This window comes from Pleurodeles waltl, chromosome 10, assembly GCF_031143425.1.
Source record: "Pleurodeles waltl isolate 20211129_DDA chromosome 10, aPleWal1.hap1.20221129, whole genome shotgun sequence".
Classification (NCBI taxonomy): Eukaryota; Metazoa; Chordata; class Amphibia; order Caudata; family Salamandridae; genus Pleurodeles; species Pleurodeles waltl.
The window spans coordinates 212,579,331-212,723,509 of record NC_090449.1 but is presented as its reverse complement, the minus strand read 5'-3'; positions in this window follow the sequence as shown (position 1 = coordinate 212,723,509).

Sequence of the window (144,179 nt, the reverse complement as noted above, 5' to 3'; positions counted from 1 at the left end):
GTTTATAATCTGAAGTATTCTGCTCATTTATATTTTGCTTTTTCCCTGAACGTCTTAATGTGAACATGCTGCAGTAATTGAGATATGCGTTTCGTATACAGTTAACCAATGCATATATTTCAATCGTTTAACTCTTTGCTCATATATAAATAGATGTTCTTTATCGTGTTTTCATATATAGATAGATGCTCTTTATTGCTAGTTTTCATTCTACTTCGTTGATGTGCCAAATGCATCTATTTTATTGAAATTCAATTAAAGCTAAGTTGTGTTCATTATTGGCGTGTGGTCCTTCCTTGAGCGTCCTTATTGACTTATATCGAACAGATCAGGTGTCAATCAATCACCTGGATAAGACAATGTGGGATGCTAGTGTTGGGTGCAAACATGGAGAATTTTTTTTAAATGGACTCTATTAGACCAAACTGTTCTTTGGAAATGTGAGGGTACACATATGTAATAATACATATAGTTTGAACATCTTGGGGCATGTCCAGGGGGGATGTTTGTAGCCCTATGGCTGTTGGAGTTTGATGGCTTCAACAGTTCCAAAAAAGTTTGTGGTGCAGTTCATGGAGTTTATGCTATGGAAGGTTTCAGCCGTACATCAGAAAGGTGGACATGTGCATCTCTCCCTTCCACCTTGAGGGCAGTAGATATGGTTAAGATTACTCGGTAGGGTCGTTCAAATTTGGCTTGCTTCCATTTCCTTACAAAGTTCCAAATGTAAACTTCTTCAACAGGTTGAAGTATTTGGTATGGTAGCTTGGCAGTAGGCACTTGGTGATCCGATGGTTGACCTGTTTGGATAAGAACTTGGTGGTTTTGGTTAGCTCTGAGAGATACATGTGCAATTCATTCCCTAGTGCTTGAGAGCTAGTCTCAATGCTCAATTTGGTCTGCGTTTTGGGGATGGGTGTCCTCATCAGTCTACTGGTTACTAGTTGGTGTGCTGTGAAGTGGTGAACAAGGCTAGGGGCAAGCAGTGGAGCCACTTCTTGGTAAGGCTGCTGCAAATTTTACCTATTTTATTTTTTTAACAGGCCATTGAGCCTCTCAGCAGCACCATTGCTTTGGGGGTGGTACACTGAGGCTGGTGTATGTGTGATCCTTAATAGGCTACAGATATTATCAAACATGGAGGTAATAAAGTGCTTTCCGTTGTCCACCCGGATGATGTGTGGCACCCTACCCTCCACCTGGGTATTACCACTCTCACAAGGAACATCATTCCTGCCTTGGCATCACGGTGCACTCAAGGAAGGGTTTTGATCCACCTAGAGTATGGGCAGACCACTCCAATCAGGTACCGATAGTTAGCACATTGAGCGATCATATCAATGAAGTTGATGTATAATGCCCTGAAAGCCCCGTTGCTCTGGGGTTAGCCGACAACATGACCTTGAGAGTAGGTTTGGGAGAGTATAATCGGCATTCCTTCAAGCACATTGTCACTATTTCAGAGAGGTTGGGAATAAACCAGTTGCTTTGAAGCTCTGCCATCATGTTGTCCTTTGCTGTGTGTGTTGGTATGTGTAATTGGGACAAAGCTATGTTGATTAAGTTCTGTGGCATAACGTGCCTTACTGTGGGTGTGTGTCTGTATATGAGGTTGTGTGCTTGTGTTCAGCCACTGGCTAACCATTGCTCCTTTTCTTCAGGCAATGCAGTTTCCTGCAACTCTCTCAGGTACAATTGTGTAGTTTCCATGTGAGGCTTGCCCTGAGGGGGTTCCCACTCTGAAGCCTGTCATACAAGGAGTACTCTAGCCTCCCTAACCATACTATATGTTACTCTTTCTGTAATATGGTTGGCTAATGCATTCCCCCAGGATAGGAAATCCTTGCCCCAGGTATGGACAGTGCATTCTATCACAGCCACACATTGAGGCATGGTCAGTGTATTAATGAGTAAATCTAGAAGGTCTCTGTATGCGACGGGTGTGCAGCCTGCCTTTAAAAACCCTTGCCTTTTATACCTTCCTATGCTTGAGTGTACTGTGGTGGTAACATCGGCTGAGTCCAAATGAATTGTTACCATCTTACCTGAGCTTTGGGTGAGGGATTCAATTAGTGCCGTTAGCTCTACTGGCTGTGCTGAGGGGTGGGCGAGGAGAGTTAGCTGTGTGATGACCCACAGCTTTTCTGAGGACGATTGGCTTTGGGCCACAACTACTGCTGCTCCCATATGATTTACCCGATCTCTTGATCGATTATGGAGGAACCATTGATAAACAGTGTCTCGCTACCTTGGATGGGGTCCTCCTCTGCCTGGCTGATCCCTATGTCGTGCAGTGATAGGCCTTCTCCCCTCCTTAATCTCATGGGCTGGGAAGGTGGCTGGGATCACTAGGTGGCACTGTACTACCTTTAGTGACGGCCTGGAGAGAATCAGCTTGTAGCCCGAAACCCGTTGCGTAGTCAGCATCCTCTTGCAATTCTGGATAACTGCAAAAACCAAGGCCCTGATGTATACCTTTTGGTGCAAAGCTGCACCAACGCAGTTTTGCACCAAAATGTTTAGCACCAGCTTGCACCATTTCTGAACACCAGCCGGGCACCATATTTATAGAATGGTGCAAGCCAGGTCAAAACCATCCATACCACATGACTCCTGTCTTGGAAAAGACAGGAGTCACGCTCACTACCCCAATGGCCAGCACAGGGGACCAGGGTCCCCTGGGCATAGCCTTTGCACCCAGTGCCATGGATGGGGGCTCACTAAGGGCCCCTAATGGCACTTTAAAAAAACAATACTTACCTGGGATGGGTCCCCCATCCTCCGCTGTTCCTCTGGCGTGGGTGGGGGTGTTCTGGGGCCTGGGGAGGGCATCTGTGGGCTTATTCCATGGTGTACTATCATGGCACTAGGCCCACAGGTCCCCTAACACCTGCCCAGACCCAGGCGTTAAATAGTGGTGCGAAGCAAGATTTGCACCATTATTTTGACCCCTCCTCCCCCGTGCGTGATTTTAGCACTGGGGGATTAATATGGCGCTAAGGCCATAGAGTAATTTTTTGCACAGGAACGCCTACTTTGCATCTCACTGACGCAAAGCAGGTTTCCACATCCAAAAAATGACTTTAACTCCATGAATTTGGCGCAAGACGGGTCTAGTGCCAAAGTATTAATAAGGAGTTAGTTTTGCACCAAATTCAGTGCAAAACAAGTATAAATATGCCCCCAAATGTTCTGCATACAGTATCAGTGGTGCCCCATCACGATGGAGGTGCTCTTGTTGACAGCAAAGGCTGCTGCTTTTAGAGTCTGCTCACATAAGAAAGTCACCCCGCATGATGGAGTCTAAGAGGCCACTGTAATTTGCAGGGGGATTGTACCCCAGGGGATATTTTTGTGTCAGAACTGCTGACATGACTACCCTGTCACTGTGACTGATTATTAGGAATTCCTTCCTATAATCAGGAGTCCATAACACCAGGTAATTTGTGATCTCTATCTTGAACTCGCAGAAATCTGGTGTGATCTGGTGACCGGATGCATGTATTAGTTGACCAAGATTACTAACCTCCTGTTGTACATACTACATATTCCCCTTCTGTACTTTGTATCCTATCTCAGCAAGTGCAGACATGAGGACTATTGTGTCCTGACAGCAAAGGCCCTTGGAGGGACTGCATTCCAGAATGTTGTCATTATACTGTATCAGAGTGCTATCTGATTGGAAGTTGGGGAGGTCCTTCCTCAGTATCCTATTGAAGATACTGGGGGACTCACACTACCCTTGCAGTAGTCTCCAGTAAAGCAGCTGAACCCCTTGGAAAGGGAACGCAATCAGGTACTAACTGTCGGAATGCATTCTTGATGTCTACCACAGGGAAATAGTAGGCTTCCTTGGGTATGTTGGTTAGTATGATGGTGGGGTCTAGCACCACAGGGAAGTCCTGGACCCCAAAGTTATTGAGGGGGTGCAGGTTCTGCACCAAGTCCCTCCCAGGCTCTTCGTGACCAGGAAGATCAGTGTATTTTAGGGGGCGACCCCCCACGTGGAGGATCACCTGATCAATTAGTGTTTGTATTGTGAGTGCCACACCCTCATCATCTTCCTTGGAGAGAGGGTACTGATGCTCCTGGGGTAGGAGGGTCCAATCTCGCTAAGTTATTTTTACCAGCTCAGCGGTATTGATGAGCCCCACATCACAGGGACCCCTTGCCCATCTCTGCAGTGGTACTACTGATAAATCTTACTCCTGTCTCATTGTCAATACCACCATGGGTGACAGGGCCCCATTCTGCAGCTCCACTCTAATCTTAACCGAGTTGGCACAGACCATCTCCGAGGCTCCACGACACTCACTGAACAGTTGTTCATCAGTTACCTTCCGTATACTGAAACCGGTTGTGACGAAGATGATGCAATCCCTCATGGCGTCTGCTTGGTCAGTGGCCAGCAGGACCCCATTCTAAGATTGCACTTTGACGGCCTCCAATAAAATCAATGCTTCCTCTTGGGGTTCTGTATCAAGGTGACCCTCCTGGCGGAACACAAGTATGCAGGGTAGCTGCAGTCTATAGCCCCGCAGTCCTGGTGCGTTAGCAACGACTTTGAGGACTGCGTAGTGTGGGTGAGTAAAAGACACATGTTTTGATGCAGTAACCCCAGGGGTTGAGCAGGTCATTGTCCCATCTTCTGAGAAATGACTAGTCATGCTTAGTTTGGCATTAAGTTTCTCCCTAGGAGATTAGTCTGGGATGAGTGATGATACAGCAGCTGTCCTTTCACACAGCTGCCTCCAATAGGGGTTTTGTGAATGGGACCATCATGGCCAGGCCTGAAAATCCCTGTGCATGCAAGGAGTCTTTGGACAAGGGCATGATCTTCTCCTTTAAGCACGGTTTTGTTGCCCCTGTATTTATTAGGAAACAAAAGTGTATGCTATTTACCAGTACTGACATAGTAGGCTCTTCCTTGGACAGTCAAGTTACTGACAGTACGGGGCTTGCGAGAATGGGGGAGCATATGTTATCAACCAGACGCAGCGCTGATCCTTGTTGGATCAACAGCTTATTTGGTCCTGGGAGCAGAAGGGGGATTGAGATCCAATTCTGGCTTTGGGAGTCCCCTGTACAGCCTCCTCGAATCCTGCTGCTATGTGCTTTGTCCTCTCAGAACCTCTGTGGCGGTACCCCTGTTGGTGGCGCTGCCTTCTGCACCATTGCAATCACAGCAGTTCTGACCAGGACCATCTGCTTCCAGCTTAGGGATTTTGCACTAATGACCTAGTTCAATCTTAACCACTTTTTGCCTATCTTCTCTTCCCTTTTTGCCTTAACTTTGCCTTCTCTCCCACTTTACAAGGCACTGCTACATGTAGGGGAAATACGTGATGCAGTCCTCTGCCATAGCCATGTCCTCTGGCTCAAACTACTCTCCCATAGGCCATGAACAGTCAAATTGGTTACCCTGGCCCATAACCCTAGTAATGCTTCTTTTTTTTATCCTTCGTTTGCTTTGTGTGCTTTGTTTGTACATATTTTCTTATGTGTACAATTTTATTAGTGTTGAAGGTTCCCTCTTTTGGCCAGTGGATCGTGTGTGCCTTGGTGTTTGTGTGCAAATTATGACAGAACTTCCTAGGTTTTTTTGGCCCGAGTGGGGATCTTACTCTGCATGTGCTCCAATAGAGATTCCACAGCGAAACTTAGGAAGTCTTTTAGGTGATAGTTACTCTTTTAGTTTTACATTTGTTAGGGGATTTGTAAATTATTCATGTTCTAACTTTCTATTTTTGTAAGATTTTCTTTTTCTAAAATGCTAACTTTTCTGTTTTTATAGATTTCTAAATGTTACCCTGGTAATGGGTAAATATTTACAAGGGTATTACTGTATCTACTCTGGTAGTGAGAAATATATACACAGATGGTTTATTGACTCTAATTTAGTAAGGGAAGATATACACATGGAGATTCCTAGAACTAATGAGATCAACGTTATTCACAGATGCCTCAAAATAAACATTTAACAAACAAATGCATGAAGAATCACAATCCCAGAAAAAAATGCAATTCTTATCTCACAGTGTTTTGAAATATGGGAGCAAAATTGCGAGACTTACTTTGATATCAAACTACAATGTGTATGAATCAGCAATATCTTCCTTATACATTAAGACATTGATAAAAGCACAACATTTAAGACAAAGTCACATTGATTTATCAGTCTTAAAATATTAAAAACTGTAACATTTCAACTGGCAAGGGAAAAGCTTACTAGGCCCCAAAAAGTAAAGGGACTGGCCTGCCCTCAATACCTTAGCCCTGCCCACTCTTAGCGCATGTTATCCTGTGACCAAGGGAAGCTCTGCGCTGCCTGGGACTAGAGGAGCCTGATATCAGCTCGGGGGTAAAGAATGCAACAAGTTATGCAGAGAAAGAAAGGACTTACTTCAATGACCATAGACCCTTCTTGCAAAAAACACAAACTATGACTAATTTCCTGGATCCCAATCGTTCCGCTACTCTAACATACAAACTCCCCCTATGTCCTCTTACCCTATGTCAATCCCAGTGGGTCCAAGCTCAGCACCCCTCTCACTTCTTTCATATACTGCAGTGTTAAGAAACCGGTGACACTGAGAAAACCAGGATAGCCTAATAATATTGAGATGCTGGCTCTATATCACCTCCAGAATCTATGCATACCATCTGCATCACACCCAGCAGTGCAAGCGAAAGCACCTCTTAAAACAGAGAACTGGCCCTATATCACACCCAGCACCTTATGCATACCATCTATGTCACGCTAAGCAGTCCATGCGGCAGCAACCTAAAAACCCTATATCACCCCCAGGGGTCAAGAGTACGTCTGTATAATACCCAGCAGTCCAAGCGATTACCCTTCCCGATGCTGACAATCAAAAATGTGAATTCCGTGGATTATGCTTTTTCCTAGTTTTCCACATGCCAAATTCTAGGACTAAGGCTCTGATGCTGTCTCTTACCCTTGTGACAGCAGCTTCAGGATGGACCTCTGCCCTGTGGATTCAGGAGAACTTTCAATCTACTGTGCTCCCCTTTTTTTGTTGCACAAATGTGAATCTGTCTGGGTAGGATCTCCTTCCTTTGATCGGAGTCAGGTCTGAAGAACCAATCACCGCCTGTATGGCTCCCCAAAAAGTTTCTCGAATGAGAATTTACTTGCAAAAACAAAAGACAAGAGGCATCTGGCAAAATAGGAAACCGTTTGTTTCATTAAACATTATGACTGGGAGAGCAGTTACAGAACCTGGGTCTGAGGACTGTCTCTCGTTGTACAATGGATTGAAACAAGAGTTACACTTTTCCCTGGGTGCAATAAAACCATACAAATGCGAACGGTTGCCGTAGATACAATTCCAGATGGGGAATGCAGGTGGGCTTCGACCTGGCATGGACACAATGTGGGCACGCAAGTACGTGTCCAGATGTCTGGCCTGAGGAGTGCGTGGTCACTGCGTGTGCTTTATGTGTTGTGTCCTGATTGGCTAAGTGTACCGAACTACATGTGATATCTAACTTTAATGTGTTTTGAGAAAGCACATGTCCCTCTGGCTATGTGTGCTTAATTGGGGCCAATCTCTGGGTACCTTTGTAGTGTTGCTGCCTAAGTTATGCCATGGGCTGTGACTTGACCAGCAGCTCACCCCCTCTCATTCCTGTGCAGTCTGCAGGGCCACATGGCAATCCGCAGTTGTCTCCACAGCATCCTGTGTCTTAACGCGGGGCTCACTTTTCAATCACTTGCAGCCTGGGGCCCATGTGGAGGGCTGCGGAGGGCCATTCTTAGTTTTTCTGGGAGTACTGGCATGGAGGCATTCTTCTCCTTGGGGGCCTTGTTCCTCTTTCTTGTAGTTCGTCCTCCCAGAATCACTCAGGAAGGGTTTTTGTTACACCTATCCATAATGAAAATACCACTTGGCTTTCTCTGTTGCTTTTTCCCTATCCAAAATGGTGGCTTGAACTTCCTCTGTCATCAATTCCTGTCTTTGGGTATATAAGGATCAGAACTGTCCTTTCTATTTGCGTTGCAGTACTCTCTACTCCTGCTGATGTGTCTTCACTCTTTTGCTGGTTACTTGCTGACTCCTCATTCCTGTTGCCTCTGTACATTGGTGGTTCTGATTCCTGTGTCCTTTCCTGATTCTTCCTTGAGCCTTCCTTGTCTGCTACTCTTTAGTTCTGGTTTAGCCTTGGATTCTTCAGTTGTTCCAGCTATCTTCCGCCTCCTGCTATGATAAGAGTTTTTTGACCATCAGGGTTTTTCCTCTTGAGGACTCCTTCTGGAAGGTACTGTCTACTTACACATTCCATTTTCAGCAGCACCATGGCTACCAGGAAGGGTCGCCCCTTCCTCAAACAGTCAAGAACCTCCAAGGTCCAAAACCATGAATATTCCTTTCTTAGCAAGACCACAAAGAAGAGTCAATTCACAGAAGAACCTGACAGCTTATCTGTGGAATCTAATCTAAATGTACCTGTTTGTGCATGCGGCTGCCGGCTACCTGTTACCCCACCTATGACCTGTCAGTCATTAACCTTTAGGTGTGCATCTCAGAGCCTGCCTGGCCCTGTATCTACATGGTGGGGTAGATGGAGAGTTCACAGTGAGGAAATCTAACAGTTGTGATGCGACTTCATTTCTGTTTGAAAATGTATTGTTTGTGTACAAAAATGTCTTGTAGTTTGAATCATCATTGATCAATCCAAGATCAACATCGTATCCCCAGAAACTGTGTCTCATGGATCTCCATAGTCTGTATGAAGGTCTCGTTATCTGAGGTAATCCTTTTGATGTGGAGAAATTGTGAAAAGGGCAGATGTTGTTTTAATGACTGCGAGTAAAATCTGTGAAAGGTAAAAAGTTATTTTGATCTGTGAGTTTTTTGTGTACTCCTGTTATCAATCCAGTAGATGACAAATCCAATTTGACATCCCAAAATGTGATGCTCTGCATGCTAATCATGTGTATAAATTGTATCCTTTTAATTCAGCTCTATGATTTTTGTGGTATGGTCCTGGTGCACTTCTAGATAAGGAAGATATCATCAATGTATCTTAGGTAAACCACAACGCTGTCTTGCCATGTCTGCGTAGAATAAAGGTGCTGGCCTTCAAATTTGGCCAAGAAAATATTGGCACAGTTTGGAGCTCCTGCAAAAAACCCTACTGCTTCTGTTCTTTTGCAGATAAAATGCATCATTCCAAGAAAAATAGCTATGACACAAACAAAAATGAAGTAATTCCTGTAAAACAAATCTTGTTTGCACAAATTGTGTCTTGTTGTAATAGTGCCTTTATCCTCTCCTCATGGTGCATTGAAGTTTATAATGGTGCCACATCAATGGTGCCTAACCACCATGAATTTTAGCCAATTGGTTCAAAACGTCTGGTGTATCCTTGATGTAGGATTACCAATTTTCTGTTCTGGCTGGTGGTTAATCTGCTGGAGATCTTTTTTCACCAGTGACTCAACCATAGCCAGTGTCTTGTGGGAGGTAGGTGCCATGAATACACTTTTGGGGTTAAACTCTTGGTATATTGGTTCCTCCTGTGTATCAGTGTAAGATACTATGTTGTCAAAAAATATCAAAGATGTAACCTCCACATAAACCTGAAAAGTGCAAAGTAGCTCGCTAAAAGACTGGTGCTGTAAGTCGGAACAAAGGATGTACCTTTGCTCAGAACAGATAACTGTAAGAAAGTGAGGACTGTAGAGGAGATGTAGATAGCTAGATTTTTGTCTAACTCTTCAGGTTCCTTCCCTGTTTCTTTTCCTTTTTTCCCTTTCTTGGTCCACTGAGGATATTTCTGGCCTTGTATTTGTTGTGCTGGTTGTTGGCTCTGGTGGATGGTTTGCTGATGAGGTTGACTTTGCCAGGAGGACATGGCAGTTTAAAACTGCACACACGCGCTCTGCAGTGGCTGGCCTGAGACAAGTTGAAAGGGCTACTTACATGGGTGCCACAATCAGTGCTGCAAGCCCACTGGCGGCATTTAATTTGCAAGTCTTGGTCACGTGTAGTGCACTCTACTCAGGACTCGTGAGTAAGTTAAGTATGCCAATTGGGGTTAAATCACTGTTACCATGATTTATGGAAAGAATACAAGCACTTTAACACTGGTTAGCATTGGTAAAGTGCACAGACTCCGAAGGCCAGCAACAACGAATTCAGCAAAAACAAGATGTCTGAAGACAAAAAGTTAGGGGAACCACTCCAAGGATGCCAGTTATAACACCAATCTTTGAAATTTTAAAGATAGAGAGTTAGCAAAGCATAAGCTGCAGCAGATTCTGATGGAGAAACATCTTAGTAAATGGAAGTCTGTTATCCTGGTAGGTTAGAACACGACAAGCCAAAATTCCATGGATAAAATTCGCAATCCATCAATGGGCACTTTGTTGGGGGAGGCCCCTTCAAATTAAGAAGTATTTCATCAGCAATTTACAGAGATCTATGCAGCTGGCCAACCCTCAAGTAAAAAGGATATTTAGGGGCATATTTATACTCTGTTTGCGCCAGAATTGCATCGTTTTTTTTGACGCAATTCCGACGCAAAACTAACTCCATATTTATACTTTGGCGTTAGACGCGTCTAGCGCCAAAGTCCATGGAGTTTGCGTCATTTTTTAGCGTGTACACCTACTTTGCGTTAATGATATGCAAGGTAGGCGTTCCCATCTAAAAAATTGACTCCGAGGCATGTGCGCCGTATTTACACTCCCGGGAAAAATTCACGCCCGGGAGTGGGCGGGTCAAAAAAAATGACGTCCAGCCACTTTTGCGCCGTTTTTTAGCACCTGGTCAGGGCAGGCGTTAAGGGACCTGTGGGCTCGGAAGGAGCCCAGAGGTGCCCTCCCATGCCCCCCAGGTGTCACCCTTGCCCACCCCAGGAGGACGCCCAAGGCTGGAGGGACCCATCCCAGGGAACATAAGGAAAGTTCAGGTAAGTATTTTATTATTTTTTTTTGTGGCATAGGGGGGCCTGATTTGTGCCCCCCTACATGCCACTATGCCCAATGACCATGCCCAGGGGACAGAAGTCCCCTGGGCATGGCCATTGGGCAAGGGGGCATGACTCCTGTCTTTGCTAAGACAGGAGTCATTTCAATGGGGGTTCGGAGTCGAAAAAAATGGCGCAAATCGGGTTGAGGCGAAAAATTTGCCTCAGCCTGACTTGCCCCATTTTCTGGCGCCCAAGCTCCATATTCCCCTACGCCGGCGCTGCCTGGTGTACGTCATTTTTTTTCACGCACACCAGGCAGCGCCGGCGGCTGACGCCGGCTAACGTCATTGAATAAATACGGCGCCCGCATGGCGCTTCAGAATGGCGTTAGCCGGCGCTAATATTTTTGCCGCAAAACTGCGTTAGCACAGTTTTGCGTCAAAAAGTATAAATATGGCCCTTAGTGTTTCTTAGAAGTTGCTTCCTGATCTTGTCAAGTGAAGTAGAAAAAAATCGTTTTCACCCTATAAAACTATTAGAGATCGATGTTGCAGTCAGAGCTTTGGTCAGAGGGAAGGCTGCAGAAGAAGATGGGTTTCCATCTGAGTGGTACCAGATTCTCATCCCACCTGTTTAAATATACATTGAAGGCGTGGGCATGTTCCCCCTTTCTTTCGTAAATACCTACACACTTGTTTCCCCTAGAAAGACAAAGATCCGGAAGACATAAACGCATTTTATCTGATAACACTGCTTAGTGCATAGGATCTTAATGAAAATATTAGCTGCTAGGGTAGCAGAGGTTGTGCCTTTTTTAATCAGGAAAAATCAGACTGGGTTTATTCTTGGGTGCCGACTGTACAATAACACACATTATCTAACCAAAGCAATTGATATTTTTAATCTTAGCAATATTCCTGCAGCAATTATGTTCATAAATGCTGAGACAGTTTTTGACCTTATAGCTGAGATTATTTACTTCAGGCAGTGGAAGTATTGGGATTTCCAACCCAGCTCACTGGGTCAATAGTGACAATATATAAGGGGTCATCCGCTGCAATATATCTAAATACTAGGGTTTTGGACCCCTTTCAGATTTCTAGGGGCCCAAGGCAGGGCTTCCCTCGGTCACCAACTCTTTTTGCCCTGTTTATTCAGTACCTGGCCTGCTTTCTATTCCCCAGTAGGGAGGTGTCCCTGAGATAAAACTTAAAGTATACTCGGATGACTTAGGCCCTCATTATGACCTCGGCGGTCTTTTCGCAAGACCGCGGAGCTACCGCCGTGCTGAAGACCGCCAGTGGTGGCGGTCTTCCGCACCGCATATTATGACTGCTGGCAGCCCTCCGTCCTTTTCCGTACGGAAAGCCGCCAGCAGCCATACTGGCTGTCGGCGGGAAAGTGGAGGCTGCTCAACCTCCACCGCCACGTCAACAGAACACTGCCCACAGAATCACGTCCCATGATTCGGTGTGGCAGTGTTTTGGTGATGGTGTGCTGGTGGCGGAGCTGCCCCCATGGATCCCGTCCCCTCCCGGAGGGCCAACGGACAAGGTAAGTGGATCGTCTGTTAGGGGAGGGGGGTGGGGGGGGGGTGACGTGTGTTGTGTGCGTGCATGGGGGTATGCGTGTGAGTGTGTAGAGGGGGTGTGTGAGTGCGTGTATGCGTGCGGGGGTGCTGTGTGTATGGGAAATGGTTGACGGTCGGTCGGTGTGCATGTCTGTTTGTATGTGTGCGGGTATCTGTTGTCATGATGTATGTGTGCATGTAGGGGTGCGTGTATGTGCATGTTGGGGGGTGCGTGTAGGGGTGTGTATATGTGTATATCGGCATGTTGGGGTGAGGGTGGGGAGGGAGGTTGTGCCACCGTTGGGGGGTGGCAGGGGGGTGTGGGGTGTGGGGGGAGGACTCGTGGGGGGTAGCGGGGGTGGGGGAGACCCCTATCAGTGCCAGGGAAGGAATTCCCTGCCACTGATAGTGCCTACCGCCATGGATCTCATGGCGGTTCCCAATCACCCGAAATCCTTGGCGGTATGCAGGGTCCTGATACCGTTGGCGGTCTAGTGACGGCCCCCGGGCTGGAGACCGAAATCTCCAGCCCAGCGGTCATCACCGCCATGGCGGTCGGAATGGTGAAGTGGCGGATGACCGCGGCGGTTCATAAATCCATTTTTTTTCCGCCGGCCTGTTTGCGGTCTTACCGCCGCTTTATCACCGACCTCCAGGGTCGTAATGAGGGCCTGAGTGTTATATCTGGCATCTTCGAGGAGGGTGTTTCAAGTACTTGTATTTTTTTCTAAATTCTCAAGGTTTTCTGCCTCCCCAGTCAATATCTCCAAATTCAAGATTCTTCTTTTCAAAAGGGATGTTTCAGTTCTACCTTAAGACTTGCAGAATATGTATCAGCAAAAGCCAGTTTGATATTTGGGTATACGAGTCTCCGAGAGATTTGAAGATTTATATTAATTAAACTACCCTGCATTGCTTACTAAGATTCAGAATATATTGGATCATGGGGGGTGGATGCTGATTTCTATAATCTGAAATTCTGACTCTGCTAAACATGTTTTTTTACATCAATCCCCGGTATTATATAATGAGGGGCATATTTACAATGCCCTAGAACCACCTTGTGCCACATTAACGTCATTATTTTTTACGTTAATGTGGCCCAACGAGGCCAAAATCCCCACACCGTATTTACAGGGTGGCGCAATGCATGCATTGCATCACTCTGTAACTCTTTGTGCTACATTATGCCTGCACCAGGCATAATGGATGTGAAGGGGGTGTTCCCTCGTTAGGGGATCTGGAAAAATGACATAATAATCTATGAGATTTCCTTGCGCCATTGTTTACGGCACTTTTAACGCCTGCTCAGAGCAGGCATCAAAAGGGCACTTCCGTTATTTAGAATGGGGCCCTATGTACTCTGCAGGAGTAGCACCAATATTTTGGCGCTACTCCTGCAGAGTACATCAATAGCGTCATGAGAAATTATGCTATTGCCCCCTACCCTGCACCATGGTGCGCCATATAGTAAATACGGAGCACACATGGTGGTGGTAGGGGGATGCTAAGGGTCGCAGGGAAAGTCCATAATTCTGCCCCTAAATGATTTCAGCCGCTGAATGCACTGAGCATTGCTTTTTTAGGTCAAAAAGAGCAACCCATGAACCAGTATGAAGTAGATGAGGCTACCCACTCAACAAGGAGTGTAATGTCTCTAAGACTGGAGAGTGTATTATTTTGTGACCCATTTAATAAATAGCACTAATCACCACAATTTGTCTAAAAGTAAGCCTTTTCACTACTCTTTACTTTTGCCCTTGTGCGAAAAAGCATTATTCCACCTAAAGCCAATTCTTCCCCAAGAAAAGAATCAAAAAAAGATAAGCTATTGTGCACACTTGGCTTTTAAAACCAAACAGAAACGGCTATTTTAATGGCAATGAATCCCCAGTACTCATGTGGAAACTCCTATATATGTTTGTGTCCTGATGAATTGTCAGATATGGCTGCTAAATTAGAGGAATGCAACCTAGGAAAAGTCAAGTACTGGAAGTTTTGATTCATTGGGAAGCAGTTCAGCCCTGTCTCCTGATACCATGGATGCAAAATAGACCTTTGTAAATTGAATCAACCAAGGAGATAGTTCAAGTACTTTTTCAATCTACTGGGAGACATAGAAAACAAAGACAATGGGTAAAGTGGTTGAGTTGAGGAGGATCTAAATTTGAGGGCCAGTTTCAATTCATGCAAAGTAAATGGATACAAGAGAATAAGGTGGATTTAACTCAGAAACAATGACTGGAAGCTTAATCTATTACCTCTTAAGCTTTACGTGGTCCTATCTGTCGGAAAATGCAATTGGTTGCTCATTGTACTGTATACTATACCCCTGTATTGCTACATAAGTACAACATAAGTATCTCAGAGCAATGCCCTCTGTGTTTGGAGCCCCGCCGCTGAATCTATATTATTCAGAAATGAAATAGGGTGAAATTGTTTTGGAGAGGTTTTTGAAGTGCTTGTGGGTCTCCTTATAGAATACATATTTGCTTGATTTAAATTATGTTTTATTAAGCTGTTTAAGGATTTGGTTATCAGAGCAGCTCCGGCGCACTGTTGATGGCTCATGTCAATGTTAGTGGCAAGATGAATAATCAGCTGAACCACCTAAGCTGCAACAATGGGTTGAACAAATTAATAATGTTTACTTCAAAGATTTGGTATACGATAAACATGGAAGGAAATGAAGAAGATTTTTTAAAGTGTAGAAGTACTTCGCTACATTTAAGTGGTGGGGGGAGACTCCAAAGGTTGAGATGGGATCGATTGAAGTAGATGTCTGCCACACTTTATTGAAATAATGCAGTTTATTACTGCTAATATACATCACATGCACTCTATAACGTGGCTATTATGAAATATAGCAGTGTGATTGTAGTAGTGATCGTAGACTGCCTGTGTAAATATATTATTCCGAAATATTTTCTGAAATGTATTTGTTCTTCGTGCTTTGGAATTGCACAGTTTGGCTCTTTAGACGTTGAGTTTCAGGAATCGAATGTATGGAGAAGTTTATTCAATTTCTTAATTGTTATGATTGTTTGTGCTGCACTGTCTTTTATGCTCCAAGAAAACAAAAGAAAAAAGAAAACAAAAAAAAATGTTAATGATGTAGGTTGCAAAATGAAACTCACTATGATTAGATGCCATCACACGAATAGTACCCTGCTGGGTCAGAAGGCCACCATTTCTGTAATTGTTCTTAAAAAAGTGCTGGTTTCTCATGCACGTGTAGTATTTTATGTACTGCTAAATGCTGGAACTTGTACATTTTTAAAAACTTTTTATCATTTCCATTAAACAAGGCACGTGCGAGCTATGACCAGGACGAGCTCTAGGGCGGTGCAACCGGTACCACCGCACCGGGTGCTGACTTCATGTGAAGGAACTGTGTTTGCAAGTATATTATGATTTTAAAAGCACCTCCTGCAGCGTTCCTTGCCTCCAGCAATTTTCAGGCTACAATAAAAATGTCAAGATAACACTGGTGGTTAATGTTCTGCCTGGAGAGAGATCGGAGATTTGGGGGGCACTGTAAAAGGGTGGTAGTGAGGCAATCATTGGCGGAGGTGGTCAATGGGGGGCAACAAACATTGGGGGTCATTATGACCTGTCTTAGTGGCGATAGGCCCACCGCGGTCATGGCGGTTAGACCGCCACATTATGACCGTGGCAGAGCCACCACGGTCCAACCACCAACACTGCCAGGGTACCACCAGCCTGCAGCCTGGTGGTCCCGGCGGTTGTAATCTGCCAGGGCAGCACTGCAGCAGCGCTGGCCTGGGGATTATTAGACCCTATCCGCCAGCCTGTCCATGGCGGTTTACACTGCCATGGAAAGGCTGGCGGAATGGGAGACTCGGGGAGCCATGCACAGCCCCGTTGCATTTTCAACTGCGCGAATTATGGGCAGTGGAATGCGCGACGGATGCTGCTGCACCCACTGCATAGCCTCATTGCCATCGGCTCCATTAGGCCCTTTTCCCTGCTTGGCTGGCGGGCAGAAACACTGTTATGGCCGGCAGGGTTCAGGCCGCCTGTGTGGCCTGTGTGGCCTGATGACAGGATGATGATGGGGGTCTTTGTCTCACAGGTCACCACCAGCGCTAAGGCCGGCCCTGGCTATGACTAACAAAATCCACTATTTTTTTTAAGTGGGAGAAGACAAGATTAGACCTTAGCAGCTTACTCTCTTTGTAGGAAAGTGGCTCTTTTGACATGGTCAGCCCCCTTTTTTGCCTCGTTTCTGGTGCAATATAGACTGAAAATGCACTGGGTCCCTGCTAAACAAGTCCTCAGTGCCAGATCCTAAAGGTACTAAAGGAAGGCCCCAGAGGGCTGCAGCACAGATTGTGCCACCCTCAGGGACCTTCTCACCTAAGTGCACACAGTGCTACCTTTGCAGGCTGCGTGTCTTGGTGCAGACCTGATAGGAAAACACAATATGGCACACAACCTGTGTTCCCTGTCCCCTGCACCAATATTTGTAAGTCACCCCTCTGGCAGGCCTTCCAGCCCAGAAGGCAGGGTGTACTATATTAGAAATGAGGGCAGACCTGCATGAAGAGATATGCCCCTGCTATGCTTTTGTCGATTTCAGACATAGGCCCTCATTCTGACCTTGGCGGGCGGCGGAGGCCGCCCGCCAAAGTCCCGCCGTCAGGTTACCGTTCCGCGGTCGAAAGACCGCGGCGGTAATTCTGACTTTCCCGCTGGGCTGGCGGGCGGTCTCCTTCAGACCGCCAGCCAGCCCAGCGGGAAAGAGGCTTCCACGATGAAGCCGGCTCGGAATCGAGCCGGCGGAGTGGAAGCTGTGCGACGGGTGCAGTTGCACCCGTCGCGTATTTCACTGTCTGCGCAGCAGACAGTGAAATACATTTAGGGGCCCTCTTACGGGGGCCCCTACAATGCCCATGCCAGTGGCATGGGCACTGCAGGGGCCCCCAGGGGCCCCGCGACCCCCCCTACCGCCATCCGGATCTCGGCGGTCCGACCACCGGGATCTGGATGGCGGTAGGGGGGGTCAGAATCCTGCGGCGGTGCAGCAAGCTGCGCCGCCGCGGAGGATTCAATGGGGCCGCGGTACACTGGCGGGACCCCGCCAGTGGTGCCGGTCCGACCGCGGCTTTACCGCCGCGGTCGGAATCCCCATTGAAGCACCGCCGGCTTGTCGGCGGTGCTCCCGCGGTCCTCCGCCCTGGCGGTCAAAGACCGCCAGGGTCAGAATGAGGGCCATAGTAAGTGAACAGTGCAGCCATTTTAGGTACACATGCTGGACACTGGTCATTATGAGTTCCCCAGCTACAGGATGGCTTCACTGATAATAGGGATGTTTGGTATCAAACATCTCATGTCAATAAACGCTCACTGAATCCAGTGATGGATGTATTAATACAAGCACCCAGAGGTTACCTTAGAGGTGCCCCAGTGAAACCTACCAACTCCAAGAGTTTTGTCTTTAGACACAGTTCTGGCCCTCTGAGGTGACAGCTAATGCTCTTGAGAAGACAGAAAAAAGGCCTGCTATAGGCAGAGGTGTGATCTCTTCTCCCAGGCAGGATGGACATTCCTCGTGGGGAGCTTCAAAGGCCTTGCTGCCTTTGAAATGTGACCCAGGCCTCTCTAAATGGTGGAGGAGGCCGAACCCAAGTTCTTGACCCCACTTTTGATGGCAGGACTGGTGGGAAAATTAGGTCAATTAGGAGGAGTGCCCACTTCATGCCAGTCCCACCCCTAGGGTGGACAAGCTGAAGTGGACACTACTTTTTAAATTCCTCCATCTTGCATGGAAGGAATTAGGTCAATAGAGTTAGGGCTATGCCACTTCCGAAAGGAAGTGGTCATAGGATGGGTGTAGTCACCCTAAAGGTGAGTAGCCCATTGGCTACCACCTGGCACTCCCTGTAACACCCCTAAATTCAGCATTTAGGTGACACCCCTGAACCCTAGAATCAGTTTCCTGTCACCCTAAGAAGAGACAGAAAAAAACTGAAGTTTCCCAGCAGAGAAGACTGAAGACACCAATTGACTTGGCCCCAGCCCTACCTGCCTTTCTGCAGTCTTCAAAACAACCTGTACCATAAGACAAATGTCCTGCAGTCCAGTGTCCACCAAAGCCTTTGGAGGACTGCCTGTCTTCAATAAAAGAAAAGAACTTCTGTTTGCAGCGGACCTGTCCAAAAGAAACATCTCCAAAGAAGAAAGAAGTCTGTCTGAAGAACTGCAAAACCACAGCCTGGAACCACCTCTGCACCCAACACCTATGGCCCAAGTCCAAGTGGCCCACCAGTCCAGTGAAGGTGCCCTAGTGATTCCGACCCAGAGTCTATCATGGGCTGACCCCTGCCATACCACACAGCAGCAATAGCAGCCTAGATCTAAGGGCTCCCCTGACTGTGACCTGCCTGGTGAGCTGTTTCTGATTCCAAAAGACACTCCTGCACCCAGAGACCCTGGGCCTTGGGGAGCTAGACCGTTGGTGTTCCTATGACCCCTGGCAGCTTTACTTACCTGGGCCGCTGTGGGTTGACCTCTCCCAGTCCCCTGGCCAGAGCCTGCAGCCCGTTTCTGAAAGTGATCTTCTGCATTGACTAACATTGGGAGTCTGATGCTGTGTTGGCACTCTGCAACTGGCTGCCCCTGTGCTGCTGAGGGTGTAAGTTTGGTGCTGCCTTAAGACCCCCTTGTCCTTGCTTCAACCCCAGGAGATCCACCCCTGCTCCCGCTCTACTCATTTGTAAGCAGCGCTGCAGCAGATATCCCCTGTCTCCTTTGGATAGCATTTGACACCCAATGCTGCATTGGCACACTGCAACCGGCCACCCCTGTGGAGCTGAGGGGTGTAAGTTTGGTGCTGCCTCGTGCCCCCCCTCCAGAGCTTGCCTCAATCCCCAGAGACTAACCTCTGACATTGCCTGCACTTACTTTGGAGCAGCGCATCTTCAGTCCTCCCCAGTCTTCATTGACTAACATTAGGCACTGACTCCGACTTCAACCTTGGCACCCAGCCGCCCATGTGCTGCTGTGGGTGCACACTTGGCATCAACCTGAATCTTGCCCGGTGCTAGCCTGAAACATTGAAGACTGGGGTTGTAAGTTGTGTACTTACCTGAGAAACTGCATTCTTGTTTTCTTTCCATAGGCTAGCATTGAAGACTCTGAAAATTGCACTGTCGATTTTTGAAACAGCATAGTATTTTGAATTTAAAAACTGATTACCTTATAACGAAGTTCTTTGGTTCAAAACATATAAAAGCAACTTTTAAGTCTCTAAATGTGTCTCTGATTTATTCTTTCAGTGTTTGTGCCTCATTTATTGTCCCGGTGAGTACAACAAATGCTTAACACGACTCCTTGATAAGCCTAGCTGCTCGCCCACACTACCACAAAAAGGGCACTAGACCTATCTATTTGTGCCTCTTCAAAACTTTGGGGATCCACTGGACTCTCTGCACAGTGAACTTAATTTTAGTGTACTACACAGAGACCCAGAATCCTACACTCTTCAACATATGTTAAAGGTACAACTATTGGTAAAATACTGTGAGCTAAACACTCGCTGCTAGATCTTTGCGCAATGAGTGTCAAGCAGGTGTGAATTCAGTATGGCTGTCACAGTCTTCCTTGTCTCCAAGGTCCATATTTTTTAACCATAGAGTAACATGGTGCACTTGCTACATGCACACATTATTATTTACAACACCAGCTAAGCTTAAGATCTTCACCTCTCTGTTAATGCTGCCATTCGAAGTTGACATAAGGTCTGCGAGTTAAACAGCAATACTGTGTGTCAAATCAGCACCTGAATCGAAAGGAAGGGCCATAAAATCCATCAATCCTTGACTCCTCTCAGCTTGGTCATAGAAATATTCCAAAAACGCTGCACATCCCCTTTGGGTGTCTTTTTAGTGCCCCATTATTAAATTCAATTAATTTTACAATGTGCCCCAAAATTAACAGCCTTGTTATGTTTACGTTGGTGTTTGCATGGTGCGCTACTGCTCTCGGTTTGAATTTGCCTAGAGAAAACCAGAAACAAGTCACATAAATACCTCATAGAAACCAGACCAGTTTTATTATAGCACACAGGTCAGATGGAATGAGAGTATAAACAGGATACTGGGACACAGATTATATTAGTGCACTGCTGATATCACTGCACAATGATCCTGTCTGTTACATCAACAACGTGGTGTTGTAGTGGCTGAAAACACTGTCGCACACTAATTGCAGCAGATAACGCAAAGGCTATTACTGTAGCTTCCAAAACAGGTTTGTAGTCTGGGCACAGTGTGTGACCAACATGCTGCAAGCAGCCTGGCTGGGATTAGCTGTGCATTACTTTATTCTTTAACCCCTTCTGTGCCGCGGACGTAGTGGTTACGTCCCGCGGCACAGTGCTGCTGTGCCGAGGACGTAACCACTACGTCCTCGGCACACAGCCCAGAGGGAGCGCTCTCGCTCCCTCTGTGTGCTTCCCTCCCACCCCCCAAAGTCGGGGATGGAAGGGGAAGCCCTTCCCCTTCCACCCCCGACCCCCCCAACCCCCCATAATGACGTCAGCGCGCGATCGCGCGCTGACTTCATTATGGGGATATCGACGCACAGGAAGCCATTTGCTTCCTGTGCGGCGACGAGAGAAGAGGTGAGTTCCTCTTCCCGGTGGGTGGGGGGTTGGGGCTAAAGAGGCACCGGGGAAAAGGAAAGGCTTTTCCTTTTCCCTGGTGTCTAGTGGGCATTCCTGCTGCCCGATCGCAATGCTTTTTTTTGTTTTTTTTGTTTTACTTCTGTGTTTCTGGCATGCGGGGAGCGGCCCCTTGGGCAAGGGTCGCTCCCCTTTTGGGGGCAATTACTTACGGCCATTTCTGCCCCCCTTGGGGGCAGATTGGCCTACTTTTTAGGCAGATCTGCCCCCAAGTGGGGCAGAAAACACTAGATCACCAGGGTTTTATATTTTTATATGCATTTATGTGGAGGGGGGTGCCCCCTTGGGCAAGGGGCGCCCCCCCCAAGGGGGCAGAGAACTGTTGGCCTTTTCTGCCCCCCTTGGGGGCAGATCGGCCTATTTTTTTTAGGTCCATCTGCCCCCAAGGGGGGCAGAAGCCACTTAGGCACCAGGGATTGTGTGTGTAGTGGATGGGGGGGCGCCCCCTTGGGCAAGGGTCGCTCCCCTTTGGGGGGCATGTCTTTTCGGGCCATTTCTGCCCCCCTTGAGGGCAGATTGGCTACTTTTTAGGCAGATCTGCCCCCAAGGGGGGCAGAAAACACTAGATCACCAGGGTTTTTTATTTTTATGTGTATTTATGTGTGGGGGGGTGCCCCCTTGGGCAAGGGGCGCCCCCCCAAGGGGGCAGAGAACTGTTGGCCTTTCCTGCCCCCCTTGGGGGCAAATCAGCCTATTTTTTTTAGGTCCATCTGCCCCCAAGGGGGGCAGAAGCCACTTAGGCACCAGGGATTGTGTGTGTAGTGGATGGGGGGGCGCCTCCTTGGGCAAGGGTCGCTCCCCTTTGGGGGGCATGTCTTTTAGGGCCATTTCTGCCCCCCTTGAGGGCAGATCAGCCTATTATTTTTAGGCTGATCTGCCCCAAGGGGGGCAGAAACCACTAGAACGCCAGGGATTTTTTTTAATGTGTTTATTTTTGTGGGGGGGCGTCCCCTTGGGCACGGGGCGCCCCCCCAAGGGAAGCATTGACCTGTTGACCATTTCTGCCCCCCCTGGGGGCAGATGGGCCTATTTTTGTAGGCCCACCTGCCCCCAAGGGGGGCAGAAGCCACTTAGACACCAGGGATAGTGTGTGTGTGTGTGTGTGTTAGTGGATGGGGGGGGCTTTGGGCAAGGGTCGCCCCCCACTTTGGGGCACATGTACCCAGGCCATTTCTGCACCCCTTGGAGACAGATCAGCCTATTATTTTTAGGCTGGTCTGCCCCCAAGGGGGGCAGAAACCACTAGAACGCCAGGTTTTTTTTTTTATTTGTTTTTTTTTGTGGGGGGGCGTCCCCTTGGTCACAGGGCTCCCCCCCAAGGGGGGCATTGACCTGTTGCCCATTTCTACACCCCCTGGGGGCAGATGGGCCTATTTTCTTAGGCCCACCTGCCCCCAAGGGGGGCAGAAGCCACTTAGACACCAGGGATAGTGTGTGTGTGTGTGTTAGTGGATGGGGGGGCCTTGGGCAAGGGTCGCCCCCCACTTTGGGGGCACATGTACCCAGGCCATTTCTGCACCCCTTGGAGACAGATCAGCCTATTATTTTTAGGCTGGTCTGCCCCCAAGGGGGGCAGAAACTACTAGAACGCCAGGGATTTTTTTTTATTTGTTTATTTTTGTGGGGGGGCGTCCCCTTGGTCACGGGGCGCCCCCCCAAGGGGGGCATTGACCTGTTGCCCATTTCTACACCCCCTGGGGGCAGATGGGCCTATTTTCTTAGGCCCACCTGCCCCCAAGGGGGGCAGAAGCCACTTAGACACCAGGGATAGTGTGTGTGTGTGTGTGTTAGTGGATGGGTGGGGCCTTGGGCAAGGGTCGCCCCCCACTTTGGGGGCACATGTACCCAGGCCATTTCTGCACCCCTTGGAGACAGATCAGCCTATTATTTTTAGGCTGGTCTGCCCCCAAGGGGGGCAGAAACTACTAGAACGCCAGGGATTTTTTTTTATTTGTTTATTTTTGTGGGGGGGCGTCCCCTTGGTCACGGGGCGCCCCCCCAAGGGGGGCATTGACCTGTTGCCCATTTCTACACCCCCTGGGGGCAGATGGGCCTATTTTCTTAGGCCCACCTGCCCCCAAGGGGGGCAGAAGCCACTTAGACACCAGGGATAGTGTGTGTGTGTGTGTGTTAGTGGATGGGTGGGGCCTTGGGCAAGGGTCGCCCCCCACTTTGGGGGCACATGTACCCAGGCCATTTCTGCACCCCTTGGAGACAGATCAGCCTATTATTTTTAGGCTGGTCTGCCCCCAAGGGGGGCAGAAACTACTAGAACGCCAGGGATTTTTTTTAATTTGTTTATTTTTGTGGGGGGGCGTCCCCTTGGTCACGGGGCGCCCCCCCAAGGGGGGCATTGACCTGTTGCCCATTTCTACACCAGCTGGGGGCAGATGGGCCTATTTTCTTAGGCCCACCGGCCCCCAAGGGGGGCAGAAGCCACTTAGGCACCAGGGATAGTGTTGTGTGTGTTTTTTTTTTTTTTCTTTTTTTGAGGGCTGTCCCCTTTGGCAAGGGTCGCTCTCCATGGGGACACACTACTAAAGGTATTTTCTGGCTTCCTTGGGGTAGACAGGTCTATTTTATTAGTAGGCCCATCTGCCCCTATGGCAGAATCCACTTAGGCACCAATTTCTAAATGTTTGATGGTGGGGTGTTTGTCAACTGAAGAAGTCTTTGCATTTGTGATAAAAAATGTTTTCCTCCTTTTTGTTCTAGTTCAAAGCTTTTGCTTTATTTGCTGTGGCTCCTTGCGGTTTTGGCGGTGGTTTACCTGCAGTTTGCACAGTTGCATGTTTTAGGTAAGTAAAAACAATTTACTCCAAAGGAGTATTGTTGCCATGCATGAATGACATGTTTGTAGGGGGTGTACTAAATGCAGGATTGTGTGTGAAATTGTCCTTAGGTTTGTGCACAATGATATTTGTTTTGTCTTATTTCTAATTTGCCTTTCTTTCTTTATTTTTAGTGGGATATCATTGGTGATTGCTGTGTAGTTGCTGTTGAATCAAGCTTTTTCAGGCAAGTGAGCGGTATAGTTTTTGAGTTTATAACTCTTACTAACAAAGCTACACTTTGTCACTTGCCTTACACAGTGCTGGTTGTTGGTGGTGAATTTGTCCAGTTAATTTTAGCAGGAGAGATCATGGCTAGCCGCAGGATGACCGCTCAGCAGGTGGTTGGTATGCTTTTTGAGTCACAGTCTGATCATGACTATGAGACAGACTCTGCATCTGAGGCAGAGGAGGAAGTCAGAGATTCTGGCAGTGATGTTTCTCTTGGAGGGGAATCTTCTGATGATGAAGCCACACTCAGTGCAGATGAAGGGCCTGTTTTAGAGGAGGACATTGATGTGCCAATAGTGCAGCAACCTGGGGCTGAAAGGTTTCCCGTTATAAGACCTGATGTCTGGGTTGCCCCAAACATGGAGCAGCCAGAGTTGCCTGCCTTTACTGGTCTCCCGGGGTGTAACGCCAATACAGAGAACTTTATGCCTATCAATTTCTTTGAGTTATTCATGGATGATGTGTTTTTGGAAGAGATTGTTGAGCAGACTAATTTGTATGCGGAGCAGCATTTGAGGGACAACGCTGCTAGACTTAGGCCACACTCTAGAGCTGCCCAGTGGATTCCCACAAATTTGGAGGAGGTAAAAAAGTTTTTGGGTTTGACTTTTTTGATGGGGTTGATAAGGAAGCTGTCACTGGCTTCTTATTGGTCTACTAGTCCCTTGATGGCAACAGCTATATTTCCAGCGACCATGAGTCGTAATCGGTATTTGCTTCTTCTTAGGATGCTGCATTTTGTTGACAATGCATTAGCCTTGCCACGAGATCACCCAGATTCTGACCGTCTTTTTAAGATTAGGGCTGTCCTTGATCATTTTGTAGATCGGTTTTCGGAGGTCTATGTTCCAGGCAAAGAGTTAAGTGTGGACGAGTCTTTGGTCCTCTTCAAGGGTCGTTTGGTTTTTAGGCAGTACATTCCTAGCAAAAGGGAACGATATGGAATTAAATTGTATATGCTGTCTGAAAGTAGGACAGGATATGTGTATAGTTTCCGTGTGTACACTGGTAGGGATTCCAATATTGACCCCCCTGGTTGTCCTCCCACTTTTGGAGTTACTGAGAAAATTGTGTGGGATCTTGGTAGACGACTGTTCAACAAAGGTCACCATTTGTATGTAGATAACTTCTACACTGGTGTGCAATTGTTCAAGGAATTGTTTAGAGTGGACACAGTTGCTTGTGGCACAATCCGTTCTAACCGGAAGGGCTATCCAAGGGAGCTTGTCTGTAAAAAACTTGAGAGAGGACAGTGCTGTGCCTTGCGGAACGAGGAGCTGCTAGCTTTGAAATTTTCAGATAAGAGGGATGTCTACATGATAAGTACCATCCATGATGAGAGTACTTCCCCTGTGACTGTTTGGGGCCAGGTTGCTGAAGAGCGCAAACCTGTGTGCATTTTAGATTATAATAAGCACATGGGAGGTGTAGATAGAGTTGACCAGAGGTTGGAACCTTATACTGCTATTCGTAAGTCTTACGTTTGGTATAAGAAGTTAGCACTTCACCTCTTCCACTTAGCAACCTTCAATGCTTTTATTGTGTTTAGGGATAGGTCTCCAGAGTCAAAGATGACATTTGTGAAATTTCAGGAGTCAGTGATAGAGAGCCTTATTGTGGTGGAACAGGCCAGAGTTCCTAGAGAAGCAGTGGTGGAGGATGTGGCTAGATTGAAAGATCGCCACTTTGCTGAGCACATTCCTCCCACACCCAAAAAAGACTTTCCAGCTAAGAAATGTAGAGTGTGTTTTCGAAGAGGTATCCGGAGGGAGTCTCGAATGTACTGCCCAGATTGTCCTTCAAAGCCTGGGCTGTGTGTCGGTGCTTGTTTTAAGAATTACCACACCCAGAAGAATTTCTGGGAACAACCATGAGTGTAAACTCATGTCTGTTTTGTATTTTCATGTGTTTAGTTTCATGGTTAGCATTTCTGTCATGTTCTTAGTTAGAGCTTTTGTGTTTGTAGTTTTGTAATTCTTTCTACTTAGTTAGGGGTTCCTCTGTTAAAAAAAAAAAAAAAATGATGCCATTGTGGGTGGAGTGGGGCTTGGCTGAGAGTGAACATATTGACTTGCTGTTGGCTACAGCAACACACTGCCAGCCAAACACCAGTCCACACACTCCAATCAGCTGGTATGATTGTTGTATCAGGCATGTGGGCGTATGTAAGTGATGGGCCCTTGAGTGGCGCTGTCTGTCGATGTGAGTGTTGTAATGTGCTGGGCCCGTGGCTGGCGGTGTGAATGGCCTTGTGTGTGTCATGTATGAAAGTTGTGTGAATGGACTGTAAAGCGGTTGGTGCCTTGTCGCGGCTTTACAGCTCACGAGCTGTGAGTCATTGGTTCAGTTTTTTGCCTTTCAGTTACTAACAGTGCATTTCATTTTTGTGAAAGCTCTTGTTAGTAAAATTTGATCCACCGAACCATCACTCACCCTCGTGCCAAATCCAACCAGTATGTGTGGTAAAAATGACAAAACCTGCTCCGCTGTAATCAGGCGTCGCAGCACACCTGTGACACGCTAGGTGCCTCAGGTGGGACCCCGATGATGAAGCATGCCACCAACTTGGTTGGTGGGTGAGGGGTCTTTTTCACATAACCTAACTGTGTTTCTTTTCAAAATTTTAGTGTTTGGCACATCACGGACGTATGTGGGCACATCAAAACGATATATTACAAAACTACCTGTGTTTGGGGGGGAGAGGGCACCTATGTTTTTGGTCCTGTGTGCGGCCTTCATCTAGGGAAACCTACCAAACCCAGGCATTTTATAAAACTAGACACCCCAAGGAGTCCAGGGAGGTGTGGCTTGAGTGGATCCCCTAACATTTTCTTACCCAGACTCCTCTGTAAACCTCAATGTGCTTAAAAAAAGCATATTTTCCTGACTTTTCTTCGTAGGATCACCACTCCAGCACAAAATTCCTACTCCCCAGTGTTCCCCTCAGCCTCCCAAGTAAAATGACACCTCACTTATGTGGGTCCCCAAAGCAGAGTCAGTCTAAAGATGTATAAAAGAATATGTCCTTATAAACTTGCTGTGCTATCCCCTCTATCTCTACAAGTTTTGGGCCTTATTCTGTTGCAGGCACCTGGCCCACCCACACAAGTGAGCTATCATTTTTATCAGGAGACTTGGGGGAACGCTGGGTGGAAGTAAATTTGTGGCTCCACTCAGATTCCAGAACTTTCTGTCACCGAAATGTGTGGAGAATGTTTTTTTTTAGACAGAATTTGAGGTTTGCAAAGGATTCTGGGTAACAGAACCTGGTCCGAGCCACACAAGTCACCCCATCTTGGATTCCCCTAGGTATCTAGCTTTCAGAAATGCACATGTTTGGTAGGTTTCCCTAGGTGCCGGCTGAGCTAGAGGCCAAAATCTACAGGTAGGCACTGTTTTCAATGAAAAAATGTGATGTGTCCACGTTGCGCTTTGGGGCGTTTCCTGTCGCGGGCGCTAGGCCTACCCACACAAGTGAGGTATCATTTTTATCGGGAGACGTGGGGGAACGCTGGGTGGAAGGAAATTCGTGGCTCCTCTCAGATTCCAGAACTTTCTGCCACAGAAATGTGAGGAACATGTGTTTTTTTAGCCAAATTTTGAGGTTTGCAAAGGATTCTGGGTAACAGAACCTGGTCCGAGCCACACAAGTCACCCCATCTTGGATTCCCCTAGGTCTCTAGTTTTCAGAAATGCACAGGTTTGGTAGGTTTCCCTAGGTGGCGGCTGAGCTACAGGCCAAAATCTACAGGTAGGCACTTTGCAAAAAACACCTCTGTTTTCCTTCACCAATTTGGCTGTGTCCACGTTGCGCTTTGGGGCCTTTCCTGTCGCGGGCGCTAGGCCTACCCACACAAGTGAGGTATCATTTTTATCGGGAGACATGGGGGAATGCTGGGTGGAAGGAAATTCGTGGCTCCTCTCAGATTCCAGAACTTTCTGCCACAGAAATGTGAGGAACTTGTGTTTTTTTAGCCAAATTTTGAGGTTTGCAAAGGATTCTGGGTAACAGAACCTGGTCCGAGCCACACAAGTCACCCCATCTTGGATTCCCCTAGGTCTCTAGTTTTCAGAAATGCACAGGTTTGGTAGGTTTCCCTAGGTGGCGGCTGAGCTACAGGCCAAAATCTACAGGTAGGCACTTTGCAAAAAACACCTCTGTTTTCCTTCACCAATTTGGCTGTGTCCACGTTGCGCTTTGGGGCATTTCCTGTTGCGGGCGCTAGGCCTACCCACACAAGTGAGGTATCATTTTTATCGGGAGATGTGGGGGAACGCTGGGTGGAAGGAAATTCGTGGCTCCTCTCAGATTCCAGAACTTTCTGCCACAGAAATGTGAGGAACATGTGTTTTTTTAGCCAAATTTTGAGGTTTGCAAAGGATTCTGGGTAACAGAACCTGGTCCGAGCCACACAAGTCACCCCACCTTGGATTCCCCTAGGTCTCTAGTTTTTAGAAATGCACAGGTTTGGTAGGTTTCCCTAGGTGGCGGCTGAGCTACAGGCCAAAATCTACAGGTAGGCACTTTGCAAAAAACACCTCTGTTTTCCTTCACCAATTTGGCTGTGTCCACGTTGCGCTTTGGGGCGTTTCCTGTCGCTGGCGCTAGGCCTTCCCACACAAGTGAGGTATCATTTTTATCGGGAGACGTGGGGGAACGCTGGGTGGAAGGAAATTCGTGACTCCTCTCAGATTCCAGAACTTTCTGCCACAGAAATGTGAGGAACATGTGTTTTTTTAGCCAAATTTTGAGGTTTGCAAAGGATTCTGGGTAACAGAACCTGGTCTGGGCCACACAAGTCACCCCATCTTGGATTCCCCTAGGTCTCTAGTTTTCAGAAATGCACAGGTTTGGTAGGTTTCCCTAGGTGGCGGCTGAGCTACAGGCCAAAACCTACAGGTAGGCACTTTGCAAAAAACACCTCTGTTTTCCTTCACCAATTTGGCTGTGTCCACGTTGCGCTTTGGGGCATTTCCTGTCACGGGCGCTAGGCCTACCCACACAAGTGAGGTATCATTTTTATCGGGAGACGTGGGGGAACGCTGGGTGGAAGGAAATTCGTGGCTCCTCTCAGATTCCAGAACTTTCTGCCACAGAAATGTGAGAAACATGTGTATTTTTAGCCAAATTTTGAGGTTTGCAAAGGATTCTGGGTAACAGAACCTGGTCCGAGCCACACAAGTCACCCCATCTTCGATTACCCTAGGTCTCTAGTTTTCAGAAATGCACAGGTTTGGTAGGTTTCCCTAGGTGGCGGCTGAGCTACAGGCCAAAATCTACAGGTAGGCACTTTGCAAAAAACACCTCTGTTTTCCTTCACCAATTTGGCTGTGTCCACGTTGCGCTTTGGGGCATTTCCTGTCGCGGGCGCTAGGCCTACCCACACAAGTGAGGTATCATTTTTATCGGGAGACGTGGGGGTACGCTGGGTGGAAGGAAATTCGTGACTCCTCTCAGATTCCAGAACTTTCTGCCACAGAAATGTGAGGAACATGTGTTTTTTTAGCCAAATTTTGAGGTTTGCAAAGGATTCTGGGTAACAGAACCTGGTCCGGGCCACACAAGTCACCCCATCTTGGATTCCCCTAGGTCTCTAGTTTTCAGAAATGCACAGGTTTGGTAAGTTTCCCTAGGTGGCGGCTGAGCTACAGGCCAAAATCTACAGGTAGGCACTTTGCAAAAAACACCTCTGTTTTCCTTCACCAATTTGGCTGTGTCCACGTTGCGCTTTGGGGCATTTCCTGTCACGGGCGCTAGGCCTACCCACACAAGTGAGGTATCATTTTTATCGGGAGACGTGGGGGAACGCTGGGTGGAAGGAAATTCGTGGCTCCTCTCAGATTCCAGAACTTTCTGCCACAGAAATGTGAGAAACATGTGTATTTTTAGCCAAATTTTGAGGTTTGCAAAGGATTCTGGGTAACAGAACCTGGTCCGAGCCACACAAGTCACCCCATCTTCGATTCCCCTAGGTCTCTAGTTTTCAGAAATGCACAGGTTTGGTAGGTTTCCCTAGATGGCGGCTGAGCTACAGGCCAAAATCTACAGGTAGGCACTTTGCAAAAAACACCTCTGTTTTCCTTCACCAATTTGGCTGTGTCCACGTTGCGCTTTGGGGCATTTCCTGTCGCGGGCGCTAGGCCTACCCACACAAGTGAGGTATCATTTTTATCGGGAGATGTGGGGGAACGCTAGGTGGAAGGAAATTCATGGCTCCTCTCAGATTCCAGAACTTTCTGCCACAGAAATGTGAGGAACATGTGTTTTTTTAGCCAAATTTTGAGGTTTGCAAAGGATTCTGGGTAACAGAACCTGGTCCGGGCCACACAAGTCACCCCATCTTGGATTCCCCTAGGTCTCTAGTTTTCAGAAATGCACAGGTTTGGTAGGTTTCCCTAGGTGGCGGCTGAGCTACAGGACAAAATCTACAGGTAGGCACTTTGCAAAAAACACCTCTGTTTTCCTTCACCAATTTGGCTGTGTCCACGTTGCGCTTTGGGGCATTTCCTGTCGCGGGCGCTAGGCCTACCCACATAAGTGAGGTATCATTTTTATCGGGAGACGTGGGGGAACGCTGGGTGGAAGGAAATTCGTGGCTCCTCTCAGATTCCAGAACTTTCTGCCACAGAAATGTGAGGAACATGTGTTTTTTTAGCCAAATTTTGAGGTTTGCAAAGGATTCTGGGTAACAGAACTTGGTCCGGGCCACACAAGTCACCCCATCTTGGATTCCCCTAGGTCTCTAGTTTTCAGAAATGCACAGGTTTGGTAGGTTTCCCTAGGTGGCGGCTGAGCTACAGGCCAAAATCTACAGGTAGGCACTTTGCAAAAAACACCTCTGTTTTCCTTCACCAATTTGGCTGTGTCCACGTTGCGCTTTGGGGCATTTCCTGTCGCGGGCGCTAGGCCTACCCACACAAGTGAGGTATCATTTTTATCGGGAGACGTGGGGGAACGCTGGGTGGAAGGAAATTCGTAGCTCCTCTCAGATTCCAGAACTTTCTGCCACAGAAATATGAGGAACATGTGTATTTTTTGCCAAATTTTGAGGTTTGCAAAGGATTCTGGGTAACAGAACCTGGTCCGAGCCACACAAGTCACCCCATCTTGGATTCCCCTAGGTCTCTAGTTTTCAGAAATGCACAGGTTTGGTAGGTTTCCCTAGGTGGCGGCTGAGCTACAGGCCAAAATCTACAGGTAGGCACTTTGCAAAAAACACCTCTGTTTTCCTTCACCAATTTGGCTGTGTCCACGTTGCGCTTTGGGGCCTTTCCTGTCGCGGGCGCTAGGCCTACCCACACAAGTGAGGTATCATTTTTATCGGGAGACGTGGGGGTACGCTGGGTGGAAGGAAATTCGTGACTCCTCTCAGATTCCAGAACTTTCTGCCACAGAAATGTGAGGAACATGTGTTTTTTTAGCCAAATTTTGAGGTTTGCAAAGGATTCTGGGTAACAGAACCTGGTCCGGGCCACACAAGTCACCCCATCTTGGATTCCCCTAGGTCTCTAGTTTTCAGAAATGCACAGGTTTGGTAGGTTTCCCTAGGTGGCGGCTGAGCTACAGGCCAAAATCTACAGGTAGGCACTTTGCAAAAAACACCTCTGTTTTCCTTCATCAATTTGGCTGTGTCCACGTTGCGCTTTGGGGCATTTCCTGTCACGGGCGCTAGGCCTACCCACACAAGTGAGGTATCATTTTTATCGGGAGACGTGGGGGAACGCTGGGTGGAAGGAAATTCGTGGCTCCTCTCAGATTCCAGAACTTTCTGCCACAGAAATGTGAGAAACATGTGTATTTTTAGCCAAATTTTGAGGTTTGCAAAGGATTCTGGGTAACAGAACCTGGTCCGAGCCACACAAGTCACCCCATCTTCGATTCCCCTAGGTCTCTAGTTTTCAGAAATGCACAGGTTTGGTAGGTTTCCCTAGATGGCGGCTGAGCTACAGGCCAAAATCTACAGGTAGGCACTTTGCAAAAAACACCTCTGTTTTCCTTCACCAATTTGGCTGTGTCCACGTTGCGCTTTGGGGCATTTCCTGTCGCGGGCGCTAGGCCTACCCACACAAGTGAGGTATCATTTTTATCGGGAGATGTGGGGGAACGCTGGGTGGAAGGAAATTCATGGCTCCTCTCAGATTCTAGAACTTTCTGCCACAGAAATGTGAGGAACATGTGTTTTTTTAGCCAAATTTTGAGGTTTGCAAAGGATTCTGGGTAACAGAACCTGGTCCGGGCCACACAAGTCACCCCATCTTGGATTCCCCTAGGTCTCTAGTTTTCAGAAATGCACAGGTTTGGTAGGTTTCCCTAGGTGGCGGCTGAGCTACAGGCCAAAATCTACAGGTAGGCACTTTGCAAAAAACACCTCTGTTTTCCTTCACCAATTTGGCTGTGTCCACGTTGCGCTTTGGGGCATTTCCTGTCGCGGGCGCTAGGCCTACCCACACAAGTGAGGTATCATTTTTATCGGGAGACGTGGGGGAACGCTGGGTGGATGGAAATTCGTGGCTCCTCTCAGATTGAAGAACTTTCTGCCACAGAAATGTGAGGAACATGTGTATTTTTTGCCAAATTTTGAGGTTTGCAAAGGATTCTGGGTAACAGAACCTGGTCCGAGCCACACAAGTCACCCCATCTTGGATTCCCCTAGGTCTCTAGTTTTCAGAAATGCACAGGTTTGGTAGGTTTCCCTAGGTGGTGGCTGAGCTACAGGACAAAATCTACAGGTAGGCACTTTGCAAAAAACACCTCTGTTTTCCTTCACCAATTTGGCTGTGTCCACGTTGCGCTTTGGGGCATTTCCTGTCGCGGGCGCTAGGCCTACCCACATAAGTGAGGTATAATTTTTATCGGGAGACGTGGGGGAACGCTGGGTGGAAGGAAAATCGTGGCTCCTCTCAGATTCCAGAACTTTCTGCCACAGAAATGTGAGGAACATGTGTTTTTTTAGCCAAATTTTGAGGTTTACAAAGGATTCTGGGTAACAGAACTTGGTCCGGGCCACACAAGTCACCCCATCTTGGATTCCCCTAGGTCTCTAGTTTTCAGAAATGCACAGGTTTGGTAGGTTTCCCTAGGTGGCGGCTGAGCTACAGGCCAAAATCTACAGGTAGGCACTTTGCAAAAAACACCTCTGTTTTCCTTCACCAATTTGGCTGTGTCCACGTTGCGCTTTGGGGCATTTCCTGTCGCGGGCGCTAGGCCTACCCACACAAGTGAGGTATCATTTTTATCGGGAGACGTGGGGGAACGCTGGGTGGAAGGAAATTCATGGCTCCTCTCAGATTCCAGAACTTTCTGCCACAGAAATATGAGGAACATGTGTATTTTTTGCCAAATTTTGAGGTTTGCAAAGGATTCTGGGTAACAGAACCTGGTCCGAGCCACACAAGTCACCCCATCTTGGATTCCCCTAGGTCTCTAGTTTTCAGAAATGCACAGGTTTGGTAGGTTTCCCTAGGTGGCGGCTGAGCTACAGGCCAAAATCTACAGGTAGGCACTTTGCAAAAAACACCTCTGTTTTCCTTCACCAATTTGGCTGTGTCCACGTTGCGCTTTGGGGCCTTTCCTGTCGCGGGCGCTAGGCCTACCCACACAAGTGAGGTATCATTGTTATCGGGAGACGTGGGGGAACGCTGGGTGGAAGGAAATTCGTGGCTCCTCTCAGATTCCAGAACTTTCTGCCACAGAAATGTGAGGAACATGTGTTTTTTTAGCCAAATTTTGAGGTTTGCAAAGGATTCTGGGTAACAGAACCTGGTCCGGGCCACACAAGTCACCCCATCTTGGATTCCCCTAGGTCTCTAGTTTTCAGAAATGCACAGGTTTGGTAGGTTTCCCTAGGTGGCGGCTGAGCTACAGGCCAAAATCTACAGGTAGGCACTTTGCAAAAAACACCTCTGTTTTCCTTCACCAATTTGGCTGTGTCCACGTTGCGCTTTGGGGCATTTCCTGTCGCGGGCGCTAGGCCTTCCCACACAAGTAAGGTATCATTTTTATCGGGAGGCATGGGGGAACGCTGGGTGGAAGGAAATTCGTGGTTCCTCTCAGATTCCAGAACTTTCTGCCACAGAAATGTGAGAAACATGTGATTTTTTAGCCAAATTTTGAGGTTTGCAAAGGATTCTGGGTAACAGAACCTGGTCCGAGCCACACAAGTCACCCCATCTTGGATTCCCCCAGGTCTCTAGTTTTCAGAAATGCACAGGTTTGGTAGGTTTCCCTAGGTGGCGGCTGAGCTACAGGCCAAAATCTACAGGTAGGCACTTTGCAAAAAACACCTCTGTTTTCCTTCACCAATTTGGCTGTGTCTACGTTGCGCTTTGGGGCCTTTCCTGTCGCGGGCGCTAGGCCTACCCACACAAGTGAGGTATCATTTTTATCAGGAGACGTGGGGGAACACTGGGTGGAAGGAAATTTGTGGCTCCTCTCAGATTCCAGAACTTTCTGCCACAGAAATGTGAGGAACATGTGTTTTTTTAGCCAAATTTTGAGGTTTGCAAAGGATTCTGGGTAACAGAACCTGGTCCGAGCCACACAAGTCACCCCATCTTGGATTCCCCTAGGTCTCTAGTTTTCAGAAATGCACAGGTTTGGTAGGTTTCCCTATGTGGCAGCTGAGCTACAGGCCAAAATCTACAGGTAGGCACTTTGCAAAAAACACCTCTGTTTTCCTTCACCAATTTGGCTGTGTCCACGTTGCGCTTTGGGGCCTTTCGTGTCGCGGGCGCTAGGCCTACCCACACAAGTGAGGTATCATTTTTATCGGGAGACGTGGGGGAACGCTGGGTGGAAGGAAATTCGAGGCTCCTCTCAGATTCCAGAACTTTCTGCCACAGAAATGTGAGAAACATGTGTATTTTTAGCCAAATTTTGAAGTTTGCAAAGGATTCTGGGTAACAGAACCTGGTCCGAGCCACACAAGTCACCCCATCTTGGATTCCCCTAGGTCTCTAGTTTTCAGAAATGCACAGGTTTGGTAGGTTTCCCTAGGTGGCGGCTGAGCTACAGGCCAAAATCTACAGGTAGGCACTTTGCAAAAAACACCTCTGTTTTCTTTCACCAATTTGGCTGTGTCCACGTTGCGCTTTGGGGCATTTCCTGTCGCGGGCGCTAGACCTACCCACACAAGTAAGGTATAATTTTTATCGGGAGGAGTGGGGGAACGCTGGGTGGAAGGAAATTTGTGGCTCCTCTCAGATTCCAGAACTTTCTGCCACAGAAATGTGAGGAACAGGTGTTTTTTTAGCCAAATTTTGAGGTTTGCAAAGGATTCTGGGTAACAGAACCTGGTCCGGGCCACACAAGTCACCCCATCTTGGATTCCCCTAGGTCTCTAGTTTTCAGAAATGCCCAGGTTTGGTAGGTTTCCCTAAGTGGCGGCTGAGCTAGAGGCCAAAATCTACAGGTAGGCACTTTGCAAAAAACACCTCTGTTTTCCTTCACCAATTTGGCAGTGTCCACGTTGCGCTTTGGGGCATTTCCTGTCGCGGGCGCTAGGCCTACCCACACAAGTGAGGTATCATTTTTATCAGGAGACGTGGGGGAACGCTGTGTGGAAGGAAATTCGTGGCTCCTCTCAGATTCCAGAACTTTCTGCCACAGAAATGTGAGGAACATGTGTATTTTTTGCCAAATTTTGAGGTTTGCAAAGGATTCTGGGTAACAGAACCTGGTCCGAGCCACACAAGTCACCCCATCTTGGATTCCCCTAGGTCTCTAGTTTTCAGAAATGCACAGGTTTGATAGGTTTCCCTAGGTGGCGGCTGAGCTACAGGCCAAAATCTACAGGTAGGCACTTTGCAAAAAACACCTCTGTTTTCCTTCACCAATTTGGCTGTGTCCACGTTGCGCTTTGGGGCATTTCCTGTCGCGGGCGCTAGGCCTACCCACACAAGTGAGGTATCATTTTTATCGGGAGATGTGGGGGAACGCTGGGTGGAAGGAAATTCATGGCTCCTCTCAGATTCCAGAACTTTCTGCCACAGAAATGTGAGGAACATGTGTTTTTTTAGCCAAATTTTGAGGTTTGCAAAGGATTCTGGGTAACAGAACCTGGTCCAGGCCACACAAGTCACCCCATCTTGGATTCCCCTAGGTCTCTAGTTTTCAGAAATGCACAGGTTTGGTAGGTTTCCCTAGGTGGCGGCTGAGCTACAGGCCAAAATCTACAGGTAGGCACTTTGCAAAAAACACCTCTGTTTTCCTTCACCAATTTGGCTGTGTCCACGTTGCGCTTTGGGGCATTTCCTGTCGCGGGCGCTAGGCCTACCCACACAAGTGAGGTATCATTTTTATCGGGAGACGTGGGGGAACGCTGGGTGGAAGGAAATTCGTGGCTCCTCTCAGATTCCAGAACTTTCTGCCACAGAAATGTGAGGAACATGTGTATTTTTTGCCAAATTTTGAGGTTTGCAAAGGATTCTGGGTAACAGAACCTGGTCCGAGCCACACAAGTCACCCCATCTTGGATTCCCCTAGGTCTCTAGTTTTCAGAAATGCACAGGTTTGGTAGGTTTCCCTAGGTGGCGGCTGAGCTACAGGCCAAAATCTACAGGTAGGCACTTTGCAAAAAACACCTCTGTTTTCCTTCACCAATTTGGCTGTGTCCACGTTGCGCTTTGGGGCATTTCCTGTCGCGGGCGCTAGGCCTACCCACACAAGTGAGGTATCATTTTTATCGGGAGACATGGGGGAACGCTGGGTGGAAGGAAATTCGTGGCTCCTCTCAGATTCCAGAACTTTCTGCCACAGAAATGTGAGGAACATGTGTATTTTTTGCCAAATTTTGAGGTTTGCAAAGGATTCTGGGTAACAGAACCTGGTCCGAGCCACACAAGTCACCCCATCTTGGATTCCCCTAGGTCTCTAGTTTTCAGAAATGCACAGGTTTGGTAGGTTTCCCTAGGTGGCGGCTGAGCTACAGGCCAAAATCTACAGGTAGGCACTTTGCAAAAAACACCTCTGTTTTCCTTCACCAATTTGGCTGTGTCCACGTTGCGCTTTGGGGCATTTCCTGTCGCGGGCGCTAGGCCTACCCACATAAGTGAGGTATCATTTTTATCGGGAGACGTGGGGGAACGCTGGGTGGAAGGAAATTCGTGGCTCCTCTCAGATTCCAGAACTTTCTGCCACAGAAATGTGAGGAACATGTGTTTTTTTAGCCAAATTTTGAGGTTTGCAAAGGATTCTGGGTAACAGAACTTGGTCCGGGCCACACAAGTCACCCCATCTTGGATTCCCCTAGGTCTCTAGTTTTCAGAAATGCACAGGTTTGGTAGGTTTCCCTAGGTGGCGGCTGAGCTACAGGCCAAAATCTACAGGTAGGCACTTTGCAAAAAACACCTCTGTTTTCCTTCACCAATTTGGCTGTGTCCACGTTGCGCTTTGGGGCATTTCCTGTCGCGGGCGCTAGGCCTACCCACACAAGTGAGGTATCATTTTTATCGGGAGACGTGGGGGAACGCTGGGTGGAAGGAAATTCGTGGCTCCTCTCAGATTCCAGAACTTTCTGCCACAGAAATATGAGGAACATGTGTATTTTTTGCCAAATTTTGAGGTTTACAAAGGATTCTGGGTAACAGAACCTGGTCCGAGCCACACAAGTCACCCCATCTTGGATTCCCCTAGGTCTCTAGTTTTCAGAAATGCACAGGTTTGGTAGGTTTCCCTAGGTGGCGGCTGAGCTACAGGCCAAAATCTACAGGTAGGCACTTTGCAAAAAACACCTCTGTTTTCCTTCACCAATTTGGCTGTGTCCACGTTGCGCTTTGGGGCCTTTCCTGTCGCGGGCGCTAGGCCTACCCACACAAGTGAGGTATCATTGTTATCGGGAGACGTGGGGGAACGCTGGGTGGAAGGAAATTCGTGGCTCCTCTCAGATTCCAGAACTTTCTGCCACAGAAATGTGAGGAACATGTGTTTTTTTAGCCAAATTTTGAGGTTTGCAAAGGATTCTGGGTAACAGAACCTGGTCCGGGCCACACAAGTCACCCCATCTTGGATTCCCCTAGGTCTCTAGTTTTCAGAAATGCACAGGTTTGGTAGGTTTCCCTAGGTGGCGGCTGAGCTACAGGCCCAAATCTACAGGTAGGCACTTTGCAAAAAACACCTCTGTTTTCCTTCACCAATTTGGCTGTGTCCACGTTGCGCTTTGGGGCATTTCCTGTCGCGGGCGCTAGGCCTACCCACACAAGTAAGGTATCATTTTTATCGGGAGGCATGGGGGAATGCTGGGTGGAAGGAAATTCGTGGTTCCTCTAAGATTCCAGAACTTTCTGCCACAGAAATGTGAGAAACATGTGTTTTTTTAGCCAAATTTTGAGGTTTGCAAAGGATTCTGGGTAACAGAACCTGGTCCGAGCCACACAAGTCCCCCCATCTTGGATTCCCCTAGGTCTCTAGTTTTCAGAAATGCACAGGTTTGGTAGGTTTCCCTAGGTGGCGGCTGAGCTACAGGCCAAAATCTACAGGTAGGCACTTTGCAAAAAACACCTCTGTTTTCGTTCACCAATTTGGCTGTGTCTACGTTGCGCTTTGGGGCCTTTCCTGTCGCGGGCGCTAGGCCTACCCACACAAGTGAGGTATCATTTTTATCGGGAGACGTGGGGGAACGCTGGGTGGAAGGAAATTTGTGGCTCCTCTCAGATTCCAGAACTTTCTGCCACAGAAATGTGAGGAACATGTGTTTTTTTAGCCAAATTTTGAGGTTTGCAAAGGATTCTGGGTAACAGAACCTGGTCCGAGCCACACAAGTCACCCCATCTTGGATTCCCCTAGGTCTCTAGTTTTCAGAAATGCACAGGTTTGGTAGGTTTCCCTATGTGGCAGCTGAGCTACAGGCCAAAATCTACAGGTAGGCACTTTGCAAAAAACACCTCTGTTTTCCTTCACCAATTTGGCTGTGTCCACGTTGCGCTTTGGGGCCTTTCGTGTCGCGGGCGCTAGGCCTACCCACACAAGTGAGGTATCATTTTTATCGGGAGACGTGGGGGAACGCTGGGTGGAAGGAAATTCGTGGCTCCTCTCAGATTTTAGAACTTTCTGCCACAGAAATGTGAGAAACATGTGTATTTTTAGCCAAATTTTGAGGTTTGCAAAGGATTCTGGGTAACAGAACCTGGTCCGAGCCACACAAGTCACCCCATCTTGGATTCCCCTAGGTCTCTAGTTTTCAGAAATGCACAGGTTTGGTAGGTTTCCCTAGGTGGCGGCTGAGCTACAGGCCAAAATCTACAGGTAGGCACTTTGCAAAAAACACCTCTGTTTTCTTTCACCAATTTGGCTGTGTCCACGTTGCGCTTTGGGGCATTTCCTGTCGCGGGCGCTAGACCTTCCCACACAAGTAAGGTATCATTTTTATCGGGAGGCGTGGGGGAACGCTGGGTGGAAGGAAATTTGTGGCTCCTCTCAGATTCCAGAACTTTCTGCCACAGAAATGTGAGGAACAGGTGTTTTTTTAGCCAAATTTTGAGGTTTGCAAAGGATTCTGGGTAACAGAACCTGGTCCGGGCCACACAAGTCACCCCATCTTGGATTCCCCTAGGTCTCTAGTTTTCAGAAATGCACAGGTTTGGTAGGTTTCCCTAAGTGGCGGCTGAGCTAGAGGCCAAAATCTACAGGTAGGCACTTTGCAAAAAACACCTCTGTTTTCCTTCACCAATTTGGCTGTGTCCACGTTGCGCTTTGGGGCATTTCCTGTCGCGGGCGCTAGGCCTACCCACACAAGTGAGGTATCATTTTTATCAGGAGACGTGGGGGAACGCTGTGTGGAAGGAAATTCGTGGCTCCTCTCAGATTCCAGAACTTTCTGCCACAGAAATGTGAGGAACATGTGTATTTTTTGCCAAATTTTGAGGTTTGCAAAGGATTCTGGGTAACAGAACCTGGTCCGAGCCACACAAGTCACCCCATCTTGGATTCCCCTAGGTCTCTAGTTTTCAGAAATGCACAGGTTTGATAGGTTTCCCTAGGTGGCGGCTGAGCTACAGGCCAAAATCTACAGGTAGGCACTTTGCAAAAAACACCTCTGTTTTCCTTCACCAATTTGGCTGTGTCCACGTTGCGCTTTGGGGCATTTCCTGTCGCGGGCGCTAGGCCTACCCACACAAGTGAGGTATCATTTTTATCAGGAGACGTGGGAGAACGCTGTGTGGAAGGAAATTCGTGGCTCCTCTCAGATTCCAGAACTTTCTGCCACAGAAATGTGAGGAACATGTGTATTTTTTGCCAAATTTTGAGGTTTGCAAAGGATTCTGGGTAACAGAACCTGGTCCGAGCCACACAAGTCACCCCATCTTGGATTCCCCTAGGTCTCTAATTTTCAGAAATGCACAGGTTTGATAGGTTTCCCTAGGTGGCGGCTGAGCTACAGGCCAAAATCTATAGGTAGGCACTTTGCAAAAAACACCTCTGTTTTCCTTCACCAATTTGGCTGTGTCCACGTTGCGCTTTGGGGCATTTCCTGTCGCGGGCGCTAGGCCTACCCACACAAGTAAGGTATCATTTTTATCGGGAGGCGTGGGGGAACGCTGGGTGGAAGGAAATTCGTGGTTCCTCTCAGATTCCAGAACTTTCTGCCACAGAAATGTGAGAAACATGTGTTTTTTTAGCCAAATTTTGAGGTTTGCAAAGGATTCTGGGTAACAGAACCTGGTCCGAGCCACACAAGTCACCCCATCTTGGATTCCCCTAGGTCTCTAGTTTTCAGAAATGCACAGGTTTGGTAGGTTTCCCTAGGTGGCGGCTGAGCTACAGGCCAAAATCTACAGGTAGGCACTTTGCAAAAAACACCTCTGTTTTCCTTCACCAATTTGGCTGTGTCTACGTTGCGCTTTGGGGCCTTTCCTGTCGCGGGCGCTAGGCCTACCCACACAAGTGAGGTATCATTTTTATCGGGAGACGTGGGGGAACGCTGGGTGGAAGGAAATTTGTGGCTCCTCTCAGATTCCAGAACTTTCTGCCACAGAAATGCGAGGAACATGTGTTTTTTTAGCCAAATTTTGAGGTTTGCAAAGGATTCTGGGTAACAGAACCTGGTCCGAGCCACACAAGTCACCCCATCTTGTATTCCCCTAGGTCTCTAGTTTTCAGAAATGCACAGGTTTGGTAGGTTTCCCTATGTGGCAGCTGAGCTACAGGCCAAAATCTACAGGTAGGCACTTTGCAAAAAACACCAATGTTTTCCTTCACCAATTTGGCTGTGTCCACGTTGCGCTTTGGGGCCTTTCGTGTCGCGGGCGCTAGGCCTACCCACACAAGTGAGGTATCATTTGTATCGGGAGACGTGGGGGAACGCTGGGTGGAAGGAAATTCGTGGCTCCTCTCAGATTCCAGAACTTTCTGCCACAGAAATGTGAGAAACATGTGTATTTTTAGCCAAATTTTGAGGTTTGCAAAGGATTCTGGGTAACAGAACATGGTCCGAGCCACACAAGTCACCCCATCTTGGATTCCCCTAGGTCTCTAGTTTTCAGAAATGCACAGGTTTGGTAGGTTTCCCTAGGTGGCGGCTGAGCTACAGGCCAAAATCTACAGGTAGGCACTTTGCAAAAAACACCTCTGTTTTCTTTCACCAATTTGGCTGTGTCCACGTTGCGCTTTGGGGCATTTCCTGTCGCGGGCGCTAGACCTACCCACACAAGTAAGGTATCATTTTTATCGGGAGGCGTGGGGGAACGCTGGGTGGAAGGAAATTTGTGGCTCCTCTCAGATTCCAGAACTTTCTGCCACAGAAATGTGAGGAACAGGTGTTTTTTTAGCCAAATTTTGAGGTTTGCAAAGGATTCTGCGTAACAGAACCTGGTCCGGGCCACACAAGTCACCCCATCTTGGATTCCCCTAGGTCTCTAGTTTTCAGAAATGCACAGGTTTGGTAAGTTTCCCTAAGTGGCGGCTGAGCTAGAGGCCAAAATCTACAGGTAGGCACTTTGCAAAAAACACCTCTGTTTTCCTTCACCAATTTGGCTGTGTCCACGTTGCGCTTTGGGGCATTTCCTGTCGCGGGCGCTAGGCCTACCCACACAAGTGAGGTATCATTTTTATCAGGAGACGTGGGGGAACGCTGTGTGGAAGGAAATTCGTGGCTCCTCTCAGATTCCAGAACTTTCTGCCACAGAAATGTGAGGAACATGTGTATTTTTTGCCAAATTTTGAGGTTTGCAAAGGATTCTGGGTAACAGAACCTGGTCCGAGCCACACAAGTCACCCCATCTTGGATTCCCCTAGGTCTCTAGTTTTCAGAAATGCACAGGTTTGATAGGTTTCCCTAGGTGGCGGCTGAGCTACAGGCCAAAATCTACAGGTAGGCACTTTGCAAAAAACACCTCTGTTTTCCTTCACCAATTTGGCTGTGTCCACGTTGCGCTTTGGGGCATTTCCTGTCGCGGGCGCTAGGCCTACCCACACAAGTGAGGTATCATTTTTATCGGGAGACGTGGGGGAACGCTGGGTGGAAGGAAATTCGTGGCTCCTCTCAGATTCCAGAACTTTCTGCCACAGAAATGTGAGGAACATGTGTTTTTTTAGCCAAATTTTGAGGTTTGCAAAGGATTCTGGGTAACAGAACCTGGTCCGGGCCACACAAGTCACCCCATCTTGGATTCCCCTAGGTCTCTAGTTTTCAGAAATGCACAGGTTTGGTAGGTTTCCCTAGGTGGCGGCTGAGCTACAGGCCAAAATCTACAGGTAGGCACTTTGCAAAAAACACCTCTGTTTTCCTTCACCAATTTGGCTGTGTCCATGTTGCGCTTTGAGGCATTTCCTGTCGCGGGCGCTAGGCCTACCCACACTAGTGAGGTATCATTTTTATCGGGAGACGTGGGGGAACGCTGGGTGGAAGGAAATTCGTGGCTCCTCTCAGATTCCAGAACTTTCTGCCACAGAAATGTGAGGAACATGTGTATTTTTGGCCAAATTTTGAGGTTTGCAAAGGATTCTGGGTAACAGAACCTGGTCTGAGCCACACAAGTCACCCCATCTTGGATTCCCCTAGGTCTCTAGTTTTCAGAAATGCACAGGTTTGGTAGGTTTCCCTTGGTGGCGGCTGAGCTACAGGCCAAAATCTACAGGTAGGCACTTTGCAAAAAACACCTCTGTTTTCCTTCACCAATTTGGCTGTGTCCACGTTGCGCTTTGGGGCATTTCCTGTCGCGGGCGCTAGGCCTACCCACACAAGTGAGGTATCATTTTTATCAGGAGACGTGGGGGAACGCTGTGTGGAAGGAAATTCGTGGCTCCTCTCAGATTCCAGAACTTTCTGCCACAGAAATGTGAGGAACATGTGTATTTTTTGCCAAATTTTGAGGTTTGCAAAGGATTCTGGGTAACAGAACCTGGTCCGAGCCACACAAGTCACCCCATCTTGGATTCCCCTAGGTCTCTAGTTTTCAGAAATGCACAGGTTTGATAGGTTTCCCTAGGTGGCGGCTGAGCTACAGGCCAAAATCTACAGGTAGGCACTTTGCAAAAAACACCTCTGTTTTCCTTCACCAATTTGGCTGTGTCCACGTTGCGCTTTGGGGCATTTCCTGTCGCGGGCGCTAGGCCTACCCACACAAGTGAGGTATCATTTTTATCAGGAGACGTGGGGGAACGCTGTGTGGAAGGAAATTCGTGGCTCCTCTCAGATTCCAGAACTTTCTGCCACAGAAATGTGAGGAACATGTGTATTTTTTGCCAAATTTTGAGGTTTGCAAAGGATTCTGGGTAACAGAACCTGGTCCGAGCCACACAAGTCACCCCATCTTGGATTCCCCTAGGTCTCTAATTTTCAGAAATGCACAGGTTTGATAGGTTTCCCTAGGTGGCGGCTGAGCTACAGGCCAAAATCTATAGGTAGGCACTTTGCAAAAAACACCTCTGTTTTCCTTCACCAATTTGGCTGTGTCCACGTTGCGCTTTGGGGCATTTCCTGTCGCGGGCGCTAGGCCTACCCACACAAGTAAGGTATCATTTTTATCGGGAGGCGTGGGGGAACGCTGGGTGGAAGGAAATTCGTGGTTCCTCTCAGATTCCAGAACTTTCTGCCACAGAAATGTGAGAAACATGTGTTTTTTTAGCCAAATTTTGAGGTTTGCAAAGGATTCTGGGTAACAGAACCTGGTCCGAGCCACACAAGTCACCCCATCTTGGATTCCCCTAGGTCTCTAGTTTTCAGAAATGCACAGGTTTGGTAGGTTTCCCTAGGTGGCGGCTGAGCTACAGGCCAAAATCTACAGGTAGGCACTTTGCAAAAAACACCTCTGTTTTCCTTCACCAATTTGGCTGTGTCTACGTTGCGCTTTGGGGCCTTTCCTGTCGCGGGCGCTAGGCCTACCCACACAAGTGAGGTATCATTTTTATCGGGAGACGTGGGGGAACGCTGGGTGGAAGGAAATTTGTGGCTCCTCTCAGATTCCAGAACTTTCTGCCACAGAAATGTGAGGAACATGTGTTTTTTTAGCCAAATTTTGAGGTTTGCAAAGGATTCTGGGTAACAGAACCTGGTCCGAGCCACACAAGTCACCCCATCTTGTATTCCCCTAGGTCTCTAGTTTTCAGAAATGCACAGGTTTGGTAGGTTTCCCTATGTGGCAGCTGAGCTACAGGCCAAAATCTACAGGTAGGCACTTTGCAAAAAACACCAATGTTTTCCTTCACCAATTTGGCTGTGTCCACGTTGCGCTTTGGGGCCTTTCGTGTCGCGGGCGCTAGGCCTACCCACACAAGTGAGGTATCATTTTTATCGGGAGACGTGAGGGAACGCTGGGTGGAAGGAAATTCGTGGCTCCTCTCAGATTCCAGAACTTTCTGCCACAGAAATGTGAGAAACATGTGTATTTTTAGCCAAATTTTGAGGTTTGCAAAGGATTCTGGGTAACAGAACCTGGTCCGAGCCACACAAGTCACCCCATCTTGGATTCCCCTAGGTCTCTAGTTTTCAGAAATGCACAGGTTTGGTAGGTTTCCCTAGGTGGCGGCTGAGCTACAGGCCAAAATCTACAGGTAGGCACTTTGCAAAAAACACCTCTGTTTTCTTTCACCAATTTGGCTGTGTCCACGTTGCGCTTTGGGGCATTTCCTGTCGCGGGCGCTAGACCTACCCACACAAGTAAGGTATCATTTTTATCGGGAGGAGTGGGGGAACGCTGGGTGGAAGGAAATTTGTGGCTCCTCTCAGATTCCAGAACTTTCTGCCACAGAAATGTGATGAACAGGTGTTTTTTTAGCCAAATTTTGAGGTTTGCAAAGGATTCTGGGTAACAGAACCTGGTCCGGGCCACACAAGTCACCCCATCTTGGATTCCCCTAGGTCTCTAGTTTTCAGAAATGCACAGGTTTGGTAGGTTTCCCTAAGTGGCGTCTGAGCTAGAGGCCAAAATCTACAGGTAGGCACTTTGCAAAAAACACCTCTGTTTTCCTTCACCAATTTGGCTGTGTCCACGTTGCGCTTTGGGGCATTTCCTGTCGCGGGCGCTAGGCCTACCCACACAAGTGAGGTATCATTTTTATCAGGAGACGTGGGGGAACGCTGTGTGGAAGGAAATTCGTGGCTCCTCTCAGATTCCAGAACTTTCTGCCACAGAAATGTGAGGAACATGTGTATTTTTTGCCAAATTTTGAGGTTTGCAAAGGATTCTGGGTAACAGAACCTGGTCCGAGCCACACAAGTCACCCCATCTTGGATTCCCCTAGGTCTCTAGTTTTCAGAAATGCACAGGTTTGATAGGTTTCCCTAGGTGGCGGCTGAGCTACAGGCCAAAATCTACAGGTAGGCACTTTGCAAAAAACACCTCTGTTTTCCTTCACCAATTTGGCTGTGTCCACGTTGCGCTTTGGGGCATTTCCTGTCGCGGGCGCTAGGCCTACCCACATAAGTGAGGTATCATTTTTATCGGGAGACGTGGGGGAACGCTGGGTGGAAGGAAATTCGTGGCTCCTCTCAGATTCCAGAACTTTCTGCCACAGAAATGTGAGGAACATGTGTTTTTTTAGCCAAATTTTGAGGTTTGCAAAGGATTCTGGGTAACAGAACTTGGTCCGGGCCACACAAGTCACCCCATCTTGGATTCCCCTAGGTCTCTAGTTTTCAGAAATGCACAGGTTTGGTAGGTTTCCCTAGGTGGCGGCTGAGCTACAGGCCAAAATCTACAGGTAGGCACTTTGCAAAAAACACCTCTGTTTTCCTTCACCAATTTGGCTGTGTCCACGTTGCGCTTTGGGGCATTTCCTGTCGCGGGCGCTAGGCCTACCCACACAAGTGAGGTATCATTTTTATCGGGAGACGTGGGGGAACGCTGGGTGGAAGGAAATTCGTGGCTCCTCTCAGATTCCAGAACTTTCTGCCACAGAAATATGAGGAACATGTGTATTTTTTGCCAAATTTTGAGGTTTACAAAGGATTCTGGGTAACAGAACCTGGTCCGAGCCACACAAGTCACCCCATCTTGGATTCCCCTAGGTCTCTAGTTTTCAGAAATGCACAGGTTTGGTAGGTTTCCCTAGGTGGCGGCTGAGCTACAGGCCAAAATCTACAGGTAGGCACTTTGCAAAAAACACCTCTGTTTTCCTTCACCAATTTGGCTGTGTCCACGTTGCGCTTTGGGGCCTTTCCTGTCGCGGGCGCTAGGCCTACCCACACAAGTGAGGTATCATTGTTATCGGGAGACGTGGGGGAACGCTGGGTGGAAGGAAATTCGTGGCTCCTCTCAGATTCCAGAACTTTCTGCCACAGAAATGTGAGGAACATGTGTTTTTTTAGCCAAATTTTGAGGTTTGCAAAGGATTCTGGGTAACAGAACCTGGTCCGGGCCACACAAGTCACCCCATCTTGGATTCCCCTAGGTCTCTAGTTTTCAGAAATGCACAGGTTTGGTAGGTTTCCCTAGGTGGCGGCTGAGCTACAGGCCAAAATCTACAGGTAGGCACTTTGCAAAAAACACCTCTGTTTTCCTTCACCAATTTGGCTGTGTCCACGTTGCGCTTTGGGGCATTTCCTGTCGCGGGCGCTAGGCCTACCCACACAAGTAAGGTATCATTTTTATCGGGAGGCATGGGGGAACGCTGGGTGGAAGGAAATTCGTGGTTCCTCTAAGATTCCAGAACTTTCTGCCACAGAAATGTGAGAAACATGTGTTTTTTTAGCCAAATTTTGAGGTTTGCAAAGGATTCTGGGTAACAGAACCTGGTCCGAGCCACACAAGTCACCCCATCTTGGATTCCCCTAGGTCTCTAGTTTTCAGAAATGCACAGGTTTGGTAGGTTTCCCTAGGTGGCGGCTGAGCTACAGGCCAAAATCTACAGGTAGGCACTTTGCAAAAAACACCTCTGTTTTCTTTCACCAATTTGGCTGTGTCCACGTTGCGCTTTGGGGCATTTCCTGTCGCGGGCGCTAGACCTACCCACACAAGTAAGGTATCATTTTTATCGGGAGGAGTGGGGGAACGCTGGGTGGAAGGAAATTTGTGGCTCCTCTCAGATTCCAGAACTTTCTGCCACAGAAATGTGATGAACAGGTGTTTTTTTAGCCAAATTTTGAGGTTTGCAAAGGATTCTGGGTAACAGAACCTGGTCCGGGCCACACAAGTCACCCCATCTTGGATTCCCCTAGGTCTCTAGTTTTCAGAAATGCACAGGTTTGGTAGGTTTCCCTAAGTGGCGGCTGAGCTAGAGGCCAAAATCTACAGGTAGGCACTTTGCAAAAAACACCTCTGTTTTCCTTCACCAATTTGGCTGTGTCCACGTTGCGCTTTGGGGCATTTCCTGTCGCGGGCGCTAGGCCTACCCACACAAGTGAGGTATCATTTTTATCAGGAGACGTGGGGGAACGCTGTGTGGAAGGAAATTCGTGGCTCCTCTCAGATTCCAGAACTTTCTGCCACAGAAATGTGAGGAACATGTGTATTTTTTGCCAAATTTTGAGGTTTGCAAAGGATTCTGGGTAACAGAACCTGGTCCGAGCCACACAAGTCACCCCATCTTGGATTCCCCTAGGTCTCTAGTTTTCAGAAATGCACAGGTTTGATAGGTTTCCCTAGGTGGCGGCTGAGCTACAGGCCAAAATCTACAGGTAGGCACTTTGCAAAAAACACCTCTGTTTTCCTTCACCAATTTGGCTGTGTCCACGTTGCGCTTTGGGGCATTTCCTGTCGCGGGCGCTAGGCCTACCCACATAAGTGAGGTATCATTTTTATCGGGAGACGTGGGGGAACGCTGGGTGGAAGGAAATTCGTGGCTCCTCTCAGATTCCAGAACTTTCTGCCACAGAAATGTGAGGAACATGTGTTTTTTTAGCCAAATTTTGAGGTTTGCAAAGGATTCTGGGTAACAGAACTTGGTCCGGGCCACACAAGTCACCCCATCTTGGATTCCCCTAGGTCTCTAGTTTTCAGAAATGCACAGGTTTGGTAGGTTTCCCTAGGTGGCGGCTGAGCTACAGGCCAAAATCTACAGGTAGGCACTTTGCAAAAAACACCTCTGTTTTCCTTCACCAATTTGGCTGTGTCCACGTTGCGCTTTGGGGCATTTCCTGTCGCGGGCGCTAGGCCTACCCACACAAGTGAGGTATCATTTTTATCGGGAGACGTGGGGGAACGCTGGGTGGAAGGAAATTCGTGGCTCCTCTCAGATTCCAGAACTTTCTGCCACAGAAATATGAGGAACATGTGTATTTTTTGCCAAATTTTGAGGTTTACAAAGGATTCTGGGTAACAGAACCTGGTCCGAGCCACACAAGTCACCCCATCTTGGATTCCCCTAGGTCTCTAGTTTTCAGAAATGCACAGGTTTGGTAGGTTTCCCTAGGTGGCGGCTGAGCTACAGGCCAAAATCTACAGGTAGGCACTTTGCAAAAAACACCTCTGTTTTCCTTCACCAATTTGGCTGTGTCCACGTTGCGCTTTGGGGCCTTTCCTGTCGCGGGCGCTAGGCCTACCCACACAAGTGAGGTATCATTGTTATCGGGAGACGTGGGGGAACGCTGGGTGGAAGGAAATTCGTGGCTCCTCTCAGATTCCAGAACTTTCTGCCACAGAAATGTGAGGAACATGTGTTTTTTTAGCCAAATTTTGAGGTTTGCAAAGGATTCTGGGTAACAGAACCTGGTCCGGGCCACACAAGTCACCCCATCTTGGATTCCCCTAGGTCTCTAGTTTTCAGAAATGCACAGGTTTGGTAGGTTTCCCTAGGTGGCGGCTGAGCTACAGGCCAAAATCTACAGGTAGGCACTTTGCAAAAAACACCTCTGTTTTCCTTCACCAATTTGGCTGTGTCCACGTTGCGCTTTGGGGCATTTCCTGTCGCGGGCGCTAGGCCTACCCACACAAGTAAGGTATCATTTTTATCGGGAGGCATGGGGGAACGCTGGGTGGAAGGAAATTCGTGGTTCCTCTAAGATTCCAGAACTTTCTGCCACAGAAATGTGAGAAACATGTGTTTTTTTAGCCAAATTTTGAGGTTTGCAAAGGATTCTGGGTAACAGAACCTGGTCCGAGCCACACAAGTCACCCCATCTTGGATTCCCCTAGGTCTCTAGTTTTCAGAAATGCACAGGTTTGGTAGGTTTCCCTAGGTGGCGGCTGAGCTACAGGCCAAAATCTACAGGTAGGCACTTTGCAAAAAACAACTCTGTTTTCTTTCACCAATTTGGCTGTGTCCACGTTGCGCTTTGGGGCATTTCCTGTCGCGGGCGCTAGACCTACCCACACAAGTAAGGTATCATTTTTATCGGGAGGAGTGGGGGAACGCTGGGTGGAAGGAAATTTGTGGCTCCTCTCAGATTCCAGAACTTTCTGCCACAGAAATGTGATGAACAGGTGTTTTTTTAGCCAAATTTTGAGGTTTGCAAAGGATTCTGGGTAACAGAACCTGGTCCGGGCCACACAAGTCACCCCATCTTGGATTCCCCTAGGTCTCTAGTTTTCAGAAATGCACAGGTTTGGTAGGTTTCCCTAAGTGGCGGCTGAGCTAGAGGCCAAAATCTACAGGTAGGCACTTTGCAAAAAACACCTCTGTTTTCCTTCACCAATTTGGCTGTGTCCACGTTGCGCTTTGGGGCATTTCCTGTCGCGGGCGCTAGGCCTACCCACACAAGTGAGGTATCATTTTTATCAGGAGACGTGGGGGAACGCTGTGTGGAAGGAAATTCGTGGCTCCTCTCAGATTCCAGAACTTTCTGCCACAGAAATGTGAGGAACATGTGTATTTTTTGCCAAATTTTGAGGTTTGCAAAGGATTCTGGGTAACAGAACCTGGTCCGAGCCACACAAGTCACCCCATCTTGGATTCCCCTAGGTCTCTAGTTTTCAGAAATGCACAGGTTTGATAGGTTTCCCTAGGTGGCGGCTGAGCTACAGGCCAAAATCTACAGGTAGGCACTTTGCAAAAAACACCTCTGTTTTCCTTCACCAATTTGGCTGTGTCCACGTTGCGCTTTGGGGCATTTCCTGTCGCGGGCGCTAGGCCTACCCACATAAGTGAGGTATCATTTTTATCGGGAGACGTGGGGGAACGCTGGGTGGAAGGAAATTCGTGGCTCCTCTCAGATTCCAGAACTTTCTGCCACAGAAATGTGAGGAACATGTGTTTTTTTAGCCAAATTTTGAGGTTTGCAAAGGATTCTGGGTAACAGAACTTGGTCCGGGCCACACAAGTCACCCCATCTTGGATTCCCCTAGGTCTCTAGTTTTCAGAAATGCACAGGTTTGGTAGGTTTCCCTAGGTGGCGGCTGAGCTACAGGCCAAAATCTACAGGTAGGCACTTTGCAAAAAACACCTCTGTTTTCCTTCACCAATTTGGCTGTGTCCACGTTGCGCTTTGGGGCATTTCCTGTCGCGGGCGCTAGGCCTACCCACACAAGTGAGGTATCATTTTTATCGGGAGACGTGGGGGAACGCTGGGTGGAAGGAAATTCGTGGCTCCTCTCAGATTCCAGAACTTTCTGCCACAGAAATATGAGGAACATGTGTATTTTTTGCCAAATTTTGAGGTTTACAAAGGATTCTGGGTAACAGAACCTGGTCCGAGCCACACAAGTCACCCCATCTTGGATTCCCCTAGGTCTCTAGTTTTCAGAAATGCACAGGTTTGGTAGGTTTCCCTAGGTGGCGGCTGAGCTACAGGCCAAAATCTACAGGTAGGCACTTTGCAAAAAACACCTCTGTTTTCCTTCACCAATTTGGCTGTGTCCACGTTGCGCTTTGGGGCCTTTCCTGTCGCGGGCGCTAGGCCTACCCACACAAGTGAGGTATCATTGTTATCGGGAGACGTGGGGGAACGCTGGGTGGAAGGAAATTCGTGGCTCCTCTCAGATTCCAGAACTTTCTGCCACAGAAATGTGAGGAACATGTGTTTTTTTAGCCAAATTTTGAGGTTTGCAAAGGATTCTGGGTAACAGAACCTGGTCCGGGCCACACAAGTCACCCCATCTTGGATTCCCCTAGGTCTCTAGTTTTCAGAAATGCACAGGTTTGGTAGGTTTCCCTAGGTGGCGGCTGAGCTACAGGCCAAAATCTACAGGTAGGCACTTTGCAAAAAACACCTCTGTTTTCCTTCACCAATTTGGCTGTGTCCACGTTGCGCTTTGGGGCATTTCCTGTCGCGGGCGCTAGGCCTACCCACACAAGTAAGGTATCATTTTTATCGGGAGGCATGGGGGAACGCTGGGTGGAAGGAAATTCGTGGTTCCTCTAAGATTCCAGAACTTTCTGCCACAGAAATGTGAGAAACATGTGTTTTTTTAGCCAAATTTTGAGGTTTGCAAAGGATTCTGGGTAACAGAACCTGGTCCGAGCCACACAAGTCACCCCATCTTGGATTCCCCTAGGTCTCTAGTTTTCAGAAATGCACAGGTTTGGTAGGTTTCCCTAGGTGGCGGCTGAGCTACAGGCCAAAATCTACAGGTAGGCACTTTGCAAAAAACACCTCTGTTTTCCTTCACCAATTTGGCTGTGTCTATGTTGCGCTTTGGGGCCTTTCCTGTCGCGGGCGCTAGGCCTACCCACACAAGTGAGGTATCATTTTTATCGGGAGACGTGGGGGAACGCTGGGTGGAAGGAAATTTGTGGCTCCTCTCAGATTCCAGAACTTTCTGCCACAGAAATGTGAGGAACATGTGTTTTTTTAGCCAAATTTTGAGGTTTGCAAAGGATTCTGGGTAACAGAACCTGGTCCGAGCCACACAAGTCACCCCATCTTGGATTCCCCTAGGTCTCTAGTTTTCAGAAATGCACAGGTTTGGTAGGTTTCCCTATGTGGCAGCTGAGCTACAGGCCAAAATCTACAGGTAGGCACTTTGCAAAAAACACCTCTGTTTTCCTTCACCAATTTGGCTGTGTCCACGTTGCGCTTTGGGGCCTTTCGTGTCGCGGGCGCTAGGCCTACCCACACAAGTGAGGTATCATTTTTATCGGGAGACGTGGGGGAACGCTGGGTGGAAGGAAATTCGTGGCTCCTCTCAGATTTTAGAACTTTCTGCCACAGAAATGTGAGAAACATGTGTATTTTTAGCCAAATTTTGAGGTTTGCAAAGGATTCTGGGTAACAGAACCTGGTCCGAGCCACACAAGTCACCCCATCTTGGATTCCCCTAGGTCTCTAGTTTTCAGAAATGCACAGGTTTGGTAGGTTTCCCTAGGTGGCGGCTGAGCTACAGGCCAAAATCTACAGGTAGGCACTTTGCAAAAAACACCTCTGTTTTCTTTCACCAATTTGGCTGTGTCCACGTTGCGCTTTGGGGCATTTCCTGTCGCGGGCGCTAGACCTTCCCACACAAGTAAGGTATCATTTTTATCGGGAGGCGTGGGGGAACGATGGGTGGAAGGAAATTTGTGGCTCCTCTCAGATTCCAGAACTTTCTGCCACAGAAATGTGAGGAACAGGTGTTTTTTTAGCCAAATTTTGAGGTTTGCAAAGGATTCTGGGTAACAGAACCTGGTCCGGGCCACACAAGTCACCCCATCTTGGATTCCCCTAGGTCTCTAGTTTTCAGAAATGCACAGGTTTGGTAGGTTTCCCTAAGTGGCGGCTGAGCTAGAGGCCAAAATCTACAGGTAGGCACTTTGCAAAAAACACCTCTGTTTTCCTTCACCAATTTGGCTGTGTCCACGTTGCGCTTTGGGGCATTTCCTGTCGCGGGCGCTAGGCCTACCCACACAAGTGAGGTATCATTTTTATCAGGAGACGTGGGGGAACGCTGTGTGGAAGGAAATTCGTGGCTCCTCTCAGATTCCAGAACTTTCTGCCACAGAAATGTGAGGAACATGTGTATTTTTTGCCAAATTTTGAGGTTTGCAAAGGATTCTGGGTAACAGAACCTGGTCAGAGCCACACAAGTCACCCCATCTTGGATTCCCCTAGGTCTCTAGTTTTCAGAAATGCACAGGTTTGATAGGTTTCCCTAGGTGGCGGCTGAGCTACAGGCCAAAATCTACAGGTAGGCACTTTGCAAAAAACACCTCTGTTTTCCTTCACCAATTTGGCTGTGTCCACGTTGCGCTTTGGGGCATTTCCTGTCGCGGGCGCTAGGCCTACCCACACAAGTGAGGTATCATTTTTATCAGGAGACGTGGGGGAACGCTGTGTGGAAGGAAATTCGTGGCTCCTCTCAGATTCCAGAACTTTCTGCCACAGAAATGTGAGGAACATGTGTATTTTTTGCCAAATTTTGAGGTTTGCAAAGGATTCTGGGTAACAGAACCTGGTCCGAGCCACACAAGTCACCCCATCTTGGATTCCCCTAGGTCTCTAATTTTCAGAAATGCACAGGTTTGATAGGTTTCCCTAGGTGGCGGCTGAGCTACAGGCCAAAATCTATAGGTAGGCACTTTGCAAAAAACATCTCTGTTTTCCTTCACCAATTTGGCTGTGTCCACGTTGCGCTTTGGGGCATTTCCTGTCGCGGGCGCTAGGCCTACCCACACAAGTAAGGTATCATTTTTATCGGGAGGCGTGGGGGAACGCTGGGTGGAAGGAAATTCGTGGTTCCTCTCAGATTCCAGAACTTTCTGCCACAGAAATGTGAGAAACATGTGTTTTTTTAGCCAAATTTTGAGGTTTGCAAAGGATTCTGGGTAACAGAACCTGGTCCGAGCCACACAAGTCACCCCATCTTGGATTCCCCTAGGTCTCTAGTTTTCAGAAATGCACAGGTTTGGTAGGTTTCCCTAGGTGGCGGCTGAGCTACAGGCCAAAATCTACAGGTAGGCACTTTGCAAAAAACACCTCTGTTTTCCTTCACCAATTTGGCTGTGTCTACGTTGCGCTTTGGGGCCTTTCCTGTCGCGGGCGCTAGGCCTACCCACACAAGTGAGGTATCATTTTTATCGGGAGACGTGGGGGAACGCTGGGTGGAAGGAAATTTGTGGCTCCTCTCAGATTCCAGAACTTTCTGCCACAGAAATGTGAGGAACATGTGTTTTTTTAGCCAAATTTTGAGGTTTGCAAAGGATTCTGGGTAACAGAACCTGGTCCGAGCCACACAAGTCACCCCATCTTGTATTCCCCTAGGTCTCTAGTTTTCAGAAATGCACAGGTTTGGTAGGTTTCCCTATGTGGCAGCTGAGCTACAGGCCAAAATCTACAGGTAGGCACTTTGCAAAAAACACCAATGTTTTCCTTCACCAATTTGGCTGTGTCCACGTTGCGCTTTGGGGCCTTTCGTGTCGCGGGCGCTAGGCCTACCCACACAAGTGAGGTATCATTTGTATCGGGAGACGTGGGGGAACGCTGGGTGGAAGGAAATTCGTGGCTCCTCTCAGATTCCAGAACTTTCTGCCACAGAAATGTGAGAAACATGTGTATTTTTAGCCAAATTTTGAGGTTTGCAAAGGATTCTGGGTAACAGAACCTGGTCCGAGCCACACAAGTCACCCCATCTTGGATTCCCCTAGGTCTCTAGTTTTCAGAAATGCACAGGTTTGGTAGGTTTCCCTAGGTGGCGGCTGAGCTACAGGCCAAAATCTACAGGTAGGCACTTTGCAAAAAACACCTCTGTTTTCTTTCACCAATTTGGCTGTGTCCACGTTGCGCTTTGGGGCATTTCCTGTCGCGGGCGCTAGACCTACCCACACAAGTAAGGTATCATTTTTATCGGGAGGCGTGGGGGAACGCTGGGTGGAAGGAAATTTGTGGCTCCTCTCAGATTCCAGAACTTTCTGCCACAGAAATGTGAGGAACAGGTGTTTTTTTAGCCAAATTTTGAGGTTTGCAAAGGATTCTGGGTAACAGAACCTGGTCCGGGCCACACAAGTCACCCCATCTTGGATTCCCCTAGGTCTCTAGTTTTCAGAAATGCACAGGTTTGGTAAGTTTCCCTAAGTGGCGGCTGAGCTAGAGGCCAAAATCTACAGGTAGGCACTTTGCAAAAAACACCTCTGTTTTCCTTCACCAATTTGGCTGTGTCCACGTTGCGCTTTGGGGCATTTCCTGTCGCGGGCGCTAGGCCTACCCACACAAGTGAGGTATCATTTTTATCAGGAGACGTGGGGGAACGCTGTGTGGAAGGAAATTCGTGGCTCCTCTCAGATTCCAGAACTTTCTGCCACAGAAATGTGAGGAACATGTGTATTTTTTGCCAAATTTTGAGGTTTGCAAAGGATTCTGGGTAACAGAACCTGGTCCGAGCCACACAAGTCACCCCATCTTGGATTCCCCTAGGTCTCTAGTTTTCAGAAATGCACAGGTTTGATAGGTTTCCCTAGGTGGCGGCTGAGCTACAGGCCAAAATCTACAGGTAGGCACTTTGCAAAAAACACCTCTGTTTTCCTTCACCAATTTGGCTGTGTCCACGTTGCGCTTTGGGGCATTTCCTGTCGCGGGCGCTAGGCCTACCCACACAAGTGAGGTATCATTTTTATCGGGAGACGTGGGGGAACGCTGGGTGGAAGGAAATTCGTGGCTCCTCTCAGATTCCAGAACTTTCTGCCACAGAAATGTGAGGAACATGTGTTTTTTTAGCCAAATTTTGAGGTTTGCAAAGGATTCTGGGTAACAGAACCTGGTCCGGGCCACACAAGTCACCCCATCTTGGATTCCCCTAGGTCTCTAGTTTTCAGAAATGCACAGGTTTGGTAGGTTTCCCTAGGTGGCGGCTGAGCTACAGGCCAAAATCTACAGGTAGGCACTTTGCATAAAACACCTCTGTTTTCCTTCACCAATTTGGCTGTGTCCATGTTGCGCTTTGAGGCATTTCCTGTCGCGGGCGCTAGGCCTACCCACACTAGTGAGGTATCATTTTTATCGGGAGACGTGGGGGAACGCTGGGTGGAAGGAAATTTGTGGCTCCTCTCAGATTCCAGAACTTTCTGCCACAGAAATGTGAGGAACATGTGTTTTTTTAGCCAAATTTTGAGGTTTGCAAAGGTTTCTGGGTAACAGAACCTGGTCCGAGCCACACAAGTCACCCCATCTTGTATTCCCCTAGGTCTCTAGTTTTCAGAAATGCACAGGTTTGGTAGGTTTCCCTATGTGGCAGCTGAGCTACAGGCCAAAATCTACAGGTAGGCACTTTGCAAAAAACACCAATGTTTTCCTTCACCAATTTGGCTGTGTCCACGTTGCGCTTTGGGGCCTTTCGTGTCGCGGGCGCTAGGCCTACCCACACAAGTGAGGTATCATTTGTATCGGGAGACGTGGGGGAACGCTGGGTGGAAGGAAATTCGTGGCTCCTCTCAGATTCCAGAACTTTCTGCCACAGAAATGTGAGAAACATGTGTATTTTTAGCCAAATTTTGAGGTTTGCAAAGGATTCTGGGTAACAGAACCTGGTCCGAGCCACACAAGTCACCCCATCTTGGATTCCCCTAGGTCTCTAGTTTTCAGAAATGCACAGGTTTGGTAGGTTTCCCTAGGTGGCGGCTGAGCTACAGGCCAAAATCTACAGGTAGGCACTTTGCAAAAAACACCTCTGTTTTCTTTCACCAATTTGGCTGTGTCCACGTTGCGCTTTGGGGCATTTCCTGTCGCGGGCGCTAGACCTACCCACACAAGTAAGGTATCATTTTTATCGGGAGGCGTGGGGGAACGCTGGGTGGAAGGAAATTTGTGGCTCCTCTCAGATTCCAGAACTTTCTGCCACAGAACTGTGAGGAACAGGTGTTTTTTTAGCCAAATTTTGAGGTTTGCAAAGGATTCTGGGTAACAGAACCTGGTCCGGGCCACACAAGTCACCCCATCTTGGATTCCCCTAGGTCTCTAGTTTTCAGAAATGCACAGGTTTGGTAAGTTTCCCTAAGTGGCGGCTGAGCTAGAGGCCAAAATCTACAGGTAGGCACTTTGCAAAAAACACCTCTGTTTTCCTTCACCAATTTGGCTGTGTCCACGTTGCGCTTTGGGGCATTTCCTGTCGCGGGCGCTAGGCCTACCCACACAAGTGAGGTATCATTTTTATCAGGAGACGTGGGGGAACGCTGTGTGGAAGGAAATTCGTGGCTCCTCTCAGATTCCAGAACTTTCTGCCACAGAAATGTGAGGAACATGTGTATTTTTTGCCAAATTTTGAGGTTTGCAAAGGATTCTGGGTAACAGAACCTGGTCCGAGCCACACAAGTCACCCCATCTTGGATTCCCCTAGGTCTCTAGTTTTCAGAAATGCACAGGTTTGATAGGTTTCCCTAGGTGGCGGCTGAGCTACAGGCCAAAATCTACAGGTAGGCACTTTGCAAAAAACACCTCTGTTTTCCTTCACCAATTTGGCTGTGTCCACGTTGCGCTTTGGGGCATTTCCTGTCGCGGGCGCTAGGCCTACCCACACAAGTGAGGTATCATTTTTATCGGGAGACGTGGGGGAACGCTGGGTGGAAGGAAATTCGTGGCTCCTCTCAGATTCCAGAACTTTCTGCCACAGAAATGTGAGGAACATGTGTTTTTTTAGCCAAATTTTGAGGTTTGCAAAGGATTCTGGGTAACAGAACCTGGTCCGGGCCACACAAGTCACCCCATCTTGGATTCCCCTAGGTCTCTAGTTTTCAGAAATGCACAGGTTTGGTAGGTTTCCCTAGGTGGCGGCTGAGCTACAGGCCAAAATCTACAGGTAGGCACTTTGCAAAAAACACCTCTGTTTTCCTTCACCAATTTGGCTGTGTCCATGTTGCGCTTTGAGGCATTTCCTGTCGCGGGCGCTAGGCCTACCCACACTAGTGAGGTATCATTTTTATCGGGAGACGTGGGGGAACGCTGGGTGGAAGGAAATTCGTGGCTCCTCTCAGATTCCAGAACTTTCTGCCACAGAAATGTGAGGAACATGTGTATTTTTGGCCAAATTTTGAGGTTTGCAAAGGATTCTGGGTAACAGAACCTGGTCCGAGCCACACAAGTCACCCCATCTTGGATTCCCCTAGGTCTCTAGTTTTCAGAAATGCACAGGTTTGGTAGGTTTCCCTTGGTGGCGGCTGAGCTACAGGCCAAAATCTACAGGTAGGCACTTTGCAAAAAACACCTCTGTTTTCCTTCACCAATTTGGCTGTGTCCACGTTGCGCTTTGGGGCATTTCCTGTCGCGGGCGCTAGGCCTACCCACACAAGTGAGGTATCATTTTTATCAGGAGACGTGGGGGAACGCTGTGTGGAAGGAAATTCGTGGCTCCTCTCAGATTCCAGAACTTTCTGCCACAGAAATGTGAGGAACATGTGTATTTTTTGCCAAATTTTGAGGTTTGCAAAGGATTCTGGGTAACAGAACCTGGTCCGAGCCACACAAGTCACCCCATCTTGGATTCCCCTAGGTCTCTAGTTTTCAGAAATGCACAGGTTTGATAGGTTTCCCTAGGTGGCGGCTGAGCTACAGGCCAAAATCTACAGGTAGGCACTTTGCAAAAAACACCTCTGTTTTCCTTCACCAATTTGGCTGTGTCCACGTTGCGCTTTGGGGCATTTCCTGTCGCGGGCGCTAGGCCTACCCACACAAGTGAGGTATCATTTTTATCAGGAGACGTGGGGGAACGCTGTGTGGAAGGAAATTCGTGGCTCCTCTCAGATTCCAGAACTTTCTGCCACAGAAATGTGAGGAACATGTGTATTTTTTGCCAAATTTTGAGGTTTGCAAAGGATTCTGGGTAACAGAACCTGGTCCGAGCCACACAAGTCACCCCATCTTGGATTCCCCTAGGTCTCTAATTTTCAGAAATGCACAGGTTTGATAGGTTTCCCTAGGTGGCGGCTGAGCTACAGGCCAAAATCTATAGGTAGGCACTTTGCAAAAAACACCTCTGTTTTCCTTCACCAATTTGGCTGTGTCCACGTTGCGCTTTGGGGCATTTCCTGTCGCGGGCGCTAGGCCTACCCACACAAGTAAGGTATCATTTTTATCGGGAGGCGTGGGGGAACGCTGGGTGGAAGGAAATTCGTGGTTCCTCTCAGATTCCAGAACTTTCTGCCACAGAAATGTGAGAAACATGTGTTTTTTTAGCCAAATTTTGAGGTTTGCAAAGGATTCTGGGTAACAGAACCTGGTCCGAGCCACACAAGTCACCCCATCTTGGATTCCCCTAGGTCTCTAGTTTTCAGAAATGCACAGGTTTGGTAGGTTTCCCTAGGTGGCGGCTGAGCTACAGGCCAAAATCTACAGGTAGGCACTTTGCAAAAAACACCTCTGTTTTCCTTCACCAATTTGGCTGTGTCTACGTTGCGCTTTGGGGCCTTTCCTGTCGCGGGCGCTAGGCCTACCCACACAAGTGAGGTATCATTTTTATCGGGAGACGTGGGGGAACGCTGGGTGGAAGGAAATTTGTGGCTCCTCTCAGATTCCAGAACTTTCTGCCACAGAAATTTGAGGAACATGTGTTTTTTTAGCCAAATTTTGAGGTTTGCAAAGGATTCTGGGTAACAGAACCTGGTCCGAGCCACACAAGTCACCCCATCTTGTATTCCCCTAGGTCTCTAGTTTTCAGAAATGCACAGGTTTGGTAGGTTTCCCTATGTGGCAGCTGAGCTACAGGCCAAAATCTACAGGTAGGCACTTTGCAAAAAACACCAATGTTTTCCTTCACCAATTTGGCTGTGTCCACGTTGCGCTTTGGGGCCTTTCGTGTCGCGGGCGCTAGGCCTACCCACACAAGTGAGGTATCATTTGTATCGGGAGACGTGGGGGAACGCTGGGTGGAAGGAAATTCGTGGCTCCTCTCAGATTCCAGAACTTTCTGCCACAGAAATGTGAGAAACATGTGTATTTTTAGCCAAATTTTGAGGTTTGCAAAGGATTCTGGGTAACAGAACCTGGTCCGAGCCACACAAGTCACCCCATCTTGGATTCCCCTAGGTCTCTAGTTTTCAGAAATGCACAGGTTTGGTAGGTTTCCCTAGGTGGCGGCTGAGCTACAGGCCAAAATCTACAGGTAGGCACTTTGCAAAAAACACCTCTGTTTTCTTTCACCAATTTGGCTGTGTCCACGTTGCGCTTTGGGGCATTTCCTGTCGCGGGCGCTAGACCTACCCACACAAGTAAGGTATCATTTTTATCGGGAGGCGTGGGGGAACGCTGGGTGGAAGGAAATTTGTGGCTCCTCTCAGATTCCAGAACTTTCTGCCACAGAAATGTGAGGAACAGGTGTTTTTTTAGCCAAATTTTGAGGTTTGCAAAGGATTCTGGGTAACAGAACCTGGTCCGGGCCACACAAGTCACCCCATCTTGGATTCCCCTAGGTCTCTAGTTTTCAGAAATGCACAGGTTTGGTAAGTTTCCCTAAGTGGCGGCTGAGCTAGAGGCCAAAATCTACAGGTAGGCACTTTGCAAAAAACACCTCTGTTTTCCTTCACCAATTTGGCTGTGTCCACGTTGCGCTTTGGGGCATTTCCTGTCGCGGGCGCTAGGCCTACCCACACAAGTGAGGTATCATTTTTATCAGGAGACGTGGGGGAACGCTGTGTGGAAGGAAATTCGTGGCTCCTCTCAGATTCCAGAACTTTCTGCCACAGAAATGTGAGGAACATGTGTATTTTTTGCCAAATTTTGAGGTTTGCAAAGGATTCTGGGTAACAGAACCTGGTCCGAGCCACACAAGTCACCCCATCTTGGATTCCCCTAGGTCTCTAGTTTTCAGAAATGCACAGGTTTGATAGGTTTCCCTAGGTGGCGGCTGAGCTACAGGCCAAAATCTACAGGTAGGCACTTTGCAAAAAACACCTCTGTTTTCCTTCACCAATTTGGCTGTGTCCACGTTGCGCTTTGGGGCATTTCCTGTCGCGGGCGCTAGGCCTACCCACACAAGTGAGGTATCATTTTTATCGGGAGACGTGGGGGAACGCTGGGTGGAAGGAAATTCGTGGCTCCTCTCAGATTCCAGAACTTTCTGCCACAGAAATGTGAGGAACATGTGTTTTTTTAGCCAAATTTTGAGGTTTGCAAAGGATTCTGGGTAACAGAACCTGGTCCGGGCCACACAAGTCACCCCATCTTGGATTCCCCTAGGTCTCTAGTTTTCAGAAATGCACAGGTTTGGTAGGTTTCCCTAGGTGGCGGCTGAGCTACAGGCCAAAATCTACAGGTAGGCACTTTGCATAAAACACCTCTGTTTTCCTTCACCAATTTGGCTGTGTCCATGTTGCGCTTTGAGGCATTTCCTGTCGCGGGCGCTAGGCCTACCCACACTAGTGAGGTATCATTTTTATCGGGAGACGTGGGGGAACGCTGGGTGGAAGGAAATTTGTGGCTCCTCTCAGATTCCAGAACTTTCTGCCACAGAAATGTGAGGAACATGTGTTTTTTTAGCCAAATTTTGAGGTTTGCAAAGGATTCTGGGTAACAGAACCTGGTCCGAGCCACACAAGTCACCCCATCTTGTATTCCCCTAGGTCTCTAGTTTTCAGAAATGCACAGGTTTGGTAGGTTTCCCTATGTGGCAGCTGAGCTACAGGCCAAAATCTACAGGTAGGCACTTTGCAAAAAACACCAATGTTTTCCTTCACCAATTTGGCTGTGTCCACGTTGCGCTTTGGGGCCTTTCGTGTCGCGGGCGCTAGGCCTACCCACACAAGTGAGGTATCATTTGTATCGGGAGACGTGGGGGAACGCTGGGTGGAAGGAAATTCGTGGCTCCTCTCAGATTCCAGAACTTTCTGCCACAGAAATGTGAGAAACATGTGTATTTTTAGCCAAATTTTGAGGTTTGCAAAGGATTCTGGGTAACAGAACCTGGTCCGAGCCACACAAGTCACCCCATCTTGGATTCCCCTAGGTCTCTAGTTTTCAGAAATGCACAGGTTTGGTAGGTTTCCCTAGGTGGCGGCTGAGCTACAGGCCAAAATCTACAGGTAGGCACTTTGCAAAAAACACCTCTGTTTTCTTTCACCAATTTGGCTGTGTCCACGTTGCGCTTTGGGGCATTTCCTGTCGCGGGCGCTAGACCTACCCACACAAGTAAGGTATCATTTTTATCGGGAGGCGTGGGGGAACGCTGGGTGGAAGGAAATTTGTGGCTCCTCTCAGATTCCAGAACTTTCTGCCACAGAACTGTGAGGAACAGGTGTTTTTTTAGCCAAATTTTGAGGTTTGCAAAGGATTCTGGGTAACAGAACCTGGTCCGGGCCACACAAGTCACCCCATCTTGGATTCCCCTAGGTCTCTAGTTTTCAGAAATGCACAGGTTTGGTAAGTTTCCCTAAGTGGCGGCTGAGCTAGAGGCCAAAATCTACAGGTAGGCACTTTGCAAAAAACACCTCTGTTTTCCTTCACCAATTTGGCTGTGTCCACGTTGCGCTTTGGGGCATTTCCTGTCGCGGGCGCTAGGCCTACCCACACAAGTGAGGTATCATTTTTATCAGGAGACGTGGGGGAACGCTGTGTGGAAGGAAATTCGTGGCTCCTCTCAGATTCCAGAACTTTCTGCCACAGAAATGTGAGGAACATGTGTATTTTTTGCCAAATTTTGAGGTTTGCAAAGGATTCTGGGTAACAGAACCTGGTCCGAGCCACACAAGTCACCCCATCTTGGATTCCCCTAGGTCTCTAGTTTTCAGAAATGCACAGGTTTGATAGGTTTCCCTAGGTGGCGGCTGAGCTACAGGCCAAAATCTACAGGTAGGCACTTTGCAAAAAACACCTCTGTTTTCCTTCACCAATTTGGCTGTGTCCACGTTGCGCTTTGGGGCATTTCCTGTCGCGGGCGCTAGGCCTACCCACACAAGTGAGGTATCATTTTTATCGGGAGACGTGGGGGAACGCTGGGTGGAAGGAAATTCGTGGCTCCTCTCAGATTCCAGAACTTTCTGCCACAGAAATGTGAGGAACATGTGTTTTTTTAGCCAAATTTTGAGGTTTGCAAAGGATTCTGGGTAACAGAACCTGGTCCGGGCCACACAAGTCACCCCATCTTGGATTCCCCTAGGTCTCTAGTTTTCAGAAATGCACAGGTTTGGTAGGTTTCCCTAGGTGGCGGCTGAGCTACAGGCCAAAATCTACAGGTAGGCACTTTGCAAAAAACACCTCTGTTTTCCTTCACCAATTTGGCTGTGTCCATGTTGCGCTTTGAGGCATTTCCTGTCGCGGGCGCTAGGCCTACCCACACTAGTGAGGTATCATTTTTATCGGGAGACGTGGGGGAACGCTGGGTGGAAGGAAATTCGTGGCTCCTCTCAGATTCCAGAACTTTCTGCCACAGAAATGTGAGGAACATGTGTATTTTTGGCCAAATTTTGAGGTTTGCAAAGGATTCTGGGTAACAGAACCTGGTCCGAGCCACACAAGTCACCCCATCTTGGATTCCCCTAGGTCTCTAGTTTTCAGAAATGCACAGGTTTGGTAGGTTTCCCTTGGTGGCGGCTGAGCTACAGGCCAAAATCTACAGGTAGGCACTTTGCAAAAAACACCTCTGTTTTCCTTCACCAATTTGGCTGTGTCCACGTTGCGCTTTGGGGCATTTCCTGTCGCGGGCGCTAGGCCTACCCACACAAGTGAGGTATCATTTTTATCAGGAGACGTGGGGGAACGCTGTGTGGAAGGAAATTCGTGGCTCCTCTCAGATTCCAGAACTTTCTGCCACAGAAATGTGAGGAACATGTGTATTTTTTGCCAAATTTTGAGGTTTGCAAAGGATTCTGGGTAACAGAACCTGGTCCGAGCCACACAAGTCACCCCATCTTGGATTCCCCTAGGTCTCTAGTTTTCAGAAATGCACAGGTTTGATAGGTTTCCCTAGGTGGCGGCTGAGCTACAGGCCAAAATCTACAGGTAGGCACTTTGCAAAAAACACCTCTGTTTTCCTTCACCAATTTGGCTGTGTCCACGTTGCGCTTTGGGGCATTTCCTGTCGCGGGCGCTAGGCCTACCCACACAAGTGAGGTATCATTTTTATCAGGAGACGTGGGGGAACGCTGTGTGGAAGGAAATTCGTGGCTCCTCTCAGATTCCAGAACTTTCTGCCACAGAAATGTGAGGAACATGTGTATTTTTTGCCAAATTTTGAGGTTTGCAAAGGATTCTGGGTAACAGAACCTGGTCCGAGCCACACAAGTCACCCCATCTTGGATTCCCCTAGGTCTCTAATTTTCAGAAATGCACAGGTTTGATAGGTTTCCCTAGGTGGCGGCTGAGCTACAGGCCAAAATCTATAGGTAGGCACTTTGCAAAAAACACCTCTGTTTTCCTTCACCAATTTGGCTGTGTCCACGTTGCGCTTTGGGGCATTTCCTGTCGCGGGCGCTAGGCCTACCCACACAAGTAAGGTATCATTTTTATCGGGAGGCGTGGGGGAACGCTGGGTGGAAGGAAATTCGTGGTTCCTCTCAGATTCCAGAACTTTCTGCCACAGAAATGTGAGAAACATGTGTTTTTTTAGCCAAATTTTGAGGTTTGCAAAGGATTCTGGGTAACAGAACCTGGTCCGAGCCACACAAGTCACCCCATCTTGGATTCCCCTAGGTCTCTAGTTTTCAGAAATGCACAGGTTTGGTAGGTTTCCCTAGGTGGCGGCTGAGCTACAGGCCAAAATCTACAGGTAGGCACTTTGCAAAAAACACCTCTGTTTTCCTTCACCAATTTGGCTGTGTCTACGTTGCGCTTTGGGGCCTTTCCTGTCGCGGGCGCTAGGCCTACCCACACAAGTGAGGTATCATTTTTATCGGGAGACGTGGGGGAACGCTGGGTGGAAGGAAATTTGTGGCTCCTCTCAGATTCCAGAACTTTCTGCCACAGAAATTTGAGGAACATGTGTTTTTTTAGCCAAATTTTGAGGTTTGCAAAGGATTCTGGGTAACAGAACCTGGTCCGAGCCACACAAGTCACCCCATCTTGTATTCCCCTAGGTCTCTAGTTTTCAGAAATGCACAGGTTTGGTAGGTTTCCCTATGTGGCAGCTGAGCTACAGGCCAAAATCTACAGGTAGGCACTTTGCAAAAAACACCAATGTTTTCCTTCACCAATTTGGCTGTGTCCACGTTGCGCTTTGGGGCCTTTCGTGTCGCGGGCGCTAGGCCTACCCACACAAGTGAGGTATCATTTTTATCGGGAGACGTGAGGGAACGCTGGGTGGAAGGAAATTCGTGGCTCCTCTCAGATTCCAGAACTTTCTGCCACAGAAATGTGAGAAACATGTGTATTTTTAGCCAAATTTTGAGGTTTGCAAAGGATTCTGGGTAACAGAACCTGGTCCGAGCCACACAAGTCACCCCATCTTGGATTCCCCTAGGTCTCTAGTTTTCAGAAATGCACAGGTTTGGTAGGTTTCCCTAGGTGGCGGCTGAGCTACAGGCCAAAATCTACAGGTAGGCACTTTGCAAAAAACACCTCTGTTTTCTTTCACCAATTTGGCTGTGTCCACGTTGCGCTTTGGGGCATTTCCTGTCGCGGGCGCTAGACCTACCCACACAAGTAAGGTATCATTTTTATCGGGAGGAGTGGGGGAACGCTGGGTGGAAGGAAATTTGTGGCTCCTCTCAGATTCCAGAACTTTCTGCCACAGAAATGTGATGAACAGGTGTTTTTTTAGCCAAATTTTGAGGTTTGCAAAGGATTCTGGGTAACAGAACCTGGTCCGGGCCACACAAGTCACCCCATCTTGGATTCCCCTAGGTCTCTAGTTTTCAGAAATGCACAGGTTTGGTAGGTTTCCCTAAGTGGCGGCTGAGCTAGAGGCCAAAATCTACAGGTAGGCACTTTGCAAAAAACACCTCTGTTTTCCTTCACCAATTTGGCTGTGTCCACGTTGCGCTTTGGGGCATTTCCTGTCGCGGGCGCTAGGCCTACCCACACAAGTGAGGTATCATTTTTATCAGGAGACGTGGGGGAACGCTGTGTGGAAGGAAATTCGTGGCTCCTCTCAGATTCCAGAACTTTCTGCCACAGAAATGTGAGGAACATGTGTATTTTTTGCCAAATTTTGAGGTTTGCAAAGGATTCTGGGTAACAGAACCTGGTCCGAGCCACACAAGTCACCCCATCTTGGATTCCCCTAGGTCTCTAGTTTTCAGAAATGCACAGGTTTGATAGGTTTCCCTAGGTGGCGGCTGAGCTACAGGCCAAAATCTACAGGTAGGCACTTTGCAAAAAACACCTCTGTTTTCCTTCACCAATTTGGCTGTGTCCACGTTGCGCTTTGGGGCATTTCCTGTCGCGGGCGCTAGGCTTACCCACACAAGTGAGGTATCATTTTTATCGGGAGACGTGGGGGAACGCTGGGTGGAAGGAAATTCGTGGCTCCTCTCAGATTCCAGAACTTTCTGCCACAGAAATGTGAGGAACATGTGTTTTTTTAGCCAAATTTTGAGGTTTGCAAAGGATTCTGGGTAACAGAACCTGGTCCGGGCCACACAAGTCACCCCATCTTGGATTCCCCTAGGTCTCTAGTTTTCAGAAATGCACAGGTTTGGTAGGTTTCCCTAGGTGGCGGCTGAGCTACAGGCCAAAATCTACAGGTAGGCACTTTGCAAAAAACACCTCTGTTTTCCTTCACCAATTTGGCTGTGTCCATGTTGCGCTTTGAGGCATTTCCTGTCGCGGGCGCTAGGCCTACCCACACTAGTGAGGTATCATTTTTATCGGGAGACGTGGGGGAACGCTGGGTGGAAGGAAATTCGTGGCTCCTCTCAGATTCCAGAACTTTCTGCCACAGAAATGTGAGGAACATGTGTATTTTTGGCCAAATTTTGAGGTTTGCAAAGGATTCTGGGTAACAGAACCTGGTCCGAGCCACACAAGTCACCCCATCTTGGATTCCCCTAGGTCTCTAGTTTTCAGAAATGCACAGGTTTGGTAGGTTTCCCTAGGTGGCGGCTGAGCTACAGGCCAAAATCTACAGGTAGGCACTTTGCAAAAAACACCTCTGTTTTCCTTCACCAATTTGGCTGTGTCCACGTTGCGCTTTGGGGCATTTCCTGTCACGGGCGCTAGGCCTACCCACACAAGTGAGGTATCATTTTTATCGGGAGACGTGGGGGAACGCTGGGTGGAAGGAAATTCGTGGCTCCTCTCAGATTCCAGAACTTTCTGCCACAGAAATGTGAGAAACATGTGTTTTTTTAGCCAAATTTTGAGGTTTGCAAAGGATTCTGGGTAACAGAACCTGGTCCGAGCCACACAAGTCACCCCATCTTGGATTCCCCTAGGTCTCTAGTTTTCAGAAATGCACAGGTTTGGTAGGTTTCCCTAGGTGGCGGCTGAGCTACAGGCCAAAATCTACAGGTAGGCACTTTGCAAAAAACACCTCTGTTTTCCTTCACCAATTTGGCTGTGTCCATGTTGCGCTTTGAGGCATTTCCTGTCGCGGGCGCTAGGCCTACCCACACTAGTGAGGTATCATTTTTATCGGGAGACGTGGGGGAACGCTGGGTGGAAGGAAATTCGTGGCTCCTCTCAGATTCCAGAACTTTCTGCCACAGAAATGTGAGGAACATGTGTATTTTTGGCCAAATTTTGAGGTTTGCAAAGGATTCTGGGTAACAGAACCTGGTCCGAGCCACACAAGTCACCCCATCTTGGATTCCCCTAGGTCTCTAGTTTTCAGAAATGCACAGGTTTGGTAGGTTTCCCTAGGTGGCGGCTGAGCTACAGGCCAAAATCTACAGGTAGGCACTTTGCAAAAAACACCTCTGTTTTCCTTCACCAATTTGGCTGTGTCCACGTTGCGCTTTGGGGCCTTTCCTGTCGCGGGCGCTAGGCCTACCCACACAAGTGAGGTATCATTTTTATTGGGAGACGTGGGGGAATGCTGGGTGGAAGAAAATTCGTGGCTCCTCTCAGATTCCAGAACTTTCTGCCACAGAAATGTGAGGAACATGTGTTTTTTTTAGCCAAATTTTGAGGTTTGCAAAGGATTCTGGGTAACAGAACCTGGTCCGGGCCACACAAGTCACCCCATCTTGGATTCCCCTAGGTCTCTAGTTTTCAGAAATGCACAGGTTTGGTAGGTTTCCCTAGGTGGCGGCTGAGCTACAGGCCAAAATCTACAGGTAGGCACTTTGCAAAAAACACCTCTGTTTTCCTTCACCAATTTGGCTGTGTCCACGATGCGCTTTGGGGCATTTCCTGTCACGGGCGCTAGGCCTACCCACACAAGTGAGGTATCATTTTTATCGGGAGACGTGGGGGAACGCTGGGTGGAAGGAAATTCGTGGCTCCTCTCAGATTCCAGAACTTTCTGCCACAGAAATGTGAGAAACATGTGTTTTTTTAGCCAAATTTTGAGGTTTGCAAAGGATTCTGGGTAACAGAACCTGGTCCGAGCCACACAAGTCACCCCATCTTGGATTCCCCTAGGTCTCTAGTTTTCAGAAATGCACAGGTTTGGTAGGTTTCCCTAGGTGGCGGCTGAGCTACAGGCCAAAATCTACAGGTAGGCACTTTGCAAAAAACACCTCTGTTTTCCTTCACCAATTTGGCTGTGTCCACGTTGCGCTTTGGGGCCTTTCTTGTCGCGGGTGCTAGGCCTACCCACACAAGTGAGGTATAATTTTTATCGGGAGACGTGGGGGAACGCTGGGTGGAAGGAAATTTGTGGCTCCTCTCAGATTCCAGAACTTTCTGCCACAGAAATGTGAGGAACATGTGTTTTTTTAGCCAAATTTTGAGGTTTGCAAAGGATTCTGGGTAACAGAACCTGGTCCGAGCCACACAAGTCACCCCATCTTGGATTCCCCTAGGTCTCTAGTTTTCAGAAATGCACAGGTTTGGTAGGTTTCCCTATGTGGCGGCTGAGCTACAGGCCAAAATCTACAGGTAGGCACTTTGCAAAAAACACCTCTGTTTTCCTTCACCAATTTGGCTGTGTCCACGTTGCGCTTTGGGGCCTTTCCTGTCGCGGGCGCTAGGCCTACCCACACAAGTGAGGTATCATTTTTATCGGGAGACGTGGGGGAACGCTGGGTAGAAGGAAATTCGTGGCTCCTCTCAGATTCCAGAACTTTCTGCCACAGAAATGTTAGAAACATGTGTATTTTTAGCCAAATTTTGAGGTTTGCAAAGGATTCTGGGTAACAGAACCTGGTCCGAGCCACACAAGTCACACCATCTTGGATTCCCCTAGGTCTCTAGTTTTCAGAAATGCACAGGTTTGGTAGGTTTCCCTAGGTGGCGGCTGAGCTACAGGCCAAAATCTACAGGTAGGCACTTTGCAAAAAACACCTCTGTTTTCCTTCACCAATTTGGCTGTGTCCACGTTGCGCTTTGGGGCATTTCCTGTCGCGGGCGCTAGGCCTACCCACACAAGTGAGGTATCATTTTTATCAGGAGACGTGGGGAAACGCTGTGTGGAAGGAAATTCGTGGCTCCTCTCAGATTCCAGAACTTTCTGCCACAGAAATGTGAGGAACATGTGTATTTTTTGCCATATTTTGAGGTTTGCAAAGGATTCTGGGTAACAGAACCTGGTCCGAGCCACACAAGTCACCCCATCTTGGATTCCCCTAGGTCTCTAGTTTTCAGAAATGCACAGGTTTGATAGGTTTCCCTAGGTGGCGGCTGAGCTACAGGCCAAAATCTACAGGTAGGCACTTTGCAAAAAACACCTCTGTTTTCCTTCACCAATTTGGCTGTGTCCACGTTGCGCTTTGGGGCATTTCCTGTCGCGGGCGTTAGGCCTACCCACACAAGTGAGGTATCATTTTTATCGGGAGACGTGGGGGAACGCTGGGTGGAAGGAAATTCGTGGCTCCTCTCAGATTCCAGAACTTTCTGCCACAGAAATGTGAGGAACATGTGTTTTTTTAGCCAAATTTTGAGGTTTGCAAAGGATTCTGGGTAACAGAACCTGGTCCGGGCCACACAAGTCACCCCATCTTGGATTCCCCTAGGTCTCTAGTTTTCAGAAATGCACAGGTTTGGTAGGTTTCCCTAGGTGGCGGCTGAGCTACAGGCCAAAATCTACAGGTAGGCACTTTGCAAAAAACACCTCTGTTTTCCTTGACCAATTTGGCTGTGTCCACGTTGCGCTTTGGGGCCTTTCTTGTCGCGGGTGCTAGGCCTACCCACACAAGTGAGGTATAATTTTTATCGGGAGACGTGGGGGAACGCTGGGTGGAAGGAAATTTGTGGCTCTTCTCAGATTCCAGAACTTTCTGCCACAGAAATGTGAGGAACATGTGTTTTTTTAGCCAAATTTTGAGGTTTGCAAAGGATTCTGGGTAACAGAACCTGGTCCGAGCCACACAAGTCACCCCATCTTGGATTCCCCTAGGTCTCTAGTTTTCAGAAATGCACAGGTTTGGTAGGTTTCCCTATGTGGCGGCTGAGCTACAGGCCAAAATCTACAGGTAGGCACTTTGCAAAAAACACCTCTGTTTTCCTTCACCAATATGGCTGTGTCCACGTTGCGCTTTGGGGCCTTTCCTGTCGCGGGCGCTAGGCCTACCCACACAAGTGAAGTATCATTTTTATCGGGAGACGTGGGGGAACGCTGGGTAGAAGGAAATTCGTGGCTCCTCTCAGATTCCAGAACTTTCTGCCACAGAAATGTTAGAAACATGTGTATTTTTAGCCAAATTTTGAGGTTTGCAAAGGATTCTGGGTAACAGAACCTGGTCCGAGCCACACAAGTCACCCCATCTTGGATTCCCCTAGGTCTCTAGTTTTCAGAAATGCACAGGTTTGGTAGGTTTCCCTAGGTGGCGGCTGAGCTACAGGCCAAAATCTACAGGTAGGCACTTTGCAAAAAACACCTCTGTTTTCCTTCACCAATTTGGCTGTGTCCACGTTGCGCTTTGGGGCATTTCCTGTCGCGGGCGCTAGGCCTACCCACACAAGTGAGGTATCATTTTTATCAGGAGACGTGGGGGAACGCTGTGTGGAAGGAAATTCGTGGCTCCTCTCAGATTCCAGAACTTTCTGCCACAGAAATGTGAGGAACATGTGTATTTTTTGCCATATTTTGAGGTTTGCAAAGGATTCTGGGTAACAGAACCTGGTCCGAGCCACACAAGTCACCCCATCTTGGATTCCCCTAGGTCTCTAGTTTTCAGAAATGCACAGGTTTGATAGGTTTCCCTAGGTGGCGGCTGAGCTACAGGCCAAAATCTACAGGTAGGCACTTTGCAAAAAACACCTCTGTTTTCCTTCACCAATTTGGCTGTGTCCACGTTGCGCTTTGGGGCATTTCCTGTCGCGGGCGTTAGGCCTACCCATACAAGTGAGGTATCATTTTTATCGGGAGACGTGGGGGAACGCTGGGTGGAAGGAAATTCGTGGCTCCTCTCAGATTCCAGAACTTTCTGCCACAGAAATGTGAGGAACATGTGTTTTTTTAGCCAAATTTTGAGGTTTGCAAAGGATTCTGGGTAACAGAACCTGGTCCGAGCCACACAAGTCACCCCATCTTGGATTCCCCTAGGTCTCTAGTTTTCAGAAATGCACAGGTTTGGTAGGTTTCCCTAGGTGGCGGCTGAGCTACAGGCCAAAATCTGCAGGTAGGCACTTTGCAAAAAACACCTCTGTTTTCCTTCACCAATTTGGCTGTGTCCACGTTGCGCTTTGGGGCCTTTCCTGTCGCGGGCGCTAGGCCTACCCACAAGTGAGGTATCATTTTTATCGGGAGACGTGGGGGAACGCTGGGTGGAAGGAAATTCGTGGCTCCTCTCAGATTCCAGAACTTTCTGCCACAGAAATGTGAGGAACATGTGTTTTTTTTAGCCAAATTTTGAGGTTTGCAAAGGATTCTGGGTAACAGAACCTGGTCCGGGCCACACAAGTCACCCCATCTTGGATTCCCCTAGGTCTCTAGTTTTCAGAAATGCACAGGTTTGGTAGGTTTCCCTAGGTGGCGGCTGAGCTACAGGCCAAAATCTACAGGTAGGCACTTTGCAAAAAACACCTCTGTTTTCCTTCACCAATTTTGCTGTGTCCACGTTGCGCTTTGGGGCATTTCCTGTCGCGGGCGCTAGGCCTACCCACACAAGTGAGGTATCATTTTTATCGGGAGACATGGGGGAACGCTGGGTGGAAGGAAATTCGTGGCTCCTCTCAGATTCCAGAACTTTCTGCCACAGAAATGTGAGAAACATGTGTTTTTTTAGCCAAATTTTGAGGTTTGCAAAGGATTCTGGGTAACAGAACCTGGTCCGAGCCACACAAGTCACCCCATCTTGGATTCCCCTAGGTCTCTAGTTTTCAGAAATGCACAGGTTTGGTAGGTTTCCCTAGGTGGCGGCTGAGCTACAGGCCAAAATCTACAGGTAGGCACTTTGCAAAAAACACCTCTGTTTTCCTTCACCAATTTGGCTGTGTCCACGTTGCGCTTTGGGGCCTTTCTTGTCGCGGGTGCTAGGCCTACCCACACAAGTGAGGTATCATTTTTATCGGGAGACGTGGGGGAACGCTGGGTGGAAGGAAATTTGTGGCTCCTCTCAGATTCCAGAACTTTCTGCCACAGAAATGTGAGGAACATGTGTTTTTTTAGCCAAATTTTGAGGTTTGCAAAGGATTCTGGGTAACAGAACCTGGTCCGAGCCACACAAGTCACCCCATCTTGGATTCCCCTAGGTCTCTAGTTTTCAGAAATGCACAGGTTTGGTAGGTTTCCCTATGTGGCGGCTGAGCTACAGGCCAAAATCTACAGGTAGGCACTTTGCAAAAAACACCTCTGTTTTCCTTCACCAATTTGGCTGTGTCCATGTTGCGCTTTGGGGCCTTTCCTGTCGCGGGCGCTAGGCCTACCCACACAAGTGAGGTATCATTTTTATCGGGAGACGTGGGGGAACGCTGGGTGGAAGGAAATTTGTGGCTCCTCTCAGATTCCAGAACTTTCTGCCACAGAAATGTGAGGAACATGTGTTTTTTTAGCCACATTTTGAGGTTTGCAAAGGATTCTGGGTAACAGAACCTGGTCCGAGCCACACAAGTCACCCCATCTTGGATTCCCCTAGGTCTCTAGTTTTCAGAAATGCACAGGTTTGGTAGGTTTCCCTAGGTGGCGGCTGAGCTACAGGCCAAAATCTACAGGTAGGCACTTTGCAAAAAACACCTCTGTTTTCTGTGATGTGTCCACGTTGTGTTTTGGGGTATATCCTGTCGCGGGCGCTAGGCCTACCCACACAAGTGAGGTATCATTTTTATCGGGAGACTTGGGGGAACATAGAATAGCAAAACAAGTGTTATTGCCCCTTGTCTTTCTCTACATTTTTTCCTTCCAAATGTAAGACAGTGTGTAAAAAAGACGTCTATTTGAGAAATGCCCTGTAATTCACATGCTAGTATGGGCACCCCGGAATTCAGAGATGTGCAAATAACCACTGCTTCTCAACACCTTATCTTGTGCCCATTTTGGAAATGCAAAGGTTTTCTTGATAGCTATTTCTTACTCTTTATATTTCAGCAAATGAATTGCTGTATACCCGGCATAGATTGAAAACCCACTGCAGGGTGCAGGTCATTTATTGGCTCTGGGTACCTAGAGTTCTTGATGAACCTATAAGCCCTATATATCCCCACAACCAGAAGAGTCCAGCAGACGTAACGGTATATTGCTTTCGAAAATCTGACATTGCTGGAAAAAGTTACAGAGTAAAACGTAGAGAAAAATTGATGTTTTTTTCACCTCAATTTCAATATTTTTCTTTTTCAGTTGTTATTTTCTGTAGGAAACCCTTGTAGGATCTACACAAATGACCCCTTGCTGAATTCAGATTTTTGTCTACTTTTCAAAAATGTTGCGGTTTCTGGGATCCAGCGTTGGTTTCATGTCCATTTCTGTCACTGACTGGAAGGAGGCTGAAAGCACAAAAAATCGTAAAAATGGGGTATGTCCCCGTAAAATGCCAAAATTGTGTTGAAAAATTGGGTTTTCTGATTCAAGTCTTCCTGTTCCTGAAAGCTGGGAAGCTGTTGATTTTATCACCGCAAACCCTTTGTTGATGCCCTTTTCAGGGAAAAAACCACAAGCCTTCTTCTGCAGCCCATTTTTCCAATTTTTTTTAAAACAACGAAATTTTCACTGTTTTTTGGCTAATTTCTTGGCCTCCTTCTGGGGAACCCACAAAGTCTGGGTACCTCTAGAATCCCTAGGATGTTGGAAAAAAAGGACGCAAATTTGGCGTGGGTCGCTTATGTGAACAAAACGTTATGAGGGCCTAAGCGCAAACTGCTCCAAATAGCCAAAAAAAGGCTCGGCACAGGAGGGGGAAAAGGACTGGCAGCGAAGGGGTTAAACGAACAGCTGCCTTGTAAATCTTTAGTAACTCTCCTGTCATTGATTCTAGTGGCACCATCTCAGCTTTATAATGTTGCACTCATGACACAATGAGTGCCACAGTAGGAGAGGGCACTAGGTCCAGATCCCAGGGGGACAACCAAATCCAACCAATGTACTTGACCCGGTGGGCTAGCACATGCGGTCACATGTGAAAAGGAATAAATATGGAGACCCGGAGGGGCGCAAGCAGTAGCAACCCAGCCAAGGCTCGAAAAAACCTAACTGTTGAGTCTGCGTTTTTTTATTGGGCCCAGAGCCTGCATCCTTGCCGCGACCGAGATACCTATACGTCGCGGCCCTTGTCTGTTGAGTCAACAGTATGCAGAGACACCAGCACAACACATTGGTGATGAGGGCAGGATAGCCCTTTAAGAGTGACGCAAGAGTATGAGGCATCTGTGCGCAATATCGCGCAGCAGAGAAGCGCGGTGCAGGAACGAGGTAAACACTCTGCCCTTGGAAACGCCGCATAGGGGGTGATGTCATCAAACCACACCCGGCAGAAAAAACATCCAAGAATATACTGAAGCTGCCAAACAGGTTGACGGTGACACCACATCGTCTCCCAAGAAGCAGACACCCACCAAGCTACCAGACTGCCCACCTGTGAGGGGAAAAATAATAGTAAGAAAACCTTGTCACAATTTATCTGATGATACAAATGAAAGAAGCCATTGGCGAGCATAGTGCCCATCCACAAATAAGCGCCCACACAAATGTTGGACCCCTGAAGAAGTGCAGTGGCAGCGGGGCGCGCTCATGTACCGGCACATGTGCTCACCAACCGGACCAGAGGCAAGTGACGCAATTGCATCTAAAAGAGGGGGGAGCTCTGCCATCACACATGCAAGATAGCACAGACAAGAGAGGAGGACCGGGGCCAAATTGCAGTCAATGCCACCATGAAGGAGCGACTCAAGAGTCACCATTTCCTACATACCTACTATAGAGCCATTCATCATAGAGTGTACCCCGCCCGCACAAGCGTCCAGATGAAAGACCGGGTAAAGCGAGTGGGCCTCAATTTTGATGCTATAAAGATAGAAGGCAATAGGCAATGGACCGTGATCCTCCATCTAGGAGGCAAAGAACTACACAGAATCTCCAAGACACTCCCAGAGGCAGCCCCCAGAACACATGCAACCCTAATAACATCTCTCAATGAGTAAATCACACCCATGGTGAATTGAAACAACTACAAATGATTCATATGCAAGCAAGCCAGGCAACAAGAGAATGAGTCCCTTGATGGGTTCCACACAAGACTTAAGGAGCCAGCAAGCACCAGTGGCTTCGCGGATGAGAGTAAAGAGATCAGAGGCCAAATGATTCTGGGCTGTGCCTCCAAAAAACTTAGAGAACGCATCCTGGCAGAACCAGAAAAATCCCTCACAGACATCCTGACGATTGGCAGGAATTAAGAGCTCTCCAAAGCCCAAGCATCTCACATGGAGGCGGCCCTCCAGAAGACCATCAAGATGGAACCGATCAAAACCATTATGTCAACAGTCTCTCAAGAAAGTCTCCAAGCAAAGGTCCACCGCCAAAGTCGTGTGGCTACTGTGGAGGTCCCACACACCGCATCATGGATTGCCATGCAAAGGGAAAGAGATGCGCAGCCTGCGGCAAACACAACCACTTTGCCAAGGTATGATGATCCAGCGCAAAGGGGACAACCCAAGCCACCGTCAACACCTTATCAGATCCGTAGAGTGACATGCATGATGACGAAGAGACTGAACACATGATTCACGTGGTTTTCACAGTGGGAATATTGGCAAGAACACCTCACCATCTCCCGCAATGCCAAGTACGAGTAGTCAACCATCCAGGTCTTGCAGTGGTGGTCACCGGAGCCTCAATCAACCTACTATCCAGAGAGATATACAACACACTACACCCACCCCGCCTCTCCAGAAAGCACTAATGAAAGTCTTTGCATATGGCCAATGCCAACCCCTAGCCATCCAAGATGAAGATACTTTGAAGATAGTTACCTTTGCCCTGGGTGTTCATCAGGAAGGAGTGACCCACATCCTGGATGAGTTCCCTGACATGTTCATGGAATTGGATGCCTCAAAAGGAAAGAGATAACACTCCACATTGTCCAAACGGTCAGGCCGGTGACTCTGAGACACCGGGTGGAGAGAGGGCTTGCAAAATTGGAAGAAAAAGGTTTCTTTGCAAGAGTTTTTGGGCCCATCCCATGGGTCTCACCAATCGTAGTGACCAGAAAACTGAAACAGCCAGGGGAAGTGTGCATATGTGTGGACATGCGACTGCCTAATGTAGCCATCAAGCGCAAGCAACATCTCACCCCCACTGTAGGTGACCTTCTATGAGAACTAAGTGGCGCCCACTGGTTCTACAAGGTCGACCTTCGCTCTGGAAGCTCACCCTAGCAGAGGAATCGTGATCCATCACTATTTTTTCCACCCACATTGGACTCAGGCGTTAGCACCGGCTGAACTTCGGCATTTCCAGTGCCGCCAAAGTCTTTCAAAACGCAATCTGAGAAATCCTAGAAGTCCTGCCAGGTGCAATAAATGTCAGCAATGACATTCTAATATATGCCAAGTCCATCCCAGAGCAAAACAACGGCTCAGAGGAGTGCTCCAAAGGATACAAGACTCAGGACTCACTTTGCACCAGAACAAGTGTGAATTCCTGACCCTTTGGGATGGTGAACTACTGTGGGAGGTTCATCCCCAACCTGACAACCCTGACGCAACCCCTAAGTTAACTAACTAAGTCCTCAACACCCTGGCACTGGGGAGACATTCAAGACCGAGCATTTCAAGCAACCAAAGCAGCTCCCTCTGCAGACACCACCCTTCTATCTTATGACCCACGGAAAGAAACTAATCTCACTGTAGACAATGGGCCAAAGGGCCTAAGGGTGGCGCTGATGCAGTGACCAGAAGGAGAAGAGTGGGCCCCAGTAGCCTTCACAAGAAGGTCTCTCACGGACACAGAACAGTGGTACTCTCAGATTGAGAAGGAGGCCATTGCAGTCCACTGGGGGTGCTAGCATTTTCACCTCTACGTTTACAGCCAGCCGTTTGTAGTCCCCACGGATCACAAACCCCTCAAACCCCTATTCCGAGGGACTGCATCAAAGCCACCCCAAGAATAGAAAAATGGCTGATACAACTGTAGGAGTACGATAGTCAGGTAGAATACTGCCCTGGATCTGCCAACTCGGCGTACTATCTATCCAGACATCCCAGAGCAATGACCTCAGGTGAGGAAGAGGAAGCCAAGGAGATAGAGGAATATGGCCGGTATGTGGTGTGCAGTTCCCGCACGCTGCCTATCTCCCTGGACCAGATACAGCAAGCCACTGCCACTGATGAATGCTTGCAGCAAGCTTTGAATGCCATGAAGAACAATCAGTGGCACTGATTTAAAGAGAGCTGGGCTCAGAAAACACCGGAAGTGCAACGCATCATGTAGAGCCTATATCATGTTCGTCAAGAGATGGTCCCTGACCCCAAAGGATACTTGCTAAGAGGACATAGGCTTGTCATCCCCGCCGCACTCCATGCCCAAGTGATACAACTTGTCCACGCCGGTCATCAAGGCATGGTTAACACCAAGAACAGATTACGTGGCAAAGTCTGGTTCCCGCTCAGGAACGAGCAAGTGGAAGCTCTGGTGAGGGTGTGCTTGTGGTGTCAGGCTACAGGGGTGGCATCAAGCCCAGCACTCGTGTTAATCGAAAGAGGGCTGCAGCAACCCTGGATCTGTGCCAGCCTTGATTTCGGCAGAATCCCAGATGGTAGACACACCATGGTAGTCATTGATGACAATTTCAAATACCCGCAGGTCAAGATCATATCTCCACTGGCGACTCAAAAAGTGCTACCCAACCTGAAGAAGATAACGGCCACTCATGGACTGCTCAGAGAACTACGAACTGACAACGGACCTCCCTTCCAAAGTCAAGAGGTAGCTGAGTACCTCAAGTCCTGGAACACTCAACACAAAAGCACTACTCCTCAATGGCTGCAAGCCAATGGAGAGGTTGAACGTTTTATGAGGACCATCAAGAAGGTGATCCGGATCGCTCATGCCAACTTACAACCCTATGGCTAGGCCATTTTTGCTTTCCTACGAGGGAATAGACAGACACCACATTACACCACTGAGCAAGCTCCGGGCACATTCTAATGGGTTGAGTGGTGCAAGACTCCATTCCTCATCATCCAACTGGACACCTGCCCCGTGGATAATGAGAGAGTCCTCGCCAAGTGCCAGAAGTCCAATGTCTGTGCTAGTCAATGACACAGAGTCCAACACCCAATGCCACTGGTAGGAGACCTGGTGCTCCTCAAGGACCCGAATCCAGGAAGCAGGTTTTGGTTGCCGTTCGAAAGATCCCCAGGGACCATCACTGAGATTCATGGCACTAAGGTGACTTCTTGACATGGGGAAGAAGTGGTGTCCAGAAATGTGTCAAATCTCAAGGAGTTTCACATTTCTCCATCCTCCTTCCCAGAGTCTGAAGCAGAGGAACTGGTCAGTAACAAAAGAGATAACTTCTCAATAGCCAAATCTCAAGCAGGTCACCTGCCCGCATTGAGAGGTGTTGAGCATCCCGAGAGTTTGGTCTCAAACAGCCCATTGGCAAGCGAGGTGGAACAAGCTCCTCCAGCACCAGATGGGAGGAGCAAGATAACAAGGTACCATTTGTGGGCAAATCCGGCCCCATTGACTCAAATGAGGCACCACGTAATGTATGAGTAGTCTTGGTCTTCCTGTCTCAGACTTGAGGGAAGGTGTTTGGTGCACATGTTCAAAGTTGTTGCAATTGTATAATTGAACATTTCCCACTATCTCCTAGCAGCTCCATTTTGGTTCAGCAGATAGCCAGAATACCGCAAATACAGCTGCCTCCCATGCTACCTCTTACAACACCAAACCCGGATAAGGTGTGACAATAACAACATCATCTGCATGTGTGGACACTTTAGTCTCCCAATCACAAAAATACACTGAATGCCTGAATGTATTGGCCTCTAATTTCCTGAGTGAGGGATCAATATACAGGGAAAACAGAAGTAGGGAACACGGCACCCCTGTCTAGTACACTGATGGATCTCAAACTAATCAAATTGACCTCCTATTGTCTGCACTCTGGCCATAGGCCTGACAAATACTGTCCGCACAACCTTATTGAACCCCTGACCTATTCCTATCCAGCTCATCACCTGCCACAGACACCTCCAGGAGACCCTATCAAACGCTTTCTCTGCGTCTAAGAAAAATCAAAGCCATAGGGTCACCGGAGACAGTTGTGGCATCAAATAGAGTTATCACCTGAGAGACGTGCCCTTCAGTCCCTCTCCCTGGGATAAAACCATGTTGCCACGTAGAGACAATCCTGTCTATAGCCTGACTACTTCTATACGATCCTGGCTTCTGAGCAGTTTCCCTTTCTTTGGGAAAACTACAATACTAGCTGAGGCCCAAGATTCTGAGGCAGATCCCACCTTTTTTACCCCAAGACTAAATTCAGGACCAACAGCAGAACAAAAAGACTTTATAAAACTCCAGTGGGATCTTATCAGAGTTGACCTCTTTCTCAGCTGCCAGACTCTAAAGGGCAGCCTTAATTTCTTCTTCTTCCATCAGGGTATTCATAAAATCCTGATCCTCCCTTCCTATTTTATTTTCTGGGAGCATTTCTACATACTGCCAGCAATTGCTGACATTCTCCTGCGCTTCCTCCATATAGAGCTCCTCATATTATGCTCTAAAAACCGCCTGAATTCTTTCCCGGCGCGAAACTAGGTCCCTCTGATAATTTCTAATATCAGCAAATTTGCCCTCACTCTCCCTCTGTCTTGAACGAACTGCCAACAGATGACCCACCGTCTCATTGAATTCATTGCATTCCTGTTTTCTGGCTTGAAATTTCTAAACCTCTTTCTTAGATGAAATATTGTTAATCACCACTCTATATTGTGCCCTATTCAGGTCTGTCCCCAATGCAGTCTCCTAGATAAAGTGAGCCTCTGCTCCCACCAATACTCTATAGAGTTCCAGAGTATGATGATTCTGTTTATTTTGCTGATTCAGACTGAACTGAGCATCTCCCCTCAGACCCCGGCCTTAAAAGTTTTGCAGACTATCCTGGGTGAGGCACTCTCTCCATTAAAATTGAAAAGTTCTGGGATCCATCGGTTCATATGCCAGATATACTCCTCATCGCTGAGCAGTGCTCTCTCAAACCACCAATTGGACCCCCTCCATTCCTGGCCCTCTCTCTATGACAAGCGGGTTATGGTCAGACATAACCCTCGAAAAACTTTTCTATCTTGCAATCTTTGAGGAGGTTGCAAGAGATTAAGAAATAATTGAGCCAAAATTTTTCCTACGAGGAGCAGAAAAATAAGTATGACCTGGATCTGGGCCCTTTACTTTGTGCCTCACATTGATCAACCCATGATCCTATCCCAAATATGCTAGTGCTTTAAACACCTTGGGCTTCCTGCCGATATATGCCTTAATCCTACTATCAAAGAGGCCACCTGACATGCTGATATTGAAATCCCCGCATATTCTAATTTGGATCTATAGAGCCAGTTCTACAGTAGGTCCTTCAAAAATGACCGGGTCATGTAGTGTGGACCCATAGACGGAGCAGAGGGTGAAAGACGTATTAACATCCTGATATACTGAAATAGCCCAGCACCCACATTTGTCAGCCAGACTACGTTTAAAACCCCCTAGATTCTTCTAAGCCAAGATTGCCACCCCCAAGTCTTTGAAGACTGTGTCCTACTGACTATCAAAGAGTATTTGAAGGTTTCGAACAGTTTCTTCCTAGCCCCTTCTATGTGTGTTTTCTGAAGGCAGAGAATATCCGCTTGCAGAATTTTAAGATCAACAACTACTTTCTGTCTTTTGGCCCCATCGTTTTACCCACAAATGATTATAGATATAGAGCCTGATTCACAAAGGTAAACTTAGACTTTTTGTCTAAGTTTAGTTCAAAAGTCTAAGTTTACGACTTTTTGGCATTCACAAAGGTAAGTTATGAGTAGAATCTTTATGTCCACATCGGAGTGTAGTCTCTGCACCCAGACTGGAATCTCCTCACTCGGGGCATATCTCCGCCGAGTGCAGGCGAAAAGATACTACTTGTAACTTACTTTTGTGAATACCAAAAAGTTGCAAACTTAGACTTTTGGTCTAAGCTTAGATCAAGAGACTAAGGGCATATTTATACTCTGTTTGCACCGAATTAGCGTCATTTTTTTAAATTTTAATTCAGTGCAAAACTAACTAAATATTTATACTTTGGTGCTAGACCCGTCTAGCACCAAATTTATGGAGTTAAAGTCATGTTTTGGTAGTTGAAACCTACCTTGCCTTAATGAGATGCAAGGTAGGCGTTCCCATGCAAAAAATGACTCTATGGCCTTAACGCCATATTTATACTCCCATGCAAAAATGGTGCACGGGAGGCAGGAGGGGTAAAAAAATAGTGCAAAGCTTGCTTTGCCCTGGTTTTTAACTACTGGGTCAGGGCAGGCGGTAGGGGACCGTTGGGCCTATTTCCATAGTGGAAAACCATGGAATAAGCCACACCAGAGGAACTGCGGAGGATGGGGGACCCCATCCCAGGTAAGTACAGATAAGTACAGGTAAGTATTGCATTTTATTTTTTAAAGTGCCATAGGAGCCCTGTAATGGGCCCCCATACATGGCACAGGGTGCAATGGCCATGCCCAGGGGACCTTTGTCCCCTGTGCTGGCCATTGGGATGGTGGGCATGAACCTGCCTTTTCTAAGGCAGGAGTCATGTGGCATGGTAGATTTAGCACCATAAAATGATGCTAATCTGGTTAGAGTCATTTTTTTTACTCTAACCTGCCTAAAGTCATTTTTTGGTGCTAAACCCCCTTCTTCTATACTGCCAGCCCCACCCGACTAAAGTAATTTTTTTTTTACTCTAGCCTACCCTTTGCACCGGCTTACACCATTCCATAAATATGGTGGCCGGCTGGTGCACAGAAATGGTGCAAGCCGGTGCTAACATTTTTGGTGCAAAACTGCTTTAGTGCAGTTTTGCACCAAAAAGTATAAATAAGGGCCTAAGGCCCTCATTATGAACACGGCGGTAAACACCGCACCACCGACGGCGGCGGTAAAATCCGCCAACAGACATGCGGTCCGGACAAACAAATAATGAACCAACTGAAACACAGGCATCCTGAAAACCACCCACCGCCAGCAGAAGAATGCCACCAGCGACGGCAGAGCCTGCCCACAGGCCGACGGAAAGGCCCTACCCGCCCATCAAATAATGAAGCACTAGACCACCGTCAGTTCTGGGGAGGGAACCACCGGCACGCAAAGCCAGACGGAAACAAACCAAATATAAGGAAACACTCACCGGAGGCTCACACAACACGCCGAAGCAGACATGGAGAGAGAGTTGCAGATCATGCCAGCCCTGCTCCTTTCCATATACCTCCACGACTGAAACCCCCGGAGAAGAGGACGATGGTAAGTATCGCAACCTACTAAGGGAAGAAAGGCCACAGTTAGATACCCACTGCAACCCACCCTGCAACGCTCCCACAACGCTTCACAGCAGCACAAGCCATACACCCCACAGCAAGAGGTACAAGGCAAATCCAACCTGCCCAAAGTACATACATGTGCCCAACACCCCCAAAACAATGAAACAAGAGACCACGGATCCAGAGTGTGCCTCAAACAACATAGGCCACACATTAACCTTTATTGTGCTCACTGAGCAACAGAAGTGCATAGAAGGCCAATGGCCAGTCCATAGTCAAAGAAGTCCGATGGGCCACAATGGCCCCAACTTGACTCCCACAAGTACAACGGTACTCCACCTCATAGGGGTAACAATGGGGCATTGAGGCACCTCAGGGAACAGGGGCAGGAGGTGGTGGGGTTGGGGATTTACGACTGGGAGGGGGGCTTAGATTTCCGTTTGGAAGGTGGAGGGGGCTTAGGTTTTGTTACAACAGCTGGTGGAGCGGACCTGGCCTGGGTTGCGGCAGATGTTCCTGGGCCAGAACAGGATCTCTTGCTCATAGGGGAGGTAGCACGGGAATGGGAAGGGCGGACAGGGGCGGGCTGTGATGTGGGAGGAGTTGACAGGGCAAGGAGGTGAGCATGTTTAGGGATGAGATGGGTTGGGCCAGTGGGTTCAAATAGGTCAACACAGGATAGGAAAAGTTTCTTAGGTGTAATTGGGGTGGTCCTGGAGGAAGACGTGGGAGTGGAGGTAGAGGGAGTGGTCATGACAGGTGTAAGTGTGCGTGACGTGGGTGCAGGTGACTGGACAGTATGCTGAGGTGTTGTGGATGTGTGATGGGTGGGTGTTTTGGTGCGTTTGAGTATCTTGGGAGGAGGGGGGGTGGACATAGTGGGACAAGACAGGCTGCCAGTGTAAATGGATGTTGTTTGGGTGTGTGCAAGTCTGGTGAGTGTGCTGCATGTGTTAACTAAAGTCATTGTGGTGAGTGCAGGTGTGGTGTCTGGGGTGCATGAATGGATGTGTGATATTGTGGTGACTGCAGGAATAGGGTCATCAACATTGAATGAGGGTGCAGTGCCTGTGAATGGGCATGTACAGGGGACAGACAGGGAGGCGGAAGAGGTGGACACAGTGAGGGAAGTGGATGTTGCTGTGTGTGCATGTGTATGTTGGCTGTGTGTATGCTTGTGGTAAGAGGTGTGGTGCTTGTGTTTTGAAGTGTGCTTCTTGTGTGTTGAGGTGTGTGCCTGCATGTCAGAATGTGTGCTTTGGACGGGTGAAGGGAGTGGGGTGCCTGAAAGGGTAGAGGTGGTTGGAGAGGCAACGCAATGACCAGGGGCACTGGCTGTTGACAAAGAGGAGGCCAGAGCCTGAAAAGATCTCTGTAGGCTAGACACGGCACCGTAAATGCCATCCAGATAGGCGATGGTCTGCTGCACCTCTGATGCTAGCCCCTGGATGGCATTGACGATGTTTTCTGCCCTACAGAGATGGTTCTTAGGAGGTCAATAGCCTCCTCAGTGAGGGCAGCAGGGCTGACTGGGGCAGGGGAGGAGGTGCCTCGGGCGAAGGAGACACCCACCCTTCAGGGTGAGCGGGCACAGGCAGCTCGGTGTGGAGCAACTGGGAGGGTGGCGATGGTAAGGGGGTGGCGGAAGATGACACAGTAGGGCTGGGCCCACTAGGGTCTGCCACCACCAGGGAGCTTCCATTGGAGGAGGTATCGGAGTCACTACCTCCAGTGGTAGTTGTCTCCCCTGTAGTACTCCCCTCGCCCTCCAACCCACTGGTCCACTTGGTGTTGGACGACTCTGCCTCTGAGGATCCGTGGGCCGCTGCCTCCCTACTCGCTGGTGCCTCAGCTCCCTCGCCATATGATGCTGATGTACACAGACAACACAAGAGAACAGGGATGGGGAGACAAAACAGGAGAGACACTTGTAAATAGCTGAATGGAGGTACATTAGTGGTTCACACCCAGAAAATATTCCACAAGGCAGCACCTACTGTTATACACGTGGCTATGCCTCTGACTAGTGGCCAGAACCCTGCTCTACAGCCATTCCCCAACGAGCTTAAGGACCTGTCGTACTGCAGACTTGACCCAAATACCCCTACTCCCCGACAGCATAAATACGAACGCACACACACACACACATCCATCAAGGAGCCAAAATATGGTATATGCACTCACCCCCTTGTGACTGCTGTGCAGCCTTCAAGTGCCCATACAGGTCTGGGTACGCCACCACCAGGATGAGTTGCATAAGGGGGGTCAGTGCTCGACGGGCACTCCTTCCTCATTGGGAGGACTTCCCCAGTTGGGCGGCCTCACAGATCTTCATCATCCCGCGCTGCAGTTCCTCCCACCTCTTCCTGCAGTGGGTGATCCTCAAGTTGTAGATCCCCAGGGTCTGCACCACCTTGGCGATGGAAGGGCATACCAAAGTCCCCTCTTCTGGTGGGCGCTTACCTATAAGGAACACACAGAAAAGTAACACTGAGGTCAGACACTGGCCAATCATATCCAGCTGGCTATACGTCCACTACGGGACGGACATTTCAAACAGCCTAACAGCACACACACATGCAGCATGTCAGGAACCCTGGACCATACAGTGTCACAAGTGTACACATGTATGCAGCCAACAACCACCATTACCCACATCCATGCACCCCAGTCCTCCTACTCACCTGTACCTCTGGCCGACCGTAGAGCTTGGCGTACAGGGGCAGGACCACATCCACGAGCTTCTCCAATTCCTCATTGGTGACGGCCGGGGCCCTTTCCCCTGCAACACATGCCATTTCCATAACCAGAGGCAGGACACAGCAGTACACTCAGTGGAGTACCTGCATGCACGAGATCCGGGAGTCAAGTGAATTTGGGGTGACGAGTTCGCGTACGCACAGCGGCGGTGTGCACCGTCACTGATGGCAGCGATCATAATACGCTAACAATGCCCATTGACAACCATGTTAACCAATGAATTTGCACACAGCGGTAAACACCGCCTTAGGGGTATTATGTCAACCGCTTGCGGTATGAGGTCCCTTCCCCCACAACACTTCTGGATTACAGCGGGCAGACATTTTGGCCTTAACTACGCAGTTGTAAATCCCTCATCAGCACAATGCAGGCCCTATTGTCCCCTAAACACCCATCGGGATGAAACAATATACATTACCCAACCAGACCAGTCCTGATATTTCATTGTGGTCATGTTGCTGTAATGTCACACACTAAGCATTTGTGTAGTCGACAATCATGCCAGCAGTGCTGAATGAGAAACAATGTGTGCAGATGTATGTGTGTTCCTCACATGTGTTTTCAACTCCTCCTAGGTACAAACCCTTGGGGCGAGGGAGGGCCCCATCGGTGTACACACCACTTGTTGATTTGCCGACCATGGTGGAGCGTCACATCATTATCAATTACAGACTCACTCGTGCTACTATTGATGAACTTTGTGCATTACTGGATCCAGCACTGAGTTTCGCTAATCGTAATCAGCATGCCATCCCTACTAAAGTGCAGGTGCTCCCTGCACTCCATTTCCTGGCCACAACTCCTTTCAAGAGACAGTGGGCATGGGTGCAGGTTTTTCACAGCCAATGTTTAGCATTATACTGTCCAGATTCCTGAATGCATTTGTACGACACCTGTAGTCCTAGGTGAGGTTTCCCCATAGTGCTGACCTCCCTGCCATCAAGTCGGACTTCTATGCCTTTGCCAACATACCCCATGTGATAGGTGCCATCGATGGCACCCACATAGCTATCATCCCTCCAAGAGTCAGTGAACAGATGTACAGAAACAGGAATAACTTTCATTCCATGAACATTCAATTGGTGTGTACTGCAGACTAATACATCTCACATGTGAATGCCATGTTCCCTAGATCAGTCCATGATTCCTTCGTGCTGAGGAACAGTAGTGTGTCACACAAGATGGAACAACTACAAGAGGACAGAGGATGGATCATAGGTAGGTGTTTCTGACACTTATTGCCACATAGCAGACAGCCAGGCTGTCTGCCTCTGAGGGTTGTCAATGACAGTCCTGTTTTGCACCATTTTCTAGGTGATTCTGGCTATCCCAACTTGTGTTGGCTCCTGACACCAGTAAGGAATCCTGGAACAGATGCAGAGAGGAATTACAATGAGGCCCATGGACGTACTAGGAGGGTGATAGACTGCACAATAGGTCTCCTGAAGGCTAGATTTAATTGCCTACATATCTCTTGCGGTTCCCTGGCCTATAGGCCTGAAAAGGTGTGTAGAATAGTGGTGGCCTGCTGCATGCCGCACAACGTGGCTGCAAGAAATTCTGTCCCCCTCTTGAAGGAGGAGGGTGCTGTATATCCAGACCAGCTCCCTCAGAGAGCGGATGAGAGTGATGGTGATGATGAGGAGTGGGAAGATGTAAATTCCAGGACCCAACTGATACAACTCTACTTCCAGTAACTCTGTGGGACAATTGGATGAGATTACTGTCTGTGCAGCATACTGTCAGTGTGCCTTGTCATGTTGGGGGGTGTTGGGTCAATACTCATTGCCACTGTGACCAGGTCTGCATAGGACAGGTTACGTTATAGTATAATAGTTCAACACATCTGTAGGCACAAGAACATGTAATGTGTGTGGTGCATTCCCTGCTACCCACATAATAATAAATGAGTTATCACACAGTTGCATCCATACTTCACTTTGTTTCAGCATAATGACAGAGGACATTGTAACAGGTGAACTGGTGTTTTATTTGGTGCAGGGATTAAATCGTGCAGATTACAGTGATGGGAGTGGGCTACTGGTAGTTGTACAATATGGCAACATGGTTGCAGCATTTGTTGGCAGTAGTGGTAGGTCAAACAAAGTTTACAGGTTTGTTGTAGTTTTAACACGGTTTGGTCGTTGATTCAGTGGGACACTTGGAGGACAGTTCTTGCCGGAGTCACTTCTTTGAAGGGGTCTTGGTCTGGCAGGTGTTCCAGGCCATATCTGGGCCTGAGGGTCCATTTGGGTGCCTGGTGTTGGCCTGTACGGGTTGAGATGGATGTCCACTTTGTGTACTGAGAGGGTGGAACATGTGCAGTTGAGGCTGATGCTATTGTTGTCCGGTCTCTATCCTTGCCTGTAGTAGGGGCTTCCTGGTCTGTGTGGGCCTCAGGCTGTGTTGGGACAAGGTGCAGCAGAGCACCTGCTATGCTGGTCATTGTGGCATTGTGCAGTTTCCACTGCTCAATGGCCTCTTGGTGGTGTGCTAGCTGCATTCTTTAACTCTGCTCCAGAGTGGATACTATCTGGGCCAATATGTCCTGGGTATGGTGATATGCTCCCAGGACCTCAGAGATCAGGTCCTGGGCTGCAGCATCCATTTTGTAGCCTCCCCCCTGGGCCACTGATGCCCTCCCACTGGGCCTAGCCCCCTGTGCCTGTGTCCCCTGCACAGGACTGGTGGCACCACTTGTACTGGGGCCATCATCTTCCTGCCTGTTGGTAGGGGGTGACGGTGGCCTCCGTCAATGTGTTCCACTAGTCTGTTGCCTGGATACACAGGTGTGGGCTGATGTTGTTGCTTGGGAGGTAGGGGTGTCAGTGGTATCCTGGGTGGGGCTGCTGGATGGTGACAGTCCAGGACTGTGTGAGGGGCCAGGGTGATCGTCAAAATCCAGGGTTTCATCCCCAGTGTCCTGGGAGGGGCCTCTGTCTCCCCGTGGGGCACTGCCACTCCTTGTCCTGTCCATCAGGGTGGCATAGTTGGTGGTGCCTATTGGGGGGAATGGACATGTCTGCTACAATTGCATGATCGGATGGGGTGCACAGGACTGGGCAGTTTTGTGCAGGTTTTCACACTTTGGGGCCATGCAGGATGCTTTCGTAAGGTTAGCATTGCTTTTTGCTTAGGATGTGGAGGTGCATTGTGGGTGCTGTAGGCCATTGTGATTCCTTGCAGCGGTGGGTGGCTGTGCACAGGGGAACGAATGTGGACCTGTTAGTGGGTTTGTGGGCATGCAGGGGGACTGGATGTAGTGATTGTGGCCTGGGTGGGGTTGTGGTCTTGGTAGTAGTTGGAGGGGTGAGGTGGTGCATGTATTCTAGGTGTGATGGATATGGGGTAATTGTAGATGACTTACACGAGTCCATTCCTCCAGTGAGTCCAAGGAGTCCCTCAGGGTGCAGGATGGCCAGTACCTTTTCCTCCCAGTCAGTGTAGCTGGTGGTGTTGGTGGAGGTCCTCCCCCAGTCTTCTGGACTGCGATGTGGTGCCTGGAAGCCATGGACCTGACCTTCCCATGCAGGTTGTTCCATATCTTGTGGATGTCGTCCCTGGTGCGTGGATGGTGTCCCACTGCATTGACTTTGTTGACTATTGTCTGCCATAGTTCCATCTTCCTGGCGATGGGTGTCTGCTGGACCTGTGCCCCGAATAATTGTGGCTCCACCTTCAGGATCTCGTCCACCATGGTCCTTAGCTCCCTTTCTGCGAAGCGTGGGTGTTTGGGGGGTGCCATGGTGAGTGTTGTGAGTGGTGTCTTGTGTGGATCTAGGTGAGGGTGCTCTTGTGTGGGTGGGTGTATGTATCGTGTATTGTGGCGTTCGGTGTCTGCTTCTGGGGTTCTCTGTATTAGCGGCCTATTTTCATTGCAAAGGATTTTGGGGTGTGTCTGTGAGTGTTTTATAGTGTTGTGGATGTGTGTCAGGTGTGTGGGTTTCAAAATTGCCAATGTATGCATTTCTTGCTGTTGGGTCCACTTGCTGCCCATGGCGCCTGTACCGCCATTGGTTGTTCGGCTTCCACAGTGATTTGTGCTTCATCATTTGGAGGGCGAGGTGTTTGTGTGCTCGGCGGTGGCAGGGTGGGAGGCCCAGCATTTCCGCTGACAAGGTCCTAGCGGTGACTGGTGGCAGGGAGATTTTTGTCGGTTTCTGAATTTTTCATCATTACATGGCGGGTTTCTGTTCACCGCCAATGGCGGTCTTCTGTTCGCCGTCACCATGGCGGTTGACGGTGTTTACTGCTGTGTTTATAATGAGGGCCTAAGTTTATCTTTGTGAATCGGACCCGCAATGTGGAGTTGGTCCATATCGCAGCCACTAAAAGTCCCATATGGCTAGCAAAGACCATTGAAGTTTGTGTAGATCCACCAAAACATTCTCCATCAACAACCAAAAGGGACAGAAAGAAAAACTAAATCTCCTCCACTTGTGTTATAACCCTGTGAACCCCACCCCCGAACATCCCTTCCTCCTTCCCCTCACCCCTTCCCCACCAGCTCCTGCGAGAAGCTGACCTGGTTTGTAGTGGATACCAGACCTTATAACAGGTCCAGTGTTATAAATGTAGGCAGTGCCTAGCAGCCTAGGCTGTCTAGAGGTAGCTGCAGTAGAGCAGCCAAGGCTGAACTAGGAGACATGCAAAGCTCTTGCAATACCACTATAGTCACACAGTACTTATACACAAGAAAGACAATACTAAGTGTTACCAAAAATAAAGGTACTTTATTTTTGTGACACAAGGCCAAAAATATCATAGAGACTATACTCCCTCTGGAGGTAAGTATTATACATAATATATACACTAGTAACCTAAATCAGGTAAGTAAACAGTCAGAAAATAGTGCAAACAGTGAAAAACACAATAGGTTGCAATGGGCCTGGGACAACACAAACCATATACTAAAATTGTGGAATGCCATTGTTGGTTTCCCCCCTAGGCAAGTGTAGTGTGTAGAGGGGTGCTGGGAGTGTAAGAAAACACCAAAGGTAAGTAAAATACCCCACCCCAGAGCCCGAGAAAACAGGCAGTAAAGTACAGCAAGTTTCCTCAGAAAACACTAGAAGCCAGGTAAAGTATTATGCAAAAACCAAGCAAGACTGAAAGACACCAATGATGGATTGCTGACCCTGAAGACCTGCAGAGAGAGGAGACCAAGTCCAGAAGTCGATGAAGAGTCCAGGAAGAACAGGAGCCCCTTTTAACCCGGATGAAGGTGCAAGAGTGGTTTCTCCAGTTGGAAGAAAAAGTCAGAAATGCACCAAAGATGACAGCTGTGGGGTCCTGCTCGGTACAAGAGATGTCCCACGTCAAGTCGTTGGATGCAGGCTGTTTTTTGTCAATGAATTCTGCAAACAAGACTTGGCTTATGCAAATGTCGCGGTTGGCAGGAAAAGGCGCTACCTGGGCCCAGGATGGACCTGGGTGTCTCAACTCGAACTGAGGAGACAGAGGGGGCTCTCAGTATTTTAGAGAGCCCTCAGAAGACCAGGCATCATCCACAGGAGTCCCAGAACATGGGGACAAAGGAGTAGCAAAATGCAGTTGTTGCAGCACTATACAAAGGGATCCCACACCGCCAGAGAACATCTCAGGAAGCTGAGCATTGCAGGATAGAGTGCTAGGGGCCTGGGCTACATTGTGCATGAAGGATTTCTGGAAGAAGTCAACAGAAGCCCTAGGAGCTGCAGAAGAGGAAGCAAGCCCTTACCTCCACTAGATTTTGACAGCTGGACCTTTGGACAGTCAGGATCACTTTGGTCCACCGCCTGTGTTCTAGGGATCAAGCTCGTTGACAGGAGAGGAGTCCCAGAGTACCAGTTATCATTGCAGAGAGGTGCCTGCTGAAGCTGGGATGTCACTCTGTCACTCCATGGGAGATTCCTTCAGTCCTTCTGGTGCAGAATGGAGACAGGGAGTCCCCAGAACGTGCACAAAATGGAAACTGTTGCAGTTGCTAGCAGGTGTTGAAATTGCAGAGTTGCAGTAGCCTTCTTGGATACTTTGTTGCAGTTACAGTTATCTTGGAGCTGTCTGCGGTTGATGCAGAGGAGTCCTAGGTGAGTCTTGCAAACAAATCTGAGGAAACACCCAGAGGAGAGACCCTAAATAGCCCTGAGAGGGGAATTGGTTACATGACCAGGTATGGACCTATGAGGTGGGGGTCGCTGACTTCACCTGCTGGCACTGGCCACTCAGATGCTCCCAGAGTTCCCTGATCATCCTGAAAACAAGATGGCAGAACCCAGTTACACTCTGGAGGAGCTCTGGGCACCACCCCTGGAGTGGTGATGGACAGGGGAGTGGTCACTCCCCTTTCCTTTTATTCAGTTTTGCACCAGAACAGGGACTGGGGGGTTCCTGAACGGGTGTTGACTGGATTATGCAAGAAGGGCTCCATTTGTGCCCTTCAAAGCATTTCCAGAGGCTCTGGGAGGATACCGCTCCCATGCCTGTAACACCTATTTCCAATGGGAGAGGGTGTAACACCCCTCTCCCAAATGAAATGCCTTGTTCTGCCTTCCTGGGATTGAGCTGCTCAATCCCCAGGAGGGCAGCAACCAGTCTGTGAGGGGCAGCGGCTCGGGCTGCAGTGGAAACCTCAAAGAGCTGGTTTGGCAATACTGGGGATCATGGTGGAGCCCCCAGGGTGCATGGAATTGGCCACCCAACAAGAGAATCGGATTGGGGGTACAATTTCTCAATCGTAGACACCTCACATGGCCATATATTCGAAGTTACTATTGTGAAGCTACATACATGTATTGACATATATGTAGTGCACGCTTATAATGGTGTCCCCACACTCACAAAGTCTGGGAAATTGGCCCTGAACAACTTGGGGGCACCTTTGCTAGTGCAAGGGTGCCCTCACACACAGTAACTTTGCTTGCACCTAGCCTTCAGTAACTGAAGGTTAGACAAATAGGTGACTTATAAGTTGTCTGGTGCAGTGAAAATGGCTGTGAAATAGTATGTGCACTATTTCACTCAGGCTGCAGTGGCAGTCCTGAAGGAGTGTTTCTTTGCGCTCCTTATGGGTGGCAAAAGAAATGTTGCAGCCCATAAGGATCTCCTGGAACGCCATATATGGTACCATATACCAGGGATTCATAAGGGGGGGTCCAGTGTGCCAATCTATAGTGACAAATCCAGAAATAGAGAGAGCATAAGCACTTGAGTTCTGGTTAGCAGGACTCCAGTGACACAGTCAAGCATACTGACAACACGGTAAAACACACTGACATATAGGCCACAAACTATGAGCACTGGGGTCCTGGCTAGCAAGATCCCAGTGAGACAGTGAAAACACACTGACAAACAGGCCACAAATGGCGATAAACATGCTAGAAGAAAGCCACTGTTAGAACTGGGGTCTTTGGTTGGCAGTCAGGTTACCCCCTTACAAGCAAGGACCCTCACTCTAGTCAGGGTAAGTCACACACAATCCAAACTATCCTGTGCCCACCCTCTAGTAGCTTGGCACTGAGCAGTCAGGCTCAACTTAGAAGGCAATGTGTAAAGTATTTGTGCAATAAATCATACAATACCACCATATAGCACCACAAAAATACACCACACAGTGTTTAGAAAAATATATAATATTTCTCTGGTTAAATGCAGGTCAAAAACGATGCAATAAGTAAATGCAGAGATATCACTCAAAAAGTGATATAAAGGGGGTCATTACAACCCTGGCGGACGGTGTTAAAGCGGCGGTAAGACCGCCAACAGGCTGGCGGTCTTTTTTTGAGTATCATGACCATGGCGGTTACCGCCATGGTCATCCGCCGCTTCACCGTTCCACCCGCCAGGGCGGAGACGACCGCTGGGCTGGAGACCTGGGTCTCCAGGCCGGCGGCCGTCACAATACCGACGGCGGTATTTTGACCCGGCTTACCGCCGTGGATTTCCAGCAGTAGGAACCGCCATGAAATCCATGGCGGTAAGCACTATCAGTGCCAGGGAATTCCTTCCCTGATACTGATAGGGGTCTTCCCCACAGCCCACCCCCAGCCCGACTCCCTCCCCTACACCCCCAAAGGTGGCAGGACCCCCCTCCCCATCCCGACCGACATCACCTTACACATACACACCCGACACGCACGCAGGCACCACCAACACACATACACGCGCACACACCGACATACATGCCAACATCCACACACACAGTCAGACACGCACACCCACATTCATACATACACGCGCACATCCATACAGACATACCTACAGACATACACGCACTCATTCCCAAAACACGCAACACCCCTGCAAGCATACACGCACTCACACACCCCCTCTACATACACCCACGCACACCCCCATGCACCCACACAACACACAACACCCCCCTCCCCTAACGGACGATCAACTTACCTGTTCCGTCGATCCTCCGGGAGGGGATGGGAGCCATGGGGGCAGCTCCGTCGACACCACACCGCCAACAGAACACCGCTGCGCCGAATCACAGGACGTGATTAGCTGGGCGGTGTTCTGTTGGCGTGGCGGTGGAGCAACCTCCACTTCCCCGCCACCCGTCACTATGGCTGTTGGTGGCTCTCCATCTGAAAAACGACGTAGAGCTGCCAACAGTCATAATACGCCGAGCGGAAATACGTCACCACTGGCGGTCTTCAGCACGGCGGTCCCTCGGCGGTCTTGTAAAAAGACTGCCGAGGTTGTAATGACCCCCAAAGTGTCTTAAGTCCTTGCAAAACAAATAAATGTATTTTTAAAACAATAAAGGTCTCTTGCAAGCACAAAGTACCTGGTTCGCGTTCAAAATCTCCGCAAGGGACCACAGAGGAGGCGATGCGCGGAAAACCGGGAGGTGTGCTTAGGTTTCGCCCCTTTGCACACCAACTTGCGTCATTGTTTTCCACACAGGTGAAGGCTTTGAATCGATTTCCGGTATGCAGACTTGGTTCCTCTTCAGGTTGTGGGGTTTCCTGGCACCCCTGGGACTGTGTGTGGAATCCTGGGCTTGCGGAGTGAAGTCACAAGCGCTGCGTCGATCCACTGGGCGTTGCGTGGAAATTTCTCCAGCACAGCAGGTGCTGCTTTGATTCCTCTCTGGAAGTCGGGCTGTGTTGTTCCGGGTCATCTGTGTGTCGATCTGGTGGGCCGTGCGTCGAAGTTCCAGTTGCTACGCAGGCGCTGCGTTGATCCTCTCCCTGCGAGGTTGGGCTGAGTCTTTCTGGTTCGGTGTGCAGTGAATTTCTCACTGTGGGCATGCTGTGCGTCGTTTTTAGCAGGCTGTACGTTGAATTTTTGCTGCACAAGGAGTCCGGTTGCAAGAGTGAAGTCTTTTTGGTCCTGAGTCTTCAGGTAACCAGAGGCAAGCTCTATCCAAGCCCTTGGAGAGCACTTCTCAGCACAGCCAGGGAGCAGCAAGGCAGCAGGGTAACAGCAAGGCAGCAATTATTGTCAGAAAAGCAGTCCCAGTGAGTCCTTTGGGCAGTCAGGCAGTTCCTCTTGGCAGATCTGGTTCAGGGATTCTTCACCAGCAGGTTTCTTGTCCAGAAGTGTCTGTGAGGTAGAGTGTCTATCCCAAGAAGTGTCTGAGTTGGAAGGGGCAGAGGCCCTGTTTATATACCCAAATGTGCCTTTGAAGTGGGGGAGACTTCAAAGAGTGGCTTAGGAAGGACTTTCTGCTCTGATGACACCAGCTGACTCTGGACAGTAGTCATACTGGCTCCTGTGTCACGCAGAGCCTCCACCCTTTGCCCATCAACGTTGACCCACTGCCTATACTTGGAAGTATTTTCTGGCTTGTAGGCTTTAGGCACCATCTCTCTTTCTCCCAGGGACACTATGGAAACCTCTGCCTGCCCCCGAAAGCTAACTGGGACTGTCTCCCCCCGGAGCGCTACACTAGCCAACCCAGGTGTCTGTCCAGTAGTTGACTGTGCTCTTTTGGAACACTGGGAGTCACTCTTAGAGTGTCCATGCTGGTAGCACTCTAAGCATTTGGGGATGAATTTCCCTTATGTTCTATCAAAATACCCTGGCTTCTTCCCAAATCTAGAAGAGGAATGGTTACCACCCCCCCCTTGGGAATTCTTTTGGGGGCCTTTTGAGAACTCCTTATCTTTAAGTTTTTCTCCCCCCTCTTTCTTCTGTTGGGAACCCTGACCACCTTTGTGGGTGTCCCCCCCAGATGCCTTCTTGGACACTCTGGTGCTAACCCAGAGGTTCGCTTCCTCAGCAAGCTTCCTGGGATCAGTCAGCTTGCTATCTACTAATTGCTGGTGCAACTCTGTAAAAGAAATACTGAGCATATGCTCTCTCAGAATCAAGTCATATAACCGCTTGTATTCATCTACTTTGCTGCCCCGCACGCATCCATCCAGTGCCTTGTTGGAGAAATCATAACAATCCACTCAAGTTTGTGTTGAAAGTTTGGTGCTTTCCCTGAACCTCTGATGGCATTTCTCAGGGGTCAGCCCAAACTTAGCCAGTAAAGCGGCTTTCATGTGTGGGTAGTCTTTTCTATTCTGTGGAGCATGTGTAATAAGTGTGTCCCTCCCCACTGCTGGTACATAAAACCAAATGGCTGCCCCCCCAGTGCTCCTCAGAGGTCCCATGGGCCCTTAGAGCAACTTCATAGGCAGCCATCCACGTGTCAATGTAATCTCCCACCACAAAACTTGGCACCACATTCTTCGGTATACCAAACTTTTTGTCTTCAACAGGTCATGCATGTATGCTGCCACCATCACTGCTGGACTCAGACTGTCTCGCCTTGATCTCCAGCTCCTTGAGACTCAGTTCATGAGCCAACAACAGTTTTTTCTCAGCCAAGGCTCTCTCAGCTGCAGCTTTAGCTTCAGCTCTTTCAGCTTCAGTCTGTTTGGCTGCTCTTTCAGCCTAGCTTGCTTGGCTCCTGTAGGAAAGTACCATCTTGCCTGGCATGTTACCCCCATTTTTACTTATATGACAGTTTGTTTTTGCCTGTCTCACTGGGATCCTGCTAGCCAGGACCCCAGTGCTCATAGTTTGTGGCCTGAATGTGTGTCACTGTGCAGTGACTAACTGTGTCACTGAGGCTCTGCTAATCAGAACCGCAGTGCTTATGCTCTCTCTGCCTTTAAAATTGTCACTATAGGCTAGTGACCATTTTCACCAATTCTAATTGGCACACTGGAACACCCTTATAATTCCCTAGTATGTGATACCTAGGTACCTAGGGTATTGGGGTTTCCAGGAGATCCATATGGGCTGCAGCATTTCTTTTGTCACCCATAGGGAGCTCAGACAATTCTTACACAGGACTGCCACTGCAGCCTGAGTGAAATAACGTCCACTTTATTTCACAGCCATTTTACACTGCACTTAAGTAACTTAGAAGTCACCTATATATCTAGCCCTCACTTGGTGACGGTTAGGTGCAAAGTTAAAAAGTGTGAGGGCACCCTGGCACTAGCCAAGGGGCCCCCACATAGTTCAGGGCAATTTCCCCGGACTTTGTGAGTGCGGGGACATCATTACACACGCGCACTACATATAGGTCAATACCTATATGTAGCTCCACAATGGTAACTCTGAATATGGTCATGTAAAATGTCTAAGATCATGGAATTGTCCCCCCAAATATGGTATTGGGGTGCCAATCCCATGCATCCCTGGGGCTCCAGCATGGACCCCAGTTACTTCCAAACCAGCTCTCTGGGTTTTTTTCTGCAGCTACCGCTGCTGCCAACCCACAGACAGGCTTCTGCCCTCCTGGGGTCTGGGCAGCCCAGTACCAGGAAGGCAGAACAAAGGATTTCCTCTAAGAGAGGTTGTTACACCCTCTCCCTTTGGAAATAGGTGTTAAGGGCCTGAGAGGAGTAGCCTCTCCAGGCCTCTGGAAATACTTTGAAGGGATAGATGGTGCACTCCTTGCATAAACCAGTCTACACTGTTTCAGGGAACCCCCAACCCCTGCTCTGGCCCGAAACTGGACGAAGGAAAGGGGAGTGACCACTCCCTTGTCCCTCATAACTCCAGGGGTGGTGCCCAGAGCTCCTCCAGTGTGTCTCAGACCTCTGCCATCTTGAATCCAGAGGTGTGAGGGCACAATGGAGGCCTCTGAGTGGCCAGTGCCAGCAGGTGACGTCAGAGACCCCTCCTGATAGGTGCTTACCTGACTAGGTGGCCAATCCTCCTCTGAGGGCTATTTAGGGTCTCACCTGTGGGATTTTCCTCGGATAACGATTTGCAAGAGCTCACCAGAGTTCCTCTGCATCTCCCTCTTCGACTTCTGCCAAGGATCGACCGCTGACTGCTCCAGGACACCTGCAAAACTGCAACAAAGTAGCAAGAAGACTACCAGCTACATTGTAGCGCCTAATCCTGCTGGCTTTCTCACCTGTTTCCTGGTGGTGAATGCTCTGGGGGCTGTCTGCCTTCACCCTGAACTGGAAGCCAAGAAGAAATCTCCTGTGGGTTGACGGAGTCTTCCCCCTGCTAATGCAAGCACTAAACTTCAGCTTCACTGTTGCTCTGGGTCCCCTCTCATCGTGACGAGCGTGGTCCCTGGAACACAGGTTGTGGATCCAAGTGACCCCGACAGTCCAGTGATCCACCTGTCCAAATTTAGAGAAGGTAAGTCCTTGCCTCCCCCGCCACACAGTAATCCTGTGTACTGCATGAACTGCAGCTGCTAGGGCTTCTGTGCACTTTTGCAAGGAATCCTTTGTGCACAGCATAGCCCAAGTCCCCAGCACTCCGCAATGCATTTCTCAACTCTCTGAGTTGCCCACCGGCTTCGTGGGACCCTCTTTTGTAGTGTTGAGACGACCACTGTACTCAGTTTTCTTGAACGCGTGTTCAAGTACTTCTGCGGGTGCTGCCTTCTTCTGCATGGGCTCTCTGTGTTGCTGAGGGCCCCCTCTGTTTCATCTTCCAAGTGGCGACCTCCTGGTCCTTCCTGGGCAGCACCCTTTTTCTTCAACCGCAACCTTTGCAGCTAGTAAGGCTTGTTTGCGGTCTTTTTCCAAAGAAACAACTCTGCATCCTCCAGCACGCCGTGGGACATCTTCTGTGCAAAAGAGATGTTCCTGGCACCTTCCGTTGTTGCAGAATCTTTAGCTTTTACCACCAGGAGGCAGCCATTTTGCACCTTCATCCAGGGTTTAGTGGGCTCCTGCCCCCCCTGGACACTTTCGTGACTCGTAGACATGGTCCCCTTCCTTTAAAGGTCCTCAGGTCCAGGAATCCATCTTCAGTGCTTTGCAGTCTGTTGTGGTCTTTGCAGAATCTCCTATCATGACTTTAGTGAGTTTCTGGGGAAATAGGGTAAATTTACTCCTATTTTTCAGGGTCTTGGGATGGGGTATCTTGGACACCCTTGCTGTTTTCTAACACTCCCAGTGACCCTCTAAACACTAAACTAGGCCTGGGGTCCCTAAGTGGTTCACATTCCACTTTCTTAATATATGGCTTATGTTGCCCCTAGGCCTATTGCACCCTATTGTATTCTACAGTGTTTGCACTACTTTTCTAACTGTTTACTTACCTGATTTTGGTTTGTGTGTATATTTTGTGTGTGTTACTTACCTCCTAAGGGAATATGTCCTCTGAGATATTTTTGGCACATTGCATGTCTCCTAGTTCAGCCTAAGCTGCTCTGCTGTAGCTACCTCTATCAGCCTAAGCTGCTAGAACACTACTAATCTACTAATAAGGGATAACTGGACCTGGCCCAAGGTGTAAGGACCATCAGGTACCCACCATAAGCCAGGCCAGCCTCCTACAGCTTCTCTCTCTGCTCTCCTTTCCTCCTGTTGAGCCTCAATTTTCAGCCTTGCCATTTTCAACTGAAACTCTCTCTCCTCTCTCCTTTCCTCTGCGGTCAGGCTTTTATCAGAGACACTGCTCCCTGGTTTGTCAGGGGGCACAGTTGTAGTGGTAACATCATCCACTGATGGCAAAAAATCCTCTGGCGAGCCATCATCTTGCTCCTCCACCTCAGCATCCTCCTCTGAATGGGCTTCTCCCCAAGCCCTCAGCGCCATTTGAAATTCCTCCTTTGTGGAGGCACCCTGGGTGGGTACTCCCATATCTCAGCAGAACCCTTTCAGCAGTTTGACAGTATATGTCTCCAACAGGGCCAGATCAAAACCTCCTGCTTGAGACCCAGCCTGAGACATGTTGAGTGAGGATTTTGGTAAAAAGAATTACGGGAAAATCGAAATTGCAAAGAAAGAGATGAACAATCAAGTTGACCTTCAACTGTGGGAAGATAGTGAAATACTTAGCTACTGTATGTCACTGCACAAATACAAGAAGGCGATGCGTGGAAAACCGAGATGTGTGTGTCAGTTTCGCCCCTTTGCACACCAACTTGCGTCAATATTTTTCACGCAGGGGGAGGCTTTGTGACGATTTCCGGCACGCGGACTTGGTTCCTCTTCGGGTTGCGGGGTTTCCTGGCAACCCTGGGACTGTGTGTGGAATACTGGGTTTGCGGAGTGAAGTCACAAGCGCTGTGTCGATCCAGTGGACGTTCGGTGGAAATTTCTACCGCATAGCAGGTGCTGCTTCGATTCCTCTCTGGAAGCTGGGCGTCGTCATCCCGGGTCGGCTGTGCGTCGATCCGGTGGGCCATGCGCTGAGGCTCTGGTCGCAACGCAGGCACTGCGTCTGTCTTCTGCTTGCGAAGTCGGGCTGCGACTTTCTGATTTGGCGTGCAATGAATTTCTCACCGCGGGGCAGGCTGTGCGTCATTCTTAGCAGGTTCTGCATTGAATTTTTGCTGCACAAGGTGTCCAGTTGCAGGAGCGAAGTCTTTTTGGTCCTGAGTCTTCAGGGAACAGTAGACAAGCTCTATCCAAGCCCTTGGAGAGCACTTCTCAGCACAGCTAGGGAGCAGCAAGGCAGCAGGGCAATAGCAAGGCAGCAGTCCGTGTCAGAAAAGCTGTCTCAGTGAGTCCTTTGGGCAGCCAGGCAGTTCCTCTTGGCAGGTCTGGTTCAGGGATTCTCCACCAGCAGGTTTGTTGTCCAGAAGTGTCTGTGAGGTAGAGTGTCTACCCCAAGAAGTGTCTGAGTTGGAAGGGGAAGAGGCCCTGTTTATAAACCCAAATGTGCCTTTGAAGTGGAAGAGACTTCAAAGAGTGGCTTAGAAGTGCACCAGGTCACCTTTCAGTTCATTCCTGTCTGCCGGGGTCCCAGTAGGGTGTATGGCAGCCCTTTGTGTGAGAGTAGGCCCTCCACCCTCCCAGCCCAGGAAGGCCCATTCAAAATGCAGATGTATGCAAGTGAGGCTGAGTATCCTGTGTTTGGGGTGTGTCTGAGTGAATGCACAAGGCGCTGTCAACTAAACCCAACCAGATGTGGATTGTTAGGCACAGAAAGATTTAAGTGTAGAGAAATGCTCACTTTCTAAAAGTGGCATTTCTAAAATAGTAATATTAAATCCAACTTCACTAGACAGCAGGATTTTATATCACAATTCTGGCCATACTAAATATGACCTTCCTACTCCTTTCAGATCAGCAGCTACCATTCAAACAATGTATGAGGGCAGCCCCAATATTAGCCTATGAAGGGAGCAGGCCTCACAGCAGTGCAAAAATGAATTTAGGGGTTTTACACTACCAGGACATCAAACTACATAGGTACATGTCCTGCCTTTTGCCTACACAGCACCCTGCCCTATGGGTTACCTAGGGAATTCCTTAGGGGTGTCTTATATGTAGAAAAAGGGGAGTTTTAGGCTTGGCAAGTACTTTTAAATACCAAGTTGAATTGGCAGTGAAACTGAACACACAGGCCTTAGACAAGGTAAAGGGGCTACTTAAGTGGGTGGCACAATCAGTGCTGCAGGCCCACTAGTAGCATTTAACCTACAGGCCCTGGGCACACATAGTGCATTCAACTAGGGACTTATAAGTAAATTAAATAGTCCAATTGGGTAAGATCCAATGTTACCATGTTTAAAGGGAGAGAGCATATGCACTTTAGCACTGGTCAGCAGTGGCAAAGTGCGCAGAGTCTAAAAAACAACAAAAACAGTGTCCAAAAAGTGTAGGGAGGCAGGCAAAAAGTTAGGGGTGACCACCCTAAGGCTGTCAGGTCTAACAGCCACCTTCCTACGGCTTCCCCACCCCACAACAACCTGAAGCTGTCAGACCTCCCATGCCTGAAAGATGGCTGATGAGATCACCCTCTATGCACCCTTCTCCAGCCACCCAACATCAGAGCTGCCTCCCAACTGTATACTAACAGGGGTGATTAGTCTTTCTAGAGTAGCACAGTGATATGTGGAGTACCTTAGAAAAATTCCCCCAGAGGAAGGGATCCCCAACAACTCCAAGCTTATAGAAATTACCACCTCCACATAATCTGATATCAGTTATCCAAAATGTTAACTAAAAGAAAAAAGACTGTTTTGCCACATGAACAGCAAAAAACAACCACCAAATAGCCACATATTGCCCCTTCCCTATTAAGCCCTTTCAAATTAGACACTTGATCATAGGGTGCTACAAAAATACTGACATGACCCAATCCATCTCCCGGATGTCAACTCCTTCAGATATTCTTTTGCTTTAATTTCAGATGTAAATGTGCATAAGGAACTCTGAAAGTTAACCTTCAGCTGAGCCGAACTGAACAAAAAGCCACCACTCCGCGTCCTGCAAGGGTTTAATCAACTGTTGCAATCTCCATCTTTTCTCGACAGTCATGTGGCAATAGTCAGGTCTTATAAAGTCTGACCATTAAAATTACGTTTCTCATCTGGTTGGGCCTTTTCAAAAATAGCTTGTTGCAGCAAAAAGTTCCAGAAAGAGACTAACACTGCTCTTGGGCATTCAGTGGCACCATCCAGAGCCTGCCTCTGCTTTTTTGCCATAGGATGAAGTGGTGGACCATCTGTACCTCTGACCCACAGTTTCAGGAATTCAGTTCTGGAAAGGCCCCCTTCAATAAGGTGATCATAAAGATCATTATATTCCCACCTTCTGCTCCCTCTGCAATGCCCATTAACCTCAAATTGTTCTTTCTTTGTCGATTTTCAAAGACTTCTATTTTCCATAACAGGTTGGCCAGTTGAAAATTATGCACTTCAGCTTGACCTTTCAGTGCTCCCATGTCAGACTTCAGCACCTTGGTAGATCCTCTACAGTAAAGATCATTTCCCCGATCTCGCTGTACATTTTGCTGATTTTCCTTATTGCTCCTTGCAGCTTCTTAGTAGCCACCCATGCTCTCCGGCTATCATTCTGTGCTTCTTCCTGGTGTTGTTTAATAGATTGGTATAAAATACTCAGAGAGGCCACTTCTGCTACATTATTGGGGGTCAGAAGTGTCATATCCAGGAGAGAGAATACTGATTGATCCCCCCAGATTTCCTTGCATACCTGCTGTGTCGCAGAGTAATCCAATTTCAATTAACATAAAGCATGACCCACCATGGTCCAACAGTTCTTTTTAGGCTTTTTCCTCTGTTGGTTTGTCTTGGCCATAGCAAGAGTATGTGACTCCTCGTGCAACCCGAGCCACTCGTTGAGCTAGCCTCAGATTTGGATGAATGCAGATCATCAGCATTACTGAGAATAAAGTCTGAAGAGTCTGACCCATCCATTAAGAAGAAAAATTAATTCCAGGGCCAGATGATCATCTCTTATTTTCAGCTCCCTGGCTCCTCTTACCCCAGTGGAGGCATCTTCTATAGGGCCATCCCCCTTCATGAACCCTTGTGGGACTACTCTGCTTCCCTTGTTCTCCCACTTCTCTTTGGGAAGAGAAAGAGGCAGTGGATTTGCCTGCGCACAGTACTCTTGCCGCTCTTCTAACTGGTCAGGCGATAATAGCTGAGTATGAAGCTCTCTCATCACTGCATCTTTGTTCAGTCCATGGTCCTTGGGGAGCACCAACGCACCCATCATTAGAATCACTGACCTGAATTTTGTCCAACAGGCCTGCCTCTTGGGATCCTTGAGAGGGACAGGAGAGAAAGCCTTCTGCTGTTGCTCTGTCCTCACCTGTTGCTGCCATGCTGGACTCTGGGCTTCTGATAAATCTGTGTGGGGAGCCATCAACGGTCAGAGTTTCCATTTCACCAGCACAAACACCCACAACACCAGTATGATAATTAACCGGCCCTTTATATTGTGACTTATCTCCTGTGACCTGAAAGCAGAGAGGGGCCCATAGCAAAGAAATTGGTTATGGCTGCGTTTAATTTGGGAGTACACTTTTCGGCCCTCTAAGTCTCTCCTGAAAGACGCCTTGAGTACCCTTTTCTTACATGTCCTGTCATATGTCCTCTTACTTCTAGCCTATGCTGAGAGCTTCCAACACCAAATCACAATGACCGTTTGTTAGTTTCTTAGCACTTTTGTGAGACATCTCAAAATAGAGTCATAGTGTGCTTCACTATGAATCATTTCATTGACATTTGTGTGTGGGAAAGTGGGTTATTGGTAGAGGTGGACTGAGCCCTTCTCAAGCAACAGCCACAATCCTTGTCATGTTAAACCACAAATAATCACTAAAATAACCTTTGCAGTCAGGCTTATCTTAGAGGTAATGTGTAAAGAGTTTAGTCAGCACACAAACAGTAATACAGTGAAAGCACAAGACAAGACAAATCCCACAACAATTTTGAAGAATAGAGTACATTTTAATAAATTATTTGGCACCAAAATGACAATTCAATCAGTAGAACAGGAGACATGTACTTTTAAATGTTTCAAGTAAATATAGCTGCTAACGGCACAAAGTACCACTCATGGTTATATGGACTTTTGAGATTGGGTGAAAGTCACAATGTCAGACCCACTGCATTAGAGCACCGGCTGGATACAGGGATCAGTTTAGTCCTACTGAAAAAAATTGCCATCTAAAGTCCTGTGGGAAGATTTCCATTCAAGTTGGAAGAGGTCGTCAGGAGCAGAGAGAGTGTTGTGGATGGTCATCGCTGTATCGTGAAGAGCAAGCTGAGCGTCGCAGCCGGTCCTTGCTGTAGCACAAAGAATTGGGTTCACCAAACCTTTGAGTTGGAAGTTGGTGCTTGCAGCAGGGTCTTAGTGCAAATGGGTCAATTTGTGGCTGCAAAGACCACAAAACTTCAGAATGTCTACTTTTCTTTTTGGAAGAGCTCAATTAATGCCACACTAAGGGTCTAGAACCTGGCTGACACCTCTTGGGGTTCAGGAACTCACTCCAGCAGAGGCCAGCACGGCTGAGGCAGGTCCAGTTGCAGGTACAGGCAGGTCCATTTACAGTTGGTAAGCTGCACAGAGGCTTCTGGAGCTCATTTTGTCCCTGTAACTCAGAACAAGAGGTCAGTCACCTGACCACTGATTTCACTGCTGCCCCCACAGAGATGTCTGAAATGCCCTGCCCTGGATGCATTCTGTCAGGGTCCACAATAGGTTAGTGTGAAGTCCTGTGTGTGTGAGCTGGGCCAGTGCCTTTGAAATGCAAGTGTGGTAGGTGAATACTCCCTCATCAAGTCAGGATGGCCCATTCTGCCAAACATCCAGACTCTCTAGTGTGATACTGTGTAGACGGAATACACAAAGATCAACTGCCACCAAATGGTTGGGACAAGAACATGCCAACTTTCTAAAAGTAGCATTTTCAGAATTTTGACTTAAAATTTAATTTTGCTATTAAAGAGGGTTTAAAATTGCAGTTTCTTAGACACCAAATGTGAAATTTCCACCTGCTCCCAAATAAAAGATATCACATATTCTATGGAGTAAGGTAATCCAATATTATCCTATGGGAGAGGTATTAATTGTACTAGGGAAAATGAATTTGAGGGTTTTTCAATACCAGGACAAGTAAAACTTAAAAATACATGTGCAACTTTTTAAATACCACACATCATGCCCTATGGGCTTCTTAGGGCGTACCCAAGGGGACACCTGTGTATTTTATGCATTAAAAAGGAAGGTTTAGACCTGTTAAACACTTATTTTGCCAGGTTGAAAAGGCAGTTTAACACCGTTCACATGGCTTCAATGGCAGATCTGAAATAGGTTTAAAGAGCTATTTTGGTGTGTTGCACAATCAGTGCTGCAGGCCCAGTAGTACCTTTTCATTTACAGGCCCTAGGAACATGTAGGGCAATTTACCAGGGGTATGCCATTTGGGTATATCCCAATGTTACTGTGTTTTAAGAGGGGAGCACATGCAATTTAGACCTTTTCAGCAGTGGTAAAGTGTCCAGAGTCCTAAAACCAACAAAAACAAACTAAGCAAATAATAAGCACTGGCAAAGCCAATAGGTCTCACCTTTGAGACTATTGGCTCATCCATTGTCTTTTGTTCAAGCTCAGTACAGCAAGAGCATTGTGGACTTTGGCAATGATTTATAGTCATGCTGTATTGCAGTATGGCTGCTGTCCAGCATGACTAAATATAATAATAATAAAAAAGGCATTATGATACATCCAGTGCTAATGTACTTTAAAAAAAAGTGCATTAGACCTGGCTGGACCATAGTGTTTTTTCTTTTTTTAATGAGCTTTAGCTACACTGGAAATCAACCATGCTTCTGTACAGCAAGGCTGCAAAACATTGCCAAAACCAGCAGCTGCCATAGCGGAGACCTATTGGCTTTGCCAGTGCTTGTTATATCATCGGGTCACTGCATCTGTTTAGGTCACCAGCTGTGACAGATGGAAATTAACGCAACCCCAATAAATGAGATAAAGGGTAAGAGCTACAGAGAAAGTGAGTGAGAATGATAGAAAGAGAATATAGAGGAAGGGTGTTGGGGGAAGAAGAAACAGGGACTGGTTGCAGGGGGAGAACTAGGAAGGGTCTGTGTCATAGAGATTCTTTTACTTACAAAAGTGGTACCTGACTCGTAGCACAAGGAACACTAATTACATTTATGTGATCTGTGCTTAGTCCATGCGCTGCTGAATCAAAAGTAAGTGATGCATGAGCAGTGCTGTCCAATTGTAAGGTAACAAAGAATGACAGTGCTGCACACAAATGGTATGCAGTGGGTTGATTCCAAGCCCATTACAAAACACAAGAGCCTTGCAAAAGAGAGAGCACATGTGCTAGTGCATGTTCACACAGGCGAGACCTAAAAAGGGAGTAGGAAGGCAAAAAAGTATCTAATCTGAGAACCCTATGTGTGCAGCACCTAACATTAGCTTTCTCACAGATGCATCCCAGTAGGCAGACAGTACCACCATGGCCAACAGTGATGTGTCCCATTCTACTCCTTGGATCAGACTTCTGTCCCCAACCCAGGTAAAACTCAGTCCACAAGGACAACAACCAACAGAGGCCACTGACACTTGTCAGTGTCAACAAAGAGGCCCCAGTACATCCAGGGGTCTCTGATCTCTGTGGTTTCTGAGAGATGGGGCAGTAGCCCCACATGCTTTGCACCCTTTTTCCACTTCAGCTACAGTTCAGGGCTTACCTGTGGCTCTGTTTAGAGAAGCTTGGCATCCTGGTGCAATATATACAGACTTTTATGGGCACTATATTCAAATATCACAGCCACAGTACTGGTTAATGGGGCTCTAACAGATAGTTTTCTCGGTAATTAGAGGCACATGGAATGGGGGTCCCCTGCATCCCTTATTGTTTAATTTATATATTGAACCCTTAGCTCAGAAGGTTAGGGGGGACCAGGAGGGTATCCCCTTTCAATTTCAGGAATATGCAAAGATAGTTTTGGCCACATATACAAGAAAGTGGCACAGCACTGAGCTGAACCTAAATTGGCAGTTACATGCTGGCATCACTTCAGAAACGCAGGGATGTACCGTATTTACAAAGATACAGTATACCCGTGTGTTTCCCCTAGTGCTGACACTAAATTTTGCTTCCTAGGGCCAATACAGGCACCCTTGCACCACAGTGCAAGGGCGCCTGCATTGCAGGTAATGATTGTTTATGTGCAGGAAGGTGTCTCCAGTGAAAAGGAATTGCCCACGTCTAGACCTGTGCCTTGGTAGGTGTGGAGGAGTTAGAGTGGTTATCATTGATGAACAGGTCAAGCAGGTACGGTGATGGGGGAGTAAAAAAAAGGTTACTTAAGGGGGTGGCATAATAAGTGCTGCAGGACCACCAGTAGTATTGAATTTGCTTGCCATGGGTACATGTAGTACCACATTAATAGGGACTTACATGTGCTAATTGATGAAGGTAAGCCAATTTTACCATGTCTAAAGGAGAGATCACAAGTACTTTGATTACTAGTCAGCAGTGGTAAAGTGTGGAGAGTCCAGAAACTTGAGGACTAAAGGCAACAATTTTTGAGGGTGGATCTGTAGAGAGGACCAGGTTTGCCAATGGAATGTCGTAGTATTCATGAGTGATGGTGAAACAATGAGTATATATTGAGGATTAGTGAGTCATGGGGGAAATGTTCATTTAACTTACAAATAAAGTAGTATAAGTAGTTTAATGTTTAGTATTGATGTACATTTGTTTAAAATATTTAGACTAAATTTAGAGCTAAATTTTAAAAATGCTACCCAATTAGTATTGTAACCTTTGAGCACATTTTTAATTATCTTTAAGATATTAAATTGAGTAAAATCATTTTTCTTAAGTTCTAAATAAAAAAAAAACACTTAAAATGTAACACTCACATTTACTATGTAGTAAAAAAAGTAGTTAATATGCACAGAATTAAGTTAAATTAATGACATTATTTTTACATTAAAATGTCAGTGTTACATTAATCTCTAATATCTTACTTATATGTAACTTTGTTTCATTAAATTAAATGTATTTATATTTTGGTAAATTAAAAAGAGCTAATTTAATTTAACATGAGTTCTTTAGGATTTTATGTTATGCCCCAGTCTCTGTTATTTTCTATGAGAGTGTGTTGCAGTATCAGTGGTTGGCTGTGTGTGGTGTTGGGTTTACACCAGTCCTTAGCTGGAGTACATTTCTGACTCCTTTGGGTCTTTTTTGGCTGTAACTGTAGAATTGCTTTTTATGGATAGTAATTCCACTTGAAGGTTTTCAGCACCATAGCCTTTGTTTACTGTGTATTAGGAGTGTTTTGTAACTCAGCACACAGTGTTTACAAGTCGGCACACAAAGCTTTACACAACGACTGAAAAATAAATAGCCTGCCGTCATTTTCTGCTTCACAATACCTTTACCCACATGTTTTTATTAGTTGGCACTGAATCATTGTTTTTTTGTTATTTAAATGTTGCTATCACAGGTCGTATTTTCTGCCCTATTACCTTAAAAATCAGTTGTCCTCAAGCGGGGTCATTTCTTTTTCCAAGTATACTCTTTGCAAACCCTCATGAATTGAAGGGCCACATGTACAACTTTATATTTTGCAATTCACAATTTGCACCTCATTTGCGAGTCGCAAATCGTGAGTCGCAAAACGAAATGTACAACAGTGTCAATGACACTGTTTGCGATTCCCAATGGGGTCACAAATGACCTACTTCATCAGTTTTCATGAGGCAGATCACAATTTGCAACCCCATTAGGAATGGCCGCACTCACAGGGATGGTGGCCTGCTGAGGACAGCAGACACCATGTCTGTGACTGCTTTTTAAATGAAGCAGTTTTTTTTTTTTTTTTAAATGCAGCCCGTTTTCCTTAAAGAAAAATGGGATGCATATCAAACTTAAAAATGACAAGTTTTCATTTACCGCCTGCTCTGAAAAAATATTTGTATTTTATTTCTGTCCTCCTGGGGCACCATCAAAAGAAGACAAGGAGTGAGAGCACCCTATCGTGCCCTCAGGGTGAAGCGCGCTCCAAGGAGCGCTCCCGGGGCACAGGCAAGCACCTGCTTTGGTGCCTGCCCTCTGTTATGGCCAAAGGGCCGCCGTGTGCAGAGAGCAGCCGGGCAGGTGGAAGGAAGCCTCATCGGAGGCTCCCCCCATACCGCTGGTCTTCCTTCTCGGCCCCCAGTGATTGTGGGCCCCAGGAGGGGCCCGATCTTCATAATTTGAAGAGCGGGCATGGTGGAAGCCTCATTGGAGGCTCCCTGTGCCGCCTGGCTGATTTTCCTTGGGCATTATTGTGTCCGCCCTTGTGGACGGGCCAGTGGAGGCCCCGGGGGCCCCTAGAGATCGCGGGCCCCAGGAGGGGCCCATTACAAACCGGAGGGGGTGCGTGGCGCCCCCCTCCTTCCCCATTGTTTTGCTGGACTTTGGCCCCCCTCGTGAGGGCTGGGTGAGGCCCAGGAGGGCCACCAGAGATCACGAGCCCTAGGAGGGGCCCGTCATACATCCAGACGAGGTGCGTGTCACCCCCTCTTCCCCCAAATCACCGGATTGCCCCCATTTTGCGCAGTGGAGCACTGGGTGCCCCGTTCGAGCTTTTCATGGCACTGGAGGTGCCGTCATCATAAAACCAGGTACTTTTAAAAGGACAAACTATATATATCATTGGTTCTTCATATAGACATTATGGATTTATATTTATTTTTGCCTACCTATGTTTATTATGTTTCCTATATGTATGCAAATGTTCCTTTTATGGGCATGACATGCTAATACGTTTTATTGACTTGCCATAACTTTTATAATATTCCTAATATGGGGGTTTATGATATTTCTATGACAAGTGCATTGGTGTAGTAACGTGATTCCTGACTACTGCTTATGTTGCAGAATACTAAGTAACCTGTGTGGTATATGTGACTACTGCTAGTTTTGCAGAGTAACTAATGTGTAACGTTCTGACAACTGCTAAGGTAGCAGGATATTACTGATATGTTGTGTTTGGCCTAAAAATTGCGCTGTGTACAATACAGTGTGGGTTGTGTGTGTTGTGCAAGCGCTTTACATGTTGCCTCTGGGATAGGCCTGACTGCTCGTGCCAAGCTACAAAGGGGGTGAGCAGGGGTTATCTTAGATGTGTAACTCCCTTGCCCTGAGTAGAGTGGATGCGTTCTGCCTGGCTTATGTGCATACCCTAGCCAACCAGAAACCCCATTTCTAACAGCTGGGCTGATACACATGTTCATTGAATAGGTCAGGATTGATTCTGGCACCTGAAGTCTATTTTAACAGTGTTTTAGGTATATAGTACCATATGTGCACTTGGTCGCTTACATTAATGGATCTTAGATTATATGCTGGGTGACAGAAAAATAACTTTACGTTAGGTAAGTATGTCAGTGCCTTGTATGTGTCATATTGCTGTGTGTCGGATCTGAGCATGCATGGCTAGTTGCATTTTGGAGACTGGGTGGGTGAGGAGGTACCAGCACTTAGCACAGTCCTTGTAGGCATCACCCCTGTCATCTGTGATATAATGTTAGTTCCTGTTTTTATTAATGCGGCCAACTGGATTTGTTTCAGAGTTAATGGTGTTAAGCACATTCTACACTCCCTTTACAGCATGTATGGACGTATATATCATTCACGATACCTAAAATATTTTACTTCTGAAGCACCTCATACGGCACATTCAGCTTAAGTAATAACGCAGAGAAAGATCAAGATATTGAAAAGCTCAAATGGAATAATGACGTAAGTACTTCAAAAAAATATTGTTGTAACTCGGATATTCTGCAGATGAAGAGCTCTTGGCATTTGTTGTGAGAAAGCGACGTAGCAATGATCATCCTTCAAATTAATGTGACTTCAGTATTCCAGTGCACACTGGAACTTCCACACTGAGCCGTTCTTTGTGTCTGGTGAATGGACTCTACCTTACACTGTGGCCTTTGGAAATTGTTGGCTGAAGGCGTCTGCTGGTTCTCTGTTTGCAGAACAGGCCACAGCTCACGTAGTTGGGTGTTCCTGCATTCTAACCATCCCTACCCACCCTGTGTGAGAGCTAACCACGCCATTCTTCTTTGATGTGATTGTTTACCTATGAAGTTATTGGTTTCTTGCTAATGTGTGCCCCCAATATAACCTTTAAACTATGCACTGGGCCGTAGATTGACATGTTCTGAACTTCTGCACACACGTAACTAGTTACTTTAGCCTCTTGGTTGTCATAGCATATTTAAAAAAGAACGAAATGTTCTGAATAATAGTAAGTAATGTAAAAGTTAACTATCCTTCTCTGATCTAAGTGTTTGTGAACGTTAAATCTCTCATTCCCTATTTACAGCGTTATAAACACTCAAATCTGCACTAGCAAGTGTAATATAAAAAAGTAAATACAGTATAATTGTGGTGTGGCTTAAAACAATAGCAACATAGCAGTTCATCTTAGGGGGCAAGTAGGAGTCAGGCAGGGCGATATCTTAACGAGAGATTCCACCCAACCCACAAGTTGCAGGGCCCTCTCTAGGGCGGTGTGATCGGTGCCACCGCACTGAGTGCTGACTTCGGGTGGGGGTGCCGTGTTTGCAAGTATATTATGATTTTAAAACCACCTGCTGCAGTGTTCCTGGCCTCCAGCAATTTTCAGGCAACTATAAAAATGTCAAGATAACTCTGGAGATTAATGTTCTGCTTGGAGGGAGATCGGAGTTTTGGGGGTGCACTGTTAGAGGGTGGTAGTGAGGCAATCTGCAGAGGAGGTTGTTATTTGGGGGTGGGTGGACAACAAACATTGTCACACAGGGCGCCACCAGAGCTGAGGTTGGCCCAGTCAAGTTGTACTAGGTACGAATCCCCAGCCAGTCTCTTCTGATGCTTCGGCATGGGTGTCATTTAGGGGTCCACAGGGGTCGCATTTACAAACCCTTGCTTGTCCCTAGCGGCTGCTAGCACTGCCTTTGCGACCCCTGGCCTCACAGGTGGCAACGTCAGTGCCAGGAACATAGTGGCAGCTCTTCCTTATGAACAATATTTGGTGCTCCACTCGCTTTGTTTTCTCTTAGTTTTTAAGGGCTAGCGCAAAGCGCTCCATCCCTCTTCTAATCTCTTTTTAGGGGGATTTTAACCACACCCATGTTATGTCAGTCACTTTCATTGGTTCGTGGGCTTGCCTTTTAAAATCTGCTTGTTTTCATTTGTGAAAGATATGCATACGTCAGCCTTTTTCCGGTGTTTAGCCCTCCTCGAGAACACTGGTAAACTACTGGACACATATGAGGCTCCATGTTTTCCATATGGTTTCTGGACTACTTTTTCTCTTTATTTGGCAGTGTGATCGTGCTGTGTTTTACACAGTGCGATCGTGCTCATTTTTATTTTTCCATTTAATGTGGCAAGAAAAGTCCAGTTAGGAGTTTACAATGCTTATAGCTCTAACTCGACGTAATGCGAGACCCGTTGCATTGAAAATGCTTGTTTATTACAGTAACAGCGAATAATGCTTCATTATTCACTATTAGTGTAATAGAAAATGGAGTACAACTAACTGAAATATTATTTTTCTGGGCAGTTGAGGTATGTAAAAAAAAAAGCTTTTAAATGTATGATGTGTGCGTGCTTGCGAGTGTGTGTGCGTGTGTGTGTGTGTGTAAGGGTGTGTGCTTGATTGAAATTAAAGGTCAAAGGGCGTGTGACGTCACTTCTGCTACCCCTGGCATTTAGTTGTATTGAAGTTCCTGTGCTTCTGCCTACAGATTTTCCTTCTGCGTGCGTGGAAACAGCCAGAAAGAGGAAAGACGTGTGACTGAGTCTGGTAAAATTGTGTCCTCTTGTTAGTCCCCATCCTGGCCAGAAAAACGCTTAATTGCACAGTTCAGGAAACTAATTACTGGTCGGAATCTGTGATTTAGCCCTCTTAATTCTGGCTCTACTATTCATTTGGTTCTTAGATGTGTGACTAAACAACACACACGGAAAACAGCCCACCCAAAGTTAGTGTCAAATTTAACGCCAAACGAATTGACAACAATTGTTTGGTCCTAATTACGAAAAAGGCAACACATTGCAAGTGCCATTAGATCTGGCGTTTCATAAGTGAAAGTTATTTCGGGCTGATTTGCACGTTTGTGATTGTGTAGAGGGGTGAGTGCGTAAATGTGATAATGCTTAACACTTGGATGATTGAGTCAGTGCATGGATGGATGAATAAGTGACTGACGGCCTGAATAAGTAAAAAGTGAGCGCACTGACTTATAAATTGGTGAATGCATGAATGGATTTATAAGGAAGTGGATGAAGACAAGCAACACCAATCCTTCAGGCTGAAATATCCGATATCAGTGTTCATAGTTTTATATAAATTCCACAAATTAGCACTATTAAGCCATTTCATGCAATGCCCATGGGCTGGGCGATATCATGACAAGTATGCCCACAAGAAATATAAAGAATTAACAAGATTATGTCAGTGCAATCATTATGCAGGAACGGGCACATTCATGCCAAGAATACTCACCTTATGTCAAGAATTACCAGAATGATATACATTCAGATTTTCCACATAACTGTGTGTGCATCTCTGGTCTTGCCTAATGGCCTAATATGATGTCATATGGTCTGGTTTGACAGCACAGCACTCGCCAGACAATTGTATGAGAAATACTAGAGATAGTCCTTGGCTCCGCTCACATGATGGGAGCCAGGAGTACATGTTTTGATTGGGCCTAAGTTGTGTGCTTGCCCTCCAGCAGCTGCGATAATTTTGTTTATGCAGCTACCTAGGCTCGAATTTTTCAGGGGCATATGAGCTTGGAATGCTACTTAAATGTCATAGATCACTAGATAGTTGATGTTGTTTTTTTCTGGCAACAGCACAGGTGGGAGCCGAACAGTCCTTAACCAACATGGAATTTTAAGTCTGGCTTGACAGTGCAAATGTCACCTGACCTTTTACCCTACTCCAATAATATTCCACAATTCTTTGCTACCACTCAAATACATAGCAAATGCTGTGTTATTTACTATTAATGCTTCACATTACTGTGCAGATGTTTTTAAAGCCTGATCTATTGGCATTGGCAGTGTGTTTTTTGTTCTACCAGGGATCTCTGTTGATTAGAATGTTGAGATTAAGCTGAGGATCCTCTCATCAGCTGGTGGGTGAGGTGCATCAGATGGTACATGAACCCGTTATGATGCCTGCATCTTTTTATTTACATAGGTGTTACCTTCACTACACCGTCAATGAGGATAGGATACTAACTCACTTGTGCAAACCAAAACGGAAGGAAAATGCAGCCCTCAAAAGGGAGATGGCATGAAATCAGCAATTGGCAAAGGATGTGACTTTAAGTGCTTTGACAAAGTTGCTACTGAATGGAGGGTTGCATGACTGTTCTGTTCATGATTTAGGAAAGACTTGGAGTAGTGTGAAGTGAGTTGTCAGTGGAGAAAGGCATTTTGTTCTGCGGGTCTGAGTTAACACCTCCAGAAGGTTTTTTTAAGAAAAATGTGTTACTGGCCCATGATGGGCATATTAGAGCAGTGTAGACTACAAAAGTACTATTAATCTACATGCAGAGGTCATACTTCTCAATCAGTGAGTCCTTCAAGGTGGAGTACCCCTTCCTGTTACTCCCTTCCAGAGCAAGTAGGGCATCCCTCCCTTCCTGAGGAATATAGCTCCCTAGGCCAGTCCCCCAATCCTTCTCAGGGATCCTGGCTCTACCAGAGCCCTCTCATATTACTTCAACCACTGACATATGTCACCCCTCTTGGAACCTAGGCACCAGATCTATGGGGATGTGAAGATCATCTTTGCTATTGCACATTACATTGCTGCCACCACTGAACTCCACCTGCAGCGATGGTGAGTCCAGATCCTTCAAGATGCACTCAACAGCCAGTCTCTCTCTCTGTCAAATGCCCTCTCTGCCTTTGCCATCCTCTCCTGCACTAAGGTCCTTTCCACCCCAGCCCTTCTCTCCTCCACAGCCAGACGCGCTAGCTGTAACTTCAGGTCCCTCTCTTCCCACCTATCTCTAAGCTTATCAGGCGACAAGGGATGAGAGGTGACACTGCTTCTTACACTGGACCCAGCAAGATACTCGTTATCACTGGGGCCTTCCCTGTCAACTGGCATCCCCACCCAGTCATTCTCAACCTCCTGGCCAGTCTCAACACCACTCTCTAGGGATGAGGTCTGGGAGCCGTCCCACTGGGAATCCTCACTACAATCAGGATCCTCTGAGTACCCCCTAAGAACACTCTTCCCCTGGGTATATGTCACAAACCTTTCAAAGAAGAGGGGGGCGGAGCTATCCAGCCAGCAAGATGGCCGGCAGTCTGTGAGGCTTCATTGAGGCTGGGGCCCTTTTTGACCATTTCTCCGGTCAGGACGGAGCTGCCTTGGTGATGGTGCAGCGGGGGTGCACCTGCACTGGTGCTGCCCCGACTGCGGTCGAAACAGTCGGTAGCGGCGGCGGCACTGAGGAGAAAGGCGGTGGAGGCAGTCGGCCTCGTGGCGCAGCGGGTCGGAGGGCCGCGGGCGCACGCCGCTGGCTTTCGGCTTGTGCCACTCTGGAGGGGGTGGCGTCGCCTGCGTCGCCGCCATTTACCTGGGGGGTTAAGCGGGGGGCCTGTTTGGTGGTCATTTAGGACTGCGCCCCTGCGATTTCCCCCGTTGTTTCCGAGGTCTTTGCCGGCGCTCTCTGCGGGGGTTGAGCGCTGCGCGGCCTGGACGTAGGAGTGGGAGTGGCTGCGCGGGGCCGTCCTGTGTGCTGCTGCCCTGTGGGCCCTTTTGGGGCTGGGGGCTGGTTGTGTTTGCGGCCGCTGTGGACGCCTGTTGGCCGTCGGACGTGCCGGGGGGGCGATCAGCGGTCGGGTCGGACCGCGGCCCCCGGCTCTCGGGTTCCCTGGCTGGGCGGCTGAGTGGCTACCGCGCTGTTGGCCGGTGGCTGAGAGGGCCAGACGCGGTGTAAGGAGTAGGGCTCGGCTCTGTGGAGTTGGGCCCCTGGAGACTCCTGGGCCAGGAGGCTGAAGATACTGTTGGTGCGGCGACTCCCTGCTGTGGCTGCCACCAGGCTTCTCGTGTAGTGAGGCCTGTTGTGTGGTCTGGACGTGGCAGCGTCTGGCCTGTTGAGCGACAGGAGGTGGTGGATTGCGACGAGTGCATGTACTGGTGGAGCTGCAGTGGGACGGGCTGCCTGCTGCGGGAGAGGTGGACTGGCTCCATAGGCCGTGAAGCTGTGACCAGCGGATGGTGTCGTAGGGCTCCGGCTCCCTGCCCTTAGTGAGGTAGCTTGGTCTGAAGCTGAGTCTATATTGGAGGTTGGACGGCGTTGTCGGAGGAGGCTGGTTGATTCGGACCTTGGTGGAGCCTGTCGAGGCGGACCGGTGGCTGACCTGCGGTGTCCAGTTGATTACTGAAATTGGTGGCGAGTGGCTGGTGACGGACTGCCGATTGTGTGATGGGGAAGGCGGAGCAGAAACAGGCAAAGCTCTCCTTTGAGGGGGGCCGGAGGAGAGGGGGAGCATCTACTACTCAACCTGAGGAGCTGGTGATGGGAGAGGGGCCTTCAGATGGGTCTGTCAAGGCTATGGTTTTGGACTTGATAACTAGCCTGGCTGGAATAGATGGGAAGCTTGACCATTTAACGGAGCAGCTTGAACGAATCAGAGCCCGGGTGGATGATCACGATTCCCGCATTGACCAGTTGGAGACGCGCACTTCTGGGCTGGAGGATACGCAGCGAGACGAGCGTGACCATTTGCTGCGCATGGAGAGGGTGTTGGAGGTCATCCGGGCTAAAAACTAAGATTTGGAGGCTCGATCGCGTCGTAATAATCTCCGACTGGTTGGTCTTCCGGAGTCCACTGATATGGGCAGAATGGAGAATTTTGTGGAGGGAATGCTTTCAGACCTTTTCCCCGGCCAGTTGTCCCGCCTGTTGGTGGTGGAGAGAGCGCATTGGTCGCTGGGGCCCCGGCCCCCTCCTGGGACTCCTCCGCGCCCCGTCATTATTTGGCTTCTGAATTACTGTGATAGGGATGCGATTCTGCGACTGGCTAGGGAGCGCCGGACGGTAATCTATAAGAATGCTGAACTGAGTTTCTTTCCGGATTATACCCCTGGCGTGCAGGCTGCGCGCAGGGCGTTTTTGCCGGTGAAGCGCTCTCTGGCCCAAATGGACGCTAGGTTCTCCCTCATTTACCTGGCGAAATTGAAAGCGCAGCATGGTGGGACCCTTCAATTTTTTACGGATCCGAAGCTGGTGGCGAAGTTCGCCAAGACTCTTCCTCGGAAGTCTGTGGCGGCGCCCCCGGATGATCGTGCTGTAGAGCGTGAGTCCCTAAGTGATAATGATTGACTGGCATGGACATCACCTGTCTATCCGGACATTTGAGTGTGCCGCTTGCATCCTGTTGTGGAATTTTTTGTGTTTTCTGTCCTGATGATGCTCCTTATTTTTTGGCCCCATGCCCGCCCTTACCTGTCCTGGCTAGGAGGACGGGTTGGGTGGATAGCTTCCCGCCCTTTGGATGAGTCCTGTTTCTATGCTTGGTTGGGTATATGTACTTCATGGGGGGAGGGCTTCTGACTTGACCCGGTTGGGGGGTCTGAGTGGGTGGTGGTTGGGGGGGTTCTTGGATTTGTTGTCCTATGTTTTTCTGATTTCTCTTCACTGTGTTTTGTGGTTGAATGAGGCTGGCCGGGCTACGAGAGTGGCAGTACTGCACTTTGTGTTTGGTGGGATGCGAGGATGACGCCGGTGGGTGTGACTTTGATCCGTTGTCTCACTTGGAATGTGCGAGGCCTGAATGACAGACGAAAGGTGCGACTTATGTCGGCATATGTTAAGCGGCAGAATATAGATATATGCATGTTACAAGAGACGCACTTAGTGGCAGCTACTCTGCATTATTTAAAGGCGGGGTGGATTGGGGAATGTCACGGCTCCGTTTATTCGCGCTATGCTAGGGGGGGTAGCGATTCTGATACGCAAGGGGCTGCAGTGGCGTACTCGTAGGATTATTGTTGACCCTCAGGGACGTTATGTTCTACTCAGCAGAACGCTGCTGGACAGGCCGTGCCGTCTTGTGTCGGTGTATGGACCTAATTCAGATGATCCAGAGTTTTTTTGTGAGGTCTGGCGAATGACGGAGTCGTTGGGGGGAGGTGCGGTGCTTTGGGGGGGGGATTTTAATGTGACTCTTGACTCCATTCTAGATAGGGAGATCGTGGCTCGGGTGCAGCATCCGTCGGCCACCCATGTTTTATCTGCAATTATGGAAGGTGCAACATTGGTGGACTTGTGGCGGATGAAGCACGCCATGGAGAGAGAGGGCACCTGCGTCAATTATGTGCATGGAAGTTGGTTGCGTCTTGACCGCTGGCAGGGTTCGCGGGATGTGGTTCTGTGGACCCGATCTGCTGATCATTTGGCCCGCACGTTGTCGGATCATTCACCGGTTCGATTGGAGCTGGAGGTGCCTGGCGGGCCTGCGCAGGCTTTTATGTGGCGGTTGCCTCAGGGGGCGCTCCGGGATGAGATGTTTCGTGAGGAGATACGCCGCAATATTGTTTTATATTTTGAACAAAATGTGGGCACGGTGCGGTCAGCAGGCACGTTGTGGGAGGCTTTCAAAGTGGTCGTTCGCGAGCTATGTATCTTGAAGCAACACGGTGTGTTACGTGCGCTGCGACGTGAGTTGGCTGAGCTAGAGGCTCGGATAGCGGAGCTGGAGTCTCGTCTGGTGCAGGATTGGTCTGGTGATACGCTGGTGGCACTTCGGGCAGCGGTATCCTCGTACGAACAGGCGTCTCTGAGGGAGATACACTTTTTAGGGAAGTTTGCGCGGGCACAGCGATGCAGAGAAGGTGACAGAGCTGGGTGCACATTGGTGAATTTGGTCCGCAGGCCGTGGGCCAGCAGCTATGTGACTGAAATGAATAACTCAGGAGGGGAGCGGGTAGTCGGAACGACTGAAGTTCTAAAGGTATTTACTACATTTTTTCAGGACCTGTACTCTGCTCCTACTGTATTGTCTGAGGAGGTGGTCCAGGGCTACTTTTCGGAGATTAGTCTACTCTGGTTTGATAGAGCGCACAGGGAATATTTTGATGCTCCTTTTACTGAGGAAGAGGTTAAAGCCTTGATTCGCAGTTTACCTGGCGATAAGGCCCTTGGTTTGGATGGGCTGACCCCAGCGTTCTACAAAGAATATGCTGACATCCTGGCGCCCCATTTATTGGAGGTGTATGCCGAGGCCCTGAACGCTGGAGTCCTTCCGGCTTTTCTGGCGAGGCGCTTATCGTTACGATTCTTAAGCCTGGGAAGGATGCATACAGCTGCGATTCGTATCGCACGCTCTCTATGATTAACATAGATAACAAAATATTGGCAAAATGATAGCGGCACGGTTGCAGCCGCTGATGACAAAGCTGGTGTTGCCGGATCAGTCGGGATTTGTTCCGGGACGGTCCACAGCGCACGATTTGCACACATTCTTTGCTGTTGCTGGCTCGTTCGCCGTTGATGACGAAGCTGTGGCGGTGTTTTTAGACGCTACAAACGTGTCTGATTCATTGGTATGGCAATATCTGTTTGCGCTCCTTGAGAGAGTGGGAATGAGTGTGCGCTTTTTGAATTGGATACGTTTGCTATACTCGCAGCCGGTGGCTCGTCTACGGATGAATGGATGTGTGTCGGAACCCTTTGTGGTGGCGCGTGGAACCAGACAGGGGTGTCCTCTGTCTCCGTTGCTTTTTGCGATAGCGACGGAGCCTCTGGCGGCCTTTTTGCAACAGCACCAAGGTGCTAGAGGGTTGCCGTTTTGTCAGAGATCAATCCTAATATCTATGTATGCGGATGACGTTGCGCTGTATGTGCGGGAGCCTGTACACAACTTAGACGTGTTGTTGGATGAGATTGTCCGGTTCGGGGGAATCTCTGTGATAATGATAAACTGGTCTAAGTTTGTGGTGTTGCCTCTTTCGTCCGGAACGGTGGTTTGTTGGTCCTGCTATCCTCTTGTTTGGGCGGATGGCCCGGTTAGGTATTTGGGACTTTGGCTGAGTTGTGATGTTGAGACGCTCTGGCTGGCCAATTATGGTAAAGCCATGTCTTGGCTGGAGGACAGAATTGTGGCGTGGCGTTCTTTGCCCTTGTCTTTAACTGGACGGATTGCGGTGGCAAAGATGTTGATATTGCCAAAATGTTTGTACTTGTTCATTAATCTTCCTCTGGTGCTTACGGCTGGTTTTCTGCAGCGGCTCCGTTCTGCGATGAATCGCCTGGTCTGGGCTGGGGTCAGCCTCGCATTGCATGTGAAAAATTTGTGCTACCGTTTGAGTTGGGTGGACTTGCAGCCCCTGATTTGGAGCTCTATTATCATTGTGCGCAGGCTCACTTTGCGTATTATTGGATTCGGCTGATTCATTATTTGCCACATCTTGCCCCGGAGAGTGATGCGGTGTGGCCAGACGGGCTTGAGCGAGTGCTGGGAAGCCTATTGAGGGCTCGTCCCCGGGGTGTGGATACAGTGGCTTGTACCGTTAGGGCCTTGACGGTCCTGCTGAAGCGATCTGGGGTACGTGTGCCTTTTGCGCCGTCTATGTCCGTGGCGGCTGTGGTGGATGAGGCGATGTTCCATGATTCGCAGCTGCAGAATTTTCTCAGTACTTCTGACTTGGTATCATTGGAGGACTGGTTTGTCGATGGGAGGTTGATGTCCCCAGGGGAGCTCCTGGGGGATGGGCCTGCTAATGCGTTACATCACTTATTTGTGCTGCTGATGATATGCGCTATGCTGCGTGCGCATTATCCCAGTCTTCCTGAGATTCCGACGACCTGCAGTGCGTTGGAGGTGCTGTGGAGTGTACAGTCGCCGAAGAAGTTCATTACTAAATTGTATGGCTGTATACAGGAGCAGGGGGGAGGGCTGGGGCTGGCTGCTAGGGCGAAGTGGGCGGCTGATGTGGGGGAGGACATTTCAGAGGATGTCTGGAGGGCGTGCTGTGCGCATATGAAGGAGCTATCGCCCAGCTATAGGCTGCGCCTTATTCACTTTAAGTTTCTGCACCGCTTGTATTATACTCCTCGAAGCTTGTGCGTTACGGGGCTGCAAGCGGAGGACGCCTGTGTAAGATGCCGTGCTCCGGCCGCTGATTTTCTCCATTTGGCATTGCACTTTGCGGAAGTATATGACTTCTGGAGGGAGGTTTGTCGTGTGCTTGCCGAGATGACTGGACTGGAGCTGACTCTGTCTCCTGTAGTGGCGTTGCTGGGTAAGGTGAGCGGGGTGCCGTTGACGGTGAGGCAATTAGTCGGTATGCTACTACTGTTGGCTAAGCGCAGGGTGGCAATTTGCTGGGGCCGGGGTCGACCTCCTTGAATTTCAGACTGGCTGCGGGATGCTGCATTTTGCCAGGAACAATTGACAATTTATTGAGAACTGACGCCGGAGGGCTCTAGACCACGAGATATTTGGGCGCCCCTCCGATCCTATCTTGAGTCTGTGTCTAATTGAGGAGCTTTTCTGCTGACTGGATATCCTGATACATTGTTTGTGCCCGCGCTTCTGTGCATTGCTGTTGATTGAGATATGCTTGCTGATGTTGCTGACTGTTTCCTCCCAGCCTCCTCTTTTGCTTTTCCTCTTGTTTTTTTTTTTTCTTTCTGTTGACTGTTTTTCTGGGTTCGCCTCTTGGGCTCGGAGGTTTTCTGGGGCTGGTTCGGCTGCAGGCTGTATATACATGGACATTTGATATCACTGCTGGACTCTGCCTGCTAGAACTTCATGGACTTTTAGAGACATATGGCACAGTTCGTGCCTGGTGAGACTTCGTGGTTAAATTAGGTTCTAAATGCATTTGTTCTAATGCTGTGTGGGCTGAAGGGGCAACCTTGTTTGTTTGTTGTATGTTGTTACACTAAATGAATAAATAAATGTAAAAAAAAAAGAAGAAAAAAAAAACTTTCAAAGAAATTTAGAGAGCTCCTGAGGTCCTCACTCACTGCCAGTCCTCTCTCTCTACAGAACCCCTCCAATTCCCCCTGTGTGTAAAATGGCAGGTCCTCTAGGTTAAAGATTGGCCCCATTTTGAAAAGGTAAAGTAAACACAAGTGCCCAAGCGTAAGAACTGAAAACAGGAAAAATGACCAAAGAGGGAAAGTTAGGAGAAACAAACCATGTGATGGTCTAAACACAATTTTTGTGGTACAATAATGAGTCACAATGGTATTGTGCAAGCGCAAGTCCTATTCTCGACGCCGACAACCAATGTTAGAAATGGGGTTTCTGCTTGCTTAGGGTATGCACCTAAGCCAGGCAGAACCCAATCACTTGAGTCAGGGTGAGGGAGTGACACACCCAGATAACCCCTGCTCACCCTCTTGATACCTTGGCGGGAGCAGTCAGGCCTATTCCAGAGGTAATGTGTAAAGCATCTGCACAATACACACAACCCACGTGACACACTTTCCCCACCACAAAGGAAACACAACACCAGGTTATATAAAAATAAACTGTATTGTACACAATATTATTAGACCAAACATAACATGTCAGTAATACCCTGCTACCTAAGCAGTTGTGAGAACAACTTACAGTACTTTACTCTGCAGAAATCAGCAGTAGTCACATATAACACACACGTTACTCATTATTCTACAACATAAGCAGTAGTCAGGAAAACATTACCATAGAAATGTAGTTGTCATAACAGTATCATAAGTGCCCATACCAGGAGCATTAAAAAACACATGGCAAGTCATAAATACAAATCATAAGGCCCTTATCAGGAACAACATGCCCATATCAGGAACACCATAAACCTTATGGCAAGTCATACATAAGATACAGGTTATCAAACATCCTCCTAATGCCAAACCCCGGCATGTTGCCAATAATGGTACCTGTCCTTGTTTAGTGAGTGCACCTCGAGTGACACGATGGGGAAAGGGGGACCCCCGGCGCTCCCCAAAACTGGGGCCGTTTTAGGGTTGGGGGAGGGGAGCAGCATGCTTCCAGTCCGGTTCTTATCTCGGGCCCCTCCTGGTGCCTGTGACCAAACCGGGTGCCTACAGTCTCTGCCGCCCCCTCAGGTCATGACAGGCCCTCCCAAGTGGGCGGGAAAGCCAACGGGCGAGAGGGATCAAACAGCGCTGGGGCATCCGATGAGGCTCCTTCCCAGCCAGCAACCTCTAACAAATTAAGGACCCTGTGGTGCGGGGGAGCCTCCAATGACACCTGTTTCTCCAAAAACACAAATGGGGTTCCGGTGGGGCAGGGAGCCTCCCATGAGGCTTCCTCCCCTCTCGTCCTGCAATAGGATAGGGACTTGCCTGCACCCGATCTTGTGCGCAAGTCAGATGTGGCCTGCCCGTGCCGCAGCAGTGATTAAGCCAGAGTTTGTGACGGTTGGTGCCCTAGGGCGCTCCTCAGAGCGTGCGTCGCCCGGGGGCACTGCTAGGAGTGCGCTCGCTCCAGGTTTCTTCTCTTCATGCCCCGGGGACCCAGCTTTTGATGCGCTCATCGATCCCCTAACCCCCGGGTCGCGGCAGTGATTCTCCGGCTGCAGGGCTCACAATGCGCTTCTCAAAGCGCTAAAAATAAATCGCAAGGAGCGCTCTCTAGACGCTGATTGAAAAGGAAAAGGGCATTCTCACACCGTGATAGCAGGCAGAGCACTACTCCATGCACTCCTATCCCTGGAAAGCCAAAGGTTGCAGAGGGCAGGGGCCACAGCACCCAGCCTCTGGGGGACACAAAAGGAAGCACAGGGTGGCAGGGCCCAGCAACAGGCCAGCACAAAGGGTTGCAGTCAGTGGCAGTTCCTCCTAGTGACCCAGGAGGTCACAGGTCAGCACAACAGCAGAGGTCCAAAGCAGTTCCTGGTGAGTCCCTCCAGCATTCTGTGTCCAGTTACAAGCATGTTGAATGTCCAAAGTGTTCCCAAAGTGTTCCCAAATGTGGGGGAAAATCCCCTGTACTTATAATCAGTTTTGCAAAGGTTTAACAAAGACGGGGAGAGGAGGTTCCAACCAGTTCAATCTGGTTCTAGGAGTGCCCCCTCTCTCCTCCAGCACAGTCTCCAAACATCAATGGGGGGTTGTAGGAGGCTGGCCTGGTTTGTAGTGGGTACCTAAGGTACTTACACCTTATACCAGGTCAAACTATCCCCTATTAGTGAAATGTAGGCAGTGTTCTAGCAGCTTAGGCTATCTAGCGTTAGCTGTAGCAGAGCAGCTTAGGCTGAACTAGGAGACATGCAAAGCTCCTGCAATACGACTATAGTTACACAGTACTTATACACAATAAAATACAATACTCAGTGTTACCAAAAATAAAGGTACTTTATTTTAGTGACACAAGGCCAAAAGTATTTTAGAGGCAATACTTCTGGAGGTAAGTATTATACACAATGTGTACACCAGAGACCAAAAAAGTAAATAGTCATAGAATAGTGCAAAGAGTAGAAAATACAATAGAATGCAATAGGCCTAGGTGCAACACAAACATTGTACTAAGAAAGTGGAATGCGAATCACAAATTTCCCCCTAGGAAAATGCAGTGTGTGGAGGGGTTCTGGGGGTGTAAGAGAACACCAAAGGTAAGTAAAATACCCCACCCCAGAGCCCAGGAAAGTAGGAGTAAAGTACTGCAAGTTTCCTCAGAACACACTACAAGTTGTGATAAGAGTTATTGGAAGAATAAAGCAAGACTGCAAACAACAAATGGTGAATTCCTAGACCTGAAGACCTGTGAAGAGAGGAGACCAACTCCAGAAGTCACAGAAGATTCCAGGAAGGACAGGAGCCCCTGCCAGCCTAGAGGATGGTGCAAAAGAGGATTCTCTGGTTAGAAGAAGTATGCAGAGAGCACCAAAGAAGATGGCTGTGGGTTCCTGCGTGGTGCAGGAGATGTCCCACGTCGAGATGTTGGATGCAGGCTGTTTGTGTCGCAGGATTCATCCAACAAGTCTTGGTTCAAGCAAGGTCATGGTTTGCGTCAAAATGGCACTGCCTGGACCCAGGAGGGACCCAGGGGCCTCAACTCAGACTGAGGAGACAGAGGGGGCTCCCAACACTGGAGAGAGCCCACAGATGACTAGGCAGCACCCACAGGAGTCCCAGGACATGAGGACAAAGAAGGTGCAAATTGCAGTTGGTGCAGCACAACAAAAGAAGGCCCCACGCCGCCGGAGAACAACTCAGCGAGTTGTGCATCACAAGATGGAGTGCTGGGGACCTGGTCTACACTGTACATGAAGGATTCTTGGAAGAAGTGCACAGAATCACAAGGAGCTGGAGATGATGTGGAGATGATGTCGCAAACCGGGAAGGTAAGCTCTTACCTCCTCCTTACCTCCTCCAAATTTGAACAGCTGGACCTTAGGACAGTCTGGGTCATGTTGGTCCACCACCTGTGTTCCAGGGAGCACGCTCGTCATCAGGAGAGGAATACCAGAGAACTGGTTGTCGTCGTAGAAGGTGCTTGCAGGAGCAGGAAAGTGACTCCATCACTCCAAGGGAGATTCCTTCGGTTCTTCTGGTGCAGGGTGAAATCAGAGTGTGCACACCTTGGAAACTGTTGCAGTTGCTAGCTGGAGCTGAAGTTGCAGGTCACAGGAGTCATCCTGGATACTTTGTTGCAGTTACAGCGGTTCCTGGAGCAGTCTGCGGTTGTTCTGATGGTCAGAAGCAGAGGATGCAGAGGATTCCTGGATGAGTCTTGCAAGCTGAATCTGAAGAGACAACCACAGGAGAGACCCTAGATAGCCCTGAGAGGGGGTTTGGCTACCTTCCCAGGTATGCACCTCTCAGGAGGGATCTCTGACGTTACCTGTTGGCACTGGCCACTCAGAGATCTCCAGAGTGTCCCCACACCTTGGAAAACAAGATGGCTAATGCCAAGAACACACTGGAGGAGCTCTGGGCACCACCCCTGGGGTGGTGATGGACAGGGGAGTGGTCACTCTCCTTTCCTTTGTCCAGTTTTGCACCAGAGCAGGGACTGGGGGTCCCTGAAACAGTGTAGACTGGCTTATGCAAGGAGGGCACCATCTGTGCCCTTCAAAGCATTTCCAGAAGCTCTGGGAGGCTATCCCTCCCAAGCCTTTAACACCTATTTCCAAAGGGAGACAGTGTAACACCCTCCTCCCAAAGGAAATGCATTGTACTGCCTTCCTTGGATTGAGCTGCTCAGACCCCAGGAGGGCAGAAACCTGTCTGTAAGGTGGCAGCAGCTGTAGCTGCAGTGCAAGCCTCAGAGAGTTGGTGTGGCAGGACTGGGGGTCCATGGTGGAGCCCCCAGGATGCATGGGATTGGCCCCCCAAACCATATTTGGAATGGGGGGACAAGTCCATGATCTTAGACACCTCACATGACCATATTTATGGTTACTGTGAAGCTACATAAAGGTGTTGACCTATATGTAGTGCATGCGTGCAATGGCATCTCCGCACTCACAAAGTCTGGGGAATTGGCTCTGGACAAAGTGGGGGCACATTTGCTAGTGCAAGGGTGCCCTCACACTTAGGGCCAGATGTAGCAACTTAAAAATTTGCGAGGTGCAAAGTGCGAGTCCATGCGACTCGCAATTTGCACCTCGCAAATTGGTATGCAGTACAGTGTCTCAGACACCGACTGCAACTCGCTATGGGGTTGCAATGACCCACCTCATGAATATTCATGAGGTGGGTCGCAAATTGCTGCCCCATAGCGAGTATAGGCACTCGCAAACACGGAGGCCTGCTGTCGTCAGCAGACCTCATGTTCGTGACTGCTTTCAATAAAGCAGTTTTTCTTTTTTTTAAGTGTAGCTGAAAAAATATTTTTGGGTCCATTCACAAAGTGGAAGGGGTCCCATGGGGACCCCTTCCAATTTGCGAGTGGGTTACCATCCACTTGAAGTGGATGGTAACTGCGATACCATTTGCGACCGCGTACGCGGTCGCAAATGGTATTGCATACCACTCAGACTCGCAAATAGGAAGGGAACACCCCTTCCTATTTGCGATTCTGAAATGCATATTGCGAGTCGGTACCTCTGTGACACCTCACTCTCCCTGTGTACAGGCTGGCTGAAAAGTATGCAAAAAGCTCAACTGTCACTCAGTGGCATTTCTGTAATGATAATAAAATATCCACCTACACCCATAAGCAGCATTTCTCACTACCATACCAAACATGCCTACACTACCCCTCATAAATCAGACAATTCCCCCTAGACATAAGGCAGAGCATGTCAGTATGTTCAGTACGAATGACAACATTTATACCACACTACTCTGACATGTCTTTTGTAATCAGTCTTATAAAGAAACAGCTAGCATTTGGAAAAGGTGCATTTTGTTCCTGAATGACATCAGCAAATCACATTTCCTCATTAAAAGAGTAAGGGAAAGCCACAAAGTCAGGCCCCAATTACTGATAATGATTGGTATTTACAAAGTGGTGCAATGCATGTAACCCCTCTTGCCACATTATACCTGCCCCAGGCATAATATATGCATAGGGGCATTCCCCAATTGGGGGGCAAAAAAGTGGCACAAGGAAATCTAAAAGATTTCTTTGTGCCATTTTTTGCTGCATTTTTAACACCTGCTCAGAGCGATGTTAAAAGGGTGCACACTATTGGTTACAATGGGCCCCAATGTACTGTCCAGGGTTAGCCCTGAATAGTACATCAATAGTGTCAATAAATTTGATGCTATAGCCCCCTACCCTGCGACACCGTGTGCTGTATTTTAAAAACGGCGCACACATGGTGGAGGTAGAGGGGTACAAGGAAAGTGACACTGCACTGGATGTACCACCACTTTTCTAAAATCTGCCCGTAATTCTTCAAGGCACTACAGTAACTGTTGGCTGAATTAATATGGGACACAGGGCAAAAAAGAGTAGCCTCTGTCAAAACACAGACATCTCTGAACAGTGGCTTAGGTGCACCAATTTACTATTTTACTATTTAGTAAGTCAATTGCAATGGCCGATGAAGTGGTTTGTAGACAAGTACAATCCGGAGAGAAATTAAATATACAAGCTCGACTACATCCAGGTCCAGTATATGAGGCAGTACCAGGTGACGTGACATCAAGGCCTGCTCATTCCAAACTCTATCATAGTTAAATCATTGAGGGTCGCAGAGCAATACACCAATATGGGATTTTATGAGATCCCTTAAAAGGCGGGACAAACTTACACTGATGGAAGGATTCGACAAATTGGGCAACCTGTACAAACACAACGTGATTCACACCTTCAATATTGTGAGGGAAACATATGGATTAGCCGGAGATTAATTGTTAACGTTCCGTGCACTCACTAAAGCAGCAGCCCTAACATGGGGGCATGAAATGACTGAACTACAGAATTCTGGCCTACTGCACTTAGTACTAAATCATGGATGCAATAAGCATGCAGGAACACTACCGCGTAATGTGTCCTTGTCCTCATACTATAGAGACAGTTATGGACTAAAGGCAAAGTGGGAGGTAAAAATGGATAAAGAGATCACGGACAAAGAATGGTTAAACTAGCTGGAATATGCCAAAAGAGTATCATGGCATTTATGCTTTAAATTCACACAGTTGAACTACCTACACCACCAGACTTACCTATCACCGAAACAAATAAGACAAATGTTTGATACAATTGGCCCAGGCGTAAGTCACTAGGGGCCAGATGTACCAAAGGATTTTACGCATTCTGTGTCTATGGGAAAAAGCTTTCGTACATATGGCCCTAGATACAGATTGTTACAACGCAGTGTGGGAGTGCACTGTGAATCATACTGGGATGTGATGACAGCCGAGTCACAGTCTCAAAACTCACAGACAGACAAACAGAGACAAAGCCGACCTAATGTTTGCTACGGCAAATACCCAAACTCAAAAAATGTTAAAACCTCAAGCAATTTAATTGATCTAACTTTTAGACTAGAAAATGGATTGGCACGTTGGGGAAAACCACTGAACCCCACCCTCATAAAGGTATGGCTCTTGTATGTAAAGAAATGCTGAAAACGACATACTTGTTAAAATACAGACACAAAAAGAGGTGGACAATACACAATGCTTAGAGCACAATCTTAACAGCACTAGAATAAAAAATACGACAAATGCCTCACCCACCCCAATCCAAACAGTTTGCAGAGTCCTTCCAGCAAAATGTACGAAGGTTCCAATGGTAGCAAACAATGTAGCACAAATGGGGAACCATAGAACAACCACATAGACACAACTAAGACAACAAAATATCATAGTGGCCTTTCATACACAGAATCAAAGATTGTTCGTAGGTAAGCAGGGCAACCACACGATCAGACCCAAGGCCAACAACCACGGAGAGGCCCGACCCCAAAGGGAAGGACACGCAACCAGAAAGGCATGACAGCAATGCAAACCACAGAAAATGGAGAGAGGAGAATGCAACTGGGACGAGCCGACAGACAACCAGCAGAGTCAGGAGGTCAAGAAACACCCAGACCCACCAGCGAGAGAAAAATCGTGACAACATCCAGAAAGACCAGTCGAAACCAATAATTGACCAACTGGAAAGCAAGGACAGTCCCAAAACGGACCAAACCCCTGTAAGAACCAAATACAAGAGGGAACAGGACACCAACCCATGCCCTCCCACAGGGACAGACCAGATGGTCATGTATCCAACAAGGCCCGACCCCAACCGCAGGACCAAACAACACCTCACTGAAATAGAATGTGAGGCAGCAGGAGACCTGCAACCAGGGGAAGAGGCACAGAACACAGGGGCGGAGTCCGTAGACATCAAGACTAGAACCCACGGGCAAAGCACACCTCGGCCCACAGACAGAAAAGGGTAGGAACCACCTCAAACCGACAATGCCCCACAGGCAAGCGAAGGCCAGGAGTTCCACAAAGAGGCCCCCAACAGAACCCCTCAAATGGCAAGGGCACGGAACTCCCACGAAATGATCTAAATGAAGGCAACCGGGAACAGCACCCGAAGGAGTGCCAGACCCTGAAACAGAAGTGAAAATGGGCAAAGGAGGGCAAAAACCCAGGGGCCCCCGATGCCTAAGCCTGAGGGAAAAAGAAGGAGGAAGAGAAAAAACATCACTATAGTTGAAAGCAAACAACATTGGAGGTAGAGCCCAGCAAGTGACCAAAAAGGCCCGAGGTGGATGCAAGACCTCGGACCCGCGGCAACAGGCAAGTGGACAGGGAAGAACACCAGCAGCGGTAGGCTGAACAGCACCCACTGCAGTGGTACGCCAAATGCTACAAAAAGCAATGGACAGCAGAGGAGAATCCTCCCCAGATGAAAGGGCAAAATCCCCACAGGATTGCCTGTAGGAGAAAGAACGACCCACCCCCAGCAAGCAAAACATGACGAGAGACAGGCTGCAGTGCTCTTGTCAAGCTGTACGATTGAGTGCCATTTTAAAGAGCCTGGTGATTACTGACCGTAATCCAGTGTATGGGTCCGAAACTGGTGGTGGTGGAGCAAGCTAACAGCTATTAATGAACAGTTACAAGTAAAGCCTGTGCAAAAGTAGGCATCTCAGTGATCTGCTGGTACTTGAAAAGAGAGATGAGGAATCCATCTTGTGCCGGTATGGTAGCTCGTAAAATACTTGCATAATCTGGATGGCAGGTCTATTGATAGTATCCAAAGTAGAAGGGCACCTGAGCAAATATGAAAATGTGCTGCTGCTCATAAATGAGGCAGTAGAGGGAGACAGGAGGGGCTATAACTAGGTAGGTCACCTTACTGACTATCATTGTCACTGACAATCATTGAGGTGGTGTCTCTAGAAGTGTGCAGTGCGAGTATTGGCTGCATTAGATGTGCAGCAGAAAGAGCTGCTTCAATAATATGAACAAATGAGATACCTTACAAGTAACCCATTACAGTAACTACACTGGCTCTTAGTTGTTTTCTGCTTGACACAGTCACACCAGGACAGAATTCCCACAATTCCATCACTTCATCTTTGGATGGAGTTCCCAGGGAGATAGTTTGTGCTCACCTATCATAGGCTCATAGCCTTGAACAGAGACCTAATCAGACAATGCCTGGTCCAGAGCTAAATCCCCCAGTGAAAGATATGTTCACTATTTCACAGCCATTTTCACTGCACTTAAGTAACTTATAAGTCACCTATGTGTCTAACCTTTATTTACTGAAGGCTAGGTGCAAAGCTACTAAGTGTGAGGGCACCCATGCACTAGCAAACGTCCTCCCGCGCTGTCCAGGGCCAATTCCCCAGACTTCGTGAGTGCGGGGATACCATTACACGCGTGCACTACATGTATGTCAATACATATATATAGCTTCACAATGGTAACTCTGAATATGGCCATGGGAGGTGTCTAAGATCATGGAATTGTCCCCCCATTCCAAATCTAGTATTGGGGGGCCAATCCCATGCATACTGGGGGCTCCACCATGGACCCCCTGTACTGCCAAGCCAGCTCTCTGAGGTTTCAACTGCGGCCCTAGCTGCTGCCACCTCACAGACGGATTTCTGCCCTACTACGGCCTGAGCAGCTCAGTCCCAGAAAGGCAGAACAATGCCTTTCCTTTGGGAGGAGGGTGTTACACCCTCTCCCTTTGGAAATAGGTGTTACAGGCTTGGGAGGGGTAGCCTCCCAGAGCCTCTGGAAATGCTTTGAAGGGCACAGATGGTGCCCTCCTTGCATAAGCCAGTCTACACCGGTTTGCGGACTCCCAGTGCCTGCTCTGTCGCAAAACTGGACAAAGGAAAGGCGAATGACCACTCCCCTGTCTATCACGACCCCAGGGGTGGTGCCCAGAGCTCCTCCAGTGTGTCCCTGGTGTTAGCCATCTTGGATTCCAAGGTGTCGGGACACTCTGGATGTCTCTGAGTGGCCAGTGCTAGCAGATGACATCAGAGACCCCTCCTGATAGGTGCATACCTGGGTAGGTAGCCAATCCCCCTCTCAGGGCTATTCAGGGTCTCTCCTCTGGGTGTAAGGTAAGTAGTAGTACCCACCCCAGAGCCCAGGAAAGTAGGAGTAAATCACAGTAAGTTTCCTAGAACACACAGGAACACGTGATAGAACATTTTGTAAGAACCAGAAGAGACTGTAAGACACCAACAATGGATTCCTGGACCTGAAGACCTGTGGAAGAAGGGGACCAAGACAAAGAAGCACTGAAGAGTCCAAGAAGAACAGGAGCCCTTGCTGACCCAAATGAAGGTGCAAAAGAAGAACCACCGGTGAGGAAGAACAGTTAGTACTGCACCCAAGAAGACGGATGCAGGTTCCTGGTGGGTGCAGATGATGTCTCACGTCAGATGGATGATTGCAGTATGATTTGCGTCGCTGGATTCCGCCAACAAACCTTGGCACACACAAAGCACGTGGTTAGTGGAAAATGGCGCTGTCTGGGACCAAGAGGGACCTGGTTGCCTCTACCCAGGAGGGGGAGACAGAGGGGGCTCTCAGCAACTCAGAGAGGTCTCAGAAGACCAGGCAGCATGCACAAGAGTCCCACAGCACAGGGACAAAAAAGGTGCAAAAGGAGGCCCATGCAGCACTACACAAAGGGATTCCACGCCGCTGGAGAACTACTCAGGAAGCCATGCATCGCAGGATAGAGTATTGGTGGCTGGAGCTGCACAGTGCATGAAGAACTTTGAGGAAGGATGCCTACAAGCCTTGGCAGCTGCAAAACACATGATGCACAGGAGTACTGTCTTGCATGGGGAGGCATGCTCTTATCTCCCCCAAAGTTGGACAGCTGGACTTCAGGACCATCGGGACCACTGCAGTCTACCACCCATGTTGCTGGATCCATGCACTTCAGGAGAGGGGACCCAAGCCACCAGTTGTCACTGCAAAGGGGTGCTTACTGAAGCATGGAAGTGACTCCTTCACTTCAAGGGAGATTCCTTTGTTCTTCTGGTGAGGGCTGAAGACAAGCAGTCCTCGGAGGATGCACAACCTGGAAACAGTTGCAGTTGCTGGCAGGAGCTGAAGATACAATGATGCAGAAGTCATTTTTGCTTCTTTGTTGCAATTTGTAGAGTTCCTGGAGGTTCCAGATGCAGTTTCATCAGTAGAGGTGAAGAAAAGGATGCAGAGGATTCCTGCTGGAGTCTTGCAATCCGAATCTGAAGAACCACCCAAGAGAGGGACCATAAATAGCCCTGAATAGGGGATTGGTCAGCTGCACAGGTAAGCAACTATCAGTGGAGGGCACTGACATCACCTGCTGGTACTGGCCACTCAGATGCTCCCAGAGTGCCACTCCCCTTTCCTTTGTCCAGTTGCGTGCCAGAGCAGGGACTGGGGGTCCCTGAACTGGTATAGACTGGATTATGCAAGGAAGGCACCATCTGTGCCCTTCAAAGCATTTCCAGAGGCTTTGGGAGGCTAACCCACCCATGTCTGTAACACCTATTTCCAAGGAGAGAGGGTGTACCATCCCTCTCCCAAAGGAAATCCTTTGTTCTGCCTTCCTGGGCTTGAGCTGCTCAAGCAACAGGAGGGCAGAAACCTGTCTGTGAGGTGGCAGCAGCTGGGGCTGCCTGGAAAACCTCAGAAGGCTGTAATGGCTGTACTGGGAGTCCTCTAAGTGCTTGGAATCATACAACCAATGCTTGCAAAATCTTTGGGGTATGATTCTAACATGTTTGATACCAAACATGGCCATACTCGGAGCTACCATTGTGAAGCTGTACATAGGTATTGACCTATGTTTAGTGCATGTGTAAAATGGCATCCCCGCACTCACTCAAGTCCGGGAAAATGAATGGTCCTGGATGATGTGGGGGCACCTCCTCTAGTGCAGGGGTGACTTCACACACAGGTACTCTGCACCTAGCTTTCAGGGTTTGAAGGCCTGACATTTAAGTGACTTATAAGTGACCTGGTGCAGTGCATATGGAAGTGAAAGGGTGCATGCACCATTTCACACAGGCTGCAATGGCAGTCCGGAAGAAGCCTTTGCAGGGGCTCCCTATGGGTGACAAAGAAAATGCTGCAGCCCATAGGGATCCCCTGGAATCCCGATGCCCTGGGTACCTAGGTACCATATACCTGGGACTTGCAAGGGGGAACCAGTATGCCAATTATGAGTGGAATACTATGTTACAGTATCCAACTGTAGGAAAGTACCATCTTGCCTGGCATGTTACCCCCATTTTTCACTGTATATATGTTGTTTTAGTTGTATGTGTCACTGGGACCCTGCCAGCCAGGGCCCCAGTGCTCATAAGTGTGCCTGAAAGTGTTACCTGTGTTATGACTAACTGTCTCACTGAGGCTCTGCTAATCAGAACCTCAGTGGTTATGCTCTCTCATTTCTTTCAAATTGTCACTAACAGGCTAGTGACCAATTTGACCAATTAACATTGGCTTACTGGAACACCCTTATAATTCCCTAGTATATGGTACTGAGGTACCCAGGGTATTGGGGTTCCAGGAGATCCCTATGGGCTGCAGCATTTCCTTTGCCACCCATAGGGAGCTCTGACAATTCGTACACAGGTCTGCCACTGCAGCCTGAGTGAAATAACGTCCACGTTATTTCACAGCCATTTTACACTGCACTTAAGTAACTTATAAGTCACCTATATGTCTAACCTTTACCTGGTAAAGGTTGGGTGCTAAGTTACTTAGTGTGTGGGCACCCTGGCACTAGCCAAGGTGCCCCCACATTGTTCAGGGCCAATTCCCCAGACTTTGTGAGTGCGGGGACACCATTACACGTGTGTACTACATATAGGTCACTACCTATGTGTAGCTTCACAATGGTAACTCCGAATATGGCCATGTAACATGTCTAAGATCATGGAATTGCCCCCTCTATGGCATCCTGGCATTGTTGGTGCAATCCCATGATCCCACGGGTCTCTAGCGCAGACCCTGGCACTGCCAAACTGCCTTTCCCGGGGTTTCACTGCAGCTGCTGCTGCTGCCAACCCCTCAGACAGGTTTCTGCCCTCCTGGGGTCCACCCAGGCCTGGCCCAGGAAGGCAGAACAAAGGACTTCCTCAGAGAGAGGGTGTTACACCCTCTCCCTTTGGAAAATGGTGTTAGGGCTGGGGAGGAGTAGCCTCCCCCAGCCTCTGGAAATGCTTTCATGGGCACAGATGGTGCCCATTTCTGCATAAGCCACTCTACACCGGTTCAGGGACCCCTCAGCCCTGCTCTGGCGCAAAACTGGACAAGGGAAAGGGGAGTGACCACTCCCCTGACATGCACCTCCCCTGGGAGGTGCCCAGAGCTCCTCCAGTGTGCTCCAGACCTCTGCCATCTTGGAAACAGAGGTGCTGCTGGCACACTGGACTGCTCTGAGTTAGCAGGTGACGTCAGAGACTCCTTCTGATAGGCTCCTTCAGGTGTTGCTAGCCTATCCTCTCTCCTAAGTAGCCAAACCCTCTTTTCTGGCTATTTAGGGTCTCTGTCTTTGGGGATTCCTTAGATAACAAATGCAAGAGCTCATCCGAGTTCCTCTGCATCTCTCTCTTCACCTTCTGCCAAGGAATCGACTGCTGACCGCGCTGGAAGCCTGCAAAACTGCAACAAAGTAGCAAAGACGACTACTTCAACTCTGTAACGCTGATCCTGCCGCCTTCTCGACTGCTTTCCTGGTGGTGCATGCTGTGGGGGTAGTCTGCCTCCTCTCTGCACTAGAAGCTCCAAAGAAATCTCCCGTGGGTCGACGGAATCATCCCCCTGCAACCGAAGGCACCAAAGAACTGCATCACCGGTACCCTGGGTCTCCTCTCAGCACGACAAGCGAGGTCCCTTGAATCCAGCAACTCTGTCCAAGTGACTCCCACAGTCCAGTGATTCTTCAGTCTAAGTTTGGTGGAGGTAAGTCCTTGCCTCCCCACGCCAGACTGCATTGTTGGGAACCGCGACTTTTGCAGCTACTACGGCCTCTGTGCACTTCTGGCGGAAATCCTTTGTGCACAGCCAAGCCTGGGTCCACGGCACTCTAACCTGTATTGCACGACCTTCTAAGTTGTCCTCCAGCGATGTGGGACTCCTTTGTATGACTTCGGGTGAGCACCGTTTCACTCCACTTTGTAGTGCCTGTTCCGGCACTTCTGCGGGTGCTGCATGCTTCTGAGAGGGCTCCTTGTCTTGCTTGATGCCCCCTCTGTCCCCAGACGCAATTGGCAACATCCTGGTCCCTCCTGGGCCACAGCAGCATCCAAAAACCCTAACGGCACGACTTGCAGCTAGCAAGGCTTGTTTGCAGTCTTTCTTTAGTTAAGCACTTCTGCACAATTCTCCACTGCGTGTCGGATTCGTCCTCCAAAGGGGAGGTCTTTAGCCCTTGTCGTTCCTGCAGAAACTGCAGCTTCTACAGTCCAGTAGCAGCTTCTTTGCACCCACAGCTGGCATTTCCTGGGCATCTGCCCATCTCCGACTTGCTTGTGACTTTTGGACTTGGTCCCCTTGTTCCACAGGTACCCTCGTTTGGAAATCCATCGTTGTTGCATTGCTGATTTGTGTCTTTCCTGCAGAATTCCCCTAACACGACTTCTATGTCCTTTGGTGAACTTTAGTGAACTTTGCACTCACTTTTCAGGGTCTTGGGGTGGGCTATTTTTCTAACCCTAACTGTTTTCTTACAGTCCCAGCGACCCTCTACAAGGTCACATAGGTTTGGGGTCCATTTGTGGTTCGCATTCCACTTTTGGAGTATATGGTTTGTGTTGCCCCTATCCCTATGTGTCCCTATTGCATCCTATTGTAACTATACATTGTTTGCACTGTTTTCTAATATTATACTGCATATTTTTGGTATTGTGTACATATATCTTGTGTATATTTGCTATCCTCATACTGAGGGTACTTACTGAGATACTTTTGGCATATTGTCATAAAAATAAAGTACCTTTATTTTTTGTACATCTGTGTATTGTGTTTTCTTATGATATTGTGCATATGACACTAGTGGTACTGTAGGAGCTTCACTCGTCTCGTAGTTCAGCCTAAGCTGCTCTGCTAAGCTACCATTATCTATCAGCCTAAGCTGCTAGACACCCTATACACTAATGAGGGATAACTGGGCCTGGTGCAAGGTGCAAGTACCCCTAGGTACTCACTACAAGCCAGTCCAGCCTTCTACACCAACAACCAAATTTAGGGGGAGAGAGCATGACTACTGGGGTCCTGACTAGCAGGATCCCAGTAGACACAGTCAAACACACTAACAAACAGGCCAAAAATGGGGGTAACCATTCTAGAAAGAGGCTATTTTCCTACACACAGCAAGTAGAAGTAATCAATCCACAGGAAACTAATAGCCAAAGTTTTCCATCTTAAAGCAACCAGTGCAGCGCCTGGTGAAAGTTCAAGATGAACTAAATGAAGCAGAAATAAGCACAAGAGAATTTAGGACCTGATTTAGAGTTTGGCGAATGGGTTACTCCATCACAAACATGACGGATATCCCGTCCGCTGTATTATGATTTCCATAGGATGTAATGGAATTGTAATACATTGGACTGGATATCCCTCATGTTTTGACAAAGTAACCCCATTCACCAATCTCTAAATAAGGCTCTAAATCTCAAAAGCATTGCCACAATGTTTTGGCAGCTGTGTTTGCTGAATGCAACAAGGCCGAACAATCAAGCCAAACACATTTTAACATCTAAATTAAGTGCTTGCCACTACTTGACTAATAATAATGAACCAATTGGGTCTGATTGGGTTATCATGTTGAGGATAAGATTGAGAAGTTTGAAACGCTGTGTGAGTTTTTAAAGAAGCACTACATGTTTTGAGGGTTTGGACCTAACTGAAGTTACTGATTACCTAAAGGACTCCAATCTAGTCCGTTGTCTCCCGAGGAGAGAAAAGCGAGAAGAACCCATAGGTAAAGTGGGATGTATCAAAGCAGTAAACAGAGCAATGGTATCACTGCAAGACACCATCCCCCATCACAATATATAAATGCCATTACCAACTGGTCCTAGACATCATCATCGCGCGTTACAATAATTTTGCATCCTCTCCAAGGATGACACATCCATGAATGAGCCCTGATTTTTGTCACCCTTAAATTAACAAGGATTCTAAAAGATTTGAGTCCCATAGACTGACCTCATTATGGAACAAGAATATGAAAAATGGGGGGGGGCAGTGGCCTGACCGTCCATGTAACAGGACGTGATCCCTGGAGCTCCCATGCCATCGGACGCCTCAGAGCCTAACCATCCTGTTTAACCCTGAATCCGGACCTCGCTGGGAGTGGAGCACACTCCAGAATCTTTAGGGACATTATATGGGACCAAGTTGTCCCATTGAGGAGGAAAAGAGCAGCACCAGCAGCTTTGCTACATTGGGGGAAGTTGGGCCTGGCCAGAAGCTGAGAGTGACCTAGGGGAGACATGCGGCTATTAGGCACACCCATCGGCTGAAGACCGGTTCAGCAAGTAGCAGAGAGGACCCTGCCACCCGCACTCTTCCCTTGACTGTTGCAGCACTGTTAGGAACAGACGCCGTGGCCTGGAGCCAGGGCCCAGGCGATTGCTGGGTGGAGATGCGAGGCTGGATCACAACCATGCCGGTGCCACACTGTGGTGCCTCCAGGTGATCAGAGTTTGCAGGGAGGCATATAAAAACTGCAGAGACTGGACACCACTATGAGGAGTGTGGCCACATGGTACCTCCCACAGTCCACCAGGTGAGAGTAGGGAGGACATTCTTGTATGGGGGTGGCCAGATTGTGAAGGAGGACAGCTGGAGATCACCTGCACAATGAATGCACTAAGTGCAATTGGACTGAGTAGTTACCTTCAATCAACTAGTGGATCCCCTTGGCAGAGGGGTGAGTGGAGGAGGAGACGCAGAGCGGAGAAATCACGAGGAGGTGGCACAGCCCAAGAGGGTCCCATCTGCTGATGCCAGAGCCAGCCTGATTGGGGGATAGGACAGTTGCAATTATCACTACTAGGGAGACAATGATAGGGGAATCACAGCGAGAAAAGAAAGCGGAGGCCTAAAAGTGAGAGGCTAAACAAGATAACTCTCCTCTTTCAGACACTCCACATATGGAGGCACTGTGGTATTGGGACCTCTCTGGGTGGTTCCTCTGCCTTTCTGCAATGCATCCAAGTTGCAGAAACTATACACAGTGAGACCTAAGATGGGTGAAAGAGACTTGAACAGTGTGATTGTCCACCTTCACAGTACAATGCTAAGCTGTGTGAAAGTGGGGGACCATTTGATATTGATTCTCGCCAACTTTCGGTTTTCTTGCATGGACTGAGACACTGGGTGGTAAAAAGGGTGGTGGATAGTGTGCTACTTTGGGGAGTGTGGATAACAGCCCCCCTCCTCTTGGCAGTGTCTAGCACCAGCTGGCACAGATGCAAAGTAAGCATGGATACCCTTATTCTGGGGGGCAGACGGTAACAGCAGAGATCCCAAGCACCGTCAGCTTTATACTGCCTTCAACAGTGCATGTGGTGGGCACAGATTCACATTGTGTCCCGTGAATTGACTGTGCTCTGGCAAGACACATAGGAGACTGGATCTCAAGGTGCACTAGACAATGTTTTGCCATTGTAGCATAAACAGGACATTTACATGCATGGGTGCAGGTGCTACTGAAATGGATGTGCCTGAGAAGGGTGAAGTCAGTGCCTCCCTGGCTGCACATATGGCAACTATCTTACAGGCTATTAAGGATACACATACACCGGCGCCCTTGGAAACTCATATACCACAGTAGTGGGAGATGTGGGACTTCTGAGAGAGGATCATAGGAAATTGATGAACAGAGTTAAGGAGTCTTTGGACTAATTGAGTGTTGCACTGCCACAAGTTAGAGATCGTGCTCATAAACACTCGGCCATAGAGAAAGAGGTGAAGCACCTGTTGAGTAGGCTAGACGATGTGAAAGGCATGTCATGGCTCCATAATGTCGGAATAGAGGGTGTGCCGAACAAAATTGGAGGGACTGTATATTGAACTCTTTGCGGAGGAAAACAGTTATACTGAGCAAACCCTCCTGCTTCTTTTTAGTTGAAAGGGCACATAGGGTCACTTTTTCCTCACCACCACTTGGGGCTAGCACCAACCAATCATCGCAGGATTGATGAATTTTAGAGACAGGGATGTTATTCTTCAGACAGCAAGGAAACATGGCCCATGAAGGGTAGATGCGAGTGAGGTGCACCTGTACCCAGACCACACAAATCTAGTCCAGCGGCAGCTTGAGGTATTTGCACCTGTCAAGAGTGTGCTGCATCAACTGGATCTCAACTTCGCACTTCTTTACCCAGTGAAGCACATAGGGAAGATCTACTTCCTGATGTTGGCTCCGGAGGCGTAGTCATGGCTTGAGAGATGGGGTCTGTGGTAAGGCTCGCTGCCAGGAACGGGCAGTGAAGGAAGGTGAAAGCCGGCACCATCCACATGCGGCAAAAAAAAAAAGAACACTATGACTTCCCTACCATGGAACAGATGAAGAAGGCACAGGAGAAAATTGTCAAGGAGATTCAGAAATGCACAGAGGCCTTGGGAAAATACAGATGGAGATCCCTGGTTTTGAAGGAGGAGAGCAGTGGCTTTGAGTGAACTGACACATATCAAGAGACAAACGATGACCTACTGCCTCTGGTGACACCCATGACGTTGGAACACCCGAGGTAAAACTTGCTGTGTTCGATGATGAGGTCTGGTAAGACTGGAACTGGCTCTGGGACAGGGAGGGGACTCTGAGGGGCACCTGAACTGTACATACTAACTATAGACTGTCCAAGGTGAGACAGTGGCTAATGGACAGCTATCCAAAAGCAGCCAGTAGCAGCTCCCATTGAAGGTTGCATATATGTTTTTGATGTTGTTTGCGTTCGGGATTCAAATGTACTGTGAGTTGGGGAGGTGGTTAGTTGTATAATTAATGTATGGTAAGGTAGGCTGGGGACTAAGTTTTGGGGATTTTTCACAGCAGCACCACAAGCCAAGGTACATGGGACATAGTGGCGTTGTCACATGTGGAGGTCTAGACCCTCACAACAAGGGAACAAACACATTCACCATGGCAAGTGCACTATGGGTACACTAGCACATCCAGGAGTTCTATTGCAATAAGATGCTTCTTGCAATATTCAGATGTATTTGGGTATATTAATTATATCCTTGAATATCAAGTTTGCAATGACCAGTGCTTGTTAAATGTCTAATTTATTATATCCAATGGTTGTTGAATATGTACATTGTATTCCACCTGCTCTAACTGTAACTGCCAAAACATGTACTCTTCACATTGTGATCTGTATTGAACATATGCTACTATCAGGAGGACAATTGCTCATTTCCTTAACAATCAATGAACTGCCAAAAGGCACATGTGCACATTTTATTATTTAAGGATGCTTGTGAATCTGAGGCTTTACTTGGCTTCATACCTATTGCTCGGCTCAGTGATTTCCAATAAAGTCAAGTTCCTTGTCCTCCAGCTTACCTCCAGTCGAGTTCCAGTGCAAGTCAAGTTTCTTGTTCTCAAGCCTGCCTGAGGTGAGTTCAAGTGTTCCTTGTTCTCCGACCAGCTTCCAGTCGAGTTGCAGCATTTCTTTTCCGGACAAGATCCAGTCGAGCTCCGGTGATCCTCGCCCTCTGGTCAGCTTTCTGTGAAGTCCTGGCTCTTCTCTTACATCTTCTGCTGACAATCCCATCTTTCCTGTAAAAGAGAGAAAATAAGAAAGGTGAAAAAACACAGTTTGAGTTCTTCTGAAATTTTCAAGCAAGGAACTTCATTTCAAGATAAAGAAAGATTAATTGCTTAAATGAAACAAAACAGAGCTCAGTTTTTTAAATAATTTATGACAACAAGAATTAGCGTGATTTGTCGTTTGGGTGGGAATCCAGGATACCGCTAAACAGACATTAAGGGAAGACATATTTCCTGTAACAAGCATTCCCCGAGAATTAGATTGGAAATAGAGCAAGTTCATCAGAACAATTATTGGCAAGAGATTACGCCAGAACACAAAGAAGCCCTTTAGTCAAGTTGATTGTCTTTGAGTTTGGATATTGCTTCAGAGACTCTGAAAGTATTGTAAAAAGAGGAAGAGACTTGTTCATCCTTGTAGAAACATATGCACAATGTGTCAACAATAACTCGCATTATGCAATGAACAATAGTTTATGCAAGTTCAATGTATTAATGAAGTAATTCTTTTGCAGCTCAGAATCCTAAAATACCAAGAAACCAATATTTTGAGAAATCAGAAGCCCTGACACCCAATACAACATGCAGTGCAGAGTCCAGCAGTCTGATTCTGCAGTCCACAAAGCAGAAGCTGGTATTTTCTCTATTTCTCTTCCTAAAACCCCCTTCCCCTGGAGGACTTGTGAGACGGCAATGTACTCTTCATCGCGGCCACATTAGTCTTCACTGGGATTGGGGAATTGTCATAGTTCATCGGAATGCCTGGAAGTCAGGTGAGCGGCTCAGAAAGAACATACATTAGTGCTATTGACCTGGAATGCTAATGGCCCGGGTAATAAGATAAAGAGGAGTATGGTAATTTGGCCATGTAACAGGTCTAAGCTGGACATCATATAATTACAAGAAGCACACCTCATGGGAGCACAGCACTGCAGTATGGGGAGGGGGAGGTATAGACTAGTAGGATATGTGCAACATACCTTGAGTTCAAGTGGAGTGATGAGTCTGCTTAGGAACATTTTCCCATATCATGTAAGGATCTCATGAAAAGAAACACACAGCTGTTACACAGTGATCCTGGGTGACCATGAGGGGGAAGTAGTACTGTATATCAACATATATGCCCCCCTAGACTCCAGTCAGATATGCTATGGAAAATGGGAAAAATTCTGTTAGAGACCCCCTGGCACTGCTGATCCTCGGGGAAACTTTCATTTGGAATGGAGATACCTGTTCGGAATATTGGCTAAAATCGGATTTGGCCCCGGATAACTCAGGTGGATCAAACTATTATATGTTCAGCCTCAAGCAAGAATGCGAGGTAATGGCCACATGTCTCTGGAGTTCAGAGTTTAGAGGGGCATGTGGCAAGGCTGCCCGCTTTCACTGATACTGTTCGCCCTGGCCATTGAGGCACTGGTGGGGGGGGCAGGTAGACGTGGAGGTGTGGTGCTGGACTGGTGGCGATGGAAGAGATGAGCGTATCTCATTGTACACGGATGATATTTTACTCTATTTTACAAACCTGGCCCCAACACTAGATAGACTAAGGAGTATTTTCCATGCATTTGGGAACCACTCAGGCTTTGCCATCAATTGGGATAAATCGTTACTTTTCCCGACGGGAGAGTGGAGACAGGGAAAGGAGATAACGTTTCCACTGCGAG